Below are 123,150 nucleotides of genomic sequence, written 5' to 3'. Positions count from 1 at the left end.
TTGAGTTTACACAAAAGGAAAGTTCTTCCAGGGTAGGGAGAGGCCATTCAAAGGAGTTACAGTATTAAAAAATGTTCACCAAAGAAAAGCATGTAGTTAAACAGCTGTAACAGAAGGCAAGCTTATTGCAGGACTATGTGCAGTTTAAACCGAGGGAAGTGACTGGGTACTGCTGGGAGGGATTTGCAGACCCTGGACCCCTCCGAAACAGTTCTATTCTGTCCTATAGGATCGCTCTGAGTCAGAACCAAGCCAATGACGACAGTAGGTTTGAATTTGATTATAAAGACAAAAGCCTCAAACATGAAAGACTGACTGACGGGTATCACAATTGATTGATATTTACACAACGTTGTTTACTAAGAATTTTCACTGGTAACTGCATATAAAATATGCAGGAAATTTGAATAATTGCGCAATAGCTAAAGCCCTTGGCTGAATTTTTTTTTTTTTAACTTGGCTGCTCACCTCAGATGAGCTCTTGGGACCCACCAGGCACTATGTAAGGAAAAAAGGCATCGGTGTGAGGCCAAAGAGCAGTGTGCACAAAGGTGTACAGCCTTGGAAACCCTACGGGTCAGTTCTACCCTGTCTTTCCTGTAGTTACTACATCCTCCTACACGCCAGGGTGTCTCCTTCTTTGTGGTACATCTCTAACATCTGCAGGAATATTTTCTGAGAATTGACAAAATGGAAGTAACTTCTGAGCACAATCCAAATTAACCAAGGGGGCCAGGCTTACACTTCAGTTAAAAGTCTCAGTCATGGCAAACTCTGAATTTTAAAGTGATCCTTTGTCATTCCCCTTTTTTTCCATAGAAATTCACAGCTCACTGTTAAAAGAGTGTCTTCCACAGGGAATGACTTCCTTGTGTTATTAGATGAATGCCTATTTAGAATAAGCTTTGAAGACTTCAGACACTGCCATTCACTTCACAATGTCATAGCTTGGGCCTCATTCTGCGGTCTGTATGGTGATGGAGTGACTATGAAGCAAGGCCAAATTTGAAGGAATGATTTGACAAGGCAAGTGTGAAGTCTACTCTGAACATGACATGCTCTTTAGAGAAGTAGTTGATTGATGACAGAAAGTTAACACATTTTATGAAACGCTTAATGAAGCACACGTGTATTATAGCAGTAATTGGCAGTGTGGTTGTGTGGCTATCCAAGATTTCACATCACTGGTATCCAACAGAAAATGTCAAAGAACTCAGCCTTATACTACTTTCCCGATGGTATATATCAAGCCACCACAAGAGGTATTAATAATAAGGGCTTATACTCCTCCTTGCTGTAGAAGGCAAGAAGCAAGAACTTAAGACTGAAGAACCAGAATGCTCCTTAGAAGTAAAAATGGCACGACTTCATCTCACGTACGTTAGACATGTTATCAGGAGAGACCAATCCCTGGGGAAAAAAACATCAGGCTTGGAAAAGTAGAGAGGGTCATTGAAAAAGAAGGAGACCTTCAACAGGATGGATTGACACAGCGTCTGTCACCACGGGCTCAACGGGAACAAGTGTGGGTATAGCACCAAGTAGTGTTCCATTCTGTTGTGCACAGTGTTGCTATGAACTGGAACCGGCTCAAAGGCCCCTAGCAACAAGATGACTTTCCTGAAGGATATCCAAGATGCTAACGCCATTGTAGTAGGATCTGTGAAGACGTTAACTAATGATTCCCTCTGGACGAATATGTTTCAGACAGCTCTGTCTAATTGGACTGCTCCGTGAAAGAGGAATGGGCTAAGAAACCTTTGTCCTGTACCACGGTGTTTCACGAGAGAACTGCAATGGCCATACATATTTGAATGCTCTGCAGTGTCTGGCTAAGACATTTGGGTTACCCAATGTTTATGTTCATCATAAGAATGAAAATCTAAACCGATAACAAGGGCTCAAATAGAAGGTAAATGTTTAGAAAATAATGCTTGATACAATTGATGTATGGATTGTTATAAGAGCTGTCAGAGCCCCCAATAAAATGATCTTTTAAAATATGAATGAATACCTCAATGAACTCCCAGAAGACCTCGGGTGCACTGACCCATCACTTTGCATCCACCTGCATCATGAATTGCCCAAGTGGGCAACTCACTATTTGGTTTGGGTTCCTTTTTAGTCGATCATTTGATCTCCACAGAAAAATACATATTCAAAAGGAGCACAAATCGTGTGATTTCCATACAATTGTGTGAAGAAGAAATACTTGGATTAGCTTTTAAGTCATTTTTTTACCTCCTAAACTCCTAACATTTATGTGCATCAAAAGATGCCCAACCCACTAACCCACCCAAGGGGAGGGTATTGTTTCTATCTCCACAGGGAAGGAGGGAGCAAACTTCAACTTGGTGCTCCAAGATGTGAATGCAACATACTGGCATGAAGTAGGGAACCAGAAGAGAGGTCTGAGGGGCCAGCCTCAATCCCAACTACATGGACAGCCCCTCCTCCCCCTAAAAGAATTCACTTCAGAGGACAGCACTGAAGCTACAGCACAGGGAGAGGGACATGTCTGATCAGAGCACACAGGAGCAAATGAAGGGGGAAGAAGAGAGAGTGGAGCACAACCTGGCCCACCAAGCTTGGAGGATGATATCGCCGCTCAGAACAGCTAGTGCACAGAGTGGACCATATGGCTGGTCCCACTATGAGACACGATGTCCCTCACTGACCCATGGCCCTACAGGGAACAACACTGGAGACTCAGTGTTGGAATTGGCCCGGTCTGACCCCACCACACAGAGGCGAAAGATTAAGGGCATGTGTGGCAGAGCAGCAGGGGGAGCAAGGAGGTCCTGAGGGAATGCAAGGGATAGACTTTGGGGCCAGGGCATGGCACCCCATCGGACTCCACTGGAGGACACTCCTGGAGGTCAACAAACAGACCTTGAGCTATTTACGTGTTTTTCCTTTTTTAAATTAAATAAAATAAATAATTTATATTTTCTTGGTAATTTTTTTTTGGTGGTGGTGTTGTTTTTAAATCATTTTATTAGGGGCTCATACATCACTTATCACAATCCATACATACAATCACTGTGTCAAGCACATTTGTACATTTGTTGCCATCATCATTCTCAAAACATTTGCTCTGCACTTAAACCCCTGGCATTAGCTACTCATTTTCACCCATCCCTCCCTGCTCCCTTCCCTCGGGAACCCTTGATAATTTAAAAATTACTATTATTTTGTCCTATCTTTCTCACCCCTTTCACCACTTTTCTGTTGTCCATACCCCAGGGAGGAGGTTATATTTAGATCCTTGTCATTGGTTCCCCCTTTCCACCCCACCCTCCCTCTATCCTCTAGGTATCACCACTCTCTCCACTGGTCCTGAAGGAATCATCTGTCCTGGATTCCCTGTGTTTCCAGTTCTATAAGGTAGAATTGGGATCATGATAGTGGGTGGGGAGGAAGCATTTAGGAACTAGAGGAGAGTTGTATATTTCATCGTTGCTACACTGCACCCTGACTGGCCCGTCTCTTCCCCATGACCCTTCTATAAGAAAATGTTCAGTTGCCTACAGATGGGATTTGGGTCTCCAGTCCACATTCCCCCTCATTCACAATGATATGATTTTTTGTTCTGATGATGCCTCATGCCTGATCCCTTCGACACCTTGTGATCACACAGGCTGGTGTGCTTCTTCCATGTGGGATTTGTTGCTTCTGAGCTGGATGGCCCCTTGTTTACCTTCAAACTTTAAGATCCTAGATGCCATATCTTTTGATAACCAGGCACCATCAGCTTTCTTCACCACATTTGTTTATACACCCGCTTTGCCTTCAGCGATTGTGTCGGGAAGGTGAGCATCATGGAATGCCAGTTTAATAGAACAAAGTATTCTTGGATTGAGGGTATACTTAAGTGGAGGCCCAATGTCAATCCCCTACCTTAGTACTAAACCTATAAATATATGCACATAGATCTATTTCCCCATCCTCACTTATAAATATATTTACATATGTACATGCCTCTATTTAGACCTCTATAAATTCCCTTTACTTCCTAGCTCTTTCCTCTATTTCCTTTGACTTTCCTCTTGTCCCACTATCATGCTCAGCCTTCATTTGGGTTTCAGTAATTCCTCTCGGTTACATTACCCTTGATCATTCCCTACCAGGTCTCCTACATCCTCCTCGCCACCGATTTGGATCACTTGTTCCCTTGACCCTCGGTTTGTTAACACCACTTCCTTTCCCCCCACCTCCCCCTCTCCCATGTCCCCCTGGAACTGTTGGTCCCATTATTTTCTCCTCCAGATTGTTCATCCAGCCTATCTTATTTAGACAGACCTGCGGAGATAATAACATGCACAAAAATAAGACAGAGCACAACCAAGCAACAAAAGAAAACAAAACAACAACAAAAAAGCCAATGACAAAAACAAAACAACAAAAGAAGCTTGCAGTTAGTTCAAGGACTGTTTGTTGGCCTTTAGGAGTATTTTCTGGTCGAGTCTGATGAGGTGCCAAGCCCTGGCCCCAAAGTCTATTTTTGGTATTCCCTGGGGACTTCATTGCTCTATTCCCCTTGCTGTTCTGTTGCACATGGTACCCTTAGTGTTTTGCCTCAGTTTGGTGGGATTGGATCGGGTGGAATTCCCACACTGTCACCAGTGTTGTCCCCTGTAGGGCTATGGGTCAGTGAGGGATGAAGGATGTCCTGTCTCATAGTGGAGCCGGCCATTTGGTCTTCTCTGTGGATTGGCTGCTCTGAGCAGGAATAGCATCCTCAAGGCTTGGTGGGCCTGGATGTGCTCCTCTCTCTTACTCCCACTTCATTTGCTCCCATGTCCTCTCATCAGACATGTCCCTCTCCCTGAGCTATAGCTTCAGTACTGTCCTCTGAAATAAATTCTTCTGGGGGAAGGGGGAGGTGTCCACATAGTTGGGATCGGGGCCGGCCCCTCAGACCTCTTCACTGGTTCCCTACTCCACGCCAGCATGTTGCATTCACATCTTGGAGCACTGGGTTGAAGTCTGGTCACTCTTTTCCTGTGGAAATATAAACAATACCCTCTTCTTGGATGGATTAATGCCCTGTTTCCCCCACTGCTCATTTCTTTCTTTCTTTTTTTTTTCTTTTCCTTCCTCCTATTTAGTTAGCTACCATATATATCTCTGGATTTGGTCTGGCCCCTACCATACTACCTGGTCCTCACCCTAGAAATGTTTGTATACAGTAACTTTTTCCCTATGCCCATTTTGCTTTTTTTTTTAAGCTTAACTCAGCGGACTCATGTTGTACTTGTCCTTTTGTGCTAGGCTTACTTGGCTTAGTATGATTTACTCCAATTCTTCCCATGTGGTGATGTGCTTCATACGTTCATCACAGACTTTTAGTGATGCATAGTATGTATGTACCACAGTTTTTTGTTTTTGTTTTTTTTTTAGCACAGTTTTTAATTCAAAAGTCAGTTGATGGAAATTTGGGTTGTTTGTAACTCCTCACAATTGTGAACTGTGCCGCAATGAACATTGGAGCACAGATGTCTGGCCGTGGTTTGTTTCTTGCCTCTTCTGGGTATATGCCCAGTAGGGGGATTGCTGGATCGTATGGTAACTCAATTTCCATCTGTTTTAGATATCGCCAGATTGATTTCCATAGTGGCTGTACATACTTACAGGCCCACCGGCAGTGAATGAGAGTTCCTGACTCCCCACAGCCCCTCCAACACTTGTTGCTTTCTGATTTTTTTAATTGGGCTATCTTTTAGGGTGTTAGGTGGTATCTCATTGTTGTTTTAATTTGCATTTCTCTTATCGCTAAAGATCGGGAACATTTCCTCATATGTTTATTGGCCATTCAGATTTCTGCCCCTGTGAAATTTCTGTTCAGGTCCTTTGCCCACCTCCTCAGTGGACAATTTTTTTTTTCTTTTTGGAAGCTAGCAGACTATTGTAGATTTAAGTAACAAGGCCTTTGTCTGATATGTCATTGCTACAGGTGTTTTCCCAGTCCGTGGTCTCTCTTATTACTCCCTTGGTGAATTCTTTCGATGTACACAGGAGTTTTATCTTCAGTACATCCCATTTGTCAATTTGTGCCTCCTCTGTATTTGTGTCCTTCCCTATTTCTGATAGCCTATGTATTCCCTGTGCCAAAGTTCTCAAGTTGGTCCCAATTCTCTCACTGATGGCCCTAATAGTTTGGGGTTTAACCTCAAGGTCTGTGATCCACCTTGAGTTTATTCTTGTGCATGGAGTGAGATAAGGGTTTTGCTTAATTTTTCTGCAGGTAGATATCCATTTTTTTTCCAGCACCACTTCTTAAAGGGGGCATCTGCTTCCATTGGATATTTTTTGGGCCCTTATTAAAGATCAGTTGTCTGTATGCAGATGATTTTATTTCTACGTTTTCAGTTCTTTTGCATTGGTGTGAGTATCTGTTATTGTACCAATACCATGCGATTTTGACAACGGTGGCTGTATAGTCTGTGCTAAAGTCAGGTAAAGCAAGCCCTCCCACTGTGTCCTTCTTCTTGAAGAGTTCTCTGCTAATTCTGGGCTTCTTCCCTCTCCATATGAAGCTGGTAATCAGTTTTTCCATTTCTTTGAAGAAAGATGAAGGTAATTGTCTCCGGATTCCCTTTAATTTATATAGTGCCTTAGGCAGAACTGACATCTTTACTACATTGAGCATTCCAATCCACAAGGACAGGATATTCTTCCATTTGCTGAGGTCACTCTTGGTGTCTTGTAATAGTGTTCTGTAGTTTTTCCCATGTACATCTTTTGTTCTTATAGTAGGGTATATCCCTAGATATTTCAACTTGTGCTTGGCTATTGTGAAGGGTACCACCTTTTTGATCTCCTCTTCTGTAGTCTTATCTGATGTATATAGAAGTCTGATGGACTTCTGTGTGTTGATCTTGTATCCTGCCACTCTGCCAAACTCCTCTATTGCTTCCAGTACTCCCCTGTGGAGCTTTTGGGATTTTCCATATATAAAATCATGTCATCTGCAAATAACGGTAGTTTCACCTCTTCCTTCCCGAGACAAATACTTTTGATGCCTTTTCTTTGTTTTATCCTGTTAGCTAAAAGCTCCAGTATGATATAAATAAGAGTGGGGACAAGGGGCATCCTTGTCTGGTCCCCCTTTTTAGTGGGATTGGTTAGTCTTTTCTCCATTGACTGCCATGTTGGCTGTGGGTTTATAATATGTAGTCTGGATTGTCTTGAGGAATTTTCCTTCCATTACTATCTTTTCAAGTGTCTTAAACAGGAATTTGTGTTGGATGTTGTCGAATATTTTTTCTGCATCTATCGATATTATCATGTGATTCTCATAGTTTTTCATGTCAATGTGGTGAATGATACTAATGGTCTTTCATATGTTGAACCATCCCTGCATCCCTGGTATGAATCCCACTTGGTCATGGTGAATTATTTGTTTTATATACATTTGTATTCTATTAGCCTGTATTTTGTTCAGGATTTTTATATCAATGTTCATTAGGGATATTGGTCTGCAGCCCGGTTTTGGTATCAGACTTATGCTAGCTTCATAGAAGGAGTTTGGGAGTTTGCTGTCTTTTTCTATGTTCTGGAAGAGTTTGTGTAGGATTGGTGTTAGCTCTTCCCTAAATGCTTGGTAGAATTCTCCGGGGAAGCCATCTGGTCCAGGGGATTTATTTGTTGGTAATCCCTTGATAACCTCATCTATTTCTTCTATTGCTGTGAGTCTGTTGAGATTCTTGACATCCTTTGGGGATAGTCTAGGGAGGGGTTGTTTTTCCAAGAATTTGTCCATGTCTTCCAAGTTGTCAAATTCATTGGAGTACAATCCTTCGTAGTGTTATGTAATTATCCTTTTGGTATTATTAGGGTCTGTTGTAATGTCCCCTCTCTCATCCTTCATTCTTGCTATTGAAATTTGTTTCCTCCTTTGGTTAGGTTTGTCTGCATTCTGTCTATTCTGTTTATCCTTTCAAAGAACCAACTTTTAGGAACATTAATTTTTCCCATTGTTTTCTTATTTTCCCTCTCCTGAATCTCAGCCCTGATTTTTACTATTTCTTTTCCTTTGATATTAGTGGGATTGTCCTGCTGACTCTGCCCTAGTTGTTATAAATTTTGTCCCAGCATATCAACCATGAGTCTCTCTTCTTTTTTCGGGTGTGCATATTGCAATGACACTTCCTCAGATGACTGCCTTTGGTGTGTCCCATAAGTTTTGGTATGTCGTGTACTCTTTCTCATTGGTTTCTAGAAGTTTCATCTCGGATCTGTGCCAGTATATACTCCTTTTGCAATAGAGAGTAATTCATCCTCCAATTGTTTGCTCTTGCTTTCTTCATCTTCCTTTTGTTGATTTACAGCCTTATGGCACAGTGGTCAGAGAGAGAGCTCTGTATGATATCAATGTGCTTAAATTTATGTAGATTTGCCTTATACTCCAGCATGTGGTCTATCTTCAAATATGTCCCATGCGGGCATGAAAAGAATGTGAATTTTTTGTGTTTGTGTGGAAAGCTCTGTAAATATCTATCAGGTTAAATTGTTTTGTGGTAGTATTTAGATCTCTAGCCTCCTTGTTGAGTTTCTTTCTCTATGATCTATCTTTCTTGGAGAATGGTGTATTGAAGTCACCCACTATAATTGTTGAGGCTCTGATTTATTTTTTCATCTTTTGGAGTGTTTGGTTGACGCATTTTGTGGGTCTCTCATTTGGGGAATATGTGCTTACAATGCTTTGTGGGTCTTTGTCTACCATTCCCTTGAGCATTATACAGTGTCCCTCCTTATCTGTTTTTATGGTTTGCACTTTATTTTTAATTGCTGTTTACTTGGTATGCCTTTCTGTGTTTCTTCTAACATGTTCTTTGAGTTTTTCCTTGTCTGGGAAGGCTTTTACTTCTCCATCTATCTTGATTGATAATTTGACTGGGTAGAGTATTCTTGAGGTTACGTTATTTTCCTTCAATTTTTGGAATATGTTTCTCCACTTTCTCCTCTTCATAGTTTCTGCTGATAGGTCTGAGCATATTCTTATTTAGGAAACTTTATATGTGATTGCTTGTTTTTCTCTAGCTGCTCTCATGACTTTCTCCTTTTCCTCAAAGTTGGATAGTTTAACTATTATGTGCCTTGGTGACTTCTTCTTGGGTTTTAGTTTAGCAGGTGTTCTTTCAGCCTCCTTCCTGAATTGTTGCCTGGTTTTCATTCATTAAGCTGGGGAAGTTTTCCTCCAAGAATTCTCTAACTATTGTAGATGACTTCTTCTTTGTGTCTTCCTCCAGTAAGCCTATAATTCTAATGCTGTTCCACTTCATAAAATCAGATATAGCTCTTAGGTTTTCTTCAGCTTCTCTGATGATCTTATTTGATTTTTGTTCGTTTTTGTTAAAGTCTGCTTGGCTGTCCTCCAAGTCACTTGTGCAGTTCTCTGCTTCCTCCTGTTGATTCTCGAGGTCTGAGTGTCTGCTACTGGTTTTTGTTATCTCCTCCCTAAGCTCTTGTATTTCCTTTGGTGTATGACCTTTATCTCCTCTATCATTTGATCTTTTTCCTGTATTGTTTCCCTCATATCCTGTATGACTCCAAGCAGCATTCTGAAATTTTATCTCTGTGGCAGATCAATGTCTGCTTCTTCTATGCATGTCGTTAGGTTAAGAACATCTGTCATTGCCTTTTGTTTCTCCTGTGTTTTAGTTGAGGTCCTCGGAGTTGATGGTTCTTTTTGTTGCATTGTTTTAGAGGGGCCAGGTGCCATTTTCCAAGGAGTCAAAGAGCGCTGGCTCTCTCTGGGAGACTTGTAGGAATGCTTCTTCCAACTCCCTACAGCTAATTTCACTATGGAATTAACCTACCACTTTATCCTCCTGTGGCTTCCCTCTCAGGGGAGTGCCCCAGGAGGCTCATGGAATGGTGGGCCTAATTTCCCTGGCCAGGTAGGTCACTGTGAAGGTTGGGCAGAGGTTCCTACAGCAGCGTGGAATGTTGGCAAGTGTTGGCCAAGCTGCCTCAGGCCCTGTGAGGCACTAAGGTAGGTGGGAGGAAGTTCCCTCAGTCAGGTGGACCTACAGAGGAAAAACAGGAGCTCCTCCAGCCACACAAGCAGGAATTACCCAGTAAGACGTTGGACAGAGTGTCCCTGGTGGAGGTCAGCCAGGCTTTCCCCAGGCTCCAGCTATGTTGCACAGTGTGGAGCTCACCTAACTGGGTGTGGGGCAGACATAAATGCCCTAGGCTACGGGGTTTAGTCTGGAAGTTGGCAGTCGAGTGTGAGAGAACAGAGAAGCAACAAAGAGGAGGAAAAAAATTAAAAACTAAGCCTGTTGAGACTGTGGGGGGCTAGAGAGAAGAGAGGGAAACAAAAGTAACAATGTAGCTGAGCCCCAATCCCTGCCCATGGGGCTGCAAGGGTTTAATCCCTGCCTGGAGGCAGTGGCAAACTGTGTCTGTGTTGAGATTAAGCCCCTGTGCCAGCTCCAAATGGTCCTGGCTCCGGCAGAGATAGTGGCAGAGCTAAGGTCAATCCCTGGCCAGCCTCCACTGTGGTAAGCCTATAGCCCCCAGCCCCTCAAAACCTTGTGGATCTGTGCCTACTTATCTTTATGATGCTCCTCCTGCGATCCAGCAATGTTGAATTTCCCTCTTAGTGACTCTCCTGGGCTGATTTCTGCAGAGTCCCTCTTGTATGTGTTACTCAGTCGCCATGTTCCCAGAAATATGTCTCTCCTTCTTCCTGGAAGTCCGCCTACTTTTTTCCTTAGTGTAGTTATTGAAATCCTAGGCACAAGAAGTACTTTTTCTAAGACTTAAAAGATTGCACCATAAAGTAAAAAAGTAAAACAACTACTAACTACCTGACCCAACTTCCTGATACAAGATAGAAACTTAAACAGAAAATATAATAGAAAAAACACACAATCTAATGTGATTTCTTTCAGAATTGTTGGTAGTGGTAGCCAGGCACCATCTAGTTTTCTTGTCTCAGGGACATGAAAGCTGATGTTCACATGGTCCCTTAGTTCATTGTACGAGTTCATTGTTTGCATGAGCCTTAAGTTTTCTTCACTCCTCTCTCCTCCAGACAGGGAGAAACCAACAGTTGCTCTTTAGATGGTCACTTAGAGCTTTCAAGATCCCAGTTGCTACTCACCAAAGTACTATCTAGAACAGTATCTTTTGAACTATGTATTGCTAATTGGTGCAGATGTCTCCTCAGATCATGATCCTGAGCCCCCAGGCCCAGTGAATCATTCTTTCAGAATGTTTGATTATGTCTAAGACATTTTCATAATTTTGTTCCCTGTATGCTCCACCATATTAATGAATATATTTTCAGCAAAGGTAAATATACATATACAAAGATCCTCTGTCAAACTTGTACATGTTGGTGGGTACACTTAAATTTCACCCCATGCCCCATACCTGTTCAGCAGGCATGTACACCCGTGCATCTATGTACAGGATTGTGTACATAATAGTATATTGTTATGTTGCCTCTAGCATTTGCATTTTGCTCAATGTTTTGATTAATTCCAATTCAACTACTTCTAGTAATTTTCTTGCTGAGTCTCTGGGATCTTCTATGTATTGGACATGTATAGGCTCAAGAAGCAATTGTGTGGACAGAACAAGGGAATACTGTGTGGTTTAAAATTCAGGGCTGATGGGAGTTAGGGTTGTATCCTCTTATCATATTTATTCAACCTGTGTACTGAACAAATAATTAAAGAAATTGTGTTAAATTAGAAGAATGCAGCATCAGAACCTCGCTTGCTGACAGTGAGGACTTGGAGCACTCGATGCAGATCAAGGATTGCAGCCTTTAGTATGGACTACAACTCAAGGTAAAGAAGACCAAGATCCTTACAACTGGACCAGTCAGTAACATCATGATAAGTGAAGAAAGATTGGCCTTTTCAAGGATTTCATCTTGCTTGGTTCCATAATCAATGCTCATGGAAACAGCAGTCAAGAGATGAAACAACAACAACAGACAAAACAATAAAGTAAATGTTTAGAAAGTAATGATGGCATCATATGTACAAATATGATTGATACAATTGATGTATGGATTGTTAAAAGAGCTATAATATCCCCCAATAAAATGATCTTTTAATTTAAGAGAGAGAGATGAAACAACGCATTGCATTGGGTAAATCTGCTGCACAAGGACCTCTTTAAAATATTGAAAAGCAAGGAAATTACTTTCAGGGCTAAGGTGTGCCTCCCCCAAGCCATGGTGCTTCAGTCACCTCATAGGCATGTGAAAGTTGGACATTGACTGAGGAAGACCAAAGATGAATCGATGCATTTGAACTATGGTGGGGGTGAAGAAGATGGAAGTACCATGGACTGTGTGTCAGTCAAGGTTGACCAGAGAAACAAATTCATAGACATTCATATATGTACAAGAAAGAGTTTTGGTGATTTTGAGTTAGACTCCACATTTTTCCCTGGTAATGCCAGCTCTGAAAAAGATCGAAGGAGAGAACAGACCAGCTGCTCTGGTCTCAGACTTGTGAAGATGTTTGCATGGTCCAATGGACGAGTTGTTTCCATTTGTGTTTTTAAGCACTCTTTTCTTTGTGTAGGGAAAAATCCAATAGTTGTGTAAGGTCTCTCTCTCCGGCCTAAATTCCAACCTTAGTCCTTGGCTCTGCATGAGAAAGATTTCACGCCAAAGCCGGGCTCGTGATCCAAGTGAATTTAATGAGAGTTAAAAGAAGCTTCAGGTTTTACGCGGCACCCATAGGATTCCTTTGACCATGCGGCCTGGCAGAGGACTGCTCAGGGTCCCGCAAGGATCTCTCTCCTCCCACGAAGACGACCAGACAAGCCAAACCAAGCCAAGGCCCCTATCCCTCCCGGTTCCTGCCTTTTCAAGGGTTCCCGGGCGAGGAGTGGTGAACGACCCCAGGTCGATCCCATTGGCTGAATTGCAATCACCTGGCCCAGGTGGGCTGCTCCAGGTGTAACGCCCATCCAAGCCCACCGGCGGGAAAATCCAGCTTTGTCCTATGCTGGCTCTCCTGGGCATGCGTAAATGGACTTCCCAATTCCCTAGGCTAAGCTGCCTAACAGTTGATCCCTAGATGACTACTCATGATCCTTTAAGACTGTAGCCACTATGCACCAAATTTGGATGTAAAATACTATTTGGGGGGTTGTTATGCTCATTGAATTTGGTGTCCTCTGACACTATGGCTTTGATACCCCAAGTCCAGCAACTCATTCCCTTGTGGTATTTGGTTATGTCTAAGAGGTTTTCATTCAGCCCCTTCCCCCAGCCCCTCAGAAAGAGGGGTGATCTGCTGGCCTTTGAAGTCCCTGCCTCCAGCATTGCAAGGAGCTTATCTCTCAGGGCAGGGTCCACACAGCCCCTTCCCCCCACCTCTCAAGGCCAGAGCTGGACTGTGCAGCCTCTCCCCCCTCCATATTCCAAGAACTTAGTCCGTGAAGGGCTCAGACTCTGCAGCTGCGCACCAGGAAGCCTCCCTTCTCCTTATCAGCACAAGCACCAGCAGCTCTCTTCACCTCATTTACATATTTCCCTGACTCAAATCCTACAAATATCCCACTGCCCCACCAACCACCAACGGGCATGATTTCCCTGACCTAACTCGTTGGGTCTTGGAACTTCCCGGGAGCTCAAGATGCTCCTGTCCCTTTCTCTGCTCTTCCTTCTCTCCAGGGAGCTCTTTCCCTACCCTAATAAAGCCGCTCTTAATCTCACGTTCTTTGTCGCAATTCTGTCTCCGTTCAGTGTCTCAGTGTTGACCTCTCAATTTTGTTCACTGTACATTCCACCACCTTCATGGATGTATTAAAGCAAAACATAAATACACGCTACAAAAATCCTCTGTCAAACTGAGGTTTATATTTCTAGCTTGTGTCTAGTCACCTAGTTGTTTAGGATTGTCTATCTAAATTATGTAACCTGCAGTCATGTTTCCACTGCTTCCCAGTACTTCGAGCACTTGTTCCATTTTCTTGTCTCTTTGCGTTAGCTCGACGGATTTCAAATTATGTCAGATATGCGTGATGACGATGACCTTCATATCCCTAAATTGGATTTCACTGGGACTAACTGTAGCCTGTTACGTTTTCTGATTTCCTGTTATTTTAAGAATTCCCCTTTGTTTTTAATCATATGACTACTGAATTTATCAACAGCTTTCAACAACTGATAACTAACATGTTATTATAACCATGTGACCTCTCTCTCCTGAGCTATGGAGGGTTCTAAAGGTTTCCTTTTAAGCTCTTATGAACTAATTGAACTGATATATGGATACTTTTTGGAGCAATAGCACTTCACAGCTGTCAACACTATTTATGCACAGTCTGAAGGAAAGCAAGACTCCAGAGGGTTATGAGGATTCATAGCATCTGGGGTGTGTCCGGAGGCACAAAAAGATGCGGACTAGGGAAGGCCCAACTGGCTCACAGCCAGAGCTTTGAAGTGGTTCATTCCTGTTTGACCCTCTGTGGAGAATTTGCATTTCAACGCAGAGTTTACTGACTTGTAATCTACATTTTAACAAGATCAGAAGGAGGGTTGAGCCCGAATGCACTGCTTTGGAGCTCTGTTCTTAACTGCCCACAAATTGCAGGCTTTAGTACAAATAGACGACTTCTGCAATTTCCCTCTGGACCTCTGGTTATGCTCTGTGCTGCCTGGGACAGCCTTCCTTCCGTCCCTCTTGCTCTTTCTATCTCAGCTAGGGGAACTGGAGGCTCAGATTAAAGACTGCCTCTTCCTGCGGCTTCCCAGATCCAAACCACCACCATGGAGGCCATTCTGACTCATAGACACAGGAGGACAACTCCCTAGAATTTCCAATACTTGTAAATCTTTACAAGGACAATCTCCTTTTTCTCCTTGGGAGCCGCTGGTGGATTTGAACTGCTGTGCTTGCTGTTAGCAGCCTAAGGGGATGTAACCCATCAGCCACCAGGGCTCCTTTCTTCCACATCCACCACCTCCCAAACCCCCATTTCTCAATACCACCTCATCTTATATGAACCTTGTTCTCCAAAACAGGTGTGGTCAAACAGACTAGCAAGTCAAAGTTGCGTTAAGTCATCTATTCGAGAAGAGACGCCTGCAGGACAGACCAAGAGGGGGAGACGCCTTAGGCAGTAGTCTCTCTGAACTTACAAACTTTTGGTGGGGCTGTTATTAGTCAAGAACCGGTATGTGTTTCTGGCTTGGGTAGTGTGTGCAGTGTTTGTTTGTTTTTAATTGAGTTTCCCACATTTGGGGAAATTGCAGGGGTCAGCACACCCAGAGCGCAATGGGTGAGCCTCGCCCTGGGAAACCACCTTCGTGATCATGGTATCTCCCTGCCAGGTAAGTGTGGTCGTACGTTTTTTACTGGCTTTTTCTTGGCCCTTTTGTTCAACGGGTGCGGGTGCAGGTGCGGGTGCCGGTGCGGGGCAACGTTACAGTCTGGAAATCCAACCTGGAGTCGGTAGCAAGGGAGTCTGGGATACTTAGCCGAACTAGCTGGGCATGCGCACAGCCCCTCTGCTCTTTGAACGCTGGGTTAGTGCTGGGACTTTGGGGTCACTGGGTTGTCTCCCGTGTCCTCTGAACCCAGGGCCAGCTGAACTTTGAGGAGGAGAGGCTTGCGGTGGGTCGCCTGAGGCGGAGACTGCAAAGGTTTCACGAGCTGGTTTCCAACGTCTGTCCTGCTCCAGGTCGTGTCCGGTACCCCGTGGTTTCTCCACGGATGGCCTGCTTCTTCAGTGGCCTAATGCAGACCGTTACAGTCACTTCCTCTGTACCCCGCCTACTCTCCCCTTCTGTTGGGGGCGATGCGCCATCCGGCTGCTCCCCTGCGTGTTGGGGTCCGTCCTCGCTGCCAGGCGCCCGGGGACTTGGCCGAGTGGGTGCTCGGTAAGTGGTACTTGCAGCCCTGGCCGAACGAACCCGGGGGTCCAGGACCGCTTTGCAGCCCGGGGCCTGCAGGGCGGACTCCGCCTCGGCAGAGGGCATCCAAGCCCCCTCCCCGCGCCCGGAAGCCGGGCTGCCAGCCGTGGGAAAACTACACTTCCCAGCGATCCCAGGAAAAGCGAACACCCTCGGCTTTGACAGCCGCCGCCACAAGTCTTTCCGCCTGCCCAGCCTGCCGGGGCGCGGGGCGCTGCGTTAGGGCGGCCTGGGCCGCCAGCGGAGCCGCCGGAGCCCGGAGCCCGCACCCCGGAACCCGGAGCGCAAGGGCAGGGCCCGCCCGGAGGAGCTGGACCGCCGCCGCCTACCATGCCCGCCCCTCCCAGCCCCGCGCGGGGCCCGATCCGCCCTCCCCCGGGTGACTGCTGAGGCCGAGCGCCGCCGTGTCCATGTAGCCGCGCGCTCCTTCTCCCGGCGCTGCGCATCTCTCGGGCCGGCTCGCCACCGCCCGGCCGCGGGGGGCTGCCCGAGGGGCCTGCAGGCTCCGGAGCCCTGATGCCCCAAAGCTCACTTTGCTGAGGCGCCGCCGCCGCCGCCGCCGCCAGCACCCAGACTTGGGGTAGGCAGCGGGACCGACGTGGGCCTGCAGCCAGCCAGGCCACCATGGCTCGGGCCCTGCCCTGGCTCCTGCTGTGGGTGGGCGCGGGAGTGCTGCCGGCCCACTGCACCCCACATGGCATTCGGCTGCCTCTGCGGAGCGGGCTAGGGGGGACCCCCCTGGGGCTCAGGCTGCCTCGGGATACCGAAGAGCCCAACCCGAGGGGCAGCTTTGTGGAGATGGTGGACAACCTGAGGGGCAAGTCGGGCCAGGGCTACTACGTGGAGATGACTGTGGGCAGCCCCCCACAGAAGGTAAGATCCTCCCCAAGAGGGGCTCCGGGTGCGAATGCAGTGGTTACAATGGGCTGGGCTGTGCAGGCAGGAACTACCAGGAGGTGCACACCCCCCTCCCCCAAACCAGTCCCCTGGGTGGGCTGGGCAGAAGGCATCCCCAAAGCTCCCCTTTCCCGTGTCCCTGCCCCTCCTGGCTTCCCAGCCCCCTGTATCTGAACTGTCCCCGCTCCCTTTTCCAGTCTTACACAGCATACCCTCTAAGGATGGGGTGGGGGGGAAAGGGGAGGAAGACGGGACTCAGTGGTAAGAACCTGGCCTGGGAGGAGGGTCCAGACCAGGGGCTACTCTGAACAGGTGTCAGTCACCTTCAGATGCTCCACAACCCCCAGTCTTCCAGATCCCACCTCTAAGAGCCTTGCTGTCCCCACCTAGGCATCAGGCCAGCCCCTTGAGGACCAAAGACTCCTGGGCACAATCCAAGGAATGTTGGCCCAGCCCCTTTCTCCCACTGCCCAGCTGCCACAGGACCCACAAAGCTAGTTCTGAGATCTCCCCGACCTCCGCTGGACTCGAGGTCCTGGACACACTCTTGCCTTCCCCCTAGGTCCTCCCTCCCTTCCTCCTGCTGGACTCCTCTCCCCCACCCCATGCCCTCCGCCCTGGCCCCGTGGACTGAACTGAGCTTGGGGAAAGAGGGGACACGTCAGGGGAGGGACGGGAAGTCCTGTGTTTAGGAGTCATTGAGAGGAGAGTGGTGGAGAGACACTGACAGCGCCCTCCCATCCTCCCTGGCAGCCCCCCAAGGTAGCGCCAAGGTGGCCGGTGCAGGCACCTCTCCATGGCTGTGGGGTGGGGCTGTGTCTGACCTCTGAGCATTTGTCTCCTGTGGGTGTGAGCAGGGTGGCAGAGTCCTGCTGTGTGTCACCTTGAATCTGAGCCTGCATATCTCTGAGAACCACCCCCACCTCACCTCCCAGGATCCGGTCTGGGAAGCTGTCCTTGGGAGGGTCTGGGAAGGTGAGAGGAGGTTATGGCCTGGGGGGAGCAGGCACCCTTCCCTGCTCAGACAGCACTTTCACTGGTTCTGGGAGGAAGAGGAGTTTCCACTTTCCAACCACCAGACAGAAGGGAGCCTTCTGGGTCCATGCCGCCCAGCCCTGCCTCCTTGCTGGTCCAAGGCCCTGGTCTTCCCCACTTCCCTCTTCTCTTTGCTGTGCACGGTGATGTCCCCAGACTTTGTCTCTAACTGCTGTGTGGAGCCAGCCCAGATCTGAATCAAGGTCCCTCGCAACCTGAGCCAACAGAATGTTCCGGCTTATCTGGGAGCAACGGGAGGCAGGGCCCTGGACTTCCCTTTCTGCTACTGAAGTGCTATGCAAACCATCCACGAACCCTGGGACATGGATCCAGAACAAGACTGGGGAACCCACAAGGCTGTGGGCTCAGACCAGAAGCCCCAGCTCTGCCGCCCACAGTTTTAACCTTCCCCAGCTGTGTGGCCTTGGGAAATTATATAGCTTCTCTGAGGCCCTTGCCTTATCTCTCTGGCTCTGAGGATACCATAAGACTGTAGGTGAACACGTGCAGTTAAGTGGTTAAGTACTTAAGTACTAGCCAGAAGGTCAGTGACAGGGTCACTGTGACTCAGAACCAACTCAGACCTTGGGCATGTCGGTGAGTGCGTGTAGACCAGCACACCTGGACCATGACTGACCGCCAATAAATAGGTCACCCTTCCCTGAACGTGTCCCTCCACTTGTGCCTCTTCTGTTTGATGCAGAGACGCATGAAAATGTGGTGTTTGTAGGCTTCTGTTTTACACATGTGGAACTGGGGAACCGACTGCTGTCTTTCCCTGGTCCCCCCAAGATGATGTGTGCATCATTACCTAGCCCGGAACTTGCCAGAGTAATTGCTCAACATGTGTAATCTCCACCTCCCCATGGCCCCACCCCTTCCTAAGAGGAGAGAGCTGTGGACCTGCACAAAGTTCAACACCAACTCAAGGAGCAAGCATCAGGAAGACCGTAATTAAAATGACTCTCTGAGTTGCCCCACGGCCCTAGACCTGGCCAGCGGCACCCAGGATCGCTGCCCCATGCATTGATTCTCTTCTGTGAGAAGAATTGCCTTTCTCTCCTACAAACAGAATAGCAGGGTGCTGTGAACAAGTATTAAGTGAAAATGTGGGAGCATTTTCTAGATCTTCTGGTCAGTGTGGGGGTCAGACCATCATTCCCAGGCCTTAAAGTCTAAGCCCTTGGGTGATGTAAATGGGGAACATATTCAGGTTGATGTTCTAGCCAAGCAGGCAGAAGTGCTTTGGAAGAAAGGCCTGGCCATCAGCTTCTAAAAAAGCAGCCTTTGAAGACCCTACAGAGTGCGTAGGGTCTGCACTGCTGTAACTCAGCGCTGCCGGCCGCAGCCCTGCTCTAGCTGCCGGAGTGGGAGGGCTGACCCACAGCGCTACAGCCATGTTTTCTGCCCTTACAGAGTGGCCAGGGAACCCCCATCTGATTTCCAATTTTAAAATGATTTCTTTTAAAATAATTTTACAATGGAGAATATCTAGAAGTGAAAGTGTAAAGACTAGCTGAAAATACAAGGGGGCATCAGAAAGTGGGAAAATTCCACTCCCTTTCCATGCCATCTTTCCACACACTTTCCATTTGAAGCACTTTGCACAACCGTAGGGCACAGAGAAAGCCCCTGGTCCTGGGAGCCATGAGAGACGTCAACCGTCTACCCCGCCCCAGACTTCCCAAATCAGAATCTTGGGAGAAGTAGGGCCAGCAGTCTGTTGAGAAGCACCCAGTGAGTGTCCTGGGTGCTTAGAAGGTGTGAGAAATTCGGAAAGGTCTCCTGGAGCATCTGACCTGAGCATGGTTTTGAAGGCTGGAAAGGAGGCGGAGACCTTGCCCCATTCGGACATGCACCCACCCTAGCACATGGTTATTGCCCTTCCCACCCCCACCCCAGGCCTGGGAGAGGCCTCGGCCAGTGAGAGAAAGGACAGTCAGGCTCTGCATGCTTGTACAGGGGCAGGGAGAACCCCGCTCATGGTGCAGTTTGGGTAAATAAGATGCCCGAGTAAAGTTTAAAAGCACCCAGAACCTTCAATGTTAAGCTAGAAGGTTTGAACGTTGGTCTGCAGAGAGAGGGAGGAGGAGGTGACTGTGTTTGTACCGGGTTGGGGGGCGGGAGGGGCCATGCCTTAAAGAGTACAGTCCTAGACACGCTCGTGCGCATGTTACAAAGCACAGAGCTGAGCGATGAAAGCCGCCGCAGGGAGGCCCTGTCCCTGTCAGTGGCTCTAGGGTGGGGAGCTGTGATCGGGATGGCATGAGATCCATGGCACGGGAAGGGAGATGGGAATGCGCGGGCTGGTGCCCAGCAGATGGGCCAGAGTTAGCGATGCCGGCTGAAGGGGGAGGGAGAAGGCATTGTGAGGATTTGGAGATTCTGATTGGCGGTGAGCCGAAGAATGACAGGCTCCTTCCCGGGCACAGGAGGGGATGGCTTAGTACTGGCATATTCTTTTTATGATCGCCGCCTCCAAAGACTTTTCTATGTGGCTACTTCGTGTTCTTGACGGCAATCCCTGCAATCTATAAGGACGAGGTCCCGTTCCTACATGCCAGGATTTTTCCCAAAGGAGACATGTTTGAACGTGACTCTGATCAGTGGGTCCCTGCAGATAAATTCTCTCAGTAATGCCCTGTCTCTACCTGGTTAAAGTCAGACCCAAACTCACTGCCATTAAACGGAACCCGACTCGTGTGACCCTCTAGGACAGGGAGGAACGGGCCTGAGTTTCTGAGACTGTGGCTCTGCAGGAGCAGACAGCCTCACCTTTCTTCTGGAGTCTTGATAAGGCTCAATCAAAACAGTGGCTTCCAAGGGAACCTTGGGCCAGTTCCGATCAAGGCACAGGGGTCAGCCCAGATTATGGGGACGGATCGGTTTGATTAAACAACACAGGACCATCAAGGGGCTTATTATGGAGAAGTGTTTTTCTAAAGAAACTAGTGGTGAGAAGAGGCCAGGAGCGTTGTACCCAGGAGCTTTCCCCATCACAACAGTAAAGCCGCTCGTTCTTCAAGGGCAGTAGGGCTGTTCTAGGAGAGTTTCTTTGGGAAACCTTACGCCTACAGCCCCTTCAGACTTCTTTTTTGTTCCCCAAAGTCCAAGAACACTGAGAAGGAGCAAAAGTTGAGTTCCCCAAGGCCCTTTTGATGTGAACCCCAAGAACACCCAATTCTTCAGGGAAAGGCTAGAAGGAAACAGACCAGAACAATCACACACCTCACTGCCATCAAGTTGACCCTGGCTCCTAGTGACCCAACAGGACAGGGCAGGGCTGGCCTCTTAGGCTCCTGAGGCTATTAATCTTCACAGAAGCAGATAGAAGTATCTTTTCAAGCGGGTGGTGGGTTTGAACTGCTGACCTTGTGTAACTCGCTCTTCAGGGAATGGTTGGAGGGGTGGAAACATCACCTTCAGGTATAGACCCAGGTGTTAAGAAACAGGAGCTTTACGATTTAAATATTTCTGTTTAATAAAGGCTTCTACAATCTTGTAGCAATACTTCTTACTTATCCTCATGCAGATGGAATCAATACAAGGGGCTTCTTAAGGCCTGTGGGCAAAGGGAAAGCAGACATAATGGCATCTCCCACTGGGGGGTGGGGTGGTGTGTGTGTGTGTGTGTGTGTGTGTGTGATCATTCACAGCTGGAACACGAATCGTTAAATAAGCAGCTAGATGGCAGACTGGTAAACCGTAGCCGTCTCAGCGTGGCTTTTCCTGCTCTGCCATGCGGCCTGTTTGTTCCTTTGCTGAGGGCAGGGAGATTGCTACACTCTGTCTTTCTTCCAAGCTCCTGTAGCACCTACTCACACTATGCTTATTGTCACATATCTTAGCTGTCTGGTTTTGTGTTTGTTCCCCGAGAAAACATCCAGCCCTTGAGAACTTCTTTTTCAGTGTCCTTCTCTGTGTATTCTAATCTTTACCGAGGCGCCAGACTCAGAGCACACCCCCAGAGATGTTGGGGACATGAGGAAATACACTACAAGACATCTCAGTGGAGTCCCGAATAACAAACGAAGCATGGCCATTGAGTCGATTGGAGAGGGTTTCAGAACCTGTCCACTTGGCCCGGAGCAGACAGCCGCATCTTTCTCCCAAGGAGTGCCCGGTGGTTGGAAAGCCTTGGCCGCTTGGTTAGCAGGCCAACGCCTACCCCACCTCACCAGCAGGGCGCCTTGGCTGGTTGGGAATGTAGAACTGGGCTCTTGGAGGAAGCTTAGTAGCATCACTGAGAAAACAGGAAACCGACAGTTAAGATCGAAATCTGGTGATAGTCAATTCTGTTGAACAAATATGTACATATGTTGGGCACAGAAGAGAAAAATTACGCCCTAGGCGCTGTTGTGGAAAACCAGCCAAGTCAGACCCGAATGGTGACTGGATACCCAGTGGAGTGAGGCTCTGCCCGTCCTGTGTCATCGCTGATCAAGTGCCAGTCTCTTGGGTTCATACCACCTGGTTTTCAGAAGTAAATCCTTCTCACTAGTCTGTTGTCTTAGTTAACGAGTGCTTAGCTCCAATACACACAGATCTGTTCCCTTGCCGTTTAGGAGGCTGGAAGTCTAAAGTGAGGAAACAGCCCCAGGGAAGAGTCTTCTCTCTGTCTGGGGGGCTGGGGGTAGCTCCCTGTCCTCAACCTTCCCTGTAGGTCCCTGTGTCTAAGAGGTTTTCAGCACAGGGACCCTGGATCCAAAGGATAAACTGCTCAGCTCTTCTTTCTTGATGGTATCAGGTCGCTCTGAGCTCTGCTCACTTGTATCTCAAAGAAGAGTGACTCAAGGTACTCTTACTGTGCAATCCTGAAGGTTACCTCCTAACTGCCACGAATCTGGCCTCCGTCACAGAGGTTAGGACAGAGGACACATGGGCTAAAGATATCAGATCGCAGAATGGACAATAGCTACGTAATACTGGAAAATATGGCCAAGCCAGTTGACCCACATTTTGGCAAAACAGGATTCCGTTCTTAACATCCCTTTCAATCTAGAAACTCTACGGAAACCTGTTCGGCCTCATAGCAGCACACCATGCCCCACAGACAGACAGACAGACAGACAGGTGGTGAGATGCACTGACTAGGAACCGGCATGGAAGGAGAGAATTCTGTTCTATAGGGCCTCTGATTGAGTGTGGTTTGAGAGTGGGATTCCAAGGGTGGAAACATTGATCTCAAAGAGCCGTCCTTGCAGGAGACGAAGCAGGCAAGAATCCAGTGCCATGGGTGGCCTACCCTGGCGCCGAGACCCTCTCTGCCCCTGCGTGGGCTCTCAGCTTGCACTAGGGCGTTGTTAGATCCACACATTGTCATTCACTCTCCTCCCACCCAGTCGACCCTCTCCCAGTAGATCGCTTGATGTGTCCTTAGCCTGTGGCTGCCCTACCGTGCCCAGGCTGTGCAGGGGACTCCTTCCCTGGCTCTTTGGGTCTGTGAATCCCGCCCAGGAGCTCAAGGAGTAAACCTGGCATCTCCTGATGGCCTGAACAAACAAAGCAGTGGGCTGGGAATGAATGAGGTGCCAAGGAGGCCATGTGCTTATAGCAGAGATGAGCTTCATTTTCTGAGGACATCCTGAGAAGATTAAAGCCGCCATACCTACAGCCAAGGTCAGACAACAGGAAGGAGTTACCGTCTGCCGGTGAATAGCAGATGGCTGAAAGTTGTTGCTACAACACAGTGTAGTGCAGACGTCAACAGCCACTGCGGGAAGGAGAAGGCTGAGAGAGTAAATCCCTTCCTTAGGCAGAACACCTCTGCCTTCTTTCCCTGTTGCACACTGGGACCCTGGATAAGACAGGAAAAGGGTCCTGTGGCTACTTGTAAAGCTAAAACTATTGTCTTATACCATTTACCTCGGTCAGCCCATTTAAATAGGAAGCACTGATAAATGCTAGTTGGATTGGGTTCAAAGCCTCGATAACATCCCATCGAAAGGAAGGCGGATGCACCAGAGGCCTGGGGTGACCCACTGCCATGGGATTCCTTAGAAACCAGAGCACGTGACATCAGGAAGCCTACTTGCTCCAAGGGACCAGGAGTGAAGCAGAAGACAGGATAGGTCTGGTGAAAGGAGTCCATTTGTGTAGGGCTCTGCTGACTTGTTCACGGAGAGACGGACCTCAAAAACAAACGCACTGCCATCCAGTTGAATCGGACTCACAGCGACCCTCTAGGACAAGGCAGAAACATCCCTGTGGGTTTCTGAGACCATCACTCTCTAGAGGAGTAGAAAGCCTCATCTGTCTCTCAAGGTGGTCTCAAACTTTTGACCTTGTGGTTAGCAGCCCTATGCGTAACCACTACGTCAGCAGGGAGGCAGGACCCAATCACTGGTTGGAAAACTCCGATTTGAAGGAGGACCTGTGTACTCTTGACTCTGAGCCAGTCCCAACTGCTGACAACAGAGTTCCGGTGCCCTGCCTCTTCTTGCTTTCAGCCGTTAGCAAGCTCAGGCTGACACTGACCACTGAGAAAATCAAGTAAAGCTGACTGACTGAGGCTCTGGGACCAGGGAGCCCTGGAGTCCCTATAACTGATCTCAGACTCAAAGGACCTGGGTTGGGCCTTCAGTCAATATTGGTAGTATGACAAACATCAGTTGTGATTGGTCAGAACCCTGGCGCTGAAATGAGAGCCCGGGGAGTGCAGGAAATTGGGTAACTACTGTCAGGTTGAACGTATACATAATAGAGCATAAGTACTTAAGCCAGTTCTCCTCTGCACTTGTGGGGCCACCAAGAGTCCAGCATCTCAGGGCTAGGTAGTCTGTCAATGGAGCAAATGGGCCTGTCCTTGTGGAGCTCATAGATTGTGGATCAGATAACATTCAAATGATGAAGTACCGTTTCTCCTGAGGACCCACAAGAAGATCCTCATCTTGGAGGCACGAGGGCAGGAACTTCAGTGCAGCTGGAGTTCTTCCCTCAGTACCATGGCTCTGGAGGAGAGGCTGCCTCTGGAAATGACGGGGCAGCCACCTGTGGATTCCTTCCATCTTCTTGTGATGCTTCACGCTTGTTCAATATTGCCCATGGAATCCTTCAATAGTCCATATTGAGACTTGAATTATTTTCCCCGTCAGTGCTTTGAGCTTGAAAAGCATGGATGTCTTCTGTCCTTTTGGTTTCCTAACTCCAGGTCTTTGCACATTACATTACAGTGCCTTACCATGGCTGCCCAAGCCACCTTTGAAATCCTCTGTTCAGACCTTTCACCTCCTCATGTCTTCCATTTGTTTTAGCTACTCTCCTCTCAAGAGAGAGATTCAAAGCCTCTTCTGACATCCATCTCATGTTTTTTCCCTTTCTCGTCCTTTTAATTACCGGTACCTTTTGCTGTCTGGGTGGGTCATGTCCTTGATAGCGCCCCACAACTTGCTTGCTCTTTGGTCATTAGTGTTGAATGCGTTACATTTGCTCATTTACGTTTTTGAAATGTTTTATTGTAGCTTAGTAGGGGGTTGTGTTTCAGATAATTGTTTTTGTATTCTGCAATCCTCAAGCCTCCCCACCCCTTACTCTGTCCTTTTTCACCTCTTTTCTCCCTCTCTCCTCCCTTTGTGGATTATCTTCTCCAATGAACACCTGCCTACCATCTAGCCTTTTGCTTCCCCATCCCCCTCTTTCTTTGCCACCCCCTGGTAACCATCAAAATCTATTTCTTTGGTATGAAAATCTCTTGGGCTTTTTTTTTCTTTTATAACAGTGACCTCATCCAATATTTGTCCTTTTGTGATTTGTCCTTTACTCTGCATAATGTCCTCCAAATCCATCCATGTCATGAGGCGTTTCACGGTTTCAGCATTTTTCTTGAGCGACACACAATGGAGCACTACACAGTGACTCTATTCTTGAGACAGTCTTTAAATATATTCACAGTTACACTTCAGTTCTCATGGACTTGTTTTATTTTCTTCATCTTCAACTCGAGTTTGCATATGAGCATTTGATGCTCTGTTCTCCAGTCAGCCCCTGGCCTTGTTCTGATGGATGAGATTGAGTATTTTTCTATCCTCTCAGAAGAAGTCGAGTTTATCCCTGTGTAGTCTGTATATCTGGTGAGGCCCCATCTCTGTTGCTGAAAACAGCATTTACATTGAATAAGTTATTGGTCTTGCAAATTTATATCATACAATCTTCAGGATTGTTTCCATCACCAAGGCCATGTTTTCTTTCCTAACTTTTTCTCCTTTTTTATTTCTTGGTCCAGGCCAGCATCCAGAGCTGCCTTCCTTTATCGCCACAGGGAAATCCTAACTTTTTCTTATGAGTTAGGTGAAGGCTTACAGAGCAAGTCATGCTTTTACATGCAGCAGTTCATACACATTCTGATCAATTCATCTCCTGTAACCTCAATCCCCTCACTTTCCTACTTCCTTGTGTTTCCTGTTTCCGTTCCTCCTTCTCTATACTAACCCAGTGAACTCTGTCCTTAGGTAACTGTTGTCTTTTGATCTCAAATGGTAAGTTATTTCTAATGGGGAAGTGCGTTCCATTCCAGACCTGTAAGGGCCATTCATTGTCTTGGGGTCCCACCAGGCTTCATCTGCCCAGTAAGCCTGGTCTCTTTGGCGATTTTGAGTTCTCTTCCGCTCTATCCAGGACATTCTAATGCAATCCTTTGCAGAGCAGTTGGCTGTATAGTTCCTGGAACTCTAGTTCTTCTGGTCTCCGGGTTGTCGTGGTTCTCCAAATGTCTTTAGAATTTTATCACTCTTCTGCCCTCTGGATGGAGAGAGACCAATGCTTGCACCTTAGATGGCTTCCCAGGAGCTTTAAAGACTCCAGTCGATCCTCACCAAATTAGGGTGTAGAATTTGTCTCTGAACTATGACACGCTCATTGACCTTAGTGTCCCCTCGAGACTGTGGTCCTGATCCTCCAGGCTCCGTGACCCATTCCCTTGGTGTGTCTGGATGTCTAATCAGTCTTCATCACTTTGTATGCTCTCCCACAATCATGGATATTTCTGCAGCAAGACAAGTATGCATATACAGACATCCCTTGTCACGCCTATTCCTGGACAGACTCCCACTCCCCTGCCCGTCTGCCTGTGTGTCTATCCAAACATCCCCACTGCTGTATATATAACAGTACGATTGTATATGGAATAGTATTTGGCTCTGTTTCCTTTCGCGCTTGCAAACCTCCTGGTGTCTCCCCGTTCCTCTAGCTTTTACCTCTAACTTCCTTCTCATTGTGTCGTGCCTTCCCTCTCCCCCACAGAAACACCTGTCTCTCTTCTAGCCGGTGGCTTCTCCTCCCTCTTCTTCCCTTCCTACCACTGGTCACACCACCAAAGAGTGTTTCTTTCAGCATGAAAACCTAGTCTTGGCTTTGGATAACAGTGATCTCATGCAATGTTTGTCCTTTTGTGCTTGGCAAATTGCCCCATGCCCTGTCTCTTTCGTGTTCACCCTGGAGGGCCCGCAGGTCCTGCCTCACCCCTCATTATGTGTATGTGCCAGAGTGTATTTGTCCATGCTTCCCTGCTGGGTATTTGGGCCATTTCCATATTTTTGATATTGTGAATGAGCATGGGGGGGGGGGCGTAGGTCTATTCATGTTGCTGCTTTTTCCCCTCGAGGTTATAGACTAAGTAGAGGGGCCTCTGATTCAGTTGGTAGTTCTGTTCCCAGCTTTTTGAAGTGTCCCACTGCCACAGCGGGTCCACTGTTGTACAAATCCCACCAGCAGCGAGTGAGTGAGGCTTCCAGGCTCTCTGTGCGCTCCTCAGCATTGGCTGTGACCTGTCCCTTTGTTCTTCTTTTTGAATGTTGCTATTAAGGTAGCAGTGAGATGGTATATCCTTGTCGTTTTCATTCGCACCCCTTGAAGAGCCAAGAACACATCTTTCCAACTACGATCCTTTTTCTATTCCAACTTTTGTCTTCCAATCACCTGTCATTATCAATGCATCATGATTGCATGTTTGATCAATTGATCAGACTACAGAAGTTGGTAAAAATCTTCAATTTCTAATGCGTGTACAATTCTTCTGGAGATGATTGAACAGTTTAACTATATGGTATGGGCATTAGGTGCCAATGAGGACATAAAAAAGAGAAACCCTTCAATGCCTTCATCTTTGGCATTAGTGGGTGGGGCTTCGATTTGAATAATAGTGGAACTGACTCTTCCACAGGCATGGAGGCAAAGATTGATAACACATGACAAAGGGGCTGGTACTTACATCAGATCCCCAAATGGAGAGCAATTACACGAGGCCACACATTGGAGGATGGCTCCGTCATTACCTAACTGCCAACCCCCTGAGAATATGGCCCTCCCGGGTCCCTACACTGTTCTCTTGGTAGCAAGCTGTCCGATACCTTCGACGGACCACACGCACCTTGTTGTGGACTTACAGAGGGTACGCCCGGAAGGGCCGTGTCAAGGAACGCACTGGCCTGCAGAAGCGCAGACCAGACTTGGGGGCTGGTGAGAACCCCGGGTCCTAGCCTTGACCCTTATTGCATAAGAAAGCTGCTTGCTCTATGTCTCTGTTTCCTCCCGTCTTCGAGTGGAAGAAAGACCCTCTACGCCTTGGTTTTGTTTTAAAAAGATGACGATACACTTCCAGTAAGTGTGGAAGGAGACGGATGGGCCCTTAGAAGGAAGCATCGGCGTATTCGCCTCCCTAAACCAGACACGCCGTGGTCGGTCTCATCGAAGACACCTCATGCACCCCCGAGTGGGACTGCACTCGGGGGGCTGGGGGGATTGTTACTTGTTGCCGCCGACTGTGGGTGTGGACCCACAGAGCACACTCGTTTTCCGCTTACTAGCCCCACTTAGTTTTGTGATGTGGGTTCTCGTCCTCTCAATGACCTTCCTTTCCGCTCTGGGTTCCCCTTTTCACCCTTCCTTCTTGCTCTGTCCTGCCTTCTGAGCTTTGTGGGGGACAAATCATGCCCTTTGATCTCATGTGGTCCACTGTATCGAGGAATCCATTCCTCCTTGGCATTTATTCATTTTATAGGCCCGTCTGTTGTTCAGGGGCAGCAAGTCTGGAGCTTGGGTTTGGCTTATTGACCAAAAGCTGACCCCCGGGGCTGGGTTCCATTCCTAGCTTAAGGAATAGGAGCGGGCCACAGGCTCAGGCCATGGGAGACAGCCACTATCTCTGGGCGCCTGGCACAAAGGCGGGTTAAGAAAGTCAAACACTCAAGGACATGAATCCCGAGGGCTATCAGACTATGTGAAGGAACAGCAGCCTCCACAATAGAGATCAGAAGACCTGGATGGTGCCCGGCCACCACCATCAGCTTCTCTGATCAGGACCGCATTTGAGGGTCTAAGGCAGAGAGGGATTTTCTTTGTTTTTCCAATAGGATGAAATTTATAAACAAAAAAGACCAGACTTACCGGTCCATGGGGATTTCAAGGGCTGCAATCTTATGGAAGTAGACTGACAGGGCTCTCTTAGTCTGGGGACTGCCGGGGAGATTTGAGCCACTAATCTTTCTATTAGTCGTACAGGGCAGACCTTTTGTGCCACTCGGGGCCTGGCCACATCTCCAGAGGGTTGTAAGAGTGGTAGATCATCAGGGTGAGCCACCCAGGGAAGTTGTGGATCCTCATGAACTTGAGACCTGTCATAGACCCCAGCCACTCTAAAAGGGTGGAGAAGGCTCCTTTTCCTGCATAAGAATTGGAGCTGTCCCTGGTGACCCAGAGCTGGGGCCAAGACAGTGGGATCTGAGGCACAAAGAGCTTGCCCTAACCTCCCAGTTCCATTACTGTCTCACAGGCCCTGAGCTACTGCTGGGGGTTCTCTAGGGAAGGAAGCTTTGCCTGGTCAGAACCAGGGGCAGGTGTGCTTTTCCCTGTGGGGCTTGTTAGCACTTCCCTAGAAGCCGCCTTCCCTCAGAGGGCTCCAGGGACTCTTGTTTGTTAAGTGATTGGCACTGCCCTATCCTTGACCCCAGTCTGAAGGCCCCTGGGCATCGAAAGGCAGTAGCATCATGAGACTCCTGGGAATGGGTGGAGAAGGACGATGACTCCAAGTCTCCCGGCTGCATGGGCACATGCTCCCAGGACTCTGTGTCAAGCCAGGGCCAAGGGAAGGGAAGGCCGTGTGGGAGGCAGGTCCGGGACGGAGCCCCTGCAGTAGCCTAGAGACACTGCTATGTGGGATCCCTTACCTCACCCCCCCCCCCCAAAAAAAAAACCAAAAACAACACAGGGTGGATTAGGTCTTTCTCCCTTTTCATTCATTCAGGAAGAACATATTGCCAGGCACTATGATACTAACGATGGAGATTTAAATAGATATATCTAATATGATGTACATTTTAATCTTTAGCCATATATATGTATATATATCACCTCTCGGATTTCACAAGGGGAGTGAGGAGCGGATTAGTACAAACTGCAAGTGGAAAGGAAGGCGAGGCAGGGGATGGCGTGTACTGCAGCAAGCAGCCTTAGGAGCGGGGGAAGCGTGGCTGGACAGGGGAGCTGACATGTGGCCACAGTGACTGGGGGACAGAGGGCTTGTGGGAGTCTAGGATACACTTAGGCTCGGTCTCTAGGCAGGAGGGATCACAAAGAGCCCCATAGGGAGGGACCCCAGGTAGGGAGACGCCATTATGTCAGCTGTGGGCAGAGTGAAGCTGGAGCCTCCGGAGCTCAGAGTGGGCGAGTGCTATATGCTTCGGCACCACCAGCACCCTGCCTCAAACCTGCGGTGGCTTGTGTGATGCAGCCAGCGAGGCCAGCAGCTGGGTCACCTGACGGAGCATCCAGATGGAGATGGCGAGGAAGAAAAGTCTGGTGATCTGTTTCCCAAAATTAGCCAGTGAAAACCAACCGCAAGAGAACACTGTCCCACACATGCCGGGAGCTGGGCCCTCCCAGGTTGGAAGGCTCCCGAACACACAGTGGTCCCCACCGGGGACTGGTGCCCGCCACGGTTGTGACACTGGCATGGGACTGGGCACCGGGCACGGCTCCCACCCGGGGTTGCCATGAGTTGGAGGTGACGGGAAGGAGACTAAGAACAAGGACAGTGTACACTTAGGCGTCATCGCGATGTGTGTGACCCCTGCAGGTGTGGGCATGGACGGATTGCTCAGGGAGAGGGCAGGGGGCACAAGAGAGGCAGCCTGCAAAGCCAACAGGGAACACACGCTCAGCGAGGGGGGTGGACAGAGAAGAGCGCTTCAGGGAGAGACAGTCACCAAGTGTTTGCTCCCAGGAGTCAGGCTCCCCAGGACACGCCTGAAAAATGTCCTTTGTCTTTGGTGACATGAGAGCATCGGTAACCAGCTGTAGTAAGGGCTGTGTCTTAGTGGAGGGAGAGAGGCGGAACCCACTTTTAGAATGAGTTGAGGAGTGGGAGGTGAGGGAGTTAAGACAGCTTGGCTGAGAACTTTGGCTGTGAAGGGGGAGGAGAGGGCAGCTGGAGGCAGATGTGAGATTAAGGGAGATGCTGTTTTCTTTTAACAAAGACACTCAAGCATTTGTAAATGCCAAGAGGGAAAAAAACCTAGATTGGGGGCCGGTGGGGAGGTGGCTGTGGTTGGATCTACCTGAAGAACAAGAGATAGCTACCACGGGGAGGTACCTGCCAAGCCCGAGGTGGGGGTGGGTGGGTGGGAGCCATGAGGGAAAGCTGGGCCTGGGCAGCCACAGGTGGGAGAGTGACTGGGGGTGGGAGAGGAGGGTGATCTCCAGTTTCTTTGTGGAATAAGAAGAGGTGGGCTCTCTGTGGAGGCATTAGGCCGCATTCAGCCCCTCACCACTACCCAGTCACCTCCAGGCTGCCCCTCTTCCAACACCCGGCCTGTAAAGAGAGAGAGAGAGAAAGAGAGAGAGGGGGGGGGGCGGGCTGGAGGCTGCCTGGTTGGTCAGGACACCCCATAAAGCCAGGGGCATGGAGTCAACTGCTGGGAGGACAGCACAGGGCATTACTTTGCCCAGAATCACCCTACAAAAACTCATTTTATGGAGGGCAGCAAGTGGGAGGCACAGAGCAGAATTCCCTGTGTGGAGGGAGGTGAGAGCTGAGTGGAGCAGGAAGAGAAAGGCTGGTGAGGGCCTTCTGGCCAGGGCGAGTCTGCAGAGCATCATCCCCAAGGCTAGCTGGGAAGAGCTGGGACAGCAGGCCCCAGGGGAACCCCGCTTCCCAGAGGTGGCCAGCCACATACATTCCAGGTAGTCCATCCCCTTTCCTTTGTCTGAAGCCCACTCCCAGAGCTGGGAGCCCAGCTCTGTCCCAGGAAGGTGGGGGAGGGATCCTGGCGTGGGTGGGTAGAGAAGCCCTTGTAATCATTAACCTGGAGGACTGAAACCCGAACTGCCCAGCCGCCCCGCGCTATTGATTTTCTCTGACAGCACAGCATCTGGGGGCTGGCAGCTACTTGGAGACCAGGGAGAGGGACAGAAGGGAGCCCGAGAGAAAGAGTTGTACAGGGAGGGAAATGGGCAGTGGGCCAGGCGTCAGGGGCTGGAAACGAGGCAGGAAGCAGGCTCAGGGGGCTGGGGAGCTAATGGAGAGGACCGGGGTGGGGCGGGGGGCTTCCCTGAGGGCCTGGAGGTGCCTTAGAGTCTAGCCAAGACAAGTGAACCAAACCACAACACACAGGGAGTTACTAGGTGACAGTGGCAGAGCCTGCCCCAAAGCCAAGGCCAGTGCCCCCTGCACTGGGCAGAGGGAGACTGAGGGCACGGGCAGGAGAGGGGACCCCAAATGGCCATTTTTCTTAGTACCGGGGGCTTTCCTCGTGTTGCCAATGTGGCTAAAACTCACTGCCATCAAGTCAATGATGACTCACGGTGACCTTAGAGGACAGAGGACAGCTGCCCTGCAGGTTCCGAGACTGGAACTCTTTACCGGAGTAGAAGCCCAGCCTCGCTCGCAGGGAGTCGTTGTTTAAACCCGGCTGCAGGCTGACGGAGGGAGGAAGGACGGACGAGGTACCGGGAGATGGTAGAGGAGGCTCTGTACAGAGAACACCTGCCTGTGTTCACCCAGCCCAAAGCGATGACTCTAGGCTCTCGGCCTGGCAGTTGGAGTTATTGGTCTGCATCACCTCGGAGGCGGAGGGGAGCCCTCCAGGTGGAGCCACATTCTGGCAGCAGGCTCAGAAACACACGTGGGCATCATATGCCATCCTGGGCCCCAGAGTGCCCCTTGCCAGTGCCAGCTCCTGGAATAGCTCTAGTTTGCCAGGCCACCAGCCTGCTGAGGGCATGCTTCCTGGGAAAGCTCTGGGGGCAGAAAATCAGCCAGGCACACACAGTGAGCAAAGAGCAGAGAATAAGACCACGCACGTGCATGCATGCATGTGCACGCGCACACACGTGAGTGGCATGTGGTTGCAGTGACAGAAAGTGTGCGGGTGACAGGCAGCAGCAGACAAGGGTTTCCGTGGTCATGGGACTGGCTGGTACTGCCTAGCCGTATGTCACAGAAGCACCCAATAGATGACCATATGGGTGCTGGGGTGCTGCTAAGGGTACTGAGTCCCAGCTCCTGTCCGTAACATTTTCCCTCTCCCCTCTCTCTGACAGCTCAACATCCTGGTGGACACGGGCAGCAGTAACTTTGCGGTGGGGGCTGCCCCCCACCCTTTCCTGCATCGCTACTATAAGAGGCATCTGTGAGTGCTGGGGAGAGCTGGGGAGGAGCCCTTCCCAGGGTCCAGGGCTGAGAAGGGCTGAGGGTGGGGCAAGAAGGACCAGGGCCCCCAGTTGCCTAGGGGACTAGGGGAAGGGCCTAGTATATAGTGTATAGAAGGAGCCTTGTACATCTATAGGGGACAGATGGGGGAGGAAGGGGGGAGTGATCACAACAATCAACACATAACCCCCGCCTTCCCCTGAGGAGGACGAACAACAGAAACGTGGGTGAAGGGAGACAGTGGTTAGTGTAAGACAAGAAAGTAATAGTAATTTATACTTTATCAAGGGGTCACGAGAGGGGAAGTTAGGGAGGGAGGTAAAAAGGAGGAGCTGATACCAAGGACTCAAGTAGAAAGAAAATGTTTTGGAAAGGATGATGGCAACATATATACAAATATGCTTGATACATGAATTGTTATCAGAGTTGTAAGCGCCCCCAATAAAAGGATCTTTAAAAAACAAATAAATGAATGAATGAATGAATAAAAAAGCGCCTTGGTGGCGTCGTGGTTACAAGTGGGGCTGTGATCCACAAGGTCGACAGTTTGAAACCATCAGCTGCACCTGAGGCTTCCTACTCCTGTACACAGGTACGGCCTCAGAAACCCACAGGGGCAGTTCTAGCCTGCCCTATCGGGTCGGGTCGCTGTGAGTCGGCATCGCCTGGGTGGCAGGGTGGGGGTGGGTGTGCCTATGGGGCAGGGGAAGTGGAGAGACAAGCAGAGGTGGTTTCAGAATTGAGAAAAGGTGGCGTCCTGAGGGAGGGGAGCATGGAGGGAGAGCAGTCTCACACACACACAGCATGGGCTGAGGAGGTGCTGCCCCCACCTCCCTCCCTCCAAGGCTGTTTCCCCAGCAGGGCCACCTAAGTTAGGCGAACTGCCTGCAGTGGGAGCTCCTGGGCTGTGCTCTCAGCCCTGAGACCCAGACGTTCTCCCAGGTGGTTTCACACCTTCAGGTAAGTCATTCCATAAACGCCGCAGCCTGGACCAGAATCTGAGACTGAAGGCCAGCCCACCCGCTGCTCCACCAGCTGCGTTCAGCTTGGTTGCATGTGTGGGGGTGGGTGGGCTGTTGAAGGTCAGAGAGGCCATGAAGGAGTGCCCTGAGCCTAAGAGCAGGCAGAGGATGTTGTAAGATATGTCTGTGGGTGGAAACCCACGAATGGAGGCTTGCATCCCATTCCTGACTTCCAGGCAAGGCAGGTGCATAATCCACCTTGCCCATCTCCTGTCTTTCTTGGTGGTAGTGGTGGTTGGGAAGACGGGGTTCCTCTTTGATTCCTGATCTAAAAATAGCAGTCAAGGCATGGGGCATGGTCAGAATCAATGAGAGGGAATTCATTCCAGGTCCTTTGTACCCTGCTGCCCCTCTCCCCACAACCCCACTGTCCCACCCCCGATGCACGCACGCACGCACACACACGCATGATTACAAGTGGTGGTGTCCCCTGTTTGCAAGCATGCTTCACACAAGTGGTGTGCAGTACCTACCTGTCCTGCTGAAATGCTTATGCAATGCTCTCTGCTCGGGGAGAACGTGCTAGAGGTGCCCCACTCCCCGCCTGGTACTTCTTCTACCCCTCAGATGGTACCAACAGGCCCCCAGGCAGCAAGAGTCAATAGCTCCTTTTCTCTGGGAGCTTGATGGCACTGTGGGGCAGGGGGAGGAGATGCCTGCTAGCTGTCCCTTCAGCAGCAACAGGGACAATACACAAAGCCCAGGCTTGTTCCTTAGGGGCCCAGGCTCAAGATCGGGGGCAGATGAGCTATGGGAGCAGGAGGGAGCATTCCAGCCCTAGTGACCTTGTCTGTTCACAAGGCCCCTCCACCATGCTGCTCTAGGGGGTCCGTCTCGGGATGTTCTGCAGAGCATCAGTCTAGGACGCCCCTGCAGGGAGGTTGGACACTTGGAAGTGGGTTTGCTGCTGGCTCCCTGCCCCAGGCGTTCGGGCTGTACACTCAGAACTCTGCTTCCCTCCACAGGTCCAGCACGTACCGGGACCTCCACAAGGGCGTGTATGTGCCCTACACCCAGGGCAAGTGGGAGGGGCATCTGGGCACTGACCTGGTGAGCATCCCCCACGGCCCCAACGTCACCGTGCGTGCCAACATTGCTGCCATCACAGGATCAGACAAGTTCTTCATCAATGGCTCCAACTGGGAGGGCATCCTGGGGCTGGCCTATGCGGAGATCGCCAGGGTGAGAGGGGCAGGCTCGGGCCCCACAGGGAAGGAGGGAAACAAGTTCGTTCAGAGAAAGAATATGGAGCAGGGAGGGAGGGCGGTGAATTTCAGCCCAGGGGAGGGCAGAAGTAGAGTGAGGAAAGTTGTGATGGGTACAACAAGCGGGGCCCCATAACCCTCGGACAGGTTAGGTGTCTGGGGACCAGAGAGCCCCCAGAGCTGTCCCTCATGGGTGCCGTCTGTTCACTGTGCCAGAGCTCCTTCCTGACACCTTCGCTACCACATCTGGGCACTTTGGGATGGCCTTGCCCACCAGTCCCCGGCTTGGATGAATGCAAGGACTGTCTGTCTGTCTGTCTCTCTCACAGCCCGACGACTCGCTGGAGCCTTTCTTTGACTCCCTGGTAAAGCAGACGCACGTGCCCAACCTCTTCTCCCTGCAGCTCTGTGGGGCCGGCTTCCCCCTCAACCAGTCCGAGGTGCTGACCTCCGTGGGAGGGAGCATGGTGAGTAGGTGCTCCAAGGGGCGCTGACGGCCCTGGGCCCCCCTCCTTCCCTCCCTCTAAGGCTGAGCAGTGTGGGCCCCTGGCTCTACTCCTTCCATCCTTCCAGAAAGGATCTGAGAAACCGAAGGTAAATCAATCGAGAGCATCAGAGATAATTTGAAGGAAACGAAAATGAGCTCTAGCAAATTGAGATGATTCGGGCTGATGATCAGACGGCAAGTTAAGTCTGCTCATTAATTACTGAATTAGGGGAATGGCGAATGGTCTTCATCTTGTCAACAGAGCACCGGAAACGTGGGACCATGAAGCTAACCATTCACTGGGCATTCACGGTGTGATTCCGTCTCAGTAACTTTCTCTCAGGGTTGTGTGTCTCTGAAACACTGAAAAATCCTGGAGAGAGGCTTCCCCCGAACATAGTAAAGAAGCTCTACATTGCTGTGGGGTGCGATTGGATTGGGAGCGGGAGATGGACACAGTCATCTGCAGAGGGCCTTGCTGTCCCAAGAAACGGCCGGGCCTGGTGCTTGCCTCCCTGCAGGCCCCAGTGCAGGTGTCTGCCTCTGTTTCTCCTTAGATCATTGGCGGCATCGACCACTCGCTGTACACAGGCAGTCTCTGGTACACTCCCATCCGGCGAGAGTGGTATTACGAGGTGATCATTGTGCGGGTGGAGATCAACGGGCAAGATCTGAAAATGGACTGCAAGGAGGTACCACCACCTGGGGGCCCAGCCATCCGGGAGCAGGGAAGGGGCTGGGGACACAGCAAGAGGCCAAGGTGGGCTCTGAGGCTAGGGAGAGGAGGCCCAAGAGCCCGACCTGCGGGCAGTTCTGGGAAGCAAGCACTCACACTGGAACCAAGAGGCTTCTGATCTAGCGAAGAGCGTGGAACTAGTTACCATGCCTGATTGCAGTCGGCGCCTTGCTTTATGACCTTGGACACTACTCGTGAGGCTGTGTGCTATTACACAGGAGAGGCGCTGTGGAACTCCAAGGGGCTGGGTGGAAACCTAGCGCTGCCAGTTGCTAGCTATGACCTGCAGGCAAGCTTCAAGCCTCTGTACGTGTTTTGTTTGCAAAGATGGTGGTGGTAAAGGTCAGAGACCATGTGGGAAGTCTTTATCCCAGTCCTAGGCATACAGCAAGGACCCCATAAATTATTACCTAATTCACCTCTTCTCTATGTTAAATTGAGGAGCCCTGGTGGCAGAGGGTTACATGTTGGCCTGTGACCCACAGGGTTAGCAGTCCGAAACCACCAGCCGTTCCAAAGAAGAAAGACGGAGCTTTCTACTCCTGTAGGGTTACAGTCTCAGAAACTCACAGGGGCAGTTAGTTCTACCCTGTCCTATAGGGTCACTATGAGTTGACATCAACTCAGTGGCTGTGGGTCTAGTTTGGTTGGTTTGGGTACGCCATCTCCCAGTCCTCCACCTCTGAGCCAGGTGGTGTGGTAAGGGTGTTACGTGTATTCATTCATTTATTCCTTATAACTACCTTTTGAGGTAGGTACTTTAAAGATGGGGAAACTGAAGTTCAGGGGTTAAATAATTTGCCTAAAGCCACATTCCTAAGAAGTGGGATTCAGAAGCCAGGCAAGGATCCCAAAGCAACCACTGACCCCACTAGCTGAGCCAGGGCCTGACAACCAACAAAGGTCGTGGACTATTCTAACCCCCTCTTCTCTCTCCTAGTACAACTACGACAAGAGCATCGTGGACAGTGGCACCACCAACCTCCGTCTGCCCAAGAAAGTGTTTGAGGCTGCAGTCAAGGCCATCAAGGCGGCCTCCTCGGTCAGTGGGACGAGGGAGAGGGCGGGACGAAGAGGTGGCAGACAGGCAGTGGCAGAGGCCATGAAAGTCATGTTCGCCAACAAGAGCCACCGTATCTACCCGCAGAGCCTTCTGCTTAGATCTGAAACAGCCTCTCGTCCCTTCTCCGTGGGCCTGTGTGCTCTGGACCGTCTCCCCGATACGAAATATTGACCCCAGTCCCCGATCTATGGCTCTAATCCTGGGTTGCAGTCTCTTTCTCCAGCTTAGTCACCCCACTGAAAGTACAGACAGAGGGCCTGGGGAGCTGAAAGTGATGGGGGAGCGAGGGCCTTTCCTCACTGCTGCCTCCTTCTCGCCAAGGCAGACGGAGAAGTTCCCAGATGGTTTCTGGCTAGGGGAGCAGCTGGTGTGCTGGCAAGCCGGCACCACCCCGTGGAACATCTTCCCCGTCATCTCCCTGTACCTAATGGGCGAGATCACCAACCAGTCCTTCCGCATCACCATCCTCCCCCAGGTAGGTCACCGGGGCCCCAGGAAGAGGAAAGAGGGCATGTTGGGGGTTAGTGACTAGGAGACAAAGCAGGTGAATGTCTAAAGGTCAGAAAACGCCAAACTCCCTGCCATCCAGTCGATGCCACCTCCTGGCAACCCCGTAGGACTGGCAGGACTGCCTCCGTGTTTCCCGGGCTGTGCATGAGAAGCAGCCCCGTCTTTATCCTGTAGAGCGGCTGGTGGTTTTGAACTGCTGGCCTCATTGTTGGCAGCTCAGTGCGTATTCACACGCCACGAGGGCTCCTAGATCGAGGGCCCTGGAGAAACACCACTCTGGGACGGAAGGTGACACAGACTCTCTGACCGCTCCCCACTAGCAATACCTGCGGCCTGTGGAAGATGTGGCCACCTCCCAGGATGACTGTTACAAGTTCGCCATCTCCCAGTCCTCCACGGGCACGGTCATGGGAGCTGTCATCATGGAGGGCTTCTATGTGGTCTTCGACCGGGCCCGAAAGCGAATTGGCTTTGCTGTCAGCACTTGCCACGGTGAGAGCCAGGGAGGAGGGGGGTCTGGGACCGGTCTATCCACCCACTCCCTGTCCAGTCGGGAGGACACCTGGGACCCTGCCCATTTGGGAGGCCGGAAGAGGTGCCGCAGCCAAGGTCGGCCTTGTGCAAAAGCAGCTAGTGTTCGTGCTTGCCCGCGTGCTGTGTGGCTGACCGGTGAACCCTGCCCAGCAGTGGCCGCTGCTGGAAACCCAGTCAGAGCGGCTCAGGCCCCCGGAGCTGTAGCTCCCGACCCCGTGGGTTGCCGTGCCGAGGCTGAGCATTCAGAAAACATGGCAGTCTTGCTCTCCACAACGGCAGTGGAGTTTACACTCCCTAGGGCCAAGTGGGGTCGACTTAGTAGTGACTGGAAGGAGCTATTCCTACCAGAGGGACCCAGAAGAGGCTGTTGTTCCCGGTGCCCAGGGAAGGGAGACATGTCCCCTGGCACAGGCTTTCCGCCCCACTCCTAACCACAGCCCGTCGAGGGCTGCAGTGGCGCCGTGCGTCCTGCTCTGTGGCAATGCGCTGCCCTCACACTGTGTGCCCTTTCCCCAGTTCACGATGAGTTCCGCAGGGCAGCGGTGGAAGGTCCCTTCGCCACGCTGGACATGGAAGACTGTGGCTACAACATCCCGCAGACGGACGAGTCGACCCTCATGACCATCGCCTACGTCATGGCTGCCATCTGCGCCCTCTTCATGCTGCCGCTCTGCCTCATGGTGTGCCAGTGGCGCTGTCTGCGCTGCCTGCGGCAGCAGCACGACGACTTTGCTGATGACATCTCCCTGCTCAAGTGAGGCCCCGCGGGCACCAGGCGACACTCCCAGGCCGGCTACAACCCTCATCGGCCGCCAGGGCCGGGAGGGGGCGTGCACAGGGATGGCACCCTGTGAGACAGGCGAGGGACAACAGATGTGCTCCGGTGGTGGGCATCCTGGTCACCTCAAACTGGAGTTGGGGGGCTCTGCTGCTTCAGACTTCACCCCTGCACCTCGGCCCCCCCACCCCTTTAGGATCCCCAACCCAAAGCATCCTTCCCTCTTGGTTCCAGGAACTGGCGTGACAGCCAGGTGACCCCGGCATGTGTCGCGGGAGCACCCTGGCAGACAAAGGGCCCATCTCGTGTCCCTGCTGGCCCGAGTCAGCAGTGAGGACGCAGGGCCTGCTGTTTTCTTCGGAGTCAACGGGCCTGACATTGGTGCAGATTGCCTCTTGAATTAAACAGTCACCTGACTGACCACTTGTGTGCACTGGGGCGGCCAGGACAAAGAGGAGGCGAGGGCTGCCGAGGCAGGAAGGGATGATAAGGCTGGGTTGGGCCACTGGCCGGTTCCGTTGCAGATCTCATCTGGGGAAGCGCATCTCCCTCGGAGAGAGGAGTGTCTCGGCCAGTGTCTTCTCCTCTGTGGCTGTGGTCTGACCGCGGGCCAGACGGGAGGAGGGTGATTAGCCAGAGAGCCCTTTTCAAGCTCTGACTCGAAAAGTGCCCACTGAGAAGTTCCATCAATGGCAGTTTCTGCCCTATTCATCCCACTGGCTTCCCCTAAACCTGTGATTCTGCAACCGCCACAGCCCCACGCGACTTGGGGGAGACCGCGGGCCTCTAACAGCCCAGCTAACTAACCCCCACCCCACCGCATCCCATTTCCTCCGGAGCTTTGGAGCCTGGGTGCTATGAGGAATAGGCCGGAGACCTACCTATTCCTGGGAGACAGGATCCTCGAGTTATTCAACAGGTGTGGGACTGCCACCCGACATCTCTGCCTGGGTCATTCCTCTTCGGCCATAGCGCTGAGGTCTTTACACAGCACAGGTGTCTCACTGCGTTCTTGCCTGTCTTCGGTCCTCTGTGTACCTGGTCCAGGCAACCCGCAGTGGCCCTAGTATTACACCACGAGCGCGGGCTGCCTGCAGGAGGGTGGCTTCTGTACTCCCTCCTCCCCAAGAGCCCCCGTCCTGCTCCCTACTCTCCATTCCGGGTAGCTCTTGGGTACCAAGGCTGTTCTTGGGCTAGATGGTGGGGACCAAGTTCTAACACAGTGTTTGTGAGAAGACCTGAGTTTTTCTGATGCAGCTACGGCTTCCTATCCGGTCAACACACTGCTTCTAGGTCTGAGCCCTGCCTCGTGTGGGTGACCTGAGGAGAGAGAGGAGAGGGCAGGACAAGGAGGGTCTCCTAAGAGCACCCGGCCTCAGCCAGCTGCCCACAAGCCATAAACCAATACAGCAAGATGCCAGAGCCGCGGCTCTCTCCCTTCCCTCCGCACTCGGTGCTGCACTGCCTGACGGGGAGCCGCCCCATCGCCAGGAAGGTGAGACTGTCCGCTTCCAGCTTGGCCCTGACTGTAAATAAACTTACAGAACTGCTACCGTGAAGTAGAAATGCCACATCTGCTTTATAGCCCTGACCTGGGCGGGAAAACCGGCTTTTCCCTAGGTCTTTCCAAGACTAAAAGCCCAACACCTTCATTAGTAAATCCACCATCCTATGAGGCTCTTTCTAAGAGGAAATGGCTTGTACTTATTTTTCTCTTTTTACAGTGACTTCCTTTCTCCCCCAATTATGAATTCTAGGTGTAAAAAAACTTTTGACAATGGCTTCACGCTTATAAAAATATGTATTATATATATATATTTTTTAATTCTACTTCTGAAAAATGACTGTCCCATTTCCCCTCACCTCCTTGGGGCCTTTTTCCCATGGCCCTGCACTGTTTGCTGTTTCGTGTTTCTGACCATTGCAGGCCAGTAGGGAGAGGTCAGGGTGGCCAGGAGGGTTGCTTTCTGCTTCTTCCTCAGGAGCACCAGTGAGGCCGCAGCTCCCAGGCACAAGTCTCCGAACACTTGTCCTCCAGCGAGAGGCGGCTCTCCAGGGACTTGCACTCATGCACCTCCCCAATTCCTGTGGCTTCAAAGGTCTGGGGCAAGAATCTGAACAGTCTTTATACCCAATTTCTAAATGTTCAGGGATAGTGAAAAATATTACAGGTGGCCTAAAGGCTGTTGCAAAGTTGAGGGGACAGAGGATATCAGATTATAAGATTAAAACATAAAAACCCTGCCCCAATGGAGAACAAAGGAACTGGTCTTCCATTTTGACAAAGGCTACCCAACTGTGGGCCTTCTTGTCATCCACCAGGCAATGTGGGAAGTGCCCGCTCCCTCTCGGAGGGCTTGCTGCGCCCAGCCCTCCATCTGACCTGCACCCATCCATCCCTGGGCATGCAAGGGCTGGGGAAGCAGGCGGCTCACCAAGGAGCCAGGAGGGGGACTGGCTTGGACCTGATCCGCACTGCCCGTGAGAAAAGCGTGCCCAGGCCTCGGCAAGGGGACTCGGCTGGAGTCATGGCACGATGCCTTTCCCCTGGGACCATCGTATCTGGAAAACCAACCTTAGCTTTCGCTTGGCTGACTCCAAAGGAGAAGGGAGCTGGAGCGATTTCTGGTAGGAGTGGAGGCACCAAGGACAGGGAAAGAGCCCTAGCTTCCCAGATGTGGCACCTCCAAAAGAGAAGGGCTCCCAGGTCTGGGCTGAGCGTTCTCGTTCCAGAGGGGAGCCCAGGGCCAGCTGCCCCTCTTCTGTCGCCCTGCTCTCCACAGGCCCAGGCTGGAACCAGGGCCGCATAACTTGCTTGTTTCTAGAAGTAGAGCCAGCGTCCCAGACCATTCTGCAAGTAACGCTGCACAGACACCTCCTCGCCCCAGTGCCTGTTGGGAGCTCACCCAAGGTCACCAAACAACTTGGTTGTGAACCAACTGCCTTAACCTGGGGGGGGGCGGGGGGAACGGGGGCAGGGGCAAGCTAGAGGAGGAGACCTGAAGGGGAGGATGTCACCAGGTTGGTCTGTTGGAGCCTGAGTAGAAACCAAGTCCAGTGGCAGCCAGGGAAGGCCTGGCCCAGGAGAGACCTGTATCGTGACTGTGTCCAGGGAGCGGGGGTACAGAAGATGAGCGGGGTGGGACCTGGTTTTGTGAATGTCGCTGATGTAAACCAGTATTCTGTCAACCTAATGTCTGTGGAAAATTAATGAGCGGTGACACAGTAAACTATTCAATGAAAAGTCAAACCAATAGGGTGAATTTGGGTTTTTCCTCCATCAGTCTCATTTTATCCACGTGGAGCAGAGCGATGGGAACAATGCTGGGCGTCCTAAGACTGCCGGTAAGCAAGGCATGTGGCCGGCCTGCGGGTGAGCCCCAGGGGCCACACCTGCATACACGAGCCTTAAGGAATGGACGAGGCTGAGCCAAATCAAAGCAGGGTGGCCTTGGAGCAGCAGCAGCTTCCTAGATGGTTTTTATACTGTAATTAAAACCAGCCCGAGGCAGGGGATCCTCATGCTAACACCAAACTACACACCATCTTCCTACACTCTTCAGCCCCAACAGGAACTGCAAGACGCGAGGGAGTGGGTGGGTGGGAGTGGAGCGGGGACCAGACTGTTTCTGCGTTATATACATACGAACATTTACCAACATGTGAATACAGACTCTATATACACACTGCCTATATAATAAAAATGTACATGGCATGAATACACAGAGAGCTCTAGACGACTTGAACCCGCTCCTTCCTGTCCACATCAGCTTCTCCTCTTCCTCCTCCCCAGTCTGGTCCATCATTTCAGGGTAGGGCAAAACGGACACGTGTCGTTTGTGTTGGTCTGGGCCCAGAATTTAATACACTGCAAAGAAAGCAGGAAAGACCTCTGGTTACCCGGGAAACTGCAGGGAAGGAGAGCAGCGGGCAGGGCAGGCTCGGAAAGCCCACCAAAGGCCCGCCACGCTGGCCGAGCTCTCAGGGCGGGCAGAAGGACGGTTCTTCATGAGCCTCCTTTCAAGCAGTCCCACGTCTCCTTTGTGCCCTAACTAGCCGCCAGCACTCGTGCAAAGCTACTTTAAGTACACACACACACACATATATGTGGTTTGCCCCCATCCGGCCTGAAAGGGCTTCCACCTCCTAATACCACATGCCTAGTACCCCTCAGATCTTACTCAGGGGTCTTGCTTAAGAAGCCCTAAGGTTTAAAGTCCATTTCTACCTCTTGGAAGAACAAAATGAGGAAAAACACAAGCGTGAGGAAGGCAGGCCCCTGCTGTGGAGACTGAATTCCACCCAGTGACAGAAGAGGAAAATGGGCACACCGGTTGGGATCTGGAGGATTCAATCCCTAGAGGCAGGCTCCCCAGCACTCTGCTCCCAGAGTCCCTCACTCAGGTCCTCGGACTCCGCTCTGCTCCTCTAAGCAAAGCCTCCGACAGGGCTCCCTTGCGACAAGGGTTAAACCAATGGGATTACCTCTTACTGTCAGTTTTCCAAGAAAGAGAGCTCATTGTCTAGTCTCCAATCCCCTGAAGGAAAGGGGTGCATGGGAGCCAGGAGGCCCTAGCTGCCAGTATTCTGGGTTTGCTGGTGTTTCAGCCACGCTAACCCATCATCTGTCTAGAGACTCGCGAGGTGGCTGACGGAAAATACTCAGGCAACAGAGTGGAAGGTGAGGACGGGAATACAGCACCCACCTCCTTGTGTAACACGTGGGTGCACGCCATTGGATGCAGCTCACTGGGTGGGACAAGTTTCTGGCACATGAGGCACAATTTACAGGTGGCTGGAGTCTGCAGAGCAGAGGAGGCGTGGTCAACAGGGTGGTAACCTTGGAGTCTCCCTGCTTCCCATTGCGCCCATGGTCCCAGTATCTGTCCAGGCAGCAGAGATCGTGTACCATGAAGACCGCACCGAGCTGGCCCGCTCACACGCATTTGGATGGCTACTGTGAGATGACAGGAGCTAAAGGGTGTCGGGGAAGATGTGATGGAGCCGGAGGCCTGTGCGTGGCTGGTGGGAGTGGCGGATGCTGCGATGGCTGTGGAAAGCCGCTTGGTGGTTCCTCAGAGTGCAACAGAATTGCCAGAGGGACCAGCAATTCCACACTTGAGGGAGGGATGTACCCAAGAGATGTATGTGTACATCAATGTGCAGTGCAGGAATAGCTAAAAGTCAATAATCCACATGCCTACGGCCAGGTGAATGGATAAACAAGATGTGGTGTGCACACAATGGACTATGACTCAGCTCGAAAGAGAAACTCATTGCTGAGAGACGGTTCAACGTGGGCGAGCACTGAACTAGTATGCGGAATGCAGGAAGACCCCAAGGACACACATCGTCGGGCCCGCTGGCACACGGTCTCCACGACAGGCACAGGCCCTGCGCACAAGTCCCAGGGCTGTGCAAAGAGCAGGTGGGAGCGACCGCTGCAGAGCTCCTGAGGACCTGCTTAGGGGATGAAGACGCCAACACAGCATCACTAGGGCGTACACTTCAGTGATTTCAAACCCAAAATCAAGCCCTTTACACCACAAGAAACAAAAGTTCATCTCGATGATCTCACCAGTCACTTGTATTCCCCAGGTCCCTGGGGTTACACAGAGCTCAGCTGATGAGATGGCGGTCTCTTCCCTGACTTCCCCTCCAGGCCCTTCTGCCCTTCCCCCCAGCTGCTCCATATCCCAGTTTGCAAAGAAAGAGAGTCTTACATGTGCAGACCTTCCAGCATATGAAACTTGGGCCGAAGGCAAAAACATTGGGGTATTGATTTGGGCCAGGGAAGCAGGGTACAAGGTTCGAATCCGACCAAGTGGCTGTGGGCAGAAAGGGTGTGAGAGTCAGAGAAGGGGTGCACAAGGAGCACCTGACAAAAAGACGCCGTCTGTTTCCCAGGGCAGTGCAGCAAGCCAAACCGGCACTCCTGCCTCAATGCTTCTTCCCAGCCCTCGTGTCCTTGAAAGCTGCCTCGCCCCCAGCATCCTGGCGAGGCCGAGTCCTCCCCTGGGGGGCTGTCCTTGCCTGAGTGCTTGCTGCCACCCGCTCATGTTCTGCCAGCCGTGCAGCGACCAACTGCATCAGCTCCTCCATGGTCAGGCCTGCCATGGTGGTACGGGCCGTCTTGATTTGCTGGAGAATGGTGGTCATTTGGGGCCTGAGGACAAAAACCAGTGAGGGAGAGGGAGATTTTATGCTCTAGCATGGGGCACACTCAAGAAACCACCCCCATTTTTACCCAGAGACTTTTTTTTTTTTAATGAGTCCTTATAAGGCTACTTACTTATTGCACTGCGGAAATCGAGTCAGCAGCTTGTCCAGAATCTTCTCCAGTTTGTCTATTGGCTGGGGTCTGGGAGTTTCAGGAGAAGCCTGAACCCCACCCAAGCCTGGGGGAGGCGGGATGGAGGCAGCAGGGGCCATGTGTGGCCCGTGGGGGCCAACCACAGAACCTAAGCCAGGGCTTTTTCTCCCGTGGGAGCCCGTGAGGGGTGGGGTAGGCTGGCTGGCCTGGGAGAGGGAAGGGTTGAGGATTGGGAAAGACAAGGCGCGAGGATCTGCACTGGGCATAACCATGGGCATGGTGACCTGCCCGATGGAGAAGGGCACCCGAGGAGGCAGAGTGGGACTGGGGTGAAACATCTGAAGCAGGAAGTCTGTCTGCAGAGGAGAAGACGCAGAAGAAAGGAAGAAAAAGAGAGTTTAGGGAGCCAAAGTAGAAACCAACAAGCCGCTCTCGCCCTACACAAAGATGAGCCCATATCTTCATAAGAACAAGGGAAAGACTATGCATCTATCGTCAATGCAGCAGGCAGCCTCCCGCCAAAGCTGGCTGGCTCGCTTACCTCGGATGGGGGTGGAGGCAAGGTGGGAGTAGGGATCTGAGGGAGGCTGCTCAGCTTGGCTCCGTTCCTCACTAACTGGATATGACTATTAAATTGGTCCTGGAAAAGCGAAAAAAAAAAAGGAAGGATTCTCCTTTATTGCTGAGCTGAGACAGCCTCTCTACCGTCCATCATCAGGGAAACCAGAGGAATGGCCAGGTGATCCCTCCGTGGCACTGCAGGTCCACGCACAGAATGCGGGGGCCCATCGCTACACTTACCCGGACATTCTTTTTTATTATCCGAACTCCATTCAGTCTTGTCTCCCACTCCTGCTTGGAACGAATTGTCTCCAGTGTGGGGGGAGTTGACCTTCCAAGAAACCAACAGGAAATGACAGGATTACTGACAGTTCTGTCCCTAAGTCTCAGCAAGCGAGGAGAAGGATGAGCAGATGCCCTGCACCTCACTTGCACTCCATCACATCTTCAACCAAGGACTCAAGGCAGAGAACCCCAGAAAGGGAGACTCATCTGTCTGAAAATGCCTTCGTGGTCCAAGGCAAGGAAGGAAGACAGGTAGTCCCTGACTTACTCACGACGGGGCTCCATTCTAATGACTCCGCTGCAGTTAAGTCCTGATGTAAGTTAAATACCTCACTTTTTAAAAGGTTCTTATTATTGCCATTTATGATCAATATCTTTATACCTCCAATCTTTATGCGTGTATGGAGCATTGGCATGAAAACAATAACATCAGGAAACTCTCACACTGCAACATGTGCAGTGTGTGCTACCGATGAGAACATGTACAGCAAGTCAGCAAACAGAAAACCGACCGTCTGCTGTAACTGGAGAGTGTGGTGAGCCAGGGGGTGTCTGTGTCTGAGCCGCTCATCCCCACGGCCTCCGGCATGCTTGCACAGTCGCAGGTGCTAGTTACCCAAATGGAAGCAACCCAGCTGGGAGTCCAGACCAGGAGGCTGGAGAGAGGAAGCCATAGGCTGTGGGAAAGGAGCCGCTGAGAGGGACAGCTGAACCAGCAGAGAGGGCCACGTGCAGGCCGAGCAAGGGCGGGCCGGCGGGCAGAGGGCAAGCTAAAGCAAAGCAAAACTACCCGTGTGCCAGGGAAGCCCAGGACGGATGTACTTACTTGAGGTAAGTGAGGTGCAGCTCTGCCTCTTTTTCTGCCTCTTCTAGTTTCAATACCAGCAGCTCTTTCCGGCTCTCTAGTGATAAGATCTAAGGAAGTCATAAACATACACACACATAAACACATTTCTATACGTTACATGCTTAGTGGTTCCTGATATTCTCTGTCAGGACGTCAGCCAGCTGAAAGCCCCAAATCAAGGTTTTCCAAAGTATCGGCTGTGTTCTCACCTCTGCCTTCCACGCTCGCTCTGTCTCCTCCATAATGTTCCGATTTATTTCCCCATCCTGGTTCTTGAGTCTGTCCAGTTCCATTTCCCACACCTCCCTGTGGGGTGAGGGGCCAAGAATGAGGAGGAGCAGCTTGCTGAGGAACACCACCATCCATCTCAACCGACACCAGGCAGGAAGTCTGCTGCCTCCTAAGAACTCACTAGAGGTTTCAACAAGCGACATGTAAAGCGGTCTGCAGGTACGGACACAAGTGCCCTACAGCTGAAAATACCGATGCTCACGCCTCACCTGGCTACACTACGGCTAACATCAGAGCAAACGCCTCCAGTGAGCGCACGAGGTACTCGTGCTCAAAACCCAAGCCCACTGCCACTACGCGGCTCCCCACTCAGTGGCCCTCAAAGCTCCCCGGAGCAGGCAGCCCGTTCCAGAAGGAGACAGCACAGGAGCGGCTGGTGGATCTGAATGGTAGACCTTGTGGTTAGCAGGCCAATGTCGACCCCACAGCACTGCCAGTACCCCTGCTTCCCTGTTCACAAGAGCTCAAAATCATGACGGCACTCCTGCAGGCCTCTGTTTGGGTACTGACTTTCACAACGGACACAGCGAAAGGCAGGCCCAACACGGGGCCCTGTGGTAGTCCTCTCTAAAACAGCAATTGCTAACACACTACCAAACACATCAATACTAGCTTACCGACTTTCACATTTCCTTAGCTACAGAACACATCCTTCGAGAAAAACAAAAACAAAAACAAACTCACTACTATCTAGTCGATTCCGACTCCTAGGGACCTACAGGGCAGGGTAGAACTGACTGCCCCCGTGGGTTTCTGAGACGGGAAATCCTCACTGGAGTAGAGAGCCTCGTCTTTCTCCCAGGAGCTGGCTGGTGGTTTCCAACGGCTGACCTAGGAGTTAGCAGCTGACACTTAACCACCACGCCACCAGGTTCCTAAACGTCTGTGGGGGGAGGTCAGATGCTCACAGGCATCCTCCCTGAAGGCAGTTAGTCACCAGACTACAGGGTAGGCCTCTAGGGCAGTTAGTCACCAGACTATATGGCAGGCCTCACTCCCTGCTACTGGGGACAATAAACTATTCCTCCCTGAGGCCTGCCACCAAGCGTTCTCTCCCTCCACATGGACCATCGAGTGGGGCCGAGGTAAGCATGCTACTATGAATCGCATCTGACTCCATTTATTTCAATACTTCTCTTCTCTCTCTCATGCTCTCTGTAACTCTACTATGATCTTTACTTATTATCGCTGTACAATTGCACCTACCGGACCCGTAATGATGTGTTAGGGGCTGGCTTCCCCTGGCAAACGTCCCTCAAAAAGAAAAAATGTTCTCTGCATGTATCAGCACTTGCCATTTCCATTGGTTTCCTGCCTTCTTCCATGCTACCGACCCTGTGCCTAGACCGCAGTCTTCACACCCAGGGTCCGTGTGGCCAAGTGTCCCTGTGAGCTCAGGACTTTGTGCAAGCCCCGGGGACGCTGGGCACCCTACTGAGGGCTGAAGATGCCATTAAAGGGGGCTGGGAAGAAAATTCCATTGTGTTACATGTTTGTAAAAAGTTTTATGGCTGAAAGCAACATTACCCAGCTCAGTGGATCAAACAGCTGTGAAATATTTATAGCTATTTTCACTGGGTTTTAAAAAGAGAGAAAAGGTGAAGAAAAAGTTACGAAGAACTGTTATCTTCAGAGAAATGCTCCCATTTGTCTTCGTGTATCAGAAAGACAATTGGACCCCTCGTTTGCTCCGTACATGTGTGAACGGGCGCAATGGGCACCACGGGAGCGTTAGAGGTCCCCCCCCACCTTTCATCAGCCCGATTCTTCATACAGCTCTGCTCCCTATTTCACAGACACGCGTGTGTGCAAGGGGCACACACGTACCGTCTTCATGCACCAGCAAAGGCCTAGCTCTGTAACAGAAATGACTGTGTGGACATTTTCTTCATTAATCTCCATGGCCAAAAAAGCGAAAATATTCCTTGTAAGAATATAAACTCACTGAGCATATTTTAACCGTCAACATTCTTAGTCTAATTTCACCCCCGTCTCTTGCTTCTGTGTGTGGGCATGGGTTATCAACAGTTCAATGAGTAAGTCCTTCCGATTGTCTGTTCAAGCTGGCTGTAGATCCCAAAAGGTCTGTATAATCTTATCATTTTTTTAGTTTTGCGTTTGATCACGTGGATGACAAGGTCTGCTATAGAAGTCGTGACACTACCACTTTCAAGTGACTTCATCTGGCTCGGCTTCTGCTTCTTCCCTTGAAAAAGAACGGTGCCTAGTATCATGGGGCTGATGGGAGAGTCACATGGGAAAACATATGCAAAGAACATATGTAAGGTGACACTTGACAAAAGGGAGTATCCAACAAATGGTAAAGTTCTAAGCATTTTTTAAAAGTCACAATTTCTCACAAGCAGAGTGCTCACAAAGAATCACCATTGTATTTCTCTCCAGTCTTATAAAATATTTACTTCTATATATTTATGTATAATACACTCACATACACATGGACAGTCATGCATTGCTTAACAGCCACGATACATTCTGCAGGGCTGGACATCATGTGACATGGACGTTGTGTGAACACGGTCTCAGCCTGGTCCTGCTTTCCCCTTCAGCTTGGGGCCTTAGCAGTAATCATCCAACAGGCCGGGAGGGGGTTGCTTTTGACCCTCACTCCCAGTCCTCAGTAGCTGCTCTGGCGCTCAGAGGTCCCTCTCTCATTTGTGTGAGCCTGGGGGATCTCCATGGTCTCCATGGAGCCCGGGGTGTTCAGTACTGCCCATTGCAACCTGCCTCGGCCTGTGTGTCGCTCCATAACCTTGTTTCGCCTCCAAATCATCCTTCTCCTTTGTCTCTTGCTGCTGCGCTCCCTAGCACTGGTTTGGCTGCATTTCCTGGTGATCTTTTGGAAAGAAAATTAAACAGAGAGAGGACACTACAATACTCAAGATATGCAAGCCATATGGGTTTGGATGATGTCTCTGACTCAAAGTCTACGCACTTATACCACAAACATTCTACAAAGCAAGTACAGTACCCTAAAGAAAACCCAACCCAGTATTGCCGGGTCATTTCCAACTCACTGATCCTAAGAGAACAGACCTGCCCTGTGCAGCTTCCAAGCCTGTCCATGGCCACGTTCTTCTCCTGAGGAAAGGCTGACTGTCAACCTCCTGGTCGGCCCCAGGCGTTCTAACCACTGTGCCACCCTGCTTGCAAACCTGGTGCCAGCGTGTACGGACACCAGTCACACGGCCCCACTGCTTGGGAAGACCAGCGAAATCCTGTGACTGGGGCCCTTCGTCACGGCATGCTTCAGGTCTGGAAGTGGCTGACTGTAGACAGACCTCAGGGGAGCAGTAACCCTAAAGAGGTATGCACACTCCGGAACAATTAACCTGCTGACATCAAAAGGGCAGCATATGTCTGAGGACAAAGTGCTACAGGAACAGGGAAGGAGGAATGGAAACAGGAAACGCAGGCAGGAAGTGGGCTACATGGCATTACATTGTGGATTAAGTGGTGACATGAACAAAATGTGCACAAATTGTTGAATGAAGAACAGACCTGCTCTACAGCCCTAATTCACAAGAAAAAGTTAAAAAATAAAGAGGTATTAAACAAATAACTGCCATATTTTACACAAATGATACTCATGTTTTTTATGAACCTCACCACAGCCAGCGCAATTCAAGTGTGCACGTGCATTTTACCTATGTGGGTGTGCTGTACGTGGAAGGGGCTAGTAAACAGAGAGAAAGCAGGGCCATACCCTCCATCAACCAGGGAGCCGACTGAGAACAAGGAAGCCTTCCCCTAGAGCTGGTACCCTGAATGTCCACTTTTAGCCTCCTGAATTGTGAGAATAAACTTCTGTTCGTTAATGCCAAAACAAAAGATAGATAATGACGCTTTTCCATGAACTCTTTGAAGGACCTTTGTTCAGTGTGTGTATACATAAAAAAAAAAAGTGAAGTAACTAAAAATCACTGCCATCAAGTCAATTCCAACCCTACAGGACAAAGGAGAATTGCCTCTATGGGCACATAAATCTTTGTGGGAGCAGAAAGCCGTATCTCTCCCCCTTGGAGAGGCTGGTAGCTTTGAACTGCTGACCTGGCAGTTAACAGCCATGACATCACCGGGGCACCTTCCATACAAGCGGCTTCAAAGCTTCATGGGGAGGGAGAAGCAACACGGAGGCAATGGGCTTGCTCGAGAACGCAGCCAGCACCGGGAGCCGCGAGCGAGAGGCCCCAGAGGGGCTGCAGAAGCGAGAGGAGCTGCTCAGGCCGGGCCCTGGCCGTGCTTGCGCAGTCCGCCAACAGCAGCACGGCGTGCTCACCAACCGCCGCAACAAGAAGCTTTGGGGGCGCATGAGGGCCTTCGTTCGCCAGGCACTGCAGCGCGGCGCTGGGGAACGTGAAGGAGATGTGGGCCGAGGTCCCTGAGAGCGGCCAGGGCAAGACCAGCTCCAAGCCCAGCCACAAGGCCCGCTACATCTTCAAGCCGTTCCTGTTCCAGGGAGCGAGGAGGCTCGCCACTGTGGTGCTGCGGAACCCACTCCACGCGCCCCGGGGAGCCCTGCCCTGCATATCCAGAGGAATAAATGCCCTGCGTTGCTGCTAAAAAAATAGAATAGAATAAATTCATGGAAAATTACAATTAAAAAATAATATTTTTTGCAAACTTTTTGAAGGTTTAATATAAAAGTTTTTCAAACCAAATTAAAATTTCTATTTTAGTTTCTAAGCCTTTTTCCATATTATTAAATATTCAAAAATGTTTATTTTTTTAAAAAAAACATGGCTATAAATGTGGGTGGGCAAAAAACATGGTAGTGAGAGGTGATCTCTTGCTTCATTGTATCACATTTTATGTTTGGATTCTCTGCAGTGGGGAAACTCCTGAGACAAAGATTTTCAATGAAGTCGCTCTGAGCGGCATTATCTAAGATTAAGAGTCACTGAGTCTAAGACCCTTTAATTTTGACTGCCCTGACCGACTTCCCATGAGAACGCACTGCCCGAGCACATGGGCTGCGTGACGTCGCACTGCTCCCGCTAACTTAGGAGGAGGGCGTGGCCAGGAGAGGAGCCTCAAGGACACAGGCACGTGTATCACGGGAGGTGCCCGCTCGCAGATGGTTCTTCTAAGAGCATTAAAAGCTTGTCTGAAGGATGGACCTCCGACGGCTCTGTGAGATCAAAGGGGCTGAGACCCAAAGTGGTATCCAAACCCCTCTGGTACGAGAAGAGACGGGCCGTCTCGAGAGAGTGATCCGCTGACCTCCCAGATCTGGGGATACAATGCACACTGATTCTCACCGTGCCTGTGTTTGGCTGCAGCAGCCGGGGCCAGACACTTCGGTTTTAGCAGATGTAAAGATTTACAGCCTGGCAGACCCTCTAGGGCAACGATGGAAATGACTCCATGGCAGTGAGTTCTTGTTTGGTACAGATGTACATACCATTGCAGGTAGCTCGCAACTTATGACAAGGCTCTGTTCTGAGGACAGCTCCTTTGTAAGTTGGTGGTGACTCACATCAAAGACCTTCTTTACAGAAAATCTGGTTCTATAAACCTGAAACTAATACAAATCCATACAGAAAGAATAAGCAGACAATTTTACTTAGATGAATTGCAAATATAGTGCTGATGAGACTGGAATTCGTCCTTGATTCAAGCTTCTGGCAGGAGCCCAGGTAGCACAGTGGTTACAGACTAGGCTGCTAATTGCAAGGTCAGTCAGCAGTTCAAACCACCAGCCATTCTGCATGAGGAAGATGAGTTGTTCTACTCCCATAAAAAGTTACAATCTCTCCTCCCCCAACTATCACAATCCCAATTCTACCTTACAAATCTGGCTCAACCAGAGGTTGTACACTGGTACTGACAGGAACTAGAAACACAGGGAATCCAGGACAGATGGACTCCTCAGGACCAGTGGTGAGAGTGGCAATGCCAGGAGGATGGAGGGAAGGTCAGGGAGAAAGGGGGAACAGATTACAAAGATCTACATATAACCCCCTCCTTGGGTGACAGACAACAGAAACGTCAAATAATGCGTGAAGATGGATTATGAGGACGAAAGCTAACCACAATCTACTATGTTCCCCTATTCTCACCCTCCTTGATCATATTTAGTATCTGGTTACGTACCTATTCAAAATCTCAAGTTTATGCCATCTTTCTTCGACCACAACTTCCTTCCTAACCATAATTCCAATCTAAGCACCCAAACTACCTCTAAGCTACCTGAAGGCTCCAGGGAGCACACCACAAACAGGCAAACACGGGAGAAGACTGCACAGAGGGGAGGAGTGAGTCTGCCCACTGTTTCCCAATCGTTCTCTGACGTGCACAGCATACTCAGAGACACCTGCAGCCTGCGGGCTGAAACCAGAGGACAGGACCAAGGTGGAAGAGCGCTGTTACACTGTGGGGACAGCACGGAATAGCACTAACCAAAGTATGTCTCAATTACTGAATGGAAAACCAATAGACTCTGTACTCAAATCACACGCATACACACACACAATTACATATATGTAAGATCTTGTTTGAAATCCAAATCATTTGATGATGTCCTCCAAAGCAGAAGCCCACCATCACTGACTCAGGAAAGGACCTGTTTGCCGTCAGGGAGTTTTACAAGTGTTTGTCCTGGAGAGCACTACCAAGGAGCCCCTTCCCAATGCCGGCGAGAGCCCCGAAGGATTCACACTGGCAAGGAAAAGATCAACTTCCTTGACAAAGCAGGTGAGTATCCCGAGAGAAAAATGGAACTGATGATGCAACTGAGCTTTCTCATGGTGAATTCTGGGTGTCTTCAAAAATTACAATTACACCTACTCCTTACTTACCGACTGCCTCATGATCTGACATTCACATTTACAAAAACAGCAAAGAATCTCTCCATGCGACTATGTTGCACGTGAATGACCTATATCTGACAGTCTTACAGTAACAGAAACCACGGTGTAAGGTGAGCAATCCTGGCTGTGCTGGTGAAGGTTACGTGTCAACTTAGCTAAACCATGAAGCTCAGAGGCTTGGAAGTCACACAATGATGCAGTCTTCTTCTTGTCTCTGCATTCTGGTCTTTAGAGGCTAATCAAATTGATAAGTCAGGAGTGGGTATAAAGAGAAATAGACAGTAACCTTGCCCAAATAATACAAAGCACTAGCAAATTTCTCTTAAGTAACTTCCCTTCATATAAGAGCAACATGAAACCGAAAAAGAACATTATCCCCCATTTAGGGAATATTAGGAAATTAGGGCACCATGACACTATGGGACTTGTTTCAGCTAAAAGCGAAATTCTCTTAATTTTCAATCCAGTGATTCAACAATTAATTATCAAATAACTTCCAGATATACAGCACTGCACTCTGATGTCCTGGGAGAACACAAAAGAATCAAAATTGGAAAAAAAGATAAAAACAACACACACAATGAGACATCAAAATAAATGTTCATGGAAAAATGGAATGAGATAATGGAATTTTTCCATAAACTCTTTGAAGCCCCTGCCTGTGTAGTTGCACATGATCTGTCTCTTTTCCTCACTCTCCCACTCTCTCTCTGAATATATATATTTAATGTAAGCCCATCAAAACTCCAACAGCCTTCTTTGAAGAAATGGAAAAGTAAATATCAAACATGGAATTGAAAGGGACCCCGAACAGCTAAAGCAAACTTGGGGGAAAAAAATGAAGTAGGAGGATGTACTTCTCTATCTAAATAGGTTCCCTATTCAGAAAAAAAAAATTACTCAGCAGTCCCTGGCATTCAGAAATGTCCTGTACAGCTCGAAATCCAAGATAAAGTACAAATAGCTGCTTTTGCAGTCTCCTTTGATCCTTCCAGCATCCACTCATGTGTCTCCCCGGCCCAGGACAATCTCGCCCACTCTGGAATCACTGTATTAGACTCTCTAGATTACCGTGGCTGTACAGCAGTGTGTCCCAAGTGGGCAATGCCATCCCTTGGGGGAGGGTGGGAGTACTGGAAGAACCCAGGAGGGCTACAAACCCAGGGGCCTACACTTTATCCTAGATTGTGCACTATAGTGCAGAAGTTCTTAATTGCGGGTGGGTGCTGAATTAATTCTTTGACTTTTTCCTGAGTAGGGGAAATAGGCCAAAGAAGTATGGGACCCAATGGTGTAATACTATGTCTCTAAATTGTTCATGTAGAAACGGCTAAACCGGTGTATGCTATGAGGTACATAATCTCAACAACAAAAACAATTATTTTCTTAAAAGTCGAGTACTTACTCTCTTAAGTCTGTTACAACATTAGATTAAATGTCCAGAAATAAACCCCAAATGGTCACCCGACTTTCAACAAGGGTGGCAAGCCCATTCCTTAGGGGAGGAAAGGTGTGTCTTCAGGAAACGGTGCTGGGACACCTGGGTTCCCCCAGGCAAAAGAATGAACTATAACCCCCCTCCTACCATCAAAAATATAATAGCCATCTATGAAAAGTTTCCTCACAGTCTGAGTCTTAAAAACTTGTAGAACAAGAACATACAAAAATCTTGTTCACATTTAGGACCCGACAGCTGCTTCAATTTCAGGATATTAATGAATCTCTGAGGCTTTGACTAGGTCTCACAGGGTAACTTGAAAAGGTTTTATGGAATTGGAAAACTTTTATTTGTACAGTTTTTCAAATAACAATTAGACTGAAAGACAGAATCTGCCACTAGAAACACAAATGGGCCTGGCCCCGGGTGAGGGTGTCCCGAGCGCGCACGCGCACAGGCACGCGGAGTGCCCTCTAAGACTAGCGCGGTACCTTCGGCCCTTCTCGCACAGCTTTTCGATTTCAGCCTTCAGATCTTGCTCCTTCTGCAGAAACTCCTTCTTCTCCTTCTCTATCTTCATCTTCGTTTCCTCCCGCTTTATTGTCACATCCTGGATCGCCTTCACGATCTCCTGGTGCCGCACCGTCACCGCCACACACAGAGAGAAGGGAGTCAGTTAGTCTCCTCCGAGGGCAATTTCCAACTGGTACAAACTTGCACATTGAGTTTGTGGACCCAAACCAAGGGGAAGAAATTTAGTGTGTGAGCATTCAGACCTAAGCAGATTTCAACTCCACCGAAGAATCCCTAACCACCACAACGGTTCAAACAGGAGACCCGCTGCCTTGCAAAGGCGCCCGCGCTCCACCACCGGTGCCAAAGAGAAGCGCAACAAACCGGCCGGGAATGCTGGCAAAGGCCTTCACGGACTGGGCGGAGGTCTGCTACCTCCAACAAATGTGGTCTTGTTTTGTTTGAAACAGTTCTACAGTACGTAGAGGATTTAAACAAAACCACGCCACTGAACTAGATGAAGGGGCTTCAAAGAGTTCACGGAAAAACATCCATTATCCTTGAATTCTAGTTTTCTACAAACTGTGTGAAGCTCTCAGGTATTATATGTCCACTGTTAACACACACTTGTGATACCAACTTAATAAAAAGTGATCAAAGTTTACAGCTACACCCTAATCCACACGACTTTCACTCATATGTAACTCGAATGCATTGTTTTGTATTATACATTTTTTTCTCTCCATTCTTACACACAACATAGGTATACTTATACATTTCTCTGCTCTTTAGTTTTTTTTTAAATGAGACAATGTTATAGACATTATTCTGTATCCTGGGTTTTATTGTTTGTTTATTTTATACGAGAAATGAACGTACGTGAACATGCTTCCAAGTCAATCAATATAACTCCAAGTCAGATAATACACCATACAGCTATATTCATTTCTAGAACCAATTCTCTACTTAAGAGGTTGATTCATTTTCCATTTATTTAAATTTTTTTGGGTAACTATAAGCAGTACTACAATAAATAAATATCCTAATATGTTTAAACTTTCATGTAAAAGCTTCATTTCTGCACTCCTGGTGAGATTGTTAGGCCAAAGTGTATGTATATTTAAAAATTTACCCAAAAATACCCAATACTTTTCAAACAACATACAAATGTCTTCAACCCTGACAACTTAGTGTGCTGTTGCTAAACTCTTACTGGTAGAGTGGAGGAATACCATATAATCAACGTAAATGTACATTTCCCCAACTCGCCTGTGACTTCTGATTTACAGGTGTGGTAAGCGAAATAGTCCACCCCCACACTAATCCCTGGAGTCGGTGAGTAAAAGGGACTTTGTAGATGTGATGGAAGGCACAGGGACGGACCCTAGGATTGGGAGAGTCATGTGGGATTATTTGGGTGGGCACAATCGAATGACAGGGGTCCTGAACAGCGGAGAGCCCTGCCTCACTGAGGTCAGAAGATATGACCTATGGAAGAATGGTCAATGCTGGTTTTGAAGATGGAGGAAGGCGGTCAGGGGTCCTAAGCCACAGAATATGGACAGCCTCTAAAACCCGGCAAAGGAAGCAGGCTCTCCTGAAAGCCTCCCAAAGGACTGCAGCCCCGTGCCAACCTTGCTTCCAAAGCAGGTGGGACTACCAAACCTTACAAGGACAGGTGAGTGTGGTTTGAGGGTCAAGGTAATTTGTCACAGCGGCCATCGCACACTATCAGAATCACCTTTCCTGGTCTTTCTCTAGATTTCTACTGGCCTTTTCCCATCAATTTGTAGTAATCTCAGGGTCACGGATATGAACGCTTTGCCAGATGGGCTACACTCTTGATTGTTCTTTTTTAACATCACTTAGACCGTTTTTAATTAGCTGACCATCCACCTGACTGAGACCGTTTTTAATTAGCTGACCATCCATCTGGCTTCCGGTTCCCTGCCATGCCTTTTGAGAGCGAGTAACTGTTCTTCGAGATGTCTCTTGCTTTTTATAATTTTGGTTTTTCGAAGGAAACTTCAGTCCAGGTCAAAGTCCTAAGATGCCACCTGTCTGCTTACAGTTTCCACCATTGCATGGCTCTGTGGGGAAGACTGGGTGGCCAGCTTCCATAAAGACTACAACCAAGAAAACCTTGGGACACTGACCCTGCCACGTGGGGTTAATGGAGTTCAGACGGCACAGCTCAACCACAGGAGTCCACACACGCATTCTCCCAGGTGGCAGTGACGCCAACAAGCCAGGTCAACCCTTTTCTCACTCAACTCCACAGAACCAAAGGCTACTGTGATGCCCTCAAAGGGTCTTTCTAGCCTTCAAAGTCGATGAGTTCTTTCCTATGTCTATTCAATCCGAAGGCCTAGTAGCAGTGACACACTGGACTGCTAGCTGCAAGGTCAGCAGTTTGAAGCCACCAGCTGCTCCTCGGAACCCACAGGGGCAAGTCTAGCCTGTGTGATAGGGTCACTGTGAGTCAGCACCGACTCATCGGCGGGGAGGGTGGTTTTCGTTCATTCAGGACCAAGCTTAGAGAGTCTGATCAGGGAGAGCTGCTTTACTTATTGGCGGTTTCAAGATAAGCAGGATACCTGGTGATTCTTCATTTCTTCTTCTCTCCTTTGCTGAAGGTGCTTTAACTGCAGTTGGAGCTGATTCTCCACTTGCCTCTGCCTGTCTAGGACCTCCTGGTACCGCTCCTTCAACAGTGTCCTCTCTGACATCATTTTATCCTTTAGGAAACAAAAGAGGGGAAAGGTTATTCCACATTTAATCTTAAGATTCACCCAGTGTCTGTTCAGAGCGCTAGGTTAGTCACATGTGGCTAGTAATTCAAATGAAGCTAAATGATGAATCTGAACCCTCGGTCACACGGGGCAATTTCCACATGTGACTGGCGACTGCCACATGAGGCAGCGCAGACACAGGACATTCCCATCGGCACAGGTTTACTGCACCACACAGTTCTGAGGCAGGGCCACCAACCCACATACGGCTTATGCCACGGGACAAATTTGGTTCACATGTGTCTTACTGGAACACAGACACTCACTGGTATATGTTACTTTTCCGCTATTAAAGTTAAAGCAAATGCAAGAAATGAGGACGTAAAAGAAGTGAACAGAAAATGCCAAAGAACAGCTCAAGACAACGAGCTAGAGTATTTTTTTTTTGAGCTAGAGTATTATAACAAAATGTGCAAAGATCTAGAATTAGAAAGCCACAAGGAAAACACACTCAGCACATTTGATGCTGTGAGAACTGAGGAGAAACACTCCAGCTTCAGGCTGCAACATTGAAGGCCTCCATGGGATCGGCCAAGTACGGAACATGCAGACAGTATCGAAAGACGGTGGAAGGAATACACGGGCACGCTGTGCCCAAAGGACTCGCTCAGTGTTCAACCATTTCGAGAGGTTGCACATATGGTGTTGAAGGGAGCGTCCAAGCTGCACTGAAGGCGTTAGGGAAAGACAAGGCCCCCTTCATGGGAAGACTGCCAACTGAAATGTTTCAACCCACTGATAAAGCCTTAGAACCACACGCTGTCTGTGCCGAGAAAGTTGGACCACAGTGACCTGGTCCACCATCTAAAAGAGAACCTTATCTGTGCCCATTTCAAAGAAAGGTGACCCAAAAGAATATGGAAATCTTAAAAGCTGATCATGAATATCACTTCACATGGAAGCAAAAGTCTTTTGAAGATTATTTTTAAAAGATTGTGGCAGACCACCAATAGGGAGACTCAGGAGAAGACCTGACCTGAGGAATACCACTGCTGACAACAGATGGGCCTTAGCTGAACTGGGAGACAGCCAGAAGGGTGTTCACTTGGGTTTCACGGACTCTGCAAAGGCAGCAGACTGCGTGGAACATACCACATTGGGGAGAACGCTGTGTATGCGTCATTGCTCATGCGAAACCTGTACACAGACCACAGGCAAGTGTTGTTTGAACTGAATGAGGATGCTGTACTGTGTGGGTAAAATAAGGAAAAGTGTCAGCAAGGGTTGGATCCTCTCACCATACTCACTCAGTCTATGTGCTGAGCAAACCATCTGAGAAGGTGGACTCTGGAGGCAGACATGAACCGCCTGCGAAATGCAGACAGCACGGCCTTGTTTGCTGAAGGCAAAGAGGCCTGGGCGCACTTGCTGCTGAAAATGAAAGCCTGCTGCCTTCAGGACGAACTGCAAATCAATGTAAAAACAGATAAAAATCCTCACAACTGGGTCAGCAGACAACATCATGATAAATGGAGAAAAGGTTGAAGTTGTCAAGGATTTCATCTTGCTTGGATCCAAAATGAATGTTCATGGAAGCAGCAGTCAAGAGATCCAATGACATTCTGCACTGGGAAAATCTGCTATATGAAACCTCTTCAAAGTGCTGAAAAGCAAGGATGTCACTTTGAGGACTAAGGTGCCTGACCCATGAGATGGTATTTTCAATCGCCTCCTATGCATGCGAACGCTGGACATGGAATAAGGAGTCCCAAAGAAGAAGGGATGCATGTGGGCTGCGGTGCTGGAGAGAACAGCGGAAGGACCCTGGACCGGTAGAGCAACAAACAACTGCATCTTGGAAGAAGTAAGAGCTGTCTGCCCCTTGGAAACCAGGCTGGGGAGACTCGTCTCTCTTGCACGTTGGCCATGTTGGCGGGAGTGCCCTCAGGCTTGGTAAAGGAGAAGGGACAGTGTATAAGAAGAGCCTGGACAAGACGGACTTGGAAAGGGGCGCAACGTATCAACGACCGTGATGAAGGTACAAGGCTGGTGGTGCTTCATTCTGTGGTGCACAGGGTCACTAAGAGTGGGTCACTAGACTAAAATGTATAGAAAACTCCAGAGATGATTGCACAACTCCGCTTAAGATGACCAAACTATGAAGTTATGGTACGTGAATAAGATGCCAATAAAACTACTTAAAAAACAAACAAACTCAAATGCCAATACCGCCACAGCAAAAACACATACAACTCGGCTTACAAATGGGCCAAGGACCCTTCTATTCAAACAGCCAACAAATATAAGAGGTCTTCAAAAAGTTTGTGGAAAAATGGAATGAAAAGATACGGGAATTTTTCCACAAACTTTTTGAAGCTCCCTTACACATGAGATGCTGAGGCTCATGAGCCATTAGAGAAATACAAACCAAAACAACCGCGAGCTATCGCCTGAGCCCCGGCGAGATGACCAACAATCAGAAACAACAGGCGCTGGAAAGGTGTGGGAGAGTGGAACTTGGCAACCCCACTAGGAGGGCTGTACATGAACATGAGCATCGTGGAGAGTGGAACGGAACCCACTCCAGGGTTTCTCTCCTGACGCCGACAGATAACGTACACCCAGGTTCATCATCCCATCATTTGCCAACGCAAAAAGATAACCAACCTAAACGCCTAGCATCGGATGAACGGATAAACACACACACACACACACACACAATGCGAAAGAAAATGACGAAGACACAAACCATCTCTCAAAGCATAGATGAGCCTGAAGGAGACACAGTTGATGCGAGCCACTGCTATGAAAAGCCATGAACGATTTACTTTCTGTGACTGTTGCTCAGGCTGAGAAGGGGAGGGAAGAAAACCATGAACTAGAAGGCAGGCGTGTATTCACTTGGGTGAAGGGAAAGGAAACCCGCTATACGGAGGAGGTGGGCACATGACCAAGGCAAAGGAAGGCATGAGGAGGTAAGCACAGGGGAACAATGGTAAATGCTATTCCACATTCGATCCTGCATGACAGTAAGAGCAAACAGTAACTTACCAGGACACACAGGTAGGTTATGTTACGATGGACAGGTGCGGGATGGCATATGGGAGGACACCCTATGAGTTAGGTATAGGGTCTTCTTACATACTTGTTTGTAGGTGCTGCAAAGATACCCACGTATATATATCATAGAGCCTCCAGGGAGGAAGGCAGATGTGCACTGTTTAGCCATAACCAAAGACCTTAAGGGGCTGTCACTGAGGTTGAGGATTTAGGATCACAGTTTCAGGGGCATCTAAGTTAATTGGCAACACATAGTCCACAAAGACAATATTCTACACCCTACTTTTGTGAGAACCATCTAAGATACAACTACTGGTCTCTTCCCAACTAGAACAGAGCAGAGTGAAGAAGATTATCCATGACTCATGGAAGCAATCTAGTTCAAAAGACTAATGGACCACATGAGCCACAGCCTCCAACAGCCTGAGACCAGGAGAACCAGCTGGTCCCAGCTACATCGATCACTACGCTGATCAGGATCACAATAGAATTACTGGGGGGAAAACCTCAACATGGTGGTCCTTGCGCACCCTTTAGATGCCTCCCCGAGGCCACCTTTGCGCCCAACAACCGACAGGCCTGTGAGCAATGCACTCTGCAGATCAAGCAGAACCGCAGCGTGTGTCCAAAAGGGGAGCCCAGCGGGTAGGTAGTGGGAGGAGCGCCAGCACATGGATGGAGAGCCACCCACGCCGTGAAACAAACACGTGTGTCGATTGTGGAACGGGAAACTATTCCGTCTGGTTACTTGTACTCAAGGCACAATGAAAAAAGTTAAAGAGACAACGAATCACTGAATTGCCATTAAGGACAGGAGAGATCTGACAGAGCCCACCCATGACAGATTCAGTACCTACCAGATTTCTTTCGATGTCATGATCCGAGCTTAAGTCTAATAATTCCATCTTAAGTTCATCCTACAAAGGATGAAACAGCGAAAGTCAGACTTTTTCAGGCATGGTATGAGGCAGACTTGCTCTGCCACTTCCACCTAGACATCTGCCACTGCAACTGAGGGGACCTTCTTGCACGTCCTCGCCCGACGAGCTCCACAGCGAGGGCAGCAATGCAGTGCTAGCAAACAAACACTGCCGGCCTCTCTACACTCGTCATTTATCCCCGAAACCGCCACCAACAGACTCAACGACTGACTGAGAGGAAGTTTTATGCCCGAGACCAGGACACTGCCTCCTACAACCTATTGTGCCCATCCTTCCTCCCAGGACAGAGCGCCCCAGTCACTAGCAAACAGGATACGCCTGCTGCCCTTTGTTGACGGCGGTCAGAGAATTAACAAGGACTCCTTCTGCGAAGGACAAGAGTGGGAGATGGGCATGCCAACATCTGGCACTCAGCACTTAATCGGTGAAAAATTATTTGCAAGGTCTTAAAGCTCCTATAAGCCAAGAACCTGGCCAGGAGCTTTGTTATTCTTGAACACCAGAGGGAGGTCCCTTCACGGCACTTGCTAACAGGGTAACTGAAAACCACTCACGGCCAGAGTCCAACTGCAGTCACTGCAACCCTAAGGGGCAGGCTGGGACTGGCCTGTTCAGTTACGGAGGCTGTAACTCTTTAGGGGAGCAGAAAGCCTGCCTCTCTCTCTCCCTTGGAACAGCTAGTGGTATTTTGAACTGCTGACCACCCCGATCGCAGCCACCAGGGCTCCTCAGGAGTGTGCTGGCTGCCTGGGAAGAGGAATGGGAGAGCATAGTGCTCCACCAAGTATCAAGATATGGTTCCTACCCTTCAAAGAAATTCTCGAATGCCATCTCAGCTGTACAACTGGACACCTGACCTAAGCAGCAACTGTTTGGAGAACGTTCCAGGGAAGAGCTATCCTGAGCACCATCCAGTTACCTCCTTCAACCCCATTTTCGGAGGCACTACAGGTTGGAAACCCAAGCCGTGACCCTGATACTTTCCTTTAGTTCGAAGGCTCGTAGGGATTTATCTTCGGAAGAAATCGCGGCAGCAAGCTGCTCTGAAAGAGACACTGGCTTTCGAGATTGAAGGATCCGAGGGAGGCTCTCGTGGAGACATGAGTCCTCCTCCTCTTCCGCTGTGCTGGCCAAGTCCTCCAAATCAGACTGAGACCCACTGCCAGGAAGACTGAGGTCTGCGGCCACCAAGTTTTCCCCTAAAATCGCCCGGTGCGCTGCTGAAGTGTCACCTGCCGATGAACCACGATTCTTCTCTGCCTGTTCCAAACGGGCAAGTCTGGTACTCTCCTTCGTTGCCGTTTGGCTACTTACACTCAACAGACACACGGTCCGGGGCTTCTCCACGGAGTCTTTGGGACTATCAAAAACATAAGAGAGAGTCTCTCTTCAGACACTGTTTGAAAGAGAACCGAAAAAGGATCACCTACATTATGCAATACTTTGGAAGGAACCACTCAGAGAAGGGAGATGGGGCGACGCGAACCCTCCGAGGGATCACAGTGACCAGACCTTGGCGTCCCCCCGGGGAGGCTGCCTCTACCGGCGAGCAGTCGGCTTTAGCGGTTCTGAGACTGACGTTAGTGCGCCGGAGCAGAATGACTACAAGCGGACGCAGCGTTCAGAGCTAGCCTGAATATTAACACTGGGGGATGTAGAGGAAACAGCCTCGCGCTAATTGTACATTCACTTTAGTTACACATCATAGCTAAGTCACGCCTATTTTCATAAACAAAACATTCATTTAGAAAGATTGATTTTGGATGGGCATATGGATTGTGATAAGAGTTGTACGAGCCCCCAATAAAACGATTTAAAAAATCAAGAAAATAAAGGAAGATTGATTTTATCCCAAGCTCAGGTCTTTACTGGAACTGCTGTCAGGTTCGTCATCAGTTTCCCAGGGCACAGCCACTGCACTTCAAGGTATCTGGAGTCCAGACAATCTTGAATGCACACAAGTGGAAGGCGTATCTATAACACTGGGATAACCGTCCTACCGTTTGTCACTGCCATTCCAGGGTTGTGAGAAGAGACAGATTCATGACACCCAACGTTCACAGTGCTAAGGGATTTCACAGAGAATTAACGACTACCAATGGTTAAACCTCTCCTACGTTTCTTTGCCTTTTGCTTTTTGATCCCCTTGTACTGATCCCAAACCAGCAGTGACCGTGGCTCAGGTCAAAGAGCGTTTTCTCAGTGGGGAAGGGGTCAAAGCAAAACGACTGGAAGAGCAACTCACAAGGCACCCAGCTTCAAATACAGCCAAGAGGGCGCTTTCTCCAGGAACTAATTCTAGAGCCGTGGTTCTCAATCTTCCTCATGCCGCGACCCTTTCATGCAGTTCCTCATGTGGTGGGGACCCCCAACCCTAACATTATTTTCACTGCTACTTCATCCCTGTCATTTTGCTACTGTGATGAATCAGACGACCCCTGTGAAGGGTTGTTCAACCTCCAAAGGGGTCGCGACCCACAGATTGAGAACCGCTGTTCTAGAGGGAGAGATTTCAGGGACATACAGTATCTAAGTTTGAATGCTGACTCCATCATTTACTAGCTGTTTGTAATACAGAAAGAACATGGCCTGCCCAGTGGAATTACTGTGATGAGCACGTGAGATGACGCATATCAAGTGTTTAGCAGAATGCCTTCTGCAGAGAAACCATTCAACAAACCTTAACTTTTAGTAATATTAAAGAGCTCTTGGGGCATAGGGGTTACAAGTTGGGCTAATTGCAAGGTCTGCAGTCTGAAACCACCATCCACTCCATGTGAGAAAGACGGGGCTTTCTACTCCTGTAGAGTTCTATCTCAGAAACCCACAGGGACAGTTCTACCCTGTCCAAGAGGGTCACAGTGAGCCAGCATGGACTGGATAGCAAGGAGTTCAACTGTATTGTTACTGACAGCATGTGATTTATATTTTTTTCCCCTAAAATAAATAAAGTGTAAAGATCCAAGTTTATGGTTAAAAAAAGACACTCACTGCCACTAAGTCCCTGCAGGACTGGGACCTTACAGGACAGGGGAGAACTACCCTGTGGGTTCCCGAGACTGTGACTCCATCTCTCATGGAACATAGAGTGATTTTGAACTGCCAACCTTGAGGTTAGCAGCCCAACGCGTAACCACTATATCACCAGGGCTCGCTCTCCCAGCTGAGCTGTCAAAAGAAGCACACTTTCACTGAAGCAAGCGCTTCAATCCTGACTCCAACACAGCTGGGTAGCCTTGGGCAAGTTACTAACCTCTCTGTCTCCATTTCCTCATGTGTCAAAGGAAGGAAAGATCAGCACCTACCTCCTGGAACTGCTGGGAGGATTAAGCATGTTAATGGGTATAAAGCTGTGAGGTATGGCATGAAGCCCTAGGTATTCTAGAAGAGAGGTGAGATAAACAGTCACTATAGTTCAACACCGCGTAAGACATTAGTTACCATCACGTTAGGGCTGAGAAGTGCGTTGCCATTCCTGCACTTGGAGGCAGGGGGATACTCACATGAAGTACAGTAGCAATCGATCAAGATAAACGTATACCTACCTAATAGAACAGGCATCATATATGTACAGATACGGCATCTAGAAGCTAAAGTTAAATACCAGACGTGTTGCTCTTCACTCATTCCAGCTTGCAGCAACACTACAGGGTGGAGGAGCTGCTCCCCGAGCCCCTACGCTGGACCCCTTGCTGGAAGCACACGGTCCCATCTTTCTCCCGCAGGGCGGAACTTTGGGAGCGCAGCTGAGCACTTCACCACTGCGCCACCAGAGCTCCTAAGTTAATATGCCGCCTGGGTGACGACACTGGGTGGGGCAAGATTTCTATCTTTTCCAAGGTCTGACACCTTGTAGTTGAGTCTATTTTCCCCACAGGGGTTTAGCATGCCTGCAGAGAGCTGGGACCAGAAACATGAAGGACCAGACAGCGTTCCCACCTTAAAAAAAAAAAACACCAACCCAATCTTAGGTGGTTTCCCACGAGCCAAGAAGGAAGAGCAGTTCCACAGAGCTCCCCTCCATAGGAAGTCCATCTTGAAAGCCCTTTAACCCTGTGACTCATCCCAGTTAAGAAGACAACACTTCACCTTAGATCATCCGGGAGGCCGTCATCTGACTTGGAAGCACACAAACTGGACAACGACTCCGAAGGGCTGGGGACACTGGCCACGCCATCATCCACCTCAGACGCCGCCATCATGCTCTGCACATCCAAGCACAAATGAAGGGCTACACATGTCAAAATATTCACACAAAAGTGCCTCCCCCACCCCCATCCTAGAATACCCACTCAAGAGTTGTCCCGGGAAATGACAAAAACAAATAAGCAAGCCCAAAATACCCCCCCAGTGGTGAAAGAAGCCATTGCAAAGGGTCCCCATGGGCATCCATCAGTGGGTAGGTATATTTTTATATATGGAGCTGGGCCTCCGTGCGAAGCTTTTATTTTCACTTTGGGCAGAAACATTTAAAATAAATGACCACAGCCTGTGAGATCCTTCCAAATAGTCCACCTCCTTCCTTGTCTTGTCTCATATCATTTATACAATGAAAAGATGCCGAGCTTGGCCTAATGTCAACAATAGCTCACGTTTATAAATCATTTTCTGGCTGTCCCATTCAGAGCATTCACCATTAATTCAAGTGAAGCTTGTCTGGAGGTATTTTGTGGGAGCGAGAGCAGGGGACCCCGACCCAAGGGCCTTTTATCAGGTCACTGTGTCCCTCCCATGTGGGCAGGTTTTGCTAACCACTGAATGAAGAATGTGATCGGCTCAGAGCGACCCCACAGGGCAGGGGAGCATTCGCCCTGGTGGGTTTCTTTACAGAAGAGCCTCCTCTTTCTCGATGGTGGAAGCATGCTTACTATAAACATGGAAATGAGAAGAAAACCGGGGTGACAGAGCGCCCCCCCCCCAAAGGCCTTTCTTCGATCAAAAGGTCTATGCTGCAGAGCAGACCTGGGGCCTCCGTGGTGGGAAGAAAGGCAAAAAAGACTAGGGGGGGCTGGAAGTATTTATTTTAGTAGCTCACGGGGTGGGGGGAGGGAACCTTCGGGAACCTTGAAGAGCGGGCACCTAAGGTGTGGAGGCTGTGTCACCAGCCAGACACCGTCCGTGCCTCAGTTTCCCACACATACAAAGCAGCGGGGAGAAGCGGCCCTAGATCGCCATGACTGCTCCCTCGGGTGCAAACACCCTGAATCCAACAGAGCCCCGGGCCGGCGGTGCTCGACGCCCCGTAAGGGGAACTCGGGGGTCCCGGGTCAGATCCAAGTGCGTGGCTCCAGGCTGGAGGCCGGGTAGCCCAGTGCGTCAGGACCAAGCCCCGCACCGCAGCCCGGCCCAGCGGCCCCACCGGCAAAGCGGCGGCGCAGGAACGGCGCGTCCCCGGAGAGCTGGGGACGGACGGCAGGGACAATGGGGGCAGCCAGCGCCGGGTGGCCACAGCCCCCGCCCCAGGGGACTGCTGAGCCGGCGGCGTTCTCCGGGCCGAGCCCCTGCCAGACCTCCGCCCCGCCCCCCGCCCCACTTCTAGGCCAGGACCCGGGCCCGCGCCCTCGCAGCCCCCTCCACGCCCCCTCCCCGGGCCCCCGCCCCCGGCCCGCGGGCCCCCCCCCGCGCCCCCCCTCTCGCGTCCGCGCGCAAGCCCGGCACACACCTCCGGCGCCGCGCGCCCCGGGAATGAAGGGGGGAGGGACAGGACGCACCTGAGCGGGCGGAGCGGGGGGAGGGGGCGGCCAGCGCGGGGGGAGGGGTCGAGCTCCGGCCCGCGCGCGACACCGCCCACTTCCGGCGGCACGAGCGAAAGGGGGCGAGGCCCGCGCCGTGGGAGGAGAGGCCGCGGTGGCTCCGCGCCGCCCCCGATGGCGCCTCCTGGCGGCGAGAGGCGGGACCGCTTAGGACCTCGGGCTGCTGCCGGAGACCGCGGAGACAGCAGTGGACTCCCCGAGGGCACCGGGCCGGAGCGGGCTCGGACCGCGAGGAGGAGGGAGTCCTGCTGGGGGGAGGACGCCCTCAAGGACAGTGACAGGGAAACTCGGGCTCATCGCGCTCAGAGAGAGAAGGTGATTGGAAAGGTCGGGACTGAGATGCCCGTGGGCGAAGACGCCATGAAGAAGCACCCGATGGAGAGGGGGGCCCTCTCGAAGATGCTCCGGCCCGTGGAGCCCCGGGAGGAAAGCCCAGCCAGCCCGTAGGCCCCTCGGTAAGCCGAGGATGCCCGAGGGGGCCGGCCCCTGGGCCGCCGGTGGCTCCCGGGCCGTCCGGCCCGGCCCGCAGGACCCGCCGCTGATTGGCTGTGTCCTCGGGCCGGAAGTGACGCAACTGTCACCGGCGGCTCCGGCTCCCGGGAAGTCGAGAGTTTCCGCAGGGAGGCGGCGGCGGCGGCTGGGCGGGTGAGTTGGGAACTAGGTGGATGCTGGAAGTGCGAGTGGCCTGGAACGGAGGGGCCTGGGAGCGCGGGAGCTGCCGAGAGGGCGCCTGCAGTCCTGGGGCGGGGGAACCCTGGGAGACGGGCCGCCGAGTCTTGGGTTCAGGATAGCAGGGGACCCTCACAGGAGAGTGGCACCTTGCAGGAGCCATCGGGGCCCAGGAGCACCAGCGACTGGTTTCGAGGAGCACGGGATGGGGCGTCTGCAAAAAAGACAGTCGTTTGGAAGCGGACTGTTGGACTGCGGGCTGCCCGTAGTTATTCCCCACCTCGTGCAACTAGGAGCTTGTCAAGATAGGCCTAGGCGCTGGGCACGGCGGAGAGTTGCTTTCTGAGGGTACGTAAGGTCCCATTCCCAGAAGCTTGAAGGGTCAAAGTGGTGGTGTGTGCCATGCTAGACAAGGAAGAGGTCAGGTTCCTCCTGCCTTCCCAGAAAACGAGGGTGGGACCCACTGAGACTGAAGGAACCTGTCTAGACCGGTCACTATCTGGCAATTGAACAGGATTTTGTTTTGCTGTGTAGACTAGGAGAAACTGGAATATCCTGGGGCACCTGAGGTTGCTGGAAGGCAGAGGGGAGCTGGAGAGGGGCTGTGCCCAAGAGACCATGACAGGTGGGATGGCTTGGGGGAGGGAAGGCGTGGCGTGACATCTCTCCTATTCCTAGTTCTCAATAAAACACCCCCCTTGGTGGTAATGCTTAGCGAGCAGAGGCCTTAAAAAGATCCCAACCACCAATAAGGACACACATACCTTGCCCACTGCATAGCCTGCCCCTGCTCCTGCCCCAGGGTTGCCCACCAGTTCTCACTTGGCCTTTGGCTCAGGGCTCCTAAAACCCAATCAAAGCTAGGGCCGCAGTCCCAGGTCTGGACCCTGCTCTCTCTCCCACACACCTGCGGATCTAGTTTAGGGCGCTAGCTCTTCAGTGCCACTGTCGAGTCGTTTTCTTCCACCCTGGAAAGCATACCTGATCAGGTTCATGCACGTTTGGGAGCTTTCCTCCGCCTTTTGCCCTCAGTGACTTCCCTTGGCCTCCTGACAAAAATACACAAACGAAGTTATCGCCTACATTTTCAGGCGAGGGTTTTGTTAAGAACTCAAATCCTCTTCTAAGCCATCGGGAGGAGCCCTGGTGGCATGAGTGGTTACATGTTGGGCTGCTAACCGCATGGTCACCAGTTCAAAGCCACTAGCCACTCTGGGGAAGATTGGACTTTCTACGCCATTGAAGAGGGAGTCTCAGAAACCCACAGGGGTAATTCTACCCTGTCCTATGAGTCTGATGGTGGGGTGGGGGGGAGTATGGTAGTTGAGACACAAAGTTGGATTTCTGGGGCCTATACTGATTTGACCTCCCTGTACCAAGTCTGTCACTTATTTTCAATCCTGGGCAATGACTCTTGATCTTTGATCACGGGTCCTGGAACTCAGGACTAAGCTCTGCTTGTCTGTCGGGGTAGATGGAAGACTTGTTTCTTCTGTTCCTGGGTCCACAGGTCTGCAGGCTGCGCTCAGAGCTCGGAGCCCCCTCTCCTCACGGTGACAGGGATGCCTTTTCTCCACTTGCACAAAATGAGCATGAGGCGGTTAGCCAGACCAGGAGCTCAGTCTCACACAGACTCCAGGTGGGAATGGGATCCAGCGGGGGGGCAAGTTCAGGGACTGAGAAGTCCGCTGGGGAAAGCTTTGAGGGAGAGGGTGTCCTGAAGGAGATGCTCGATTCAGCCAGTAATTTGTAGTGGAGCGTGTGCTTTGAATCTTTTTGGTGGCAAGAATGGGAAGGGGTAGCTTGAGGCCTGCTAGCAGCTACAGCTCTGCTTGTACTGGTGTTGAGCCGTCGAGCCCCAGGGAGCCACCCATTGCGATAAGGACTGGAGCATACTCCTAGAGTCACCTGGGGGGCTGAGTCTTACTGGGACAGAATAAGCATGAAAAGAGAGATAGAGAGAGAGAAAATATCAAGTAATTCAGAAGAGTAGATCAGGGATTTCCAGGTCTTCCTGTCAGATCCCAGTAGGTATTAACTCTTTTTTCTCCGGTACCTTTTCTTTGTCTGCAGCTTACTGCTCTGATGCCGAAGGGGAGGCCTGAAGTGCCACACTTGGAAGCCCCCCTGGGCCTGCCCTCCTGCCCCTGGCTGGAATTAGCCGGACTCTTCTTACTGGTTCCCTGGGCCATGGGCCTGACAGGGACAGGAGGGCCTGCAGCCCTGAGTCCTGGGGGGCTCAGCTGGGCTGTGCATCTGCGTGGTCCAGAAGGTGAGGGAAAGGAAGAGGCTCTGGAGCAGCGAGCAGAGGCTTTGGCTCAGGCTGCAGGGCTGGTGAACGCTGGGCGCATTGGGGAGCTCCACGGGCACTACCTCTTTGTCCAGCCAGCCGGGCCCAAGCAGGACCAGCAGGGAGAGGCCATTAGGCAGCGGGCAGAGGCTGTGCTGGCCGGGCATGAAGCCGTGCACTGGCACTCGGAGCAGCGGCTGTTAAAGCGAGCCAAACGCAGCATCCACTTCAATGACCCCAAGTACCCGCAGCAGTGGCACCTGGTAAGTCCAGTGCTGCGGTCGCAGTGTTTCCCTTCCAGTGGGCACGTTCTGGGTGTCCAGTTCTGTGGTAGGATTTAATTGGGTTTGGGTGAAGGTTTACAGAGCCATTTCGGTCCCCATTCAATGTTTTCTACCACGTTGTTCATTGGCATTGACTATGTGCTTCACGGTGCACGCACATGCTTTCTGTCTCCATCCTGGGGCTTCCATTGCCATTAAGCTCATTTCCCTGCCTTACAATCTCATCTCTGTGATACAGTCATGCTTCACGGCAGTGGTCTCATATTAAAAAACAAACAAAACCCCACTGGCATGGAGTTGATTCTGACTCACAGGGCCCCTACATAAGGGTGTCCAAGACCGTGAACCCTCACAGGCAGCCTCATCTTCACTCCTTTAGAGGAGCTGGTGGGTTTGAACTGCCGACCTTGCAGTTAGCAGCTCAGAGCCCAACCCAGAGCACCACTCGGGCGCCTTTCGGTCTTGGATAGGTGCTTTCTTATTTGTTCGTCTGCTTGTTTTTAAGTACTGTGTCTTTTGTTATTGCACACCGAGTCACACCAATTCCAGTTTCTTCGGGGATGTCGGTCACGGTGACGGCCTTCTGCGAGTTGTGCGAGTTCCCTCGCCGTCCTTGACTGGGTTGCTCCGCTTCCGTTAGCACGCACTCGGTGCCGCTTAAGTTTCCTACCGAGTCTGTGCAGTTGCTGTTGTCAATTCAGTCCCATAGAGATAATTCTTTAACAAGCATGCAGAATGCTCGAGGAATATATATCTAGTCTTTACGCTAACCTATTGTTTGGTTTAAGACTTCAAGGGATATTTGAGGTATAAGGTTTATCCCAGGCACTGCTTTCGGGAATCCATCCAGGCTCCTGGCTCTAGAAAGTCTGGAGTTCAGTAGATTTCGACGCTCTGTTCCACATTTCCGCCTTTTTGATCAGGACTCTGATAGGAAATCTTAGGTCAAAATGTTCGGTGAAGGAAATCGGGCACCCTCTTATTGCTCCCGGGCTCCCGGTAAATGGGTCGGTTGCGGATGGAGGCCATTAGCTACGCGTTCCATTTCCTCCTCGTATTCGCATATTGCTGATTCTTTCTAAAGGAGCACTGTACTTACAGGGGATGTTATTTTGGAGCCAGTTCATTCTTTAGCTGCACGGTGACCTCAGCAGTTCAGAAGAGTATCTGAGGGCAGTAGCTTTGAAAAGTGCTCCTGTCTCAGCCAGTTCACTGACGGTTGGATTTTCCTCTCGTATCGTGGCTCTGATGAGAACGTCCAGTAGTGTGAGCCAGACACCACCTAGTTCTGGCCTCAGAATAGACTGTTGTCCTGTGGACTCGTTTCTTCTTTGAGTCTCTGGTCTCCTTCCTTCTTTTTTCACCCTGGGCAAGTGCAGACCAATGGTTAGCTCTAAGAACATGAACTACATCATGCCAGCTGACAGATGTCCTACAGGACTGTGGCCCAAATACTTCAGATTCAGAAAGCCCATCCCATGAGGTATTTGTGTATGTCGAAGAAGTATCTTTAACTGCCTCCGATGTGCTGTTTTAGATGTATGCATACACCTACCTTGGTGCATACCTCAGGAAAGTCCCAGTTCAGACATGCACAGGCTTATAGGTCTCTGATCAGTGGACAGCTGCAGACAAGGTCTCTCATTGATACACTTAGTCTTATTAGTGTTGTTTGCTGCAGTCAATTCCGACTCTGGCCACCCCGAGGCCCAACAGAACCCAGCCTGCTCCAGCGCCATCCTCACTACTGTTCCACCAAGGAGGGGTCCCCCTTGATACATGTCCCAAGAATACGGGATGCAGTCTCACCATGCTGCCTGTTAAGGAGCATTCTGCCTGTACTTCTGAGGCAGATTTCTCTGGTCTTTTTGGCAGTCCGTGGTACTTTCAATGGTCTGCCCCAGCACTGTGATTGGAATTCAAGTACATATGCACTTACCGCTACCGCGGCACGTGTGCATACACACGCACACATGCAGGGAACCCTAGTGGTGCCGTAGTATGGGGGACCAGCCCCCACAATCGAATGGCCCAAGGGGCGGTTGTATAATTAAGGAGTGAAACTAATGAGACATCAGACAAGATAAGACGTGCAACTGCTCACCTCTGGGAGGGCCACAATCTCCTCAGCCAGGCCCGCGCAGAGAGAGCGAGTACATTTCCAGTCATGGCTGATAAGCACTTAGGAAGTGCAAGCCCCCCTGATTACATCATAACCGGAAGGGGTTGTTCCCTAGGCAGAAGTGCAATAGGAAGGGGGGGCACTGGGGTCTACATGTGACAAGATGGGTGGACTCTAAGCTCAAGATGGCAGCCTAATCTTGATTCTCCTTCAGGGGAACAATCCACTATCCTTATCAGAAGGGAGCGGCCCCCACCTAGGGTAGGACAGACTACAGGGTCTGCTTGCTCTAGATAACTGATAACCTTTAAGCAGTTGACCTCCAACTGTACAGCCACCAAGCATGCAAGCAGCACCTTAGGTCTGGCATCTGATGTGGGTGGACAGCCTGCCTGGGGAATAACCTTGGGGAATCCCATACAGTAGGCTGAGGACTGGGCTGCTAAGTGACAGGTCTGTGATTGAATCTGCTGCTGTCCTGAGGAAGAGAGAGGAGGTAGTCCTCCATAAAAGTGTCCAGACTCAGAAACTGTAGGGAGCAGTCTGTCCTGCCCTATTCAGTCAATAGGAGTCAAACTGAACCCAGCAGGAGTCATCTGTACACACACATGCCTGCAGACATTCAGGGATATAAGCGGCACCTCGGGTGGGGTTGTTTTTGCTGCTTCAGAATTGCATATGCCACAGTGATCACCAGCAGACCCTTTTTCTCCAGAGTCTCCATCTCCCTTGTCAAGTGGTATACCGTACCCTCATTCGGTGTGGCCTTTCCCAGCTCCAAAAACACCAGGTGCTTACCAGCTGGAGAGGAAGCCCCTCCCCCTGAGGCTTCTGTGGGATTTTGACTGACTGGCTCTTCAGTCACCCTACATGCTACCTGCGGCCTTCAAGTGGGCCTCTGCCCCCACCCCCCACACCCCACCCCGGTACTCTGCTAGGGAGCCAGAACCGGGGAGCCTGGGCTCAAACTCTAGCTCTGCCATTGACTAGCATGTGCCTTCAGCAGCTCTGGTGGTGCTGTGCGTTAGGCATTGGGCTGCTGACTGCAGGGTCAGGGGTTCAAACCCACCAGCCTCTGAGGGAGAAAGATGAAGCTGTCTGCTCCCACAAAGGATTACAGGCTCAGTGACCCTATAGAAGGAGGCCACGATAAGCCTGAATCAACTTGATGGCATTGGGCTTGATGGTTTGCGTTTGGCTTGGGGACAAGCAGCTCAAACTCTCTGGGCCTCAGTTTTCCCATCTGTGCGATGGAGGTTGTAATAGCACCCAGCTAGCAGAGTCATGGTTAGGACAGGCACTGGGGTGAAAAGCCCTGAGGGCAATGGCAGACCTGCCAACGTTGTTGGCAGTCATTCTGTTGCCCCTCCTTCCCATTGCTCTCCTTTCACCTTGTATCACCAGTGAGTGACACCGAACTTGGCGGGGAACCAAAGCTCTCCCCTGTGTCCCCTTCCTAGATCCTGTCCCCACCTCTGCTCCTTGGCAGACCACCTCCCGGGGATGCCAGGGGTGGGAGGGCTGCGTCTCCCTGTGCTGTGTGTCCTCGGAAACTGCCCCTGACCCGCTCTCTCCTTCAGAACAACCGGCGCAGCCCCGGCCGGGACATCAACGTGACAGGTGTATGGGAGCGCAACGTGACCGGGCGCGGGGTGACTGTTGTAGTAGTGGACGACGGGGTGGAGCACACCAGCCAGGACATTGCCCCCAACTACGTGAGTGGCAAGGGGGTGGGGGGCGGGGAGACACAGACCTTCCTCTCCTGGTACATGCTGCCTCCTTGGTACTGCTGCCGGCTTGCCCCCTTCCCCGGAGATCTTTGAGCCAAACAAAAGGAGGGGTGGAGGCCTGTCCCAGTGCCCAGTGTCCCCACCAGCGTTCCAGACTTGCTAGCTTCAGGGGGACCTTTCCAGTCATTTGTGCCCTGTTTTCTGAGCCGTCCTATAGTAGCTAGGAGAAGAGTTTCCTGGGAGCGGTGGCACTTGGCTGTTTGGTGCAGTGCACCCGCTCCCTGCCCCCCACGTCCCGCGCTCCTGCATCTTGTATCCGAGTGATCTGTGGAGAAGCATGGGGCCTCCACTCCCGGTCTCTCTCCACGAGCTGCAGGCCCGCCCTTCTTCTACCATCGAATGATTACATACCGCGTCCCCCCACCCCCCCGCCATATTTCAGAGCCCCGAGGGCAGCTATGATCTCAACTCTAATGACCCAGACCCCATGCCTCACCCAGATGTGGAGAACGACAATCACCACGGCACGCGGTGTGCGGGTGAGATCGCGGCAGCGCCCAACAACAGCTTCTGTGCGGTGGGAGTGGCCTACGGCAGCCGCATTGCAGGTAAGGGCCACTGCCTTCGGTGGACTGAGGACCTGGTCCCTGCCCGCCCTTGCCGAAGCATTGGTTTCCCACCCTCAACCCTCAGCTCAGAGCCAAAAGGGTAGCCTGGTGTTCACTGGCCGCCCAGGTGGTGTATGTGTTGGGCTGCTAACCACAGGGTCGGCTGTTTGGAGCCAGCAGCTGCTCCCCAGGAGAAAGATGGGCCCTGTACTTCCGTAAGGAGTTGCAGTCTGAGGAACCCACAGGGGCAGTTCTACCCTGTCCCATAGGGTCTGTGTGCGGTTGGTGAGTCTTTCAGGACAAATCAGTGTGTTGATATTCTCAGTGCACTCATTTTTCTAACTTGTTGGTCAGCAAAAACCAACAGCGTAGAACATAAGTAAAAGTGCCAGTGCTGGGAGGTGGTGGGGAGGCCCCAGCCCCCACCCGCCTCTCCTTCCTCTGCCCCCGATTGTGCCCTACTGATGGCCCTGGCAGGTCACTGTAATGAGTCCTTTGAGTCAGCTAGGAGCCCGGCTGGCTCTGTGGGCTAGGTGCTAGGCTGCTAACCTCAAGGTCGGTGGTTCAAACCCAACAGTGGTTCCAAAGGAAAAAGCTGGGGCAGTCTGCTCTCATAAGACTGACCACTTCAGAAATCCCACAGCAGTCTCCTCTGTCCTATGAGGTTGCTGGGGGTCCGAATCAACCAACAGCAGCGGTTATTTGGAGTCAGACACAATTCATGGTAGCATGCTCACCTCAACCCTGCTTGGTGGTCCTCATGGGGGGAGCCCGGCCACGAGAGCAGGAGAGAGCCTGGGTCCGAGAGCAGGAGGAAGCCCCCCCTTTATTGCTAACCAAGGGTTATATCTCATTTGGGGGACATGATTACAGGTAACCACATGTCACAGGAAGGGGCAGTACAATAGGCATACACATCATAGGAAGGGGATGTATGATAGACACAAGCGTGACAGGAAGGGGATGAGCTACGGGTGTGCCCATAGGAATGGGAAGATCTAGGGGTGTACATGTGACAAGACGGGCGGACCCTAGATTCATGATGGCGGCCTAACCTCAGTCATCCTAGGGCGAGTTTGACCTCTCTGGGGTCTCCTACAAGGAAACAGTCATCTACTATCCTTGTCAGAAGGGAGTGGGCCCTATTTGTTGTGGGATAAACAGTGGTGTCTGCTTGCTCTGGATGGCTGATAGCTCTTAGGGAGATAACCCCTGACCTACTTCTGATGACCTCCAAGTGTATAGTCATTTGCAAGCAGCTAAGTTTATCTATTTGGGGGAGACAGCTTGGGAGCAATCCTTCTGTTTCCCATAGTTGTTTTTATGGGATTTTTTTTACTAGCGAATGTATACATGTACAGTTGTATGTTCGGTTTCCAAAGTGCCTTTGCTCCCTCTCCACCATCAATCTCACTCTCCTACCCCTGAAGCTCCTCGTCCAGCTGACGAGCACCATGCACTCACCTCCTTTTAAGAAGCTGAGCAGCCCCGTCACCCGCCAGAGGTGGCACGCTGGCTCCTCCCTCTCTCCCTTGGTCCATCAAGCAGAAAGTGGAGGGCATGAATGGGAACCCAGAATTCCTAATGTATGCTTGGAAACCTACAGACTGCACAGATTGCCTGTGGTTCCCATTTCGTCCAGCAGAGAGCAGCCGTCTTCTGTAAATGAGCACACAGAAAACAAACACAGGACGGAATAGAACTTCCGGAGTCTGCAGAGACTGTAACTCTTCAGGAGTAGAAAGCACCGTCTCTCCCATAGAGTGGCTGGTGGTGTCGAACTGGAGACCTTGCAATTAGCAGCCCAACTTGTAATCACTACACTACAAGGACTCCAGGGAAATCTTCAAGGCCCAACTCCTTTCTCAAAGTCCCTTTGTCCCTCGGCAGCCCTCTGGATGAGTCCCAACTGATTTTACCGGGTGAGATGAGGCCTCCCCCTGGGCTTCATGGGAGCAGTAATAAGTACCACGGGCTAAACTCTTCCAGGCCAAGGGATTTACATGACTGATGATAGACAAGGCTGCATTCATTTAGCCGAGGTTCCTTCCACCAGAGCTCGTGATCCTTAAGGTCTGAGACCCAACATTACGCTTGGTAGCATCAGTTGGCTAGAGAGTGCATATACAAAGAACTCAGGGGCACCATAGTTAAGTACTTGGCCGCTAACCTAAAGGTCAGCAGTTGGGACCCACCAGCCACTCCGTGGAAGAAGAGTTGGGAGTCTGCTTTCATTGAAAGCCTATAAGATCACCCTGAGCCAGAATCCACTCGACAGCAGACAAGAGCAATACAGACAGAGATAGGCGGTCCCAGAGAGCTCAGGGGGAAAAGGAAGCCTCCCCACCACCCGGCTCCCGATCCGGGGCACGAGCGTCCTTACCAGTTTCTTGTGGCCCTTCACTGCCTAGGTATCCGGGTACTGGATGGGCCCCTGACCGACAGCATGGAGGCTGTGGCGTTCAACAAGCACTATCAGATCAATGACATCTACAGCTGCAGGTGAGGCCGAGCAAGGAGCCAGGGGGGAAGGCCGGAGCCTTGAGACTGATGCTCGGCCTTCCTCGGAAGTCGGGCACACGGCACTGGCTCGGCAGGGGATTCCGCATAGGAGGAGGCTGAAGTATATCACCCTCATTTCTCCATATCCCCAGCCACTGGTTTCTCTAGCTTCAGCCCCACGTTTAGAACCAAGTGTTACCCCAGGAATCAAGTGACTGCATGAGTAGTGTTTGCAGCCTGCCCCCCCAAGGCCCATGCGTTGTTTTTCCCTCTAAGCCATGGATGGGGAAACTTTTCTCTGCCAAGGGCCATTTGGATAAGTATAACATCATTCGCAGGCCATACCAAATTATCGGTTCAAAAATTAGCCTGCTCTATTTGGTCAAACACTTAATTAGCTCACCCCTGGAACCGCTAGGTGATGGCTGGGACTGCTCCTCTTTGGGGGAGCATGTGTTGCTAGTTGGTGCTGATGGTTCAGCCAGATGTTCGCTGCCCCCACCCATCTTTAAGCCCATCAAGCCTCTAGGAGGAAGTGGGCTTCCAGTACCAACCTGTGCCACCTGCGCCCGTGAGTGTGCATGCAGCTTCAGGTAGGATGAGGGTAGGGGTGGAGAAGGACGAGCTGCCCCGTGGCATTGACGGCACCTACACTTTCCCACAATCAGTTTCTCCCTTAAGCCCATGACATCATCCCCCAGGCATGCTCCCTCATAAAGAAGGAACAAAGCCTGCCTCAGCCTAAGGGTGGTTGGCCGTCAAACCCAGTATTAAGATTACTAGTTCAGGAGCGGATGCCCCCTCTCCCTGTCCCCCACTGTGTGCTCTCCGCAGCTTTCTAGAACCCAAAAAGGACTTTTATGAAGAGCTTGAAGGTAGTCCTAAACTTGGCCAGTGTCCCAGAAGTCCTGTGCACGACTTCTGTCCCTCATGTAGGAGAGAGGCAAGGGCCTTGATTCCTCCGCAGTGCAAAGCCCGTGTGGTAATTCGCCCATGGCGTGTTATCTCAGGGTTTCGAACTGAAACTCTTAGGAGGGAGGTTAAGAGCCCCAGGCCGTGGGGTGGTCCGCTAAGCCCGGGAGAGGTCACGGGTGGCTATGCACAGTCTGGCTCAGACCCTTCATTCCGGGTATCCCTCTGCAGCTGGGGCCCAGATGATGACGGGAAGACGGTGGATGGACCCCATCATCTTGGAAAGGTAACGGTGAGACCATCAGGCAGTCACACAACCGCTCCAGCCAGACCCTCTCCAGCCCACCCGCATCGGCAGCGCCAGCCCCATGCCATAGCCCGACCGCTGCTCTCCAGCAGAGGATAGGCCACGGGGAGCACCAGTTCTTAGAGGTGGAAGAAGGCTTTGAGATCGCCTCCCTTGGGTTTTGCCAGCGGCGCCCCCCCCCCCATTCCCAGCCCCGTCCCCATCGTCAGATAAACAGGGCGTCCATCACACAGCTGCTCGGCCAGCAGCTTCCCCGCCCCAGGCGTTCATCTTGGAAGTCTCTTCCCGGAGCCCACTGCCCTTTGAACCTTTCCCCGTCGTCCTAGGAGGGGAGGAGAAGGTGACCGGTGTGGGCAGCAGGACGCCTGACGTGTTTGGGGTTTGCTCCTCAGGCCGCCTTGCAGCACGGGGTGATGGCTGGCCGCCAGGGGTTTGGGAGCATCTTTGTGGTCGCCAGCGGCAACGGGGGCCAGCACAACGACAACTGCAACTATGATGGCTACGCCAACTCCATCTACACAGTCACCATAGGTAGTCCTCGGCGCCGGTGCGCGCCTGCTCCTCTACCTGGGGGTGAGGGAGGGCTCATGTGGGCTGATTCTGTCGTCTGCTCAGTGTTAGGAGGAACCAGACCCATCAGAGGAGCCCCGGTGCCTTAGTGGTTAGGGTAGTCCACTATCTGCAAGGCCAACAGTCGGAAACCTCGGGAGAAAGACGAGGCTTTTCCCCTCCCGTAAAGAGTTAATGTGTCAGACACCCACAGGGGCAGTTCACCGAGCGCCCGCATCAACTGGATGCCAGTGAGACCCACTCTCAGAACCCCCTGAGGTGTCACGATCTCGCTGTACCGGGCAACACTTTGCACCCAGCATCAGAGAGACCCTGCCGGCCCCTCCCCGCAGCTGGGCAGCCTAGACTCCGGCACCTTTTTCCAGGGCCCACTTGCCTCCGCCTGGAGCCTTACCGACTCCGCTTTGGCCTGCACGCAGCGCTTGTAGCCTGTGGCCCACCCCTCACCGTGCTTGGTTGCTGCCCCAGCCTGCTCCCAGCTGTGTGCTCCTTGAGATCAGGCCCATGGCTCCTTCCCCCAGGCCCAGTGCTGGGCACCGTACAGGACTCACAGCCGAGAGACGAGCGAGCAGCTGCGGGGAGAGTGGACGGGAAGACACGTGGTGCAGTGCCTCCAGTTTCTCTCTGGGGCCTGTAAGGGAGGCTGCCTGCTCAGCTCAGGGGCCCGGGCCACAGCCCCTGGACGAATCCTCAGAGATGACACCGCCCTTACCCGGCCCCTGGGAGCCAGGAGCCTGGGGGTGACGGGTTTCGATGGGCTGCTAACCCACCCAACGGCTCCGCAGACGGCTCCGTCAGCATTAACTGCTGTGAATCCCCGAAGGCGCGCAGTCCGTCCTGACGCTCTGGGTCTCTCTGAACGGGGGCAGCACCAGTGGGTTGGGTCTGGAGGTTAGAGCTGGGGCCATTCCTTGGGAGAAAGATGAGAGGCCACCCTGCCTAAGCTATAACGAAAACCCCGCATAAGATCACTATGGTCTGGAATCAACTGGATGGCAGAGGGCTAGGGTCCTTTGGGTGTTTCGTTTATTTGTTTATTTATTTGGGGGGATTTGCTGGAGGACTGACTCCCTCTCTGGGTCCCGCTCTCCACCAGGCGCCGTGGACGAGGAGGGGCGGATGCCTTTCTATGCAGAGGAGTGCGCCTCCATGCTGGCGGTCACTTTCAGTGGCGGGGACAAGATGCTGCGCAGCATTGTGAGTGCCCGGCCTCTGCTCTGCCTGCTGCCTAAGGCTGCCTGGCCTGACTCCTCCATCCCTGTGTGCCTGGCAGGCCTCTCGGCCTTCTTCCTGGCAGACCTGTGTCTGCCCAGGTCTCCGAGGAAAGCTGCCTAAATGGTTCTTATCTATAAGATCTGGTAACTTACAGGTATGCCTGTCGTTATAAGAGCAACTCAGCATCACTTGGGAGAAAGATGGGCTCTCTACAGTTTGGGCAGCCCACAGGGCAGGCAGTGCTGGCCTGTTCTGTAGGGTTCCACTGAGTCAGAATGGACTCAATGGCAGTGAGTTTGGAAGCTTCACATGGATTAAGCAACTTCTTTGGGAAGTCTCAGTGGGTGGAAGGTATGCTGGGGGTTGAAGAGCTGAGCGTCTTTCTGTGGCTCTCCATCCCCTACATGACTTCTCAGTTCTGTTTGTCCCAGGACGGAACCTTGGAGGTCTTTATGGGTTAGACGGGAAGCGCCTGGCCTCTTTCCTAAGCACTGGGCTCGGGGACCAGAGCAAGGGAGTGGTGCTCAGCTAGGGGCTCCCGTGGACGGTCTGGAACCCAGGGTGTGCCGCTCAGTTCTGCTCCACTCCTCCCCAAGGTCCTTGGCCTGCCATCCTAGAACTCCTGCTTCCCAGTCAGAACGATGTGCAGTGGGAGGCTCCTCAGAGTCCCAGGCCGGAGCCCTGCTAGGTCAGATGTCTCCAGTGCCCGGGTTAGGAGGTCACCCGGGGACCACTGGGAATCAGGCCCTCGGGTCTTCCTGCTGGGTCAAATTCAGTTCCCAAAACTGACAGCTCCTTTTGCCAGTAATGACTTCTGGTCGACACAATGTTCTAAGGCTCCGTGCCAGGTGACCCCCACTACCCACGACCCTGGGGAAAAGAAAGGGAAGGGGCCTGGGGCCAAACAGCTGATTGGCTGGGGTCTGTCAACAGAGGGCACTCCCCCAGGTCAGGTTAGGAAGAAGAGCTAGAGCCACCAGGGACCAAAGAACTCTTCCTGGGGTGCCCTGGACCTGACATCAGAAGTTCCTGACTCCTCTCTTCTGGCTGCAACCTAACTCAACTCCCCCACCCTCCACCCCACCCCTAGCTGAACTGCAGAGTGGCCAGAAAGGAGAGTGGGCCTAGCTGAGCTCCCATGTTTGGAATGTCCTTTTGTTGGTGCCCATTTCTGTTCAGTGGCCAGTACAGCAGGGCAGAGCTGTCTTGCTGAGGGCAGGCCACGCACAGAGGCAGGGGCTTCCCACCACGGACTGCCTGTGGACTTTTCCCAAGACTCTGTGGTGCCAGCCTGCGGCGCCTGCCACCGCCACCAGTTCAGACATGAATTCACAGTTTCCTTAACAGGAGACACCCCTCTGCCCCCCGGCCTGCACCAGGCCTCCTGGCTCGCCTGGAGGAGCGCATCTACGTGCGCCAACATGGCCTCTCTTGGCAGCTGCTGTGGCAGCCTTGAGGAAAGCTGGGAGGAGAGTGGAGGAGGGGCAGCTCTTGGCAGAAGTCAGCACCCTGGTCCCTGACCAGAAGGGAAGCTTAGAAGGAAGGCATCTCTGTCTAGGGCACGAGGGGCAAAGGGCCCACCGTTCCACATGGCAGAGGGCAGACCCCGGCAGGACCCTCCTCAGGGAAGCCCTGGTGGCTCCAGGATTGATGCCAGCCAATGTCTCCCACACCCATCGGCTGGCATCCCGCCTCCGAACTGGGTGGTGAAGGGAAACCCAGCCGAGGCAGCGGGTCCCGAGCCGAGAAGCAGCTGGTCCTGTGGACGGCTGGGCCAGCGGTGCCGACAGTAAGCCACAGTGCACCCACAAGGTATACAGGGGGACAGCACTCTCTCTCTCCCTGGGAACAAGCGGCCTTTGTTCGCACTGCCGTCAGCCTGGCCCCTATCTTGGATTTCCTTGAATGGGGCGCAGGCACTATCGCCCAGGCTCCAGCTGAGGCCACTTCCTCTGTCTAGCCCTGCTGGGGAGGCGGAGGGCTGGGCTGACGCATTTGGGAATGGGAACTGGGCGAGAGTTGGGAGACTTCTCTGCACTCGAAGCCTTTCTGTCCTCTCCCCTCCCCCCATAAGCACTCATGCCAGTGCCTCCCTCTCCGAGTTAGAGCCCTGCTCAGCTCTGCAGTGGTTCTCGTGTAAGACCTGAAGGACCAAGGCCCTTCTTGCCCCATCCTGCCCGAGGGCTTCCCTCTAGTCAGACACTCAACTCACAACATGCAGGGCCCACTGGGAGTCCCAGTCTGCAGACTGAGCCGCACCCCCCACCCATAACACCTCTGAATGAGGCCCCCGTCTGTCTTCCCAGGTGACCACAGACTGGGACCTTGAGAAGGGGACAGGCTGCACCGAGGGCCACACGGGGACCTCCGCCGCGGCCCCGCTGGCGGCTGGCATGATGGCCCTGATGCTGCAGGTGCGGCCCTGCCTCACGTGGCGCGATGTCCAGCACATCATCGTCTTCACTGCCACCCAGGTGAGGTGCTAGCAGGTAGTGATATGGCCTGGCCCAAAGTTTAGGGACCAAACCCCCCAGGCAGACCTGAACTCCTTGGTCCCTGCTCTGCCGGATGCCATGTTCCCTGGGTGGGAGACATCACAAGGCTGGGCATTTGTGGGCTCCGCTCTCCTTGGGGGTTCATTTCTGGTTGCCTTAGTGGGTGCGTCTGGGCAAGTCTGGTAAGCAGGCCGGAGGAGAGGCCAGCGTTAGGACGTCAGGGTGCCGCTGAGCATGGTGCCGGCGCCCAAGCAGGCCCTCTGTCCTTTCAGTATGAGGACCGCCGCGCGGATTGGGTCACCAACGAGGCCGGCTTCAGCCACAGCCACCAGCATGGATTCGGCCTGCTCAATGCTTGGAGACTTGTCAATGCAGCCAAGGTGAACAGGCACTAGCAGGGCCGGGCAGCCCGTGTAAAGTGCCCCAGAGAGGTGGCTCATGCCAGCACCATTGCCTGGCATGTCAGCGGGGTGATTAATAGCCGCTCGCTTAGTTTAATTGACCGCTTTACCCTCGTCTCGCTGAAGCCCGTTTTCAATTGAAAACAGACTGGGCGCTGTGGTTCAACTGCCCCGGCTAGCGGAAGGGAGTAAATGGGGGGCTCTGAATGTAGTGTGGGGCTCTCAGCAGCTGGTACCCAAGTCCTCCCTCGACACAGCCACACCCTTATTGATGGGGTGCCCCCCGGCGCATTCTAGAATGACATAAGTTAATAAGGAGAGGAAAAATAAAAAGAAAGCCAAGCCTTAAGCATCACATTGATGAGTGTGTTGGGTGGGGTGTGGTTCATCAGTTTGGTGAGTTCAAACCCCCCATCTCTTATCCATTCCTGCCTTGCCTTCTTCACTAGGTCTGGACATCTGTCCCCTATTTAGCTTCGTACGTCAGTCCTGTGTTGAAAGAGAACCAGGCTATCCCTCTGTCCCCCCGCTCCCTAGAGGTCCAGTGGAATGGTAAGTAGTCCTGCAGAAGGAAGTCAATCTCAGCCGGAGGCTGGGCGGGGAGACGGGGAGGGACGCATGCTGCTGCCCCCTTCCTTCAGAAGCTGAGCTCCGGCCAAACCTGTGGAGTTGTCTGTGACCATTTTAGGACATGTTGCTGCTTCTGAGTTGGCTGGCCCCCTGGCTGCTGAGATCAAGGCCTTTCCCCCGAGTCCCTACTAGCGGGAAGGAGCTGCGAAGCAACTCATGAGAAAGGCTGCTGGGAGGAAGAGGTCTGGGATTCAGGGAGACTCGGCAAGAGCTGAAGGAATTGCTTTTGATTTCCTTGCTAAGCTCTGGGCAGACAGCTCTTCCAGCCCAGTGGCCTGTGGGTGAAGTAAAGCAATGGGCGGTGTCCTGTGGCTCTCAGCGCTTCCCTAATCTAGAGGGGGTTAGAGCGGCCTGGTGGGGCCCGGGGGGTATAGGAGTGTGTGTAGAGGTCTCCTCAGACTGAAGGTGCTCCTCTCCCTCTGTGTCCGTGGAGCCCAAAACCAGTCCCTAGATTATCCTGAGGGGGCTTTTATGACGCACACAGAGGAGAGGCAGTGGGAGAAGAACAAGACCATCTCTCGGCCTGGTGCCCAGAGCCCCCACTTCAGCTTCAGTGTTCGCCCATCTCTGGTTCCTGGACAAAGGTGCTTCTTGTTTGGGGAAGGCTGAAGTCTAGCCTGCTCCGTGTTCGACTAGAACTCGCCCTCAGAAGTGGCCAACCCAGAGCAGCAGTGGGAGAAGGAATGACCAAAGAAGGGAGGCGAAGCGGGCAGCTTCCTTTGGGTGAGGTGGTCCAGTTAGCCCTCTCCTTAACCGTGCCTGGAACTTGCTTGCTCTCCCTCTGTGTGAAGGGAAATCCAGGCCCCCCCACACAACGCTTTCTATAAAAGGAGCGCTGTCTTGGGAAAGGACAAAGCTCAGCAGCCAAGCTGGGAAGTGCAGGAACGTCCCCAGGAATGCAGCTCACTTGGATCCACCTGGCTTTGCACAAGCATGTCTTAGAACACTTGACTCAGGGCTTTGACCGGTTTGAAACGGTGCGGTCATGGCCGGCGGGAACCAGACCAGTGTATGCACCGCACAAAACCCAGGTCTCTTGGGTGGTGAATTTTGACCGTGTTCAGTGGAAAATTCAAGGGTGCCTCACTCAAAGATGGCAGCCCCCAGCTGAGCTTGGGCTGGGTAGGTGGCCCTCTTCTTGTGGGTTGCCATGCCTGCTCCCTACTCGGGTCCACATCTGCCACACAAGACATCCGGTCGCTCTGCTTCCAGTCTTTCCATCTGCCAGGACGGAACCAGTCGGAACTCGCTTAGAGCCTGGAGTTTAACTCTGGTCTGCCTTCCAGGGCCGCTGCCCAGCCAGCGCCACAGGAACAAAAGCTGTCCACAGTCACCGCTGCCCAATGGGCGAGCTGGATTGACAGGGCTTTGGGGTCTTTTCCAACTTTGTCCTCCGCTTCTCCCAAACCGGTGGATGTTGGCCTAGCCTGTCTGGCGAGCTTCCCTAGGTCATGAGGTATCTGGACAACTGCTTGTGCCTGTCGCTTGGAGGCAGAGAAGCCAGGCGAACGTGTCCTAGGCGAGCAGAGAAGCGTGAGAGCCCGGCTTGTGGAGACCGTCCTCTGCTTGCAGGGCAGCAAGCAGGAGGCTGCTAGATTCTAAGGTCAGCGGAGACCTTCCTTCTTAGGTGACACCATTTACCCCCCGAGCAGGCTGAACAGAGGGCACAAGCTTGTCGACCTCCTCGAGAGGGAAGGGAGGAAGCCTGGCTCGTGCTCAGTCTAGAGACCTCTTCCCCTGCAGCCACGCTCTAGGGGCAAACTCCCAGGACCTGCGTGATTGTGCATCTGGGGCTGAAGGGTGAGCTCTTTGTAAGGTTGAAGGAGTGGTGTGGTCCCACTGAGACTTCTGAGCAGTCCTGTCTAGCAGAACTTTGCCATGCTGGGAGCCACCGGATTGCTCTGCTCAGTGTGGTCGCCAGCGGGCACTCGCAACGTGGCTAGTGGCACCGAGGAAGAGATCTTTATGTTAGTTGATTTGGAAAGAAATTATGCCTATTGGACAGCGCAGCTGTGGAGCAAGACCCGTGGTTCTCATGTCGTGGTCGTTGTTGTGGCCTGTCCCCTCTGGCAAGAGACTGGCGGTAAAGGGATTGGGGCCCCTGGATTTCTCTGGGTCTGAATGCTCACCCCAAGAGGGGGAGGGAGCGTGGGGTTTGGAAGGAATGGCTAAGAGTCTGTGTTTGTTAGGAGATTCCTGAACACCCACCTGTACACCCACCCCGCCCGGGTATCCTTACCTGCTGTATCTTGAGTATGCTGGCTCGCCCTTCTGTCAAGACAAGGAATACTGTTCTTCCCCTCCGCATCTGGCCTCCGAAAGCCACTCTCCCTGTCTACTGAGATGGCCCTCTGCCTTCCAGCACCCTCAGGTCATCTATTTGGAAGCCATCTGAAGCCCCTGGAACTTGCTCGAATGACTTTGTGAAAACCACTGCTGGCCCCTGTTGCCCACTCCGTCATGGTGCCCCTCTCCTGACCAGCGCCAGGGGCCACCTTGGTATCCATGCTGCCCAACCTTCCTGTTTCCCTGGCACGCTTGCCCCCAGCCTCGTGCTCCGTGGGCCTCTCCTGGCCTCTCCGCCTGAGGACTTGCTTCTGCTCCCTCCTCCCCCCGAGCGCCCAGCGTCTCCTCGGCCTCACTGGCATTGCCTCATTCAGACAGTGCATCTGCAGGTTCAACCTCAGCCTCCCCACCTCCTTCACCAGTCCACGGCCCACAGCTCCTGCTGGGATCCCTTACCAGTGCGAGGGCTAGACATTTCCATCGCGGCCGCTAGGTGATGGGCGAATATGGCCCCAGGGTCTTCTGGGACAGAGGACGACAGTTGAAAAAGACCCCAGTGTACCAAAGGCCATGTGATGATGATGATAAGTGGATGGTTATACACCAAGACTTGGATGTTTACTCTGTGCCAGGCACTTTTATATGTTAGCTCCCTTCCCATATGAAGAGGTGCAATTCTAATAGAAACAATTCCAGTACACTCACTCAGGCACTGCCGTCCACGCCCCTACACATCCCACTATGACAGGCACAGCGCACACTGTTGCGCTCCCTGCCAGCACAGACTAGCCCTCGCAGCTCCCTCTTGGATCCTATTCCATCGCTTAATGCTCCATAGCATGTCATTTACTCGCCTGAAAACCCCTTCTTTACCAGGCTCATACTCCCTTCAGCTGAGCTGTGAACACGTTCCTTCGTCTCTGTTGTTCATCGGTCACTGGGCCCTGTCTGTGTCCTGCTCGCCGGTCCCCTGAGCCTGCACTGCATGTTGGAATTCACTCTTGCTTCCCACCAGCCCAGTGGCTGTCCAGGCTGCTGCTTTTCCTGACTGTCCATGCAGTTACCATTCCACGGGCCCCCGAGCCTGAAATGCTGCCAATTCTTTGTCCCCGACCTCTCCCTGTCATTTCATCTTCTCATTTACTTCTGTTGATCGAGCAGTGTGTCGTGATCGACTCACTCACTCATTCTACAAATATCTGAGCTCTCCCTCATCCCAGGCACCTGCTAGGTATAAGGGGGTGAAATGTTAGTCCGTTAGTCCTGCCCTCCTCACGCCCTAGAGTTCATAGTCCCATTAGGACAGACGGCCGAGTATGCAAGTGCTGTGGAGGGTGATGCGCATAGGACAGAAACGACTCGTGCCTTCACCCTCAGGGGAAGGTAACGCAGGTTTCTCCAAGAACTGGTTGCTGACCTGAGTTTGAACCAATAAGGTAGCCGGGAAGAGGGGAGCGGAGAGGGACAGCTAGGCAGCAGGAACCACGTATGCAGCAGAGTCTTGGCTGTTCTGAGTTGGTGGCATCATCGGTGTAGCTGGAAGCGTGGCAGGGGCCAGAGAAGGCTGTGCGTGCCATGATACGGAACAAGGTTGTGACCTTTAAAGCTAGGGGCGTCTTCCAAATAAATTGTCGCCAACTCACGTTAGCAATGAGAGAGAGAAGAGTCAGAGAGATCCCCAAAGCCCACCGTGGCCGAGACAGTGTGCTCAGGCTTAGCCACGGTGATGGTCACGCGGGACCAGGTGGTGTCTCGTTGTGTTGTGCACAGGGTCACTGTGGGTCGGTACCGACCCGATGACACCTAACCACCACAGTGGGAACCCTTGCAGGCAAAATGATAACCCACACCAGGGGATCTTTCAAAAGGGAAGCAGTTGGTGTAACAAGATTGCTTGTCTTGACCATTATTAAATTTGGGGATTGAGAATAACTTTTCTATTTGTTAATATAGGTTGAGTTTTTTCCATAATAAACGTGTGTATGTGTGTGTAGTTTAGCTTGGGCAGTGGCTTCAGTGGTCATGCCAACGAGAGCCCGGGAGGAAGAGCCAGCTTGGGCGAGGGCGAGGGTCGAGGAGAATTGAGAAAGAGGGCGGCTGTCCGAGTTGCAATCTGAAGGCTGTGTCTAGCAGTGTTGACAGTCTGAGCTGCCGAGGGTAGTTTGGGAGTCATGCGAGGCCACACTGAACGCCTGCCATGAAGCGGGTGCAGACAGAGGACACAGCCTGGGAGAGAACTCCGGAGCTTGGCAGCACGGGAGCGAAGACAAAGACACACAGCAGTCTTCCTGCCCCTGTCCCATAACGCCCAATGCCACTGGCGCTCCTGCCACCGGGGAATAGTCCTGGCACAAGACTTAATCCTCAGTCACCTGGGCAGGGATCTTTTAGCCTCCCTGCATGCGCTTGTTTAAAAGCATTCTCCTGTTGGTGAGCACTGGGGATCCTTTCCAGGCCTTTGCTCTGTCAACTGCGCTGCCATTGATGTTTCCTGTTGAGTTTTACTGGGTACAAGGCCAGAGAGCCAAGCTGGTTTTTTGTTTGTTTAATTTTTTTAAGGCAGGTAAAATGCCACCTACAACCAACATCATTTCAAATTTTTATTTATTTATTTTGCCTTCTCTGCATTCAAGCTCATAAGTGCCTACTCACTAGTTCAGTGGTTATTAACCTGTGGGTCGAGACCCATGGGTGGAATGACCCTTTCACAGAGGTCACCCGATTCATAGCAGTAGCAAAATGAGAGTGATGAAGTAGCATCGAAAATAAGTTTATGGTTGGGGGGGTCACCGCCACAGGAGGAACTGTCCCAAAGGGCCAAGGCGTTAGGAACTGCTCTAGGCAGTACTGCTAGGCGTTAGGAACTGCTCTAGGCAGTAATGGACCGTCCCCTTCTCAAGCATGTGGAGGCCAAAGAACCCCAAAAGGCCCGGAACATGGAGACCAAAGACAGAAGACAAGGGTGAGGCTGAAAATCGGGTCAGCCCCCAGGCCAGGCACCCTCTCCCGTCCTCGGCAGCCACATGGTTCCTCCTGCTGGCAAGAGAAAGCACCCTGCCCACCGCCCAACTGGACTGCAATCACAGGTCTCCCAGTAGCACTTCTGAGGCTGCGCATCTTTAAAGAAACAGAGTCTAATTTTTCTCCTGTGAAGCAGCTGGAAGCTTTGAACCAAGAAGCGTCTTCTCCAGAGTCAGGAGCTGCCGACAGCAGGAGGCAGGCGCTCCGCCCAGAGCAGCAGGCGCTCCCTGAGCCAGGCACCCAGGGCCAGGCGTCAGCAGCAGGGCTTACCCGGAGACCGAGACCGGCCAGTGGAGTTTCTCCAGTGAGGCGGCCAGGCCCCGCCCGTGGAGAGCTTACCCCGGGTCAGGCTTCCACAGTCAGGGGAGTACGGCCTGGCTGGAAAATAGTAACCACCTTCCAAATAGCTTCACAATTCTGGAGAGAAGTCCTTTTAAGCAATGAAGCTGTCCCCAGCCCAGCACCCCAATGTGGAGGTAGAATAAGGCTGTTTCAGAAAGAGCCATCTCCAGAAACCTGCTGGACCTGGACCCGCAGAGCCGGGGTGGGAGAAGGCCCCCAGAGAGCAGTGGGACAACATTCCAGAGCTTCATTCAGTCCCTAGGGGAACGACATTGCCGGAACCCCTGTCCTGTGGGCTTACTCGGGAAGAAAATGTTTTTCAGGAAGGTGGTGTGGTTCTGTTGGGCTGTGTCGGGAGAACTGTGATAAATGTGGCTGAATACCCTGCCTGCTACGCTGCTAATTGCAAGGTAGCAGTTCAAAACCACCTGCTGCTTTGGGGAGCAAGAGGAGGCTCCAAGGAATTAGAGCCTCGGAAGCCCACAGGGAGTCACTACAAGTCAGCAGGGGGTTTTTACAGGCCTGTCTGTCATTAGCCTGAAAGTCGGACCAGGAGGTGAGCTGAGCGCTAGGTAACTAGGCTATCAGCTCCGGGCTGTTTGCACCTTGGCCTTGCTTTACTTTATTAACCTTTGGCTCCTCTGCTTCTGTTATGTGTCTTCAGTGCCTTTGTATTACTTACACAGTAAGAAAGACTCGGTCTAGGGTGCGGTCTGGAGGTGGGTGACCAGCACGGGCTGGCAGGTGACACTCCGGGTCTGTGGTCCTCAGGGACACAGACAACATTGTCGTGAGGGTTAGAGAAGAAGGGAAGGGACGGGGAGCCAAGCCTGGGCCCTTCGCTCCCCTTCCTCCTCCAGTGCTGGTTACCCAGGCTGCCCTTTCCTCACCCCAGAATGTAGCTCGTCTTCTGGTCACCCATGAGGTTCTTCCCCACTAATTCCTCCCTCCTTCCCATAAGCTGTTAAGGATCCCTGGTGGCGTGGTGGGGCTGTGTTGGGCTGCTAACCCCAAGGTCAGCAGTTTGAAACCACCAGCTGCTCCTCAGTAGAAAGATGAGGCTCTCTACTCTGGTAAAGAGTTACAGCCTCAGAAACCCATGGGCAGTTCTTCTCTGTCCGAGAGGACCACTATGAGTCAGTTGCGACGCGGTGACAGTGAGTTGACAAGCTGTTGAAAGTAACCTTCCATGAACACTTTCTTTTTTTAATTCCACGTTTGCATAGTTCTCAACTGAGAGCTGCTTAAAGTGAGTGTTTCAGAGCCCCCGGCTCCTCCACACGTTGTCCTTGGTAAAATGGCGATGTGGTTCTCTGCCGGACTGCTGGAAGTAAAGGCATTTGAGAAAGAAGCGTTTAGCCTGAGAACACGCTTTCCTAACGTCCCCTACTGAGCCTCCCACCTCAGCAGGATTTCGTTAACGCTGTTTTAAAATCCTGGAATTTTACCATAAGGGTGCATTCACAGGGGCTGCCGAGCAGGGTGCAGAACAGCCACCTGCAGCGTCTCCCGGCTTGCTCCCGGGTCACTGCTCGTGTCCCCCACAACCGCAGGCCCGTAGCGAAGCCGAGAACTGACGGGATGTATGCAGATGTCCTGTCGCCCACAGGCTCACTTGTCACACACGTAGCCTGGCGTCACCCCCACCCCACAGGAGACAGAGCTCTCTTCGTCGCAACAGCCCCTGACGGGTTCTCCCTCGCGGTCGCGTGGCTCCATTAGTGGGATGGCGTATGTGTATCTTTTTGAGATTGACTTCTGCTCTGCACAGCTTCCTGAGACGGACCCACTTGAGTCATTAAAATCAGGACAAAGCATGAACGTTGTATATCGTCTTCGGTGTGCAACGTGTCCCTTTCTACCTTTGCCACCCACCGCCACCCTAGACACCTCCACCAGGTGTCTCCAGAGACTCGCGCCTGAACCGCCCAGCGTTTCTGTTTCCCTGTCCATTGTGTCTGCGCCGTACCACGTGATTCTCCTCCCGCCAGTAGTCGTCCGACTTCTTTTGCTCCTACCGTGTAGTGCGGTGCCGGGAAGGTAGGCGGCAGAGATTCAGTGTCGGGGGAAGTGTGATTAGCCCGCGCCCTCTGCGTCGTGCATTATGTCCCGGGCAGGTGTGTTCCCTCGCAAACTCCTTGAGAACCGCTGCCTGACACTTCCTGGTGCCAGGTACCGGTTTCCATGGGGAAATGCCTGTGTTGCCATGGAAATGTGTGTGTGTGCGTGCGCATCTTGGCGGCCGGGGAGGGGGGTCTGGAGTGAGGACATGAGTGGTTGTGGGGCGGGTTTCCCAGCTGCCCAGCCTGACCCCCCACAGTCAGCAGGACGGACCTGGAGCTGTCGGGCCTGAGGACGCTGGAGCACGTGGCGGTGACGGTGTTTATCACCCACCCGCGGCGCGGCAGCCTGGAGCTGAAGCTCTTCTGCCCCAGTGGCATGATGTCCCTGATCGGCGCCCCCCGCAGCATGGACTCGTAAGTGCCCCTGAGCGGCCATGGCGCCCCCACCCCCTGGGCAGCTGGAAGGCATTTATGGCCAGTGAGGAGCCTCCACGCCGCCAGCCATGGCACGTCAGTGTTTTCTCCAACCCTTGTGGGAACCCCAGGTGGGAGACTTTACACCTCCTTGCACAAGTGAGGGGCCGAGGACAGAGCTTTGGGTACCTCTGCAGACAGTATAAACCGAGGGACCACACGTGGGCCACCCTCAGGGCTCAGGCAGTGCCTGCCACGGTGTGGTGGCTGTGCTATGGTGGGAAAAGTGCCCACGCCAACCGAAGTCTGCCCATTTTTCTCTGCCAGGGACCCCAACGGCTTCAACGACTGGACCTTCTCCACTGTGCGATGCTGGGGGGAGAGCGCGAGAGGGACCTACAGACTCGTGATCAGGGATGTGGGTGAGCCGCCATGCCGGGTCTAACAACCCAGGCCCTATGTGGGAGGCAGAGGGGCGGTGCCAGGAAATGGGCCCTGTCCAAACACGGGCGCTGATCTCCGCAGCCGTTCAGTGACGCTACCTCCCACATAGTCCATGGGGAAGCGACTGGCCTGTCTTTCCCTCGGGATAGCAACTAAAAATGCCTAACCAAAAAATAAAATATAAATGCCCAACTGAACACACATCTCCAGGCCTCTCATGTAACCCCAGGAGGCAGGTGAAGGCAGGATTGGTATTCATAGCTTTTGGAGAAACCGAGGCCAGGGTTAGCCGTCATGCTGTAGAAAGTCCATCCCAGGACGGGGCGGGGCGGCAAAGGGATGAGAAGTTGGGCCCCAGCATCTGAGCGCCAGTCAGCCCTGGCACTCACCAGAGCCACGCTGGGTCTCTGTGCTCGTCTTTGACTTAGTAGAAAGAAAAGCACACCTTTCCACTCGGGGACTAGAAACAGCCCACCCTGTCCCGCCCCTCTCCATGCCCAGGGGCCTCCCTGGGCCCCTGCTGCAGCCCTGTGAGGGCTGGGGAACCCAGACAGCTGCCTGCAGCAGTCCCCATGGCAGGCGTCCTGGCTCACGGCTCAGAGACACCCCTTGCTGCCCTAGGAGATGAAGCCGTCCCGGCCGGCCTCCTGTGGCGGTGGCAGCTGACACTGTTTGGCTCTGTGTGGAGTGCAGTGGACATCAGGGACAGACAGCGGTAGGTAAAGCCGCCCGTGTCGGAGGGCAGTGGTGGGAAGGTGGAGGCTACTAGGACACTGCCCACCCTCAGACCCTGGACTATGCTTCCCGGCTCCCCCAGAGCACACCTCTCCCTCCTTTCTCTGGGGCACCTCTCCCTCCAGCTCTCAGGTGGGAGAATGGCAAGGACAGACGGACCATGGGTGTTCACCAGGGTGGCGTCTTTGTCCACAGGCTGCTAGAAAGGGCCATGAGCGGGAAATACCTACAAGATGGCTTCTCGCTGCCCTGCCCCCCAGGGCTGAAGATCCCAGAGGAGGATGGCTACACCATCACCCCCAACACCCTCAAGGTGCTGGCCGAGGTTCAGGGCTGGGCATTGGGCTCCGGGACTTGAGGAAGGCAGGGTTGACAAGACCTGGGTCCCATTGTCCTCACTCTACTACCTCAGTGGGCATCCTTGGGGAGGGCAGGAGGGAGCCCCTGCGGGAGGAAGAACGTCTGAGCTCCATGTCCCTAACCCTGCTGGTCGCGTGTGCACTCCCCACAGACCCTGGTGTTGGTGGGCTGCTTCACCCTCTTCTGGACCGCTTACTACATGATGGAAGTGTGCTTGAGTCACCGGCGCGGGACCTCTCGCGCCCGGGGTAGGCATGGAGCCTTCCCCCGACCCCACCGCGGCCGCAAAGCCAGGGAGGAGGGCACAGAGCTTGAGTCGGTGCCACTGTGTGCCAGCAAGGACCCAGGGGAGGTAGAGGCAGAGGGCGGGAGCCCTGCTGCCCCCTCGAGCCCCCTTGCCCCAGACCTGCTGAGCCAAGCACACTGGAGCCCGCCCCAGCACGTGAAGCGTGTCGCGGACGCCCCTCCTCAGCACCTGTTGCAGGGGAAGGAGCAGCAGATGTGTTGAGCTTAGGGCCAGCAGCCTCCCCGTGGGACAGGCTCCTCCTTCCCCAACGTGGGGAAGCTCCCCGACGGGTAGTCCTGGTGCTTGCCCACATCTGGACGCCTGGGGCCGCCTGCCGGGAGGGAGAGAGCACCCTCTGCCTAGGAGGGCGAGGGCAGAGGAGCACTGCTCACCGACAGCAGCAGCTTTGGGTGCACAGGGCTTGTTCCTCCCTGTGGGCAGGCCTCCATCCTTCCTTCCCGGGGCAAGCCAGAGGGAGGTGTTGGCATGGGGACCTCACCCACCATGGGCGTGGAGGGGTCCACCCCAGCCAGAAGAGCGTGTCATCAGAAACTGGGAAGAGGGCTCAACAGTGGCCGCTGGGAAGAGCCCCTGGATATACTGTCCTTTGAATGTCCTAGGGCCTGTCCTCTCTTCCTTGCCTTCTTAAGACTCGGATGTTGGACTTGTTGGTATGGCTCTTAGCCCCCAGCCCAGCAGATGGGCCCTGAAAGCAGCTGTCTCCACCCTCCGTGGCCCGGCTCCCTGCCCCTGCAGGGGTATGATGAATCCAGCCAAGCTGGGCTGGACAGGACCGCCTGGGCCCGGCTGTGTCACCAGGGAAGTCCACAGTTGGGCTGCAGAGCCAGTGACAGAGATGAGCCTCGGGAGCCGCTGCCACTCCAGGCCTGCGACCACCTGTCTTCCTCTGCAAAGCGCTCAGGGAAACGGCCTTCCCCACGCGGAGGCCAGCTGACTACCTGAAAGACTGTGAGCCTCCCCTCGTCTGAACTGACTGCTTGGTCGCAACCTTCTTAGGCTTCAGATTTGGGTTTCTCTCTTCACAGCAACATTTTGTTGGTTTTTTTCTGCACAGCTTTTTCAAAATAAAGACCTTGCAGGCGACTCCGTCCTCTGCCTCCCTCTAACCTAAAGCAGGTAGCCAAGTCGCTCCTCCCGCCTCTCCTTCCGCCTCCAAGACCCACTCTCTCCTTCACTGCCCAGTTTGTCTGAAAGACCGGGCTGCCTGGGGTGGGAGCAGAGATCTTCAGAGGAAGGCAGCCCAGTCCCAGTGGGGAGCAGCTGGAAACCCTGCCTGTTCCCTGCTCAGTTCCTGGAACCAGAGTGGAAGGAAGCAAGGGGCGCAAATCAGACTCGACCAGACAGGCTTGAGAAAAGATGGATGTATTTTCCCCCCTTTTGAATCTCGACCCCAAAAATATTCCAGAAAAAAAGGGGGAGGGGTTTGGCAGGATCTCTCTCCATGGATACTTGCTGCCAAGGAAGACAGTGGGCGTGGCCCGCACCCAGGCTACCCCAAGCCCATGCCCCCTGCTTAGCCCAGGATGGGGAGATTTGACGGGCAGGGGTTGGGAGGGGCTGGCCGGGGCTGTGGTGCTTCAGGGTCAGGAGCTGGGCTGGGCTGCGGGCGGGCGGGCAAGAGCTGCCCATGTGCAGCCACTGTGCGGAGTGAGGGGCCTCAAAGCTTGGCCAGGGCAGCAGGCATACATAGGTGTGGGTGAGGCAGGCTAGGCAGGACGGCTGGAGCCAAGGAGTTGGGGAGAGAGGGCTCTAGCTTATGATCTGCCGAGGCCGTCCGTAGCCCGTCATGCCAGCCTGGGAGGCTCCTCTGTTACTGCCCATCTGCAGGCCGATGACGTGCTTGCCCTCCTGCAGCTGGCTCTCTGTAAATTCCCTCTTGTGCTCCTGGGCCTTCCTAAAAGGAGGAACCAGGATGAAGCCTCGTCAGGACCATGTGTCCCCTCCCCCTACCCCCCCCCCCCCCGCAGCTTTCTGTTTGCCGGGAGCCCTGGTTGCATGGGAGCTACGTGTCGGGCTGTGATCTTGCAGGTCAGCAGTTTGAAACCACCAGGAGGAGGGACAGGGCTCGAAACAGTTAAAGTCTCAGAAACCCACATGGGGCCAGTTCTGCCATGTCCTGGAGGGTCGCTGTGAGTCGGCAGTGAGTTTTGAGTTTTTGTTTTATTCGGATTCCGCTCACTTCCAGACCCAATCCCACTCCCTTCCCGCTTCATTTCCCTGTGCTCCTCCCTCCCACAGGCCAGGGAGAGCCGGCAGACACAGGAAGCATGAGGCCCTTCCCTTTCCCGCCTAGTCCCCTGCGACCCTGGGTGGTCTGTGTCCCACAGACCGGTTAGCCCAGGCCACCTGCCGCCCCAGGCAGAGAGCCCGCGCCCTGGGCTCACTTACTTCATAAACCAGTTGGGGTCGCCGCGGTAGTGCCCGTCATTCTTGGTCACTGCCAAGCTGCCCAAAGCCATGAGGGTCCTCTGCACAGCTGCCATGTCTTTGCCTGTGAGGAGGAAGAGGAAGAGGCAGGTGAACTTCAGGACTCCAAGCCAGGGTCTGCCCCCATCTCCTGCCCAACATGGCCAGGCCGGGTAAGCGCAGGCTCTGCAGTGTGCCTGTGAGTGAGGGTGGGGCTCTGCCCTTCTGGCACCCCTGTCCCGCCCTCCTGGTGGCACACTTAGGGGCTCCCTTGCCTGGCTTCCACTTCCTGCCCACCTGTCTCCCCACCCCCGCGGCCCTTCTTCTTCCCTGTACCTTCAAAGAGGTCCACAGTCTGGAACATGTCCGTCTTGATGACCCCGTAGTCCTCGGCTGCCTTCAGGAACTGAGCCACCTGCTCCATCTGCTTGAAGACCATGGAGGGTGGGTTCTCTGGCACCTTCACCGGCTTGGCGCCGTCAGGATGGAGGCTGTTCACCAGCTTGCTCAGAATCTGCCCGACAGGAGACACAACTTGGCCCTCAGCCCCAGGGTGCCCAGCCCCAGCCCCAGCCCGCTGCCTTGGGGCGCCACTCACCACGCCGTTCTTCAGCCAGACCTGGAAGCCCAGGCGCCCTCGGTCCGGACGGCCCACGTCAGGGCCACACTGCATCACGATCCACTCCACCAGCCGCTCCTCCAGGTCGTCGTCGTACTTCTTCTCGATTTTGGACTGCACCTCGCGGCTCATGCCGTAGGAAGGACCTTTGTTGGCCATGCTGGAGAGAGCTAGACACGGAGAGGGCAGAGGCCAGAGCATCAGGAAGCAGCTCTCCTCTGCCAGCTCTGCAAGCTGTGCTCAGCTACAGCACGGCCACCTCAGGCCCCCTTCCCAGCCTGTTTCCTCGTGTGTACGACGGACCCAACCACCGGAGGGTACGGTTCTCCGAGCCTGGAGGATGTGGGCTCACCAACCCCACCACCTTTGTACCAGCAGGTGGTGCCAGAGTCAAAAAGGTACCACTGGCTTAGTTTCCACTCCCTCCAGGGACAGCTCTTCGGAGGCGAGGGCAGGGAGCAGGAGTAAATGCCGTGAGCTTTTCCGCCCATGTGGTCTCTGTGAGTGCCCTGTGAAAGCAGCCGTGACAAGGCATGTACATAGAAAGGTGGCTCCGCTCCAGTAGAACTTTATGGACAAAAACAAGTGGCAGGCTGGCCATAGTTTGCCAATTCCTGGGCTAGAGCTCCCTGCCCCCGAGCCAAGACTGGGCAGAGACAGAGGCACCGGACGCAGCCTTCCTGGAAGCCAGCATTGTCCTGCCAAACAAAAGCAGCAGAGAGCTGGGCACGAGCTGCTACTACTGCCTCGGCCTCGAGCACAAAGTGCTCCCCACTCGGACTCCAACTGTATCCTCCGGCCCAGCACTTGGAGCGCAAACACTCCACCGTCTGCCTGCCAGCCCAGCCTCTGGGCTGGAGGAGTCCACACTCGCCACCCTTGGCAAGTTCTGGGAACCCACCAATGCCCCAGCGCTCTTGGCCAAGAAGCCGTGTTCCCGAAAGAGGAGCTGGAAGGCCTGCCGACTTCCACTCCCACCCTCGGGCTTTCAATACTGTAGTAGCCTGAAGCACCAAGAAGCCAGAGTCCTCCGGGGACAGAGCTAAGAATCCCACAGCTACGGCTGGGGAGCCCCAGCCTGTCCAGACAGCAGCTGCCTCCCTAAGGGCTCCGACAGAGGGCAAAGGCAGCTGGAGCCAGGGCAGGCAGGCAGGCCACCCGCCCAGCACATGTGGGTGGTGTTCCTCTTGCTTGGTGTTTGTTTGAAAAGACCTCCCAAAGAGGCCCTAACTGAGGGGCTGGGAAGAAGAATGGCCAAGGAGGGAGAAGATGGGGGAGGGCTGTGTGATCCTGGGCCCCACCTCCCTCTCTTTCATCCCAATGCAGTGGGCGGTAGAGTGATCATATCGCACCCATGGGGCCGCTGCCAAATCCCATGGGCCCCACCCCACCCTTTCCTATGGCGATCAACTGCTTGCACCCATGAAGTGGGCTAAGTGTTTCTATCTCAGAGAACTGTGATCAGTGCGGTGGAACCCAAAACCTCAGTTGCCCTCCAGTGGATGTTGACCCGGCAACCCTCTGGGACAGGGTGTGATCGCCTCAGCTTCCTCCCAACCGTGCCTGTGGTTAGCAGCCCAACACCCTGACCATGGGCACCAGGGCTCCTTCGGTGGCGCAGAGCCCCTCTGAGCATTAGTCCTTTGCCCCCCCCCCTCCCCAGCCCAGTCTCCCCTCAGCCCACTCTCCAAATCATCCTGAGCATCACACAGTCGGGCGGAAGGACACTGGATTGGGACTCAGGTCACCCCTCCCTGAGGTTTCTTCCTTGTGTGTACAATGGACCACCTGAGCCTGGGGGATGTGGGCTCACCACCTCCCTATCGGGGTGGTGCCAGAGTCAAAAAGGCACAGCGCTCTGCTCTTGCAGTTCACCTCCCCCCAAAACCACCGAAAACCTGACTGACCGAACTCACTGCCACTGAGTCAAGTCAGCTGGGGGCGTCAGCCAGTGTTCGTCCTAGCCCCCACCCCACCCCACCCCCACCCCAGGCTGGACAACTGCCTCATTGTGGCACATGCACCCATCACCTCCTACCGGCTGTACTCCCACCCCCCTCCGGGCCAGGAGTGGCAAGTGGAAGCAGCCTGGTAGAGAATGTGCCTCAGGGGATTCCGAACAGCGGGCAGAGTCCAAGGTGTGAAGGTTCTCGGCGGCCAGGACATGGCGTGGCAAAACCCTCCCCGGACCAGCGGGACGCGGACTTGGAGCAGGATGAGGAGACAACACACACTACCGGCGGCCACTATTCTGGTGCCCGATCTTGGCGAAGGGGCTGCAAGTGGGGAGTCCTAAGAAATCCCGAAGGTCCTCGGAAGACCAGCCCTGCCCCACCTTTGAGCTGTTGGGGAGAGGGGGCCACCATAGGGCAGGGCCTCTGGAAGGCCAGGTGGGAGAGAAAGAACAGCCGCCGCCGCCACCTCCTAGAAGCCGGGAAAAAGAAGTCGAACAAGGGTATATCCCCTCCGCTCCTTACAGTCAGAGGAGCGCTCCCCCTGCGTCTGCAGGGGCCCGGGGCAAAGATGGGGTGCCCTACCACACAGGTGTGTGCCCGCTTCCCCGCCCCATTTGCCGGCCGGTGGTTGAGCGCTGGCTGGTAAATGCCAGGTCAGTGTCGAGCGCACTGCAACCGGCCCTCCCTCGGCAGCAGACTGGGCTCCTGGAAAGATGGCACAGCGGGGAATCCCATGGGCGCAGTCGCTGCAAGCGGGCCGTCAGGCGGGTACATTGTTGTTAAACCACTGAGGAGATTCGCCAGACACCTGGGCGGCCTAGTCCGGGAGTAGGCATCACGCCAAAGCCCCTTCCGACTAGTGTTCCTCAATCTGGGTGGTAGCCTTCCACCCTCGGGCCACAGAGGCACTGTCCCCTGTCCCGGCACCCCACCCCCCATCACCTGTTTCTAATACAGACTTGTGGGGTATCCTCCCACGGCCCTGAGACACGGCTGTCCAGGACCCTCCTGGCGGCACCCAGACGACAGGCCCTATGCTATGGTGTGAGATGGCTAGAGGTGAGAAGCCCCCAGGCCTCACTGACCCTCAGCACCAGCTAAATCCTGTCTCAGTAAGGCCAGCCCGCACCAAGCTTGACCCACCTCCCTAAAGTGGAGGGAGTGGACACCCCAGACCTGCTGAGTGAGAAGGGTGGGAGCATCCCCTGCAGGGGTCTCCCAGAGCCTGGCAGCAATGCCCCCCGGACTCTGAAGCCCCAGCCCACCTGCCCTGGGCCCCACCACAGCACTTACAGGCTCGAGAGGAACTCAGTCCGTGGGTTGGTCTCAGTGTCTGGGGCTTGGACAGACAGGCCGGGGCGTTGGCTGGGTGAGGGGTTTAAAGGGCTGCTACCCTGGTGATGTCAGCCTTCCCCCCTCAGCCCCCTCTCTGCTAGAGGAAACGGGCTCCCTTCCCCACGCCCGCTGCACCCCTCCCGGTGACTCCACACAGACAGGCTCCATATTTGGGGAAAGACTCCCAGTTGGAGCAGTCTGCCTTGGGGGCTGTGGAGACATTCTCTGCGTGCTTGAGAGATGGAGCCCGTGGGGCGGGCGGGGGCGGGGAGCTGGCCGGGAAAAGCCTTTTATGGACAGGAGCTTCAAGGCTTGGCTTACTGTCTCACTCCGGGCTGCTCCTTCCTCACTGTTCTTGGGAGAGGGAAATCCAAGCCGCCCTGGCCAGAGCAAGGAAAGGGGCTTCTGGGGGTGAGGGCACGGCTCCCAAGGTTTAGAGGAGAAGAGAAACATAGAGAAAGGGGGGTGTGTGTGGTCGGAGGTGGCAACTAGCCTCTCCTGGGAACTCACTCCCTGCCAGGCACCTGTGCAAACTCTCCCGTAAAGGTCCCTGAGCCTGTGGAGTAGGCCCATTTACAGGGGAGGAGATCCAGGCTAAACATGCCATGCCCAACGCCACCCAGTGAGACGGGTGGCAGAGCCTGGGGTCCCCAGCTGCGTGGAGGCTACAGATTGCCAGGCCCACTGTTTCGGGGACACCAGTCTGCTTGGGTTCTGTGGGGCTCCCAGTTGGGAAGGCCTTGAGTTTGGGGTGGGGGTGGAGAGACGAGCCGGGAAGGTCCAGTGGGCAGATGGCCGTCTGGGAAATGACCGTCTTTGTGGCCTAACAGGGCCTGAGGCTCCATCACTAAGGTGGACCGGTCAGGGACAGGGTTGGATGGTCTCGCCCTCCTTCTAGGTTCTAGCAGTTCTCACTCTGTGGGTCGTGACCCCTGGGGGGGTTGTCAAGTGGCCCTTTCATATGGGTCACCTAATTCTTAACAGTAGCAAAATTACAGTTATGAAGTAGCAACGAAAATCATGTTATGGTTGAGGGTTCACCACATGAAACTTGTATTACAGGGCCGCCGCATTAAGAAGGTTGAGAACACTGCTTCTACGACCAATAATCTTAAATCTATGCAATCCTGGGGACCACACCGGTCCCCATCGGCCCAGAAGAGACCCCGACTCCTCCTCCGGATGGCTTGTGTCTGGATTCAGGGGTAGGAAGCACACCCCCAACAGCCAGCCAGCTTCCAGCTTGACCAACACAGTGACACATGGAGCTATACTGCCTCCCAGGGGCGCCTGAGGGGGAGAGCAGGGATGGACGCTGAGAAGCCAAACCCCCTGATCCCATTCCCAGACCTCACAGATCTGAGGTCAGTGGCAGGTGGGCAGAGGGCTGGGGGCAGGCCATTTTAATTTCCCAAGCAAATGCCTGGGCCAAGTTTTTCAGTGTAAGGCACAGGGCAGGCGGTGATTAGAGAGGACGGAATCTTTTGTCCTGGCTCACAGGGAGGGCAGTGGGGGGATAGCAAGGCTGCTGGGAGTCTGGTTTGAACAAGCGGATGGGGGACCAGCTGGGGCGGGGAAGGAAGGACCGCGATCAACGCTCTCCCGGTCTCCCCTCCACACCCAGGGACAGCCCGAGCCTGTGTCTGGTTGTTTCTTTAATGGGATGCGGACTCATTCACAGAAAACAGGAATGCAACCGCAGCATGGGACGGACGTCACCTGGAGCTCTAACACAGAGACCAGGAAAACAAGTGGGGGACGCAGAACACAGCCCCACCCCAGACAGAGGGCCGAGAGCTGCACCTCCACCACCCTTGGCATCTGGAATGTTCCAGTGGGGGGTCAAGGGCAACCCACGGCCCCGAGCTGGAAACACGGTGTAAACGAAAGGTTGTGTGGGGACGTGTGCTGAAGACTGGATGGACGGACACTGGGAAGCCCGCCCTGGTCCAGAGGGAGGCTGGGTCTGGAGCCCCATCTTCCTTCCTTTGTCTGCCGACAGGGACAGGCGTGGGGCTCCCTAACTCGCATCCAAATAGGTGGGGGTCTTGGGACCCTCCCTCCCTTTCACCCAGGGGGGCGTTCCTGAGTGGTGTCAATGGCACTAAGAGGCCCCAGTGGGGCTTGGCAGGACTAGGGTCTGGGAGGGCAGGACGGATGACACGGAAGGCCAGGTACTCGTCCCTCCAATTCTGGTGCCAGCATCAGTCTGGGGGTGGGGGGCGGGGGGTGAGGGTGGGGAGTGCACAACAGGATGGGGAGGGGAGGGGACCTCTGCAATGCAGGCTGAACCTCGCTGCTTAAGAGCCAGTTGCCCCGGCCTCCTGCAGGTCTTAGCACCAAAAGCACCTGGCACCAGCTGGCCGTCTCCCACCCCACACCCCATCCCTGACATCACCATCCATCCTGGCTGACTGGAGGGCAGTGATGGCAATCAGGTACAAGCCCCCTGAGCACGGGGGTCCTGGTGGGAGACAGAGCACCAGGGCTCTGGAGTAGGAGCCTGGGTGGAAGAGAGGGCTTAGGAGCCCCCCCCCCCCACAGGCTGCAGAGGAGGGGAGGGATGGGCAGGACGCAAGTCATGGAATGCAGGAGGCAGCAAGGCCTTCCCTTCTTCCTCATGAAGAGGGACCAGGGAGGAGCCAGGAGTGCCGTGGGCGGAAGGACCAACACTGAGATAGCAGCAATGTGGCCACTGCAAAGGCTTCAGGGGACCAAGTTTCCTCCCAGCAGTGGGCAGGGCTCAGGTACCCCACAACTGTCCTGGGCCAGGTCACACAGTCCTGCCCCCATGCAGCAAGGTTGGGGCTTGGGACCCCAGCTGTCCGGGGGGCCAGCACAGTGGCAATGGCGGCTGTGGGCGCACAGCTTGTGCTAGAAGACGTATATCTTGTCCCGCTGCACGGTGTCCAGGTCATCATCCAGCGTCAGCAACACCTGAGGGGGAGGGCACGGGGTCAGGCATAGGAAAGGGGGCACCCTCCCTGCAGGGCAACCACAACACTCTCGTACCAGGAAAGACCCAAACATGGCGATGGAGGAGAGGAAGTGCCAGATGTCGTGGTCATCAAAGAAGTCCAGGAGGATGCAGTCTCGGTTGTGCTCCCGTGACTCTGCGGGGGTTTTCTGAGGGCAATGGAGGGAGGGACTCCCTGTCAAGCTCTGTCCCAGACCCCCAGCCACCCACCCACAGGAGACGCCCTTCCCACAGAGCCGGCTCCGAGGATGGACGCTGGAGCCTGTCCTCTCTCCCACTGCCCCCTTCAGAGACTCCTGTGCTTGCTCAGAGCACAGGGAGGTGACACCTCCGGAAGCCTCCAGCTCGGGGACACGTGAGGGCCCCTCAAGCTCCCCACGGCATCCCCCTGCCCCTAGCCTCCCTGCTCCCCCAGAGCTCCCCTGGGTCTCTTTTGTTTGCCCCTCCAAAGCACCACAGCCAAGACTCAAGGGCGCTGGCTGCCGTGACCCATGGGCTGCAGAGTGTGGCCCCGTCATAACTGTTATCTAACATACGATGCCCGCCTGACATGCCCGGGAGCTTCTGTGCCACATGCTGGCAACCATCTCTGGCGAGAGCCACGGCCTGGCTTCCTTTAGGCCGCTCAGCATCTTCGCCTAGCTCCCTGGTGCATGCACCGAGGCTGCCTCTTCTGCTCCTGCCACTGGACTGCAAGCCAAGTCACAGCGGCTCCGGGCCACAGGGCCCTTGTCTGCCACCACCACTCTATAGCCAAGAGCATGACCACAAATCCTCTAGGAAGCCTTCCTGGACCCCCCAACTCCGAAGGGTCTTCATCCTTGGACCTCCTGTGCATCCTCTCCGACCCACTGTGCTGGGTCCCCTCACTGCACTTGGCACACTGCAGACAACCAACGGAGACCAACAGTCTCTCGTGGGCTGGGCTTGCAGGGCCTGTCCATCAGACTTCATTCTGATCCTGAACCTCAAGCCTGACATGACGGGGGAGGGGGGCGGCTCTCTTCTCCAAGGGGGTGGACCTGGACCTCATGAGCTCACACGCCTCTGTGACAGACTCCCTCAGGAAAACACAGAGCTGGATCCCTTACTTGTTGGCTTCGCCCTGCCTCTTACCTGCAGGAGGATGGCTCACCTGCCAGGTGCTGAGTCCCTGGAAGAAGAAGAAGAGCGCAAAGCCCCAGACCACGGAGGTGCCGGCGATGCAGAGCAGGGGGATGAGCTTGATCCTCTCCCCACTGCGCAGCTGCGGGGGGCGGGGAGGGGAGAGCTGGATGAGGAGCTGGCCGCGCCCCCCAGCTCTCAGGGGAGCTCCCCCAACCCTGGAGGTCTTGTTGAATTCAAGACCCTCAGATCACACAGTCACCTAGCTCAGCCTGTTCCCGGGCTAACAGCCTGGGGTCCTTACCCCTGATGTCCATCACATCAGGGCAGCCATGGACTCAAAGGTCGGAGAAGGCAGAGGGTGCTGACCAGAGGGCAGGTGGCTCCTCTCATTTTGAAGGAGAGTCCCTGAAAGTCCCCTGGGGTCCAGTGTCCCTTCTTCACTTCAGCCCTCGAGGCCCTAGCCCACCACCGACACAGTGATGGACCTCCTCTCAACAATTTCTGCACTGAATGGGGACCTTCCCACCTTCACCCTGAAAGGCTACCGGCCTCATGGGCCATTCTGAGAAGCTGGAACTCAGGAAATGTCTTTGTAAGGTGCTGCTGCCTCCCAGGGGGCACCTGCCTCTCTGAAGACTTCACTGGAATGGACGGACCCGCGTCAGGGCGGCCCCACGCACCTTCATGATGATGTAGAAGGCGAAGTACAGAAGCAGGTTGCAGATGCCGATGGCCAGCAGGTAGGAAGCGAAGTCGTTGGGGCGCATGATGAGCCCGTAGGCAGCGCTGGCAAAGGCAGGGAGGGCTGGTGAGGCATCGGGGCAGGAAGGGCTCCCTCACCAAGCTGGATTGTGATGTGGGACCAGGGCTCACACACACCAGCGAGGAGCCCCCACCTATCGCTTCAGCCCCCAAACTCGGCAGTTGTCGCTGGGCCCCCCAGGAGCCACAGGCTGGCCACACCCCAAGCCATCCACCCTGCCAGACTCACAGCGACCAGTTGATGATGTTGCCCACGACCAGCAGCACCATGCGGTCCTGGGGGGAAAGCAGAGACAGACGCCACAGGGCTGAGTGGGGGCGGGCAGCGCAGAGCAGCTGGTCTCCAGCCCTCCCCCGAACCAGTTGTGCGACAAGAAGGGTGGGGCCGGGCACAGGGCAGGTACCACGTAGAGGGGCCCGGTGCACTGCCGGATGCAGTCAGTGTAGAGGACGTGAAGGATGCGCCGGAAGATGCCCGAGTCTGCGGGGAGAACGGGCGGCGCTGAAAGGCCCAGCTGCCCCTCCTGCGGGACCCTTGCCCCACAGGGCCATTCCTTACCCAGTGACTCCTGGAGGGGCAGCCTGTCCCATGAGGCCACCCACTGAACCCTAGCCACCCGGGCGCCCGCCCCCGCCGCCCGGCTCCCCCAGCGGCGCAGGGCCTCACCCAGCTTCCAGCGGCCCATGTAGTAGAGCTGCGTGCTGAGCAGCAGGGTGGCGGTGATGTGGATGACGGAGAAGACGGTCCAGAATACGGTGTTCCCTTTGCCAAAGACCTGCGGGTGGAGGCCCCAGGCATCAGGCCGCCCTTGTGTGTGGTGGTGGGAGGGGGCTCTGGGACCTGGCCCTTCACCCAGAGGAGCCGAGGTGGTGGCTGCCGGGCCTGGCTGCGCACCCCTGGGCTGTTAGGAAGTGGGAGCGGCTGCAGAGGGGCGAGACGCTCACCACGCCCAGCACAGAGAAGAAGATGACGATGGCCAGGCAGGCGTAGGCGCTGTAGGCGCTGGCGTTGATGTCCGGGTGCCGCTTCTGGTACAGCTTGAGCATGCAGAGCCCGGCAATCATGTACATGAACGAGGTGTCTGTGGGCGGAGCGCCGCGTGAGCCCACCGACACCCAGCATCTCCCCGCTGGTCACGGGGCCAGCAAGCGGTGGGTGTCCCGGGCTGGGCTCATCAGATCAGTGTTCTCAGTGCATGTGGGCACCCTGGCAGCCAGGGACGCTCGGCCCACGGAAGCGCGAGCCTCTGAGGGCTTCTTCTCTGTGTGCGAGCAGGTGGGCACGTGCAGGCAGCCAGCAGCCCTGCCACCCGTCCCTGGCTGGACTGAGCCTCGGGGTCCCTGCCTGCGGGGCATGGGGAGTGGTGGCCTCACTCACCAAACTGGAAGTTGGTGTAGTTGGGGCAGACGTGGTAGCAGGCGCTGAGCAGACCCTCCATCATCAGAGCAGTGCCCATGGCGTAGAAGAGGCCAAAGTGCTTCGGGATCCCGCATTCCTGGGGTACAGAGGGGGAGGGGGAGAAGCGGGCTGGGGAGGGGCCCTCACGTGGAGAGTGGCTGAGGGCAAGGGGCGGGGGCTGCTCACCAGGGCGTAGAGGTCGTTGCGCAGCAAGGCCCTGTTGTGGTTGATCTCTCGCTGCAGGATGATGAGCAAGAAGAGCAGTCCCAGCAGGATGTAGCCCAGGTTGCTGACGATGTTGTTGAAGGCGCTGCAGGACACACCATGCAGGGCACGCTGCTGGCTGGGCCTCGGCCCCAGACTGGGTCCAAGTCCCAAGGGGCTCCTCTTCCCCCGCCCACCTCCCGCGGATGCGCCCTTTGCCTGGGGACAGGGGCCTGCCAGCACTGCCCCCACCTGAGGTTGCCCAGCGGGTGAGCGCACAGGAAGTTGTAGTAGCAGATGTCCTGATTCCCTGTGACATTCACCACCTGCAGGGGGAGGGTGTTAGAGCGCACAGCCGGAGGGACGTGGGAGCCAGGCCCTGGTCACTCTGGCCAGGAAGCCAACGACAGGAAGTACCAGCGGGGCCAGCAGGTTTCTGCAGGCTCCGTGGCTGGGCATGGCTGACAGCTGGGAGCCCAGGGGTTGCTGCCCACAGGACGGAGAAAAGAGAAGGGAAATCCTTGCCAACTCCCAGTACTGTTTCAGAAACCCCACAACCCCCACTGGTGCCACCCTGCCAACCACGCTTGGGGCAGTCATATGCTTTGCCCAGTTCACCCAGCCCAGGAGGCAGAGGTGGGATTTGCACCCTGAGATGGGTCCGTGCTCTCTGCAGAGCCCAGGCTGGGCAGAGGTCTGCTCCCACCCTCACCGTTTGGTAGGTGATCACCAGCTGCACCACGGGGAGGGCGTAGAAGACAGCGATGGTGGCGATGTTCCTGGGAGGAGGGGAGGCAACAGTGAGGCGGGCAGGACCCAGGAAGTCCCTGCTAGCCACAGACACCCAGAGCCGCTGGGCTCACTCACCAGAAATAGATCTGGTACTTTTTCCGCAGGACACGCTTGTCCTTCCGGGCCAGGTCGGCCACGTAGAGGTATTGCTGAGGGGAGGCCGCAGTGAGCCCCGCTGCTGACCCACCATTCGGAGGGGCAGGTATAGAGACCACCCCCGCTGCTGCTGCTGTTGAGGCCCGGGGGCTGAGCCAGTGTCCTCTAGAATCCCCCTGTCCCAGGGACCTCCCTGTAAGCTGCCCCATGGAGTCTCCCTCCCCCCCACTGGGGAGCCGCACCTGACCTTGGTGCGAATGACGTTCTTGTCGGAGTCAATGTCAGCCAGCGTGTCATAGTCGTCCTCCTCCACGGAGCTCATAGAGTCCAGCCTTGGCCGGGTGCCCACCGGATCCAGGGGCCGGTCTGAGGAGGCAGTACAGGGAGCAGGCTTGTACTAGCAGCCGAGGGCACCCCAGGTGCGGCTGGGCCTTCTGAGGCAATTGTCCCAAATTGAGAGTAGGTGGAGGTGAGGCAGAGTGGGCCAGGGCTCAGAGCAGCGATGGCTGTGGGCTCAGCCTAAGTCCACAGGGGGTGGGAGCAAGGGGGGCCTCTGCAGGGAGGCCCCCCTGGCTTTGCTCCCGGCCTCCGTCCGCTTGCTCACTGACCCAGAGCTCACTGACCCAGGACTCCGAGCAGACCCCCAGGCCCAGCAACAGGGTAGAACTGGGCTGTGGCGGCCATGCTGATTAGAAGGTGCCCTGTCCTGTGGGTTCTGAGCAGACACCGCCTTGGCCCCCACGGGGTCAGGACCCTCATGGCCCTGGAGGACAAGCAAGAATGAGAGGCTGCCTCCTTTACCCTGTTTGCCTCTGTTCCTTTTAAGAGTCACCTTGCCGGGTCAGAGGCCGCAGGAAGCCAGCGAGTAGGGGCCCAGGCGGTGGCTGGAAACCAGGTGGGACACTAGCCCCCAGTCCCAGGGCTTCGCATCTGCCCGCCCCAGAAGACACAGAACCGGCAATCATTGGCAGCAGGGGAGAAGCCATGCACAGAGCAGCATCTTTCTGGGCCCCAGAGCAGGTGCTCCAGTGGGTGAATTGCCCTGGCAGCAGCTGATTAGCCAAGCAGCACCCCCGCTCCCCCACATCTACCCATGGCAATGCACAGCTGCCGCATCTGGCCAGAGGGGAGGCGCCGCTTGAACTGGTCGAGCCCTTCAAAGGAAAGGGAAAGTTACCGGGGAGCTGGGGTCGCAGGAGCCAAGGGCAGAGGGAGGAGAGGGCCTAGGAGACCAGCAGGCCCTCACCTGGGTCCAGCATCTGACAGACGAGGCCACCACCCACCAACACCTGTCACCCAGCCAATGCCAGCCCTTCACCACACAGCCACCAGCCCAGCTGGGTCTCTCACCTTGGTAACTATAGGACAGGTCCCCGGTGCCCACGCTGTCCAGCAAACCATCTGTGGATCCGGAGCACTTCTCTGTGGGTCGGGGTAGCAGCCAAATGGTGAGCAGGGGAGGGGAGGCTGGGCCCAACCTGACGGGGCTGCCTAAGGGGACTAGGCCTCATGGGAGTGGACGAGCTCAGCAGAGTCGCTGGCTTTGCCACCTACCGAAGGAGCCGTAGCTGTAAGCCTCATATGGGGAGCTGCCAGGGAAAGCATCGGCCAGGACCCGAGGGTGGCCTGCAATGAGAAGCCAAGGTCCCTTAGCCCTGGAAGCAGAGAGAGGAGACAGGAAGAAGCCAGAGGAGACTGGCCTCGAGGGGCCAGATCAGCCACATCCCATAAGCACCTCTGCAGGCAAACAGGCCTGGTTCCCCACCACCCCTACCTGCCCAAGCTCCCCCATGCTTCCCCAGGGAAACATTCGCTGCCAGGTGGCATACCTCAAAAGACAGTGCAGCCAAGGAGCGGATGTGGCTGAGCTGTGTGAGCAGCTAGGATGGACACACAGCACCCGGCCTGCCTGGTGGCCCCACCCAGGCACCCAGCACCTCACTGCCCTCCCACATCTGGACTGTGCCCCTTGCTGGCAGCCCCTGGAGCTTACCAAGGAGAGAAGCTGAGAGAAGGTCCCAAGCAGGAGGGGGTAAAGTGGGGAGAAAGGAAGAGCACAGATCAATCACTCCAGAGGCTGTGAGCTACACCGCCTCGAGCAGACCGAGTGTGAGCGAGCAGGCAAGCAGAAATCAAGGGGTGGCCGGAAGGGGCTGGACACAATGTCCCAGCCCCATCTCCACCTTGCTCCCAGGTGAATTTTCCCGAGGTGCCCAGGCCTTTCTTCCCGAGGCCCTAGGGCAAACATCCACCAGGATCACCTCCCTGCCCAAGCCCCTAGGAGGTACCACTTTCTGGGCAGGCTCGGTCCATGGCCATCAGCAGGGTCTTCTTCTGCCTGCAGAGACAGGATCCGGGGGCTACTCAGGTGGGACTAGGACGAGGGTCCCTCCAACACTGGGCTAGGCTTCCTTCCACCCTACCCACCCTATCTAACCCTGCTCTCCATGCAGGATCCCGGGCTGGGAAGGACGCAGATGCCAGAGGAGGTGGGGTGTGAACCACACACCCTGCCCGCCATTCCACCCAGGCCTGTGGATGGCGAGGGCAATGATGGTGGGCCGGGCTGAGCCCTGACTTGGCAGCCATCTTTACCCCCCCACACCCCCTTTCCCCATCTGCCCAGAACACCTCCACTTTACCTCCAGTTTTCCCAACAGGCCAGGAGGATGGTCAGCAGGTAGAAGGAGAGAAATATGCCCAGGCAGAAGAGCATGCCACCAACGTAGGCATCAGCTGTGGGGAGGGAAGCAGGGAGGGGCTATCAGCACTGTCCATGGCTGCCCCAGGTCCACACGGGCCCTCCGAACCTGGATTTCCTCCCCAGCCCCCTCTCGTACCACCTCTCCCCTCAGATGCAATGGCCCAGCGCATCTCAACCACCTGCAAGCCCCCAAATGTACCACCAGTCTTTGGCAGGGCCCTGTCTTTGCTCATGTTACTTCTGCCGCTAGAATGCCCTCTCTCGCCTTGAAAGTTCTCTGTCTTGTGATGGAGTCTAGTGAAACCTGTGCCATCCCAACCACCCTCTCACCGCACGGCTCTGTGACGCTTAGCTCACGGCCCACGTGGTACAACCAACACCACTACCCAGCCAGATCGCAGAACCTTCTCTTCTGTGCATCAATCGTGGCTCAGAACACGCCTCAGGCACAGGGTCCCTTGGGAAGCCATTCCCACCTGCTCTGAGCTCATCCCGGCGGCCAGCACGGGGTGGCCACAGCCTGGCCCTCAGCACAGGAGCCCCTGACCCTGGAGCCCTCACCCAGCACCTGGCACACAGAGGTGCTCAATAAATATTTGCTGAACAAATACCCTATGTAAAAGACACTTCTTGCCCCACCCAGCCGAACCCCTAAAAGTGATTTTAGTTTACAGGGGGCAGGAGGGGTTCCAATCTTTTGGTCCATATTTAATGGACACTGGCTTGAGGCCTGGTCCTTACTCATTAATTTTGTGCTAAACCTCACAACTCGGCGGGCCCAAGGGGTCTGGTCTGATGGGTCTGTGGCACAGAACAGAGGCGGCCGGCGAGGCTGCAGTAGTGCTCGCTGGACGGCAGGGGGAGACGCCTAACTGCGAACTTTCTATCTCCAGTCACCGAGCCTTCCTGCCAAGGGACAGATGCATGAAGCACCTCCTGGCCCTCCCCGTCTGGTCTCGCAGCCTAACCAGAATGCAGCCTCCTGAGTAGGGCCTGGTCGCTGTCCCCTGCAGAGAACACCCCACGCCCAGGCCACCACCCACACTCACACGTGACTGCTCGAGACACTAGCACCGACAGGGTTTTCTGGCGGTGCCCTTGATCAACCGGTTCATCTGGAAGTGAATGCCACATGGTAATGAAAGGGCTGCTGGAGCCCACAGCTGGCGGGGCCAGGCCTCGAGGAGTCCAGGGCCCACCAGCCAGCCTGCCAGCCCCACGCTGGGTTCCTCCACCTGCCCATCCTCAGCCAGGCCCAGGACACACCACGTACCTTCCACAAAAGGGTAGTAAGGCAAGGAGCCCCCGCAGGCCTGGTCTTCGGTCTTCACAACCACCACCACGTAAAAGCTGTTGCTGGGGAAGTCCTTGCGCTGCCAGGAGACAATGACAGCCGTCAGCCGGGGAGGGTCTGCGTCGCTGCCATCGCCAGCCCTGGTCGCAAACCCTTTGCACAGGCTGGGCAGCGCGCTCCTCTCTGTATGTGTTCTGATGCGGCTCAGATCCTAACGGAGGCCTTTCCCCCAAGTGCCCTCCACATCTCCATGAGCCAGGCTCAGAGGCTGTGGCACTCACATGCTGCCCACTGACAGGCTGGCGGCAGGGACAGCGGGCCCACTAAGCAGCCACAGCCAAATCTCTGGATGGCAGAAGGTGGAAACATGGCTCACCCGTCCTCCCCTGCCCCCGGCACAGGTAGCCTTGAGAAGCCCAGCCCCAACTAATTCCCACTGAGAATATGAAGTACATATGGCAGCCTGAAAGAGTACCCTCTCCAGGGATTTCAGGAGACTCCCAAGTCTCCGTCTTGTGGGGAAGGGAGGGAGAGGGCCGAGGAGGAGGAACGAGAGCTCCTGGTCACCTGGCTATGCCTCTGGGGGACTGTGTGTGGTTTCCTACCTGCACGGTGATGGCTGCCTTCTTGGTCATCGTCTGGTACATGCCGATGAAGGCCACATTGTTGTCCAGGTCATAGACAGGGCACTACACCCGGAGGATGGAAAAGGGAGGTGGACAGAGGCTGACTTAGGGCCCTAATGCTCACAGGTGGGGAGGTGAGCAAAAGGGTCAGGCCATGGCTTTCAAAAGATACAGCATCTGGGGTCTTAAAAACTTGAAGATAAACAAGCAGTCATCTAGCTGAGAAGCATCAAAGCCCACATGGAAGAAGCACACCAGCCTGTGTGATCATGAGGTGTTGATGGGATCAAAGTATCAGGCATCAAAGACCCAGAACAAAAAATCATATCAATGTGAATGAGGGGGAGCGTGGAGCAGAGACTCAAACCCATCTGTAGATAATTGGACATCCCCTTACAGAAGGGTCACAAGGAAGAGACGAGGCAGTCAGGGTGCAGTACAGCACCGGTGAAACTTACAACTTTCCTCTAGTTCTTTAATGCTTCCTTCCCAACACTATCATGACCCCAATTCTACCTTACAATCTGGCTAGACTGGAGCATGTTCATGGGTACAGATAAGAGCTTGCAACACAGGGAATCCAGGGCAGAGGAAACCCCTTAGGACCAATAATGAGAGTAGCGATACCAGGAGGATGGAGGGAAGGTGGGGGGAGAAAAGGGGAACCGATCACAATGATCTATATATAACCCCTTCCCAGGGGGACGGACAACAGAAAAGTGGGTGAAGGGAGACAGTGGTGGGTGTAAGGCATGGGCAAAAAATTTCAAATTATTAAGAGTTCATGAGGGAGGGAGTGGAAGAAATGAGGCACTGATACCAAGGGCTCAAGTGGAGAGCAAATGTTTTGAGAAGGATGATGGCAGCACATGTATGAATGTGCTCGACACAATGGATGGCTAGATGGATTGTGATAAGAGTTGTACGAGCCCCCAATAAAATGATTTAAAAAAAAGAAATGGTCGGTCCACTTACCAGGACATCCTGGACAGAGATGACCGAGCAGGGGAACGCCTTATTGGAGGTCACCTTGATGATCACCGAGTCTACACCTTCCGGGAACTCATATTTGAAATACTAGATGGAAAAGTGCGGGCCAGGGGAGGGGAGGCCTGAGCATGACGTGAGGATGCTCTGTCCCGTTAGGCGATGACCCAGAATGCTCTCCAGGTGGGACAGGGGTGTTCTCTGGGGACAAGGGCCTTCATAATAAACAGTCCTGACTGTACATGCTTTCCTCTACCTCAGCCGGGCGCTCAGGACACAGAGCCTGGGAGGTAAACCCACGTCTCTTACTGCCCATGATGCCTGTCCCTTAACAGCTTCAGGTCAGAATTTCTATGTCGAGTCCCCCCATGGAAACTTTGGCCAACTGGAAAGTCCCAGCAAGACCACTGATGTGCCCACTCTCAGCCCCGGCTCTGCTGTTCCCCTCTTGGGGATAGCAGACAGGGACATTTTACCTGGGGCTGAGCTGCTGTGGTATTGAAGCTGAAATGCTCCCCGGTCCTGCAGGGCAGAGATGAGACACCCCCACACCCCACGGTCACTTTCGGGCTTGGTACAGAGGCCCGTGGTCCCCATGCTGCCCCATGCTGACCTGAGCACAAAGTCATCCATTCGGCTGACTCGGAGCTGGTACGTGGTGTTAACTGGGGACAGGGTAGACACATCCACGTAGAAGAATTGCACCTCGGACTCATTCTTTGTGGGGGGTTGACACAAGGTTCGCTCCACCTTTTGGTAGAGGTACTTGCGCTGATACCTAAGGCGGGAAGCAGAGAGTTAGGATGAGACTACTGCCCCAGCCTGGTGGCCACTTCAGGGACCAAGACCTCACGCCCTCCAATCTGGTCTCCCCCATGCTCTACACCCCCACCCACCAGAGTGACAAACTGAAGGTTTGCTGACTTGGCCTTCATGTCCTGATGGGCCTCTTGCTTTAGAGAATGGGGAAGAGAAACTGCAGAGTTCTTGGGTGTTCTGGGACTGGGCCACCCCCGCTTCCGGGTCCCCGGGTCCTACTCACAGCCCTCGCAGGATGAGAGGCACCTGGAAGGACACCACAGCTTCCTTCTGGCGGACCACGAAGAGCAGAGGGGCGGCGGCCTTCTGCTTGTTGAGGACATTCACAGACACGCGTACACCCTCCGTCTGCAGGGGACGTGGAAAGGGCCCTCCGTCAAGCTGTGGTGTGTCTGTGTCTACATCCAGACGTGCAGACCTGGAGCTGTCCCCCACCCCTGGCTTCGTGTTCTTGTCCCCTCTGTGCAGGAGCTGTGCAAGGCACAATCCCACTGGACCCGTGGGTATCTCCGGAAGGCCTTGTGCCTGGCCACCGAGATATAGTTGTCGTTTTCAACAATTATTGTGGGGCGCAGGCTTTGGCAATGGTGGGAGCCAGGTTGTATCTCCAGCTCTGGTCGATAGATGGGACTGGAGAGCAGGCCCTCCACATCCCTGAGCCTCAGTTTCCCCCTCTATAAAGCAGACACAGTCTCACCACCGGCAATCTGGAGATATTTTTAAAAACTCACTGCCATCGAGTTGATGCCGACGCATAGCCACCCTATAGGACGGGGTAGAACTGCCCCTGTGAGTTTCCGAGACTGTAACTCTTCACAGGAGTAGAGAGCCTCGTCTTTCTCCCGAGGAGCAGTTGGTGGTTTTGAACGGCTGACCTTGTGGCTAAGCAGTCCAACATGTGTAACCACTACACCACCAGGGCTCCCTATGTAGTTACTAAGTGTATAGGGAAGAAACCCTGGGAATGCTTGTGAGTAGGCTGCTCAAACCCCAGCCCCTGGGGCCACAGCCATGGGCCCTTCAGATCAAGGGGAAAGGGGAAGAAAGGAGGTGGCTGAAAAGTAGCAAGGAGGAGACCAAGCTTCAGAGAATGAGGCCTGGCTGCACACCCAGGACTGCCACAGAACTCCAACGCCACCCGCCACCCCACCGCAGTAAAGGTAACAGATGTTCCCCCTCCACTCCCCTGCTCTCCGGTAAAGCCAGGCAGTGGGGAGTGAGCGAGGAATCCCCCAAACAGCTCTGCCCAGGTCGAGGCTGCCCACCTGGCTCCGCCCTGTTCAATTCAGAGCTGGTGGGAGAACGGAGCGAGCGAAAAGCCACCATGAGAGGAATCTCCACAGTGACGAACAAACAAACGCCCTCTCTCCCCCACCAACATCAACTTGCAGTTCGCCGTCTCTCCGCCATCCTCACTCACAACCCAGTTGGCTGGCTGAGGCAGGAAGCGGCTGGGAAGGTGCTGGTACTGTCTGAGCCTGGGAAGTTCTCCCTCCATCTCCCTGGGGAGCCCCAGCTGTAACTTGTCTAGGTGAAGCCCGGCCAGTCGCCTTCCTCACTAGCCCCCTGGGTCTTGGGGGGCCAGGCCCAGTCACCCGGCAAACTTCCCCTTCCCGTGCACTCGGTTAGATTCTGGGAGACAGGGTGGTAGGGGCAGGCTCGGACCCCAGCAGGTGCCGTGGGGCGGAGGCAAAGGCTTCCAGAGATCTGAGACGGAGACAGCGTCAGAGACAGTCCGAGCCTCTGGGAAAGAGCGCGCAAATGAAGGCTAAGGGATGGTCAGAGGCTCCAGTGATTCGTGGATCCCCTGAAAGGAGCCACGAGAATGGCGAGCCCTGGCCGGCTCGCCCGCTGGCCACTGCCCCAGCGCGGGCGCTTGCTCACCCGGTTGCGGGTCACTGTTTGGTTGAAGGTGTAGATGCTGACCAGCTCGCTGTTGACCTCGTCTACGTAGGTGCGCTCAAACTCGGCGTCTCTCTGCGAGACGTTCTTGGGCCCCAGATGGCTCTCCGCCGAGGCCACCAAGAGCACCAGGCAGGGCCAGCCCAGCGCGAACATGGCCCCCGCAGGGCAGCAGTGGCGGCGGCGGCAGCAGCGGCAGCGGCAGCGGGCAAGGCTCCTCCGAGACGGGTTGCGGCTGCGGCCGCAGCTTCCAGCATCGCACTAGGACCAGAACTTTAACCCCGGCCTGAGATTAGGAGTCGTCCCCACCCTGAGGCCGCCGACGCGCCCGCCGGGGTCCTGGAGGGGAAGGGGCGCCGGGGAGGGAGAGGGCAGGGGAGGGGAGGGAGAGGACAGGGGAGGGGAGGACCCCGAGAAAGGACCCAGCTCGCAGCGCCCGGAGCTCGGCCCCAGTCCAGGGCCGGGAGGGCGAGGGGCGGCTGGTTGCCGGGAGCCCGAGGACGCCAGGAAGAGGGGGAGGAGGGGGGAGGCTCGGGTGGCGGGGTGGCCGGGGGGACGGAGAGGCTGAAGGTGGGGGGCTTGATGGGTGGTAGAGACCGCACGCCGAGCGCGGCGGCGAGTTTCCGGGCGCTGGCCCTTTAAGGACGGGCGTGCGCGGCGGGGCGGTAAACAGCGAGGCGGAGGCCCGCCCGCTGACGTCAGGGAAACTGACACACTTATTTAAAGGGCCAGGTCCCGGGTTTGGCCTTAAAGGGACCGCAGCCATCTGGCTGGAAGAGAGTCGGGATGGACTCCTCCAGCTCCTCCGCTCCCGCCCCCTTTCCTTATCTGGTCGGTTCCTGGAAGCTGAGATTGGAACCGGAGGCGGTTACTATGAAAGGACTCCAGGTGTTTGGTTCTGGTTCACCAATTCTTCTTTCTGCACAACCTGGCTAACCCGGGGTGGTGGGTGTTAGCGACTGTAACCGTGGAGTCCGCTAACACCCACCATTCTCGGTGTCTTGTGGTCTATTAAGAAACGAGCTGATTCCAGGAACCCGAGCAGAAGGCGAATTTTGAGAATGAGGAGGGCAAGGAATGTATAAGGGTGCTTTACTCGATTGATAGATATATGGATTGTGATAAGAGTTGTATGAGCCCCAATAAAATGATTTATTAAAAAAACTCCTTAAGTGGAGAGCAAATGCTTTGAGAATGATTGGGGCATGGAATGTATGGATGTGCTTTATACAATTGATGTATGTATATGTATGGATTGTGATAAGAGTTGTATGAGTCCCTAATAAAATGTAAAAAAAAAAAACTCAAAACACGTCACATATTTTATCTTTGTAAACTATAGTGAACTCAACAGGGCCTATGGAGTTAGAACTAATTTTCAAAAGAAAAAGACATTATTTTCAAAAACATAGTAGGGTTAAACAAACAAGACTAGAGAAATGCACATGAAATTTTGATGTTATAAATTAAGGCTGCTTTTATTTTAATAAGTTTGATTCTTAAATGTAAAAAAAAAAAAACTACAAAAAACCGAAGATCTCCTGGGGGAATTAGGAAACATGACGGCCTGAAGGCGAAGCTGGGGCAGAAGGCATCCTGCTGCAGCCCCACAGCTTCAGCTGCCTTCTGGACTTGCCGCTACTTTATCCTCCACTGTGGATACAAAGATACAAAGGAATGTAGTCACATCGAATGTCAATTGGTGGAAACTTTTCTACCAAATATGCTGGCGCCTCAAGAAACTGCACCCATACCAGAGTCGATTCGGATTCACAGCAACCTTACAGGACAGAGTAGAACTGCCCCTGTGGGTGTCTGGGACTTCAGATCCCCAAGAAATGTTAAGCCACTGCACCCCGCATTGACCCTTAAGTTGGCCAGTTTACAGCCTTGGAAACCCTAATAGGCAGTTCTGCTCAGTTCTCAAGGTCCCTATGAGTCAGAATCAACACAACGGCAGTGGGTTTAGTTATACTTAGCACTGTGATATTTATAATAGAAAGCATAAAGCCATGCCTGTAATAACGGCACAGTTCCATGCACTATTAGGAAGGTATAAAAACGCTTAAATGATTAAGGGGCATGTGAATGGTGAATTCCAGATAAGATACTGTATAAACAGTATGTCCATATAAACTGAAGAAATTGCTCACCAAAGTTAAACGATTCATTCACAACAAAAAGTTCAAAATTAAACATTCAACGATTATCTCCAATCTACACATGAGTTTTAAATAGTAGAATGTTTATTTGGTGCCAGCCAGCTGAGTCTGCTGAGAAGGACCCTGTGTACAAACAACAGAATGAAACGGTCCTGCGCCGTCCTCACAATTATTCGTGTTTGAGTCTATTGTTGCGTCCACTGTGTGGATCCCGTTTGCTGAGGGCCTTCCTCTTTTTCACCGGCCCTCCCCTTTACCAAGCCTGGTGTCCTTCTCCAGGGACTGGGCTCTCCTGAAAACATGGCCAAAGTACCTGAGACCAAGTCTCACCATCCTTGTCTCCAAGGCAGTGGTTCTCAACCTTCCTAATGCTGTGAGACCCTTTCATACAGTTCCTCATGTTGTGGTGACCCCCACCCCCAACCATGAAATTATTTTCGTCGTTGCTACTCCATAACTGTAATCTTGCTACTGTTATGAATGGGGCGACCCTCGTGAAAGGGTCGTTGGACCCCCAAAGGAAGTATGCATTTTCTATAACGTACATCGATTCCTTTTTTATAAGCTGAATTTATTACCCAACTCAAACTTGCTGCCACTGAGTTGATTCCGAGTCTTCATCTTTCTTCCTGGAGCAGCTGGTGGTTTTGAACGGCTGACTTTGTGGTTAGCAGCGCAGCCAAGGGCTCCTCCAATTTATACTAGATACATTGAAAGGCAAACACACCCTAATGAAGCCCCTGGAGCCAGGCCTTCTTAAGGCCCTCCTGTTGCTGGCAAGGTCCTAGCCGCCTCGACCACTGCCTTAATACCTGCATCACTGTTCCCGTGAAGACAGCTCTACCTTCTGACTAGTCATAATTATGTATTTCTTCCTGCAAGAAACACTTAGCAGTGCGCAACTACTTAGTCACGCTGGTCAGCTGGTTCCCACCCCATGAGGACACATTCAAGATGACCCAAAGCAAACCACAGGAATGGGAGAGTCCTGTGCGGTCAGGAGGCTGAAAACCTTAGCAGCTTCCTGGCCCACCCCTCATTTTACTGAAGGGGCACAGTGGGGACCAGAAAGGTCAGCTGAGACTTGTATGCGTTCCCAGTGGAGCTGGCCACTCCTGGGCCAGTTGGATCCAGAGGACAGCCTGAAGTCTCTTCACAACAAGCCCTCCAGGCATCCCGCAGCCCAACTTGGAAAATCTGTGTAGGGCTTTCATATTCCAACTGGACTCTCCCATCCTTAACCCCGCTCGTCTTGCCAGATAATCATGCAGAAGTCTAAGAAGTCCTCCCACACAGAGTTGCAGCTTCCTACTTAGAACCATTGAGCATGTAGGTTATCATGTGCTTGCAACTTGGCTGGATGCAGCAAGAACCACAAGTTGAGTCTGCCTGCCTAAAGAGCGAAATGGGCTGTGCTGAAGGGCACCAGACTAGACTCTAAACTCAATACAGCTTAAGCTTTTCAAGTCTGGCGTGTGGGCTTTGGGGCCGAATGAGATACAGCCCTCTCTAAATTGCACATATTATTCACATAGATCTAGGAGCTGTTTCAAAGGGTACAATTCAAGACCCCAAACCTCAGCTGTAACCTAAGTCTTCAGTTTATTAAGTCTTAAACAGGACCAACGCACATCACGCAGATGAGGGATACGCTTAACACAGGGTCGTGATGGCAATCAAAGGTTTGGTAAGAATCAGGGACTTGAAAGGTCATGCGAGGGCAAAAGAAACTCTCAGAAAAAGCACGACTGACAGATCAATACAACAGTTACAGGTGGAATACAGAAGTGAGAACTGGACCTGGACTGGGACCCCTTACATTGTCACACATGCTTAGGCTTCCAGATCGCAAGAGCCAGGGCTTGACTCTTGCCTATTGGAAGTCAGTGGCCTGATGTCCATTAAAGAGAAGCACAGGGAAGCCCCTTAGGGAGACCTCCTACAGGGTGGTAGTAGGCGGTGGGTGGAGGTCATCTACTTCCCAGAGCACTCGGCCTGAGGGCAACGCGGGCCAGAAGGAATTCAAATGGAAGCTTAATCAATCCACTGAGGACTCTGCTAACGGGATTTGGGGCTCTCACTGTTCTCCATCGCCTCTTGCCAACCTGGGGCTCAGAGGTCAAGCTCTAAGGCAAGGCAGAACCCAGAAATCTGCATTTTAACCAGCACCCCTGAGACTATTAACATTCCTACCAGTTTGCTCCCTTTCTCCTGGCAATATCTCAGGAGAAATCTGCTCAAGTCCAGCAAGAGCCTGAACCCCCGCTCCATTTGAAGTCACAGGGAATAGCCGTGGTGTGGAAAGGGCAGGGAGGTTCAAGGGTGTTCTTAATATGCACTTACAGCTGCAGACTCAAAACACTCCTGTAAGACAGTAAAACTGCCCCTTTGGGTGTCTGAGACTGTAAGTCTTTAGGAGCGCAGGAAGCCTCATATCCTCCCCTCCCCCAAGAAACGTCTAACCCACCTTGTGGCTAGTAACTCCCTGCCTAACCCCCCACATCACCAGGACTGCTCTGAGTCAGAAGCCATGCACTGACCGTTAGTGTGGGAAGAGCAGGGTGCGGCAAGCAACACAGTAAAAGGATTGGCAGAATCCAATCAAGTCACTTAGGAATTTGGAGGGAAGGGAGAGGTGGGTGGCAGAATCAAATCAGACTTTAGAATTAAGTATTCAGATAACTTTAGTGTTTTTAATTTCAAAGAAGTTTAACCCAGAAAAAGAAGTTGCGAAACCAACTCTTCTGAATGGATTGGACTTCTTCTTTGTGAGCATACAAAGGGCTCATTGTGTCCACTCCACGTGGAGCTCAGACCAGCCCTGGGAGGGCAGCATGGCTTCCAATCATGGGACTTGGGCTCCTTCCCAGGGCTGCCCTTATGTCAGTGGGCCTCTCTCCAGGGCTGTGAAAGCTGAATGCA

At 53.3% G+C, this 123,150-nt stretch overlaps 5 protein-coding genes and 1 pseudogene across 9 annotated transcripts; 2 read left to right on the top strand and 4 right to left on the bottom strand.

The window, feature by feature from the left end:
* Positions 1-15,206: 15,206 nt before the first annotated feature.
* On the bottom strand, positions 15,207-15,330 carry LOC142447367 (U1 spliceosomal RNA; annotated as a pseudogene).
* A 721-nt stretch (positions 15,331-16,051) lies between these two features.
* BACE1 (beta-secretase 1) lies at positions 16,052-40,232 on the top strand. Its single transcript, XM_075546645.1, has 9 exons — positions 16,052-16,777; positions 33,368-33,456; positions 35,464-35,680; positions 36,033-36,170; positions 36,748-36,882; positions 37,867-37,968; positions 38,315-38,464; positions 38,820-38,991; positions 39,550-40,232. The coding sequence occupies exons 1-9, from the start codon at positions 16,529-16,531 to the stop codon at positions 39,789-39,791; spliced, it is 1,494 nt and encodes a 497-aa protein (XP_075402760.1). The 5' UTR covers positions 16,052-16,528; the 3' UTR covers positions 39,792-40,232.
* A 3,213-nt stretch (positions 40,233-43,445) lies between these two features.
* Positions 43,446-69,890, bottom strand: RNF214 (ring finger protein 214). Its single transcript, XM_075546646.1, is given in 18 exon segments — positions 43,446-43,679; positions 44,518-44,613; positions 45,535-45,639; positions 45,845-45,977; positions 46,104-46,480; positions 46,666-46,764; positions 46,926-47,016; positions 47,797-47,885; positions 48,027-48,123; positions 56,868-57,007; positions 59,487-59,627; positions 63,539-63,598; positions 63,655-63,665; positions 64,492-64,535; positions 64,537-64,588; positions 64,591-64,982; positions 67,712-67,827; positions 69,285-69,890. Coding segments are annotated over 17 exon segments (2,106 nt in total). The 5' UTR covers positions 67,825-67,827; positions 69,285-69,890; the 3' UTR covers positions 43,446-43,613.
* PCSK7 (proprotein convertase subtilisin/kexin type 7) lies at positions 69,562-97,165 on the top strand. Of its 4 annotated transcripts, XM_075546641.1 has the most exons (18): positions 69,934-70,020; positions 70,579-70,669; positions 71,555-71,683; positions 72,118-72,597; positions 76,321-76,455; positions 76,913-77,078; positions 79,490-79,580; positions 80,724-80,778; positions 81,192-81,330; positions 82,466-82,566; positions 84,891-85,058; positions 85,352-85,459; positions 85,930-86,032; positions 94,080-94,236; positions 94,564-94,658; positions 95,302-95,395; positions 95,611-95,728; positions 95,927-97,165. In XM_075546641.1, exons 4-18 carry the CDS (start codon positions 72,130-72,132, stop codon positions 96,281-96,283), a joined length of 2,355 nt encoding a protein of 784 aa, XP_075402756.1. In that variant the 5' UTR covers positions 69,934-70,020; positions 70,579-70,669; positions 71,555-71,683; positions 72,118-72,129; the 3' UTR covers positions 96,284-97,165. The 4 variants fall into 4 exon arrangements, with proteins under 4 accessions (XP_075402758.1, XP_075402757.1, XP_075402756.1 ...); XM_075546643.1 differs by lacking the exons at positions 69,934-70,020; positions 70,579-70,669 and adding an exon at positions 69,562-69,830; XM_075546642.1 differs by lacking the exon at positions 70,579-70,669 and having other exon boundaries at positions 69,906-70,020.
* Positions 97,166-97,428: 263 nt separating this feature from the next.
* TAGLN (transgelin) lies at positions 97,429-102,514 on the bottom strand. The gene is made up of 5 exons (XM_075546640.1): positions 102,356-102,514; positions 99,087-99,277; positions 98,825-99,002; positions 98,471-98,573; positions 97,429-97,976 (listed from the first exon to the last, which is right to left on the bottom strand). Exons 2-5 carry the CDS (start codon positions 99,264-99,266, stop codon positions 97,832-97,834), a joined length of 606 nt encoding a protein of 201 aa, XP_075402755.1. The 5' UTR covers positions 99,267-99,277; positions 102,356-102,514; the 3' UTR covers positions 97,429-97,831.
* Positions 102,515-102,833: 319 nt separating this feature from the next.
* On the bottom strand, positions 102,834-118,680 carry SIDT2 (SID1 transmembrane family member 2). 2 transcript variants are annotated; one of them, XM_075546638.1, is made up of 27 exons: positions 118,049-118,680; positions 116,388-116,512; positions 115,959-116,123; positions 115,822-115,867; positions 115,334-115,435; positions 114,338-114,421; positions 113,712-113,811; positions 113,488-113,553; positions 112,377-112,470; positions 112,023-112,072; positions 111,289-111,360; positions 111,085-111,156; positions 110,826-110,888; positions 109,982-110,100; positions 109,714-109,787; positions 109,559-109,625; positions 109,099-109,172; positions 108,829-108,952; positions 108,622-108,739; positions 108,189-108,325; positions 107,911-108,019; positions 107,648-107,724; positions 107,473-107,519; positions 107,162-107,267; positions 106,510-106,620; positions 105,410-105,523; positions 102,834-105,334 (listed from the first exon to the last, which is right to left on the bottom strand). In XM_075546638.1, exons 1-27 carry the CDS (start codon positions 118,220-118,222, stop codon positions 105,272-105,274), a joined length of 2,553 nt encoding a protein of 850 aa, XP_075402753.1. In that variant the 5' UTR covers positions 118,223-118,680; the 3' UTR covers positions 102,834-105,271. The 2 variants fall into 2 exon arrangements, with proteins under 2 accessions (XP_075402753.1, XP_075402754.1); XM_075546639.1 differs by lacking the exon at positions 110,826-110,888 and having other exon boundaries at positions 102,836-105,334; positions 118,049-118,678.
* Positions 118,681-123,150: the final 4,470 nt, after the last annotated feature.

Source organism: Tenrec ecaudatus, chromosome 4 (assembly GCF_050624435.1).
Source record: "Tenrec ecaudatus isolate mTenEca1 chromosome 4, mTenEca1.hap1, whole genome shotgun sequence".
Taxonomy (NCBI): domain Eukaryota; kingdom Metazoa; phylum Chordata; class Mammalia; order Afrosoricida; family Tenrecidae; genus Tenrec; species Tenrec ecaudatus.
Note: the sequence above shows the minus strand (reverse complement) of the source record. Positions and strands in the feature narration are given on the sequence as shown.

Coding starts and splice junctions, on each gene's coding strand:
- BACE1 (XM_075546645.1), top strand. CDS start 16,529: ATGGCTCGGGCCCTGCCCTGGCTCCTGCTGTGGGTGGGCGCGGGAGTG. Junction 36,883..37,866: donor TGAAAATGGACTGCAAGGAG/GTACCACCACCT, acceptor TCTCTCTCCTAG/TACAACTACGACAAGAGCAT. Junction 37,969..38,314: donor CCATCAAGGCGGCCTCCTCG/GTCAGTGGGACG, acceptor TCGCCAAGGCAG/ACGGAGAAGTTCCCAGATGG.
- PCSK7 (XM_075546643.1), top strand. CDS start 72,130: ATGCCGAAGGGGAGGCCTGAAGTGCCACACTTGGAAGCCCCCCTGGGC. Junction 79,581..80,723: donor AATGACATCTACAGCTGCAG/GTGAGGCCGAGC, acceptor ATCCCTCTGCAG/CTGGGGCCCAGATGATGACG. Junction 94,237..94,563: donor GCCCCCCGCAGCATGGACTC/GTAAGTGCCCCT, acceptor TTTCTCTGCCAG/GGACCCCAACGGCTTCAACG.
- TAGLN (XM_075546640.1), bottom strand. CDS start 99,266: ATGGCCAACAAAGGTCCTTCCTACGGCATGAGCCGCGAGGTGCAGTCC. Junction 98,574..98,824: donor GACTGTGGACCTCTTTGAAG/GTACAGGGAAGA, acceptor TCCTCCTCACAG/GCAAAGACATGGCAGCTGTG. Junction 97,977..98,470: donor GACCCCAACTGGTTTATGAA/GTAAGTGAGCCC, acceptor TCCTCCTTTTAG/GAAGGCCCAGGAGCACAAGA.
- SIDT2 (XM_075546638.1), bottom strand. CDS start 118,222: ATGTTCGCGCTGGGCTGGCCCTGCCTGGTGCTCTTGGTGGCCTCGGCG. Junction 116,513..118,048: donor AAACAGTGACCCGCAACCGG/GTGAGCAAGCGC, acceptor CGTCCCCTGCAG/ACGGAGGGTGTACGCGTGTC. Junction 105,524..106,509: donor AGGGACTCAGCACCTGGCAG/GTGAGCCATCCT, acceptor CATTGCCCTCAG/AAAACCCCCGCAGAGTCACG.